The sequence below is a fragment of the Macaca mulatta genome, chromosome X (assembly GCF_049350105.2).
Source record: "Macaca mulatta isolate MMU2019108-1 chromosome X, T2T-MMU8v2.0, whole genome shotgun sequence".
NCBI classification, from domain to species: Eukaryota; Metazoa; Chordata; class Mammalia; order Primates; family Cercopithecidae; genus Macaca; species Macaca mulatta.
This window is the reverse complement of record NC_133426.1, coordinates 27,243,994-27,381,223: the sequence shown is the minus strand read 5'-3', so window position 1 is coordinate 27,381,223 and position 137,230 is coordinate 27,243,994. Positions and strand designations below refer to the sequence as shown.

Sequence of the window (137,230 nt, the reverse complement as noted above, 5' to 3'; positions counted from 1 at the left end):
ACACAAATGAATGGAAATATATTTATGTGCATGGATGGGAAGAATTAATATTATTAAAACATCTATACTACTCAAAGCAAACCATGGACTAAATGCATTTTCTATCAAAATACCAATGACATTGTCACAGAAAAAGAATTAAAATTTATATAGCCTTGAATAGCCAAAGCAATCTTGAGCGAAGAGAACACAGCTGGACGCATCATACTACCTGACTACGAAATATAATACAAAGCCATAATAACCAAATCAGCATGATATTGGCATAAAAATAGATGTATAGACCAATGGAACAAAATAGCCCAGAAATAAATCCATGTATCTACAGCCAACTGATTTTTGACAAAGACACCAAGAGAACACATTGGGGAAAAGATAGTCTCTTCAATAAACGGTGCTTGGAAAACTGGACATTCATAAGCAGAAAAATGAAACTAGGCCATTATTTCTCGCACATATGAAAATCACCTCAAAATGGATTAAAGACCTAAATGTAAGACCAAAAACTATAAAACTACTAGAAGACAACATAGGGGAAATGCTATATAAATTTGTCTGAGCAAGGATTTTTTTTTTTTTTTTGGTAAGACTTCAAAAACACAGGCAACAAACACAAAAACAGACAAATGAGATTACATCAAACTAAAAACATTCTGTACAAAAAAAGGAAACAATCAACAGAGTAGAGAGACAACTTACAGGATAGGAAAAATATTTGCAAATTATGCATTTAACATGGAGTTGATATTTAGAATATATTGGAAATTCAACTCAATAGCAACAAACAAACAAACAATCTGGTCAAAAAACAAATAGCCAGTAACTATGTGACAAAATGCTCAACATCACTAATGGTCAGGGAAATGCAAATCAAAAGCACAATGAGATATCACTACATCCCAGTTAGAACATGTAGCATCAAAAAGAAAAAATATATAACAAACACTGGCAAATATGTGGAGAAAGGGAAACTCTTAAACACTATTGGTAGATATATAAATTAGTATAGCCATCACAGAAAACAATATGGAGATTTCTCAAAAAATTTAAAATACGACTACCACATGATCCAACAATTAAACTACTGAGTATATATCCAAAGGAATTGAAATCAGTATGTCAAAGAGATACCTGCATTCCCATTTTTATTGAAGCACTGTTCACAATAGCCAAGAGATGGAATCAACCTAAGTGTCCATCAAAGGATGAATGGATAAAGAAAATATGGTGTATATACATAACGGAATACCATTTGATATAAAAAATAATGAAATCCTTTCTTTTGTGGCAACATGGATGACTTTAGAAAACATAATGTTAAGTGAAATAAGCCAAGTACAGAAAGACACATAAAAGCATGCCTCAGAGATATTTGGGGTTCAGTTACAGACCATTGCAATAAATATTTAAATAAAGTGAATAACACCTTTTTTTCGTATCTCAGTGCATATAAAAGTCATGGTTTCACTTTACTGTAGTCTATTAAGTTTGAAATAGCATTATGTCTAAAAAAATACATACCTTGGCCGGGCGCGGTGGCTCAAGCCTGTAATCCCAGCACTTTGGGAGGCCGAGACGGGCGGATCATGAGGTCAGGAGATCGAGACCATCCTGGCTAATACGGTGAAACCCCGTCTCTACTAAAAAATACAAAAAACTAGCCGGGTGAAGTGGCGGGTGCCTGTAGTCCCAGCTACTCGGGAGGCTGAGGCAGGAGAATGGCGTGAACCCGAGAGGAGGAGCTTGCAGTGAGCTGAGATCCGGCCACTGCACTCCAGCCTGGGTGACAGAGCAAGACTCCGTCTCAAAAAATAAATAAATAAATAAATAAATAAATAAATAATAAAAAAATACATACCTTAATTAAAGATGCTTTATTGCTAAAAATGATAATGATCTTCTCAGCCTTTGGTGAGTCACAATCTTTTGCTGGTGGAGAGTCTTGCCTTGATATTGATGGCTGCTTAGCAATCAGCGTGCTGGTTGCTGAAGGTTGGGGTGGCTTTGGCAATTTCTTAAAATAAAATAAAATAAAATAAAATTTGTCACATTGATTGACTTTTTCTTTCATTTGAACAGTTACAGGCCATTGTAGAGTGATTAATATGCCTAATTTCAATATTGCTGTGCCTCAGGGAACAGAAATGCCCAAGCAGAGGGAGAGAGATAGGGGAATGGCCAGTGAGTGGAACAGTTAGGACACACACATTTATTAAGTTCATTGTCCTATATGGGTGTGGTTTGTGGCACCACAAAACAATTCCAATAGTAACATCAAAGACCAATGATCACAGGTCACCATAAGAGATATAATAATAATAATAAGCTTGAAATATTTCAAGAATTACCAAAACGTGATACAGAGACATGAAGTGAGCACATAATATTGGAAAAATGGCTCCAATGGGCTTGTTCGATGCAGAGTTGCCGCAAACCTTCAACCATGTAAAAAAACCACAGTATCTGCAAAGCACAATAAAATATTGTATGCCTGTACCACATGATCTCACTCATACATGGAATCTAAGAAAGTTAACCTCATAGAAGTAGAGAATAGAATAGTAGTTACCAGAGGATGGGAAGGGGAGAGGGGAGGGAAGGTGGAGAGAGGTTGGTCAATGAATATAAAGGTACAGTTGGACAGGAAGAATAAGTACTGGTGTTCTATTACATGGTAGGGTAACTATAGTTAATAACAATATATTATATATTTCAAAATAGCTACAAAAGAGGATCTTGAAAGCTATCACCAAAAAGAAATGGTAAAGGTTTGAGGTGATAGGCTGGGTGTAGTGGCTCACATCTATAATCCCAACACTTTGGAGACTGAGGTGAGATGATTGCTTGATGCCCGGAGTTTGAGACCAACCTGTCTCAACAAAAATAAATTTACAAACAAGGTTTGAGGTGATGGACATATTAACTACTCTGATTTAATCAGTATACAATGTATACATGTATTGAAACATCACATACACCCCATAGCATTCACTATTATGTGTTAATTATTAACATAATTTAAAAATAATAAAAAGTTTTAACAATTGTACTTCAACCAACAAGAGACTATCAGGCCTTCATTTATTACAAGCTACTTATTGCCTGCCAACTGGCTGACAAATGATCCATTTCCAAAATCCCACTTTAGAGTTGCTTTCTAGGACCATTTCTGACACCAATTATCATAGAATGAGTAGAAAACAGATTCTGTCACTCTAAGATTTGTGAGGAATAAGAGCATCCGCATTGGAGAGAAAGGGAAATTGAACTTCAATAAAGTTGCAACAGAAGCATCAGCCAATATAGTGGGGAGCTCTGGAGCTGAGATGGACCTTCAATCTAGAGGGCAAGTGCCTTATATCCCAGTTAATGGATGTGGGCTGCCCCATGGGAGGACTCATGACCTTGGGTGAGGCAGCTTTCTTTGGCTAAGGGTACCTTCTGGAGAGGCATTTGGATGTCTCTGTAATGCTTAGGACCCCTGGGGGAATGAGTGCCTTGGTTCTAAAGGGAGAATTTGAGCGGTTTAGGACAGTAGCCATTACAATCATTTATCTGTAGATCAGTGGGAGGAAGCTGTCTGAATTGTGCAATATGTATGTATAACCCCTTTTCCTAAGATATATTAGTGAGTCTTTCATTACTCTCCTCAGTGATGTTTTCTCATTCATTCTCTTATTCATTAAGGTTGTCATTAAATCTATAGCCTGGATATGGAATGCATTCAACTTTAATAATAATACTAATAATTATCAAGCCAAATATGTTTTGTCCTTGCAATCCCTATATTTTATTAAAAAAAAACTTTCACTCGCATTTCCTTATTTAAAGTTTACTTCCTAGAGAAAGCTTAGTACAGCTATCATACTACTATGGACTATTATTTTCAACTGACTGGTATGAATGGCAGTTAGCTAAATATCATTATGAAAATACTTTCAAGGTGCTTGTGATCGATAATTTTACTTTCACAAACTGAAAAATCAACCACTACATGTGTATAATGCATCGGAAGTGTCCTACTTCATCTACGTTTCAGATTACCAAAAAAAATTTTTTAAGAGTGATTTATTTCAGAATTAAAATAGAATAAAATAGAGGGATATTTCTCTTACATACTAATTCATGCAATTGCCACTAAATAATACTACCTCCTACTGATTCTGTAATAAAAATACTTACCTGTGTTCATTCCTAGAACTACTTCTACAGTTACCGAGAGAATTAAGAACACTTTCTACACTGCAAATGTGGAGACTTGTGCTTTGCTTCTATTCCGGGTCTCTTTTGGTGTACGGACATATATAGTGTAAAAAGAAATAAAATTTCAGGACCTTCCAAATTTATTATGCTAAAGGGAAACATTAAGCCCCGAAAGCTGACTGATGTAACAGGGCTGTTTTTCTTCTCTGGGACATGACCATAGCTTCCTGACGTTTGTGTTGAGATGTTATCCATTAACTAGACTCCCTATTCTTTATTCAACCTAGACAAAATGACATGGAGATAGAGATTCTTGTGATTGTTATCTCTTTACAGCAGAATGTTAAACAACCCCCTTAGAGTATAATCAATAATAGCCAATCAAATATTATACCTGTATGTTGACCTTTGTATGAAAAATGTTGTAACACTGTTCAGTACCTCTGTTTTGCTTACATAAATGATCCTCATTTTTCCCCACACCTCGTGTACTGATCACCATCCTTTGGTGTAGCTCTGCTCCAGGACCTGATGGCCACCCTCACACTTTGCACTTGAGTAAACTCTTTTAACTGGATCCTGAACCCTTTGATTATTTTAGGTTGACAATAGTATAGCTATTTCTCTCTTCTATTTGTACAAAAATTCTTCTTTGGCTAAAATCCTTAATGACTCTGCACCATTTTGAAGAAAGAGTCCAGACATCTAAGCATACTTTTTATTAAAAAGAACTGTTTTTAGCTAGGGGATATTTTTCAGTTTTAGCTCCTCAAAAAACTCTTTATTCCAATGGTAGACCCTGAACATTTACTCACTCCTTTAGACCTCTACACAACTTATTGCTTCTCTTTGGAATAACTTCCAGTATCTGAAAAATTCATACATATATTCAATAATCAGCTTCATTATTACATCCTTTATGAAGTCTGTCAATTCTTCCTTACTCCCTACTCCCCACTGTTCCCATGGCATCTCTATTAGTCCGTTCTCACACTGCTATAAAGACATACCTGAGACTGGGTTGTTTATAAAGAGAAGTGGTTTCATTGAATCACAGCTCCACAGGTTGTACATGAGGCATGGCTAGGGAGGCCTCAGGAAGCTTATAATCATGGTGTAAGGTGAAGAAGAAGCAGACACATCTTCAAATGGCAACAGGAGAGAGAGAGAGAGAGAGAGAGAGAGAGAGAGCAAATGGGGAAGTGCCACACAATTTTAAACCAAAAGACCTTGATATGTTTTGGTTCTGTGCCCCCGCCCAAATCTCATCTCGAATTGTAATCCCCACGTGTCAAGGGAGGGAAGAGATTGGATTATGGGGACCATTTCCCCCATGTTGTTCTCCTGATTTTGAGTAAATTCTCATGAGATCTGATGGTTTTATAAATGGTTGTTTTTCCTGCACTCTCACATGCTCTCTCTCTCACCTGCTGCCATGTAAGATGAGCTTGCTTCCTCTTCTGCCATGATTGTAAGTTTCCTGTGGCCTCCCCAGCCATGCAAAATTGTGAGTCAATTAAACCTCTTTTCTTTATAAATTACCCAGTCTTGGGAAGTTCTTTATAGCAGTGTGAAAATGGAGTAATACAGTAAATTGGTACTGGTGGGGTACTGTTGTAAAGATACCCACAAATTTGGAAGTGACTTTGAAACTGGGTAGCAGGCAGAGGTTGGAACAGTTTGGAGGGCTCAGAAGAAGACAGGAAGATGCAGGAAAGTTTGGAACTTCCACGACACTTGTTGAGTGGTTTTGACCAAAATGCTGATAGTGTTATGGGTAATGAAGTCCTAGCTGAGGTGGTCTCAAATGGAGATGAGGAACTCATTGGAAACTGGAGCAAAGGTGACTCTTGCTATGTTTTAGCAAAGAGACTGGTGACATTTTGCCCCTGTCCTAGAGATCTGTGGAACTTTGAACTTGAGAGAGATTATTTGAAACTGGAACTTATGTTTAAAAGGGAAGTACAGCATAAAAGTTTGGAAAATTTGCAGCCTGACAATGTGATAGAAAAGAAAAACCCATTTTCTGGGGAGAACTTCAAGCCTGCTGCAGAAATTTTCATAAGTAAAGATAAACCAAATATTAATCACTAGGACAATGGGGAAAATGTCTCCAGGGAATGTCAGAGATATTGGTTATTGCCCCTCCCATCACAGGTCCAGAGGCCTAAGAAGAAAAATGGTTTTATAGGCTGAGCTCAGGGCCTTCCTGCTCTGTGTAGCCTCAGGGCATGGTGCCCTGTGTCTCAGCCACTTCAGCTCCAGCTGTGGCTAAAAGGGACCAAGGTACAGCTCAGGCCATTGCTTCAGAGGGTAACAGCCCCAAGCCTTGGCAGCTTCCACACGGTGTTGGACCTGTGGGTGCATAAAAGTCAAGAATCGAGATTTGGGAACCTCTGCTTAGATTTTACAGTATGTATGGAAATGCCTGGATGTCCTGGTAGAAGTCTGCTGGAGGAGCAGGCTCCTCATGGAGAACTTCTGCTGGGGCAGTAAACAAGGGAAATGTGGGGTTAGAGCCCCCACATAGATTCCCCACTGCAGCACTGCCTAGTGAAGTTGTGAGAAGAGCGACACCGTTTTCCAGACCCCAGAGTGGTAGATCCACTGACAACTTGCACTATGTGCCTGGAAAAGCCACAGACACTCAACGCCAGCCCATATAAGCAGCCGGGATGGGGGCTGTACCCTGCAAAGCCACAGGAGCAGAGCTGCCCAAGACCATGCATGCCCACCTCTTGCATCAGCATTAACTGGATGTGAGAATGTGAGACATGAAGTCAAAGGAGATAATTTTGGAGCTTTAAGATGTAATGATTGCCCTGCTGAATTCTGGACTTACATGGGACTTGTAACCCCTTCGTTTTGGCCAATTCTCCCATTTGGAATGGGTGCATTTACCAGAATGCCTGTACTCACATTGTATCTAGGAAGTAACTAACTTCCTTTTGGTTTTATAGGCTCATAGGCAGAAGGGACTTGCCTTGTCTCAGATGAGACTTTGGACTATGGACTTTTGAGTTAACGCTGAAATGAGTTAAGACTTTAAGGGACAGTTGAGAAGGCATGATTGGTTTTGAAATTTGAAAAGACATGAGATTTGGGAGGGGCAAGAGGCAGAATGATATGGTTTGGCTCTGTGTTCTCACTCAAATCTGATGGTTTTATAAATGGTGCTTTTTCCTGTACTTTCACATGCTCTCTCTCTCACCTGCTGCCATGTAAGATGTGCTTGCTTCCCCTTCCACCATAATTGTAAGTTTCCTGAGGCTTCCCCAGCCATGTGGAACTGGGAGTCAATTAAACCTCTTTCCTTTATAAATTACCTAGTCTTGGGAATTTCTTTATAGCAGTGTCAAAACAGACTAATACAGATCTCATGAGAACTTATTCACTATCACAAGAACTTACCCGCTATGATGAGAACAGCAAGGGGGAAATCCGCTCCCATGATCTAATCACCTCCCACCAGGTTCCTCCCCCAACATAGGGAATTACAATTCAACATAAGATTTGGGTGGGGACACAAAGCCATACCATATCAGCATCTAAAAAACATTTCTGTCATAGTATTCTTCATGACGTTTTGTAATTTGGCTGTCTCTTCCACTAATTTCTAATCTTTGAACACAGGGTATAGGATATTCTTTTGTTGTCGAGATTGCACTTAATGAGAAGTGCGCACAGCCAATTGGCTTCCATTATTATTCACTGGAAGAATGGTTTTGGCTAACTGAAGCTGTCACACCTGAAGACACTAGGTTATATTTCCTCTTCCAGCAGCTCTAGCCAATGACTTGATGACTTGCTGATACAGGGATATGATCACATGAACCATCCTCACACTCAGTCTGTACCCTGGAAAACCTCTGTGTTTTAGTTCATGCTCCTTAGTTACTCATGGAATCAAGCTGAAGCTAAATGTATCCTGAAGCCATGTTTTTTCCAGCTTCTTCATCCCATCCATCCCATGCAGGGGCCTTTGAAAACAGTATGCTGAGAATAGATAGGGCTCAAGGACAGTATCTCCAATTGAACTTTCAATGAACTCCCGTAGGCGCCAAGAAGGCGGGCAGATAAAGAAGAGCATAGAAACAAAGAACTGAGTAGAAGGTTACATCTGGGAAAAGAAAGTTTGTTTTGCATTGCATTCTTTCTGCTGACGTGGGATTTATGGAGTATAAATAAAGTGAGGTGGAGGCTCTGAGCGCGGCCGCCATGTTCTCTGTGTGTCTTTGTCTTTTGTGTGTTCTTTCATTCTCCACCACCCCCGGCATGGACCCCAACAATCCCACTTCCATCTCTCCCTCTTATTCATATTGTGCTGAGACAGAGATTTTAAACTGCTAAAATTTTTAAACTATAGACCTAATATAATGCTGTTAAGGCATAGGACATTCAAGAAATGTTGGCTTAGTAGAAGGAATTGAGTAATTAAGCCGAATATGTCTAATTACTCGTGTCTTTACTGCTTCATTGTCATGATGCCTGGCTTCTCTCTCTGATTTCCTTGTCCTGAGAAAATAGTGATGTCTCAGTGGGCTCCTAATAAATAGTTTCAGTTGATGTTTTCTTATCAATCTTTGAGCCACATTTGTGCTTGACAGGTTTTGAGTTAATAATCCTCTTAACTCTTTTTCTATCAATTAGGCTAAAGCTATCTGGATTATATGACAACATGTAAATCACATATAAGGGATCATCTTTTAGAAAACGCAGACGAGGAATAAAACCATTATATTGGAAATAGTTTTACATCAAAAATTAAAATTGGTTATCTTAAGGTTTTACCTACTCCAAAAATAGGTTTCATTGAGTTCATACAGTGTTTAAAGATACTTTGACCTAGTTACCAACACTTGAAAATTCAAACTTCAAGATGTTAAATCACACATAAATTGAAAGATGTAATATATTTACTTTTATATGGTAAAGGGCAAACTTTCCTTTTGCCCTCTGAAGGTTCACTAATAAATTAACTGACTAAAATAAAATTAATAGAAAAGGCATACAAATGTATTAATGTGCTGCAGAGTCATACAAAATATAAGAACTCAAAGAAATGGCCAGATAGTTGCTTTTCTATCATCTTGAGGTTACAGAAAGAATGGAGGCTTGGATCCTGGCAAAACAGCTTATGGTGGCAAAAGAGGATATAGAAGGGAAAGAAGAGGAGGCCTGACTAGCAAAGGTGGTCTTGTGATGTAGAGGCAACCTCACAGGTAGCAGCAATCAGAGATACTAAATGATAAAAATTACTTTCAGACTTTTAAAGGTGTCAGACTCTCACTTAATTTTTCATAGATCAGTAGAAAAGGGGGACCATAGAGAAAACCTGGCTGTATCAATGCAGATTTTCTCTACAGATACAAATCTCTCTCACAAAAGACAGCTTTGTAGAGCTACTTCTGTTTTCAGGCCTTCTGAATAGCCATCTCAAAATATGTCAAAGAAGTATATTGTTGGGGGTCAGAAAACAATACCCTAAAATGAAGGCCTCCGAAGTATCTCGGAAGTTTTTCTCTGACCATCTCCTGCCCTCCTGTCTCAGTCCCATTCTCCACAGAGGTTAGCCATAGAAACTAGAATTCCCATTCTTCAAGGCAGGTCATAGACACCAGAGCTCCTTTTCCCCAAAGCCAGCCATAAAACCTAAAAGACTATTCTAACTTTCCGTCTGTCTTTCTGTGTTGAACCTGGCCATAAAGAAATTTTCTGACCTATCTTGTTTGACTTTAGGTCATAAGACCCCCATTCCAAAGAGGGTCCCCCCATACCCAGAAGGATAAAATACAGGCTCAGAGAGGCCAAGAATGATCCAGATAAGCCATTTTTTTCATGGAATTAGAAAAAAACTGTTCTAAAATTCATATGGAATCAAGAAAGATCCTGAATAGCAGTCCTAAGTAAAATGAAGAAAACAAAGCCTCACGCTACCCAACTTCAAACTATACTACACGGCTACAGTAACCAGAACAGCATGGTACTTGTACAAAAACAGATATGTAGACCAATGGAATAGAATAGAGAACTCAGAAATAAAGCTGCACACCTACAACCATGTGATCTTCAACAAAGTAGACAAAAATAAGCAATGGGGAAAGGACTTCTTATTCAATAAACGGTGCTGGGATAGCTGGCTAGCCTTATGTAGAAGACTGAAACTTGACCCCTTCCTTTCACCATATACAAAAATCAACTCAAGATGAATTAAAGATTTAAATGCAAGGTCACAAACTATAAGAATCCTGGAAGAAAACCTAAGAAACACAATTCTAGGCATTGGCCTTGGCAAAGAATTTATGACTAAGTCCTCAAAAGCAACTGCAACAAATACAAAAATTGAAAAATGGGATCTAATTAAACTAAAGAGCTTCTGCACAGCAAAAGAAACTATCAACAGAGTAAACAGACAACCTACAGAATAGGAGAAAATATTTACAAACGTGCATCCAACAAACCTCTAGTATCTAGAATCTATAAGGAATTTAAATAAATGAACCAAGTGAAAAACAAATAATCCCATTAAAAAGTACGCAAAGGACATGAACAGACACTTCTTAAAAGAAGATATACCTGCGGCCAACAAGCATATGAAAAAATGTTCAACATACTAATCATCAGAGAAATACAAATCAAAACCACAATGAGATACCATCTCATACCAGTCAGAATGTCTATTATTAAAAAGTCAAAAATCAAAATGTGCTGGTGAGGCTGCAGAGAAAAGGGAAGGCTTCTACACTGTTGGTGGGAATATAAATTAGTTCAGCCACTATATAAAGCAGTTTGGAGGTTTCTCAAAGAACAGAACTACCATTTGACCCAGTAATCCTATTACTGGGTACATATCCAAAGGAAAATAAATCATTCTACCAAAAAGGCACATGCACTCATTCATTCATTGCATCACTATTCACAGTAGCAAAGACATAGAATCAACCTAGATGCCCATCAACAGTAGATTAGATAAAGAAAATCTGGTACATATGTACTATGGAATACTATGCAACCATAAAAAGAGAATGAAATCATGTCCTTTGCAGCAACATGGATGTAGCTGGAGGCCGTTATCCTAAGTGAATTAATGTAGTAACAGAAAACGAAATACCACATGTTCTCATTTGTAAGTCGGAAGTAAACACTAGATACACACATGAACATAGAGATGAGAACAAGAGATACTGGGGACTACTAGACAAGGGAGAGGAGGAGGGAGGCAGGGACTGAAAAACAACCTATTTGGTACTATGCTCACTTTTTGGGTAACGGGATCCTTTGTACACCAAATCTCAGCATCATACAATACACCCATGTAACGATCCTGCACATGTACCCCCTGTATCTAAAATAAAAGTTGAAATTATAAAAATAAAATAAAATTTTGGACAGGCGCAGTGGCTCACGCCTGTAATCCCAGCACTTTGAGAGGCCGAGGCAGGTGGATCACCTGAAGTCAGGAGTTCAAGACCAGCCTGACCAACATGGAGAAATCCCGTCTCTACTAAAAATACAAAATTAGTCAGGCATGGTGGTGCATGCCCGTAATCCCAGCTACTCAGGAGGCTGAGGCAGAAGAATTGCTTTAACTTGGGAGGTGGAGGTTGCCGTGAGCCGAGATCATGCCATTGCACTCCAGTCTGGGCAACAAGAGCGAAACTCCATCTAAAATAAATAAATAAAATAAAAAACAAAAAAAAATTATTTCAGTGCAAAAAAATATACAGACAGACATTGCTGAGTTTCCCCACTCAGTCTGTTAGCATTTGATCATACTCTTTGTCAGATCATATTTCTACACGGCTGTTCATGCTTTGTTGAAACCAAACATAAAAATTGACAATTTCCTCTGTGCCTTTGGGTCTTCATTCTGAATGGTCCCATGTATACATACTAAATAAACTTGTATGCCATTTCTCCAAATAATCTGCCTTTTGTGAGTTTATTTTTCAGTGAAGCTTCAGAGAGCTAAGAGGAACCTGCAGCCCTTGGCCCCTACAATATTTGGGATGAAATATTTTGGTTTCCTTCACTCTCATGACAACAATGGATAGGTGTTCCCTGGTTCACCATAGTCCTGGATATTCTTTATTGTCTTACATCTAATCTGTTTCTTCGTGTGTGTATTAATTTTCAAAATTGTTATTATTTTTAATTAACACATAATAATTGTACATATAGTGGGGTACTTAATATGTGATATTAATATTTCAGTACATGTACACAATGTGTACTGATCAAATCAAGGTAATTAGTATATCCATCACCTCAAACATTTATCATTTCATTTGTGTTGAGAACATTCAAAATCCACTCTTCCAGCAATTTTTGAAAATACGCAATAAATTTTTATTATAGTCATCCTACAGTGATATAGAACACTAGAACTTATTCCGTCTATCTAATTGTACTTATATATCTGTTAACCAGCCTCTGGCTTTTCCCTTAACCCCCACACCCTTCTTAGCCTCTAGTAACCACTATTCTACTATATACTTCTATGAGATCAGTGTTTTTAGCTTCTACGTAAGTGAGAACATGCAGTATTTATTGTTCTGTGCATGCCTTATTTCACTTAATATAATGTCTTCCAAGCTCATCCATGTTTCTTTTTTAAGGGACCTGCTTGGCTGCATCTGCATTAGAACCCTTAAGATATACTGGGAGCATATGGGCAGGGATCATATTCCATCTATTTCCAAATCCTTAGCAATTAGCACAGTATCTGCCAAAATAGGTGTGCTGTACATGTTTGTTAAATTTACTGTTTAGAGAGAAGGAAAAATGTCTTTTGGAAAATAATGTACTTTTCAACTCAAAGTAAGAGAAGCCTATAAAATATCCCAACTGCAGCAGAAAACTAGGCAGCAGTAAAAAGGATGGTACAATTGAGAGTTGTAACAGACAAGAGGTTTGTGACTTTCAGTGTCAGTGTCAGTTCTGGTATCACCCAAACAAGTGCAACAGCGATTAGGAAGAGAAGTAGTAACAGTGATTGACCTAGTAGTACAGCTGATTAATTCTGTATCCAGGAAGACAGATTTTAAGGACTGAAATGAAAGCAACTGCAAGCAGAAGGACACTGACAAATGACCACAATTAACATTTCTGATAGCCTAAAGCAACTAACACAGCATGATAAAATGTGGAGCACAGAAGGTACAACAGGTGAGAGCTACAGGCTTCAATAGAGGCTTGAGACCTCAATCTAGATAAAGGCTCTACATATAGTGCCTTCTGGATGTTGGCAACACCAACATCCCTTAACAAAGAAGAATTTGTTTAAATTTCATGCCAGATATATATTACATAATTTTCTGCACTTAACTAAGATTAACTTTACTAGCTAACTGTGTCTGTGTGCATACACACACACACACAATGTAGATTCTCTCAGAAAAAAATTTTGATGATTTAATTTTCAAATAAATATTGGAAAGATTGCCTTCAAGCATTGTTAGAAAGATATAATTTAAAAAGATGAACCCAAATGTATGTAGTATTCAATATTTAGGTGTTAAATAAGATAAATTAGGAAGTACATCACAGACAAAAAGGCACCATACTATTAGTCCATTGACTGTCTCTCCCTCTAGTTTTTGCTTTGTATTTTATTTTCTCTCTGCTTGTACTGAATTATTTTCCTTTTATCTAATCATCTTCTGCCATAGGTCAATCAATGTTTTCAAGTCATAGCCAAGACCAAGTTGCCTGTTTAGTTTTCTATTCATTTTTGAAGCTCTTCTTTCCCCCAAGAAAACCCCATAAATTTCTTAATCACACACAGGCAAAAACATTTTTGATATAAATCAAATAAATTTTCAACTTAAGAGGAAGTTCATCACTATAAATAATAGGTATGGATAGTATAAAAGTTGGTGCTGGTGGAGCATGGTGGCTCATGCCTGTAATCCTAGTACTTTGGGAGGCCAAGGCAGGAGGATAATTTGAGCCCAGGAGTTCAAGACTAGCCTGGGCAACAAAGCAAGACTCTATCTAACAAAACAAAACAAAAGCTCAGTATTGGTATACTTTCAGGTATACATTAGGATTACATTTCCCTGACACTGCTTAAGTTCGGCATAGATTTGTGCATTTATTTGGCCAATAAAATGTGAAATGTAAATGAAATATGTCTCTTCCGTGGCAGATTTAAGGGGCCGTAAGTGATTTTCAAAAGTCTCTTCTCTCTGTCAAGTCTATCATGGAAGAAGTTGTTGAGAAAGTACTTTTATCAGCCTGGGTCCCTGAGTGTTTAAATATGAGCAAAGCCTTTAGTTCTTTATGTCATATAGCATGAGTAAAAAATAAATTTTTGGGCCAGGCACGGTAGCTCACGCCTGTAATCCCAGCACTTTGGGAGACCGAGGCAGGCGGATCATGAGGTCAGGAGTTTGAGACCAGCCTGGCCAACATGGTGAAACCCCGTCCCTACTAAAAATACAAAACTTAGCTGGGCATGGTGGCACACACCTGTAATCCCAGCTACTCAGGAGGATGAGGCAGGAGAATCACTTGAACCTGGGAGGCGGATGTGCAGTGAGCCAAGATCGTGCCACTGCACTCCAGCCTGGGCAACAAACAAGACTCCGTCTCAATAAATAAGTAAGTAAACACAAAAAAATTTTTGTTGTCTTAAGTCACTAAGGCTTGGGGTTTGTTTGTTACAACAGCATAATCTACATAATCTAGCCCATTCTTACTGATATGACTAAATTGCAAAGAGTTGTGGTAGTAAAACTCCACGGTGGTATACAGTTAATTAAAAATATTATTTGATATCTCAGCTCAGAATTTCTGGATGACAAACATGTAAACTAGAGGGAAATTTGCATACAAATAATATTGGGCCAGATGACCCAGGAAAGTGAATTTCAAACTGTTCCAGGGTGATCTTTAAGGGTTTCTCTGAATCTCTTCAGAGATCATCTGAGGGGACTGGGGAGGGGGGAGGGTTCTTTGTAGACCCTAATCACACAAAACATCTGCTTCCGGGATTATCTGAGATAGTTTGTTCAAAAATACAGTTTCCAAGTATTATTATAGTTGAGCAAAGGATCATATGGTGAAATAATATTGGGAAAAACATTCTTTTGAGGATAATGGATAACATAAAATGCTGTTGGTAATACATACCAATTTCTCACCAGTTGCTAAATATGCCAAGCTTATCCATACCTCAGCATCTTTGCATGAGCTGAAACATGTTTCCTCTCCTCACCAATCTCTGCCTCACATATTCCTTTGCAATCTTTAATATGCAGAAAAAAATTCTCCCTTCTCTGTAAAAGCAGCCCAGATGTATGTGTGGAAATACATGTGCACACATACTAGAACATATGCCACTTTTGAAAATCCCCTATCATGTTCCTTCATCAGTGCATTTACCACATTATGGTGTAATCAGTTTGTAAATCTCTCTCCTTTGCCAGATTATGAATGGCTTACAAAGACTCTAAAAAGATATAAGTAGTTTGAAATGGCTAAAATTATATTTAAACAATGAAACATAATTTAGCTTCTCAATTCATTTTGCTCTATTGTTGTAAGCAAATTGTCAAACTTTAACTAGAATTTCCAACTCTTTACCATATCCTGTCATTAAATATTTAACATAAAATCCTCATAGTCTGTAAAATTAGATGCTATGTAAATGATTTACTACCACACTTTTATAGTTGATTTTTTTCTATTTCTGTGTTTAAAGTATAATTAACAAAGGAAATAAACAATCTGAAATAACATAAAGTAAAGACTTTATTCTTTATGATTTCATATGTGCTCTACCCTTTCCTACCAACAGAAAGACTTCTAACCAATCCTCTATTCACTTTTGTTTTGACTTTCACAGGTTGTTGCTCTTACTGTAAATTCATTTTTTATATGTTCAGTAAAAACACAATTTTTAAAATATGCCAACTATACAAACTATCACATTGATTCCATTTACAGAACACCCCTACCTGTCAATAAAAATATTTACAGTTAGCAAATAGCAATTAACAAAAAAACTCTTATTTTGGGAGAGGGTACGAGAAATAATTGTAATTTTGATATGTATTTGTCAAATGAGAAAGGCAATAAACTGTTTTGGTTTTTATTCCCAAGTACTTATGTGGAAAGAAAAGGCATGAGGGTTCCCTCAAAGTGATAGATGCAGGTGACAGATAAGGTGGAGGGTCCCCAGAGAATCTCTGACCTGCCTGTGCACTAGGAGAATGGGGTGGAGCCATGGGAAGTTCATGCCTTGTGCACGGGGCTTGAGCTGGGCCTCTTCGACTCATGTATGGTGGCCTGGAATTCAGTCTGTGAGACAGGAGCCCACTGGCAGAATCCCCTCTCACCTTGCTGAGGGTTTTCCCCCCCGCTATTTTTCCTTTCCGCCCAATCAGTTCTGCTCTACTCACCCTTCAATGTGTCCACACACCTAGTCTTGCCTGGTTGTGTGACAAGAACCCACTTTTAGCTGAACTAAGGAGTAAAGTTCTGCAACAAAAGTTTTATTTTCATTTCAAAATATAGCAACTAAAAATAAGGTGGCCTATACTATATCCTCCTTAGAGATGATTCTGTAAGTGGTGGAAATTTTTATATTCTATTATTTCCATAAAGAACCAAGAAGTATTAAGAAACTATATTTTAACTCTTAGTTTCAAACAGTAACTAACCATTCCAAAAGAGGAACACTAGAAACCTAGTTCACCTTATAAACAATCCTGACCAAGGGCCAAGCTTGAAGTACATTGGTCAAAGTAGAGCATTTAAAAACATAGCTAATTAATTTATTAGCTCATTTATTTATTAATTAGTTGGGTTTGGCTCCTCAGTAGAAGTAAATAGAATGTTAAACAAATAAGAATTTAAAAGGTGATAAGTACCTTTTTGTAGAAGGTAATATTCTATCTGGGATGTCATATTTATGAAGGTAGTATTTTTATAGTATAACACCAATGACAAAGATGACTTTTAGTAAGAATGTTTAAATGATGATGATATTGGAGATCAGTAATTATCTATGTCCTTCAGAACAGAATGTAAATTTTTCCCAGTAACAAATTGCATTGACAAAATTCTACAATTCAAAATACTACATCTTATTTGTTCTTTATATTAATGAGTAATACGTAACTATGTTTTTATTTCATTATTTCAATATATATTTGTGGACTCCTACTACGCCTCACTCAGGTATGGTAAATATTGGAAACTTAAAGATCAATAAGTCTCTTTTACTTGCATGAACTCAGTAAAGAAAGATAAATAAATATCTGAAATTTGGTGTTATTTGCTTTATAGTAAACATACGCACCAGGTCTGATGGTGTCTCAGCAGAACATAGAACAGTATAGCACTCTGGAACCATGAAGTTATTCAGGATGACTCCAGAAGAATATGAGGAAGGGGAGGGGTGAGAGTAGGACAAAAAAGCAAAAGGTACCCCTAGGTAGGCAGAGGCCAGGCTGTAAACAGCTGTGAAGCCTTGCCAAGGTGTTAGAGGTTTTCCTATAGCCAGTAGTGGGCTACTGAAGAATCTTCATCAGGGAAATGGTATGACACGATCAGAACTGCTTTTTAAAGCCATCACTCTGGTGACAGTGGCAGTAAATGGTAGCAGTACATGTCATAATTATGATGGCAATGTGATAAGAGATGATTTAATTTTTCTTTCTTACCCTAGAGTTCTCAGATTTTTGACCCTGAATCTGTTACTTGGTAATATAAATAGATGTGTTCTTTAAGTGAAAAAGATGACTTACATCTAATTGTCTACTTTTTCCAATAGAAAGCAAGCATAATCAAGACTGAGTATAAATACATATAATTATGATTTGCCAATTAAAAATGTTAACAAAAAAAGACTGAGCTACATACATCTTTTTCACTGCTCTAGTCCCAGTGCCAAATATATAGGAAATAAATATTTGTTGAAGGAATGAATGTTAGTTTAAAGACTAGAGAGATTAAAGTATTTTCTGCATAGAATTTGATTGACTACAACTTAGGATGCTACTGTGTTTTTTACTGCAGTGACTGATGCAATCAATAAGTACAGGAACACAAAAGAGGCAATTGGGTTTCAAAAGAAAAATAACATATACAGCTTTGAACATTTTCAGTATAAATTATCTATGGAAAATTGAGATGAAAGCATCCAGTAAGAAACTGGTTAAAAGAGTAGGGAACACAGGGAAAAATCTGGGCTTGAAATATAAACTTGGGAATCCTTAACTCCCAAAGTAGTAGTGTAAGCCACAGAACTAGACGTTATTAGTTAGGGAATGTATAGACCAAAAAGACCAGAAACCCTAGGGAAAATCAGTGTCTTCAAAATCGCCTGAAGAAGTGCTTCTAATATCACAGAATTCAGTATCGTCAAATTCAAGAAATATGGTTTTTCAAAAGAAGAATTGGTGAACAATGTCAAATGTGAAAGAGAAACCAAGTAAAATAAAGGCAGAAGATAAAACTTTGAACTTGGAATTATTTTGTCATATAATTCAGGCTTAGAGCAAAAAGAATGTTAAGTGTTACCCAAACCACCTTTACCTGGATTTCCCAAATGTTAAATTTGGTGAATAAAAACTACTTTGTTATTCTCTACTTATTTGTATGTAGGTATGCATGCACGTATATATGTATCTATCCACATATTTTTGAACTATCTGGGACATTTGAAAATAAGTTGCAGTTATGATACTTCTAAATACTTACAATGTGTTTTCATAAAAACAAGAACATTCTCTTACATAAACATAGTACAGTTATCAAAGTCAAGATATTGACATCAATGCAAAAACACTCTTTTTTTGTTGTTGTTGTTGAGACAGGGTCTCTCTGTCACCCAGGCTGAAGCACAGTGGTGTGATCACGGCTCACTGCAACCTCCACCTCCAGGGTTCAAGGGATCCTCCTGCCCCAGCCTCCCCAGGAGCTGGGACTACAGGCCTGTGCCACCACGCCTGGCTAATTTTTGTGGGTTTTTTTGTAAAGAAGGGTTTTCGCCATGTTGCCCAGGGTGGTATTAAACTTCTGAGCTCAAGTGATCCACCTGCCTCGTTCTCCCACAGTGCTCGGGTTACAGGCCTGAGCCACTACGTGCTGGGATTACAGGCCTGAGCCACCACGCCCAGCCTGTAAACACTCTATATTCAAATTTTGCCAATTATTCCTTAACATTCATTACAGAAAATAAAATTCGGTCCAGTATGCAATTCAGAATTACAATTTGAACTTAATTGTTCTGTCTCATGCATTTCCTTTAATCTGGAAGAGTTTCTCAACCTTTAAGTATGTTGATATTTTTGAAGAGTATAAACTATTTTATACCATGTCAATCAGTTCAGGTTTTTTGTCTTGTTTAGATTGACCTTGTGCATTTTTGTCAAGAATACACCAGATATGATGTATCACTTTCAGTGTATCGTAGCATAAAGTACATAATGCATATTTAACTCACTAATGACAAAGTTAACATTAATTATTTGGTGAAAGTGATATGTGCCCGGTTTCTTTATTATAAGGTGGATATTTTATAATTAATAATTATCTTAATACTATGTAAATACATTTCCTCATTTTTACTAATCTAATTTTTTTTTAATTTTAAAAATGTTTTCACTAATTTTTTTGTAGAGATGGGGAATCTCTACAAATGGGGAATCCCATGCTGGAGTGCAGTAACACGATCATACATAGCTCACTGCAGCCTTGAACTCCTGGGCTCAAGTGATCCTCCTTCCTCAGGCTCCCAAGTAGCTGAGACTCCAAGCATACGCCACCAGGCTTGACTTACTTTCCTTTTCTTTTTCTTTCTTTCTTTCTTTCTTTCTTTCTTTCTTTCTTTCTTTCTTTCTTTCTTTCTTTCTTTCTCTTCTTTTTCTTTCTTTCGTTCTTTCTTTCTCTTTCTTTGTTTCTTTCTTTCTGTCTTTCTTTCCTTCTTTCTTTCCTTCCCTCCCTCCCTCTCTTCCTTCCTTCCTTCCTTCCTTCCTTCCTTCCTTCCTTCCTTCCTTCCTTCCTTCCTTCCTTCTCTCTCTCTCTCTCTCTTTCTTTCTTTCTTTCTTGCACTTTCTTTGAAACAGAATTTACTCTGTTACTGAGGCTGGAGGGAAGTAGTTCAATCTTGGCTCACAGCAACCTCTGCATCCCAGGTTCAAGTGATTCTCATGCCTCAGCCTCCCAAGTACCCGGGATTACAGGCACGCGCCACCACACCTAGCTATTTTTTTTGTATTTTCAGTAGAGATGAGGTTTTGCCATGTTGCCCAGGCTATTCTTGAACACCTGACCTCAAGTGATCCTCCTGCCTCAGCCACCCAAAGTGCTGGTGTGAGCCACCAAACCCGGGTCCTGGCTTTGCTAATTAAAAAGAAATTTATTATTCACAAATAAATAAATAAATAAATAAATATGGGTCTCACTATGTTGCCTAGGCTGGTCTGGAACTCCTGGGCTCAAGCAATCCTCCTGCCCGAGTCTCCCAGTAGCTGGGATTACTAGTGCAAGCCACTGCACCTGGCTTCTTCATTGATTTTGGTATCTGTTGATAATTCCTAACAGAAACAAGTACTGTTGTGATAGCTGCCAAATAGTGATTTTCTACTTCCATCATCTCTTATATTTATGACAATGAGCTTTGCTTTCTCCGTCATTTACTTATTTACTCTTCCATTAATAGGATTCATGGATTATTTTTCTCTATGGTTTTTAATTCACTGCTATCACCATTTATTTGGATTCTCAAATTGTCTCAGATTTGGCCAGTGGAAGCCCTTTCAGATTGGTGCCTGTGTCCTTTCAAAATGTGCCTTTCAATTCTCTGAGCGTTTATTTACTTTATGGCACAGTGGGATGTTCCAGGCTCATCTTACACTTTCCCAGTTCCAGGGCTGCAATCTGCCATTTATCTAAGGAGCTCTTATTCCTTTTAGAAAAGAATAGTATTTAGAAACCAAGATATGACTGTAGGTGCACTCATTGCTACTACCCTGGGTGTGCTTATTGTCTCACTAGAGCAGTCATTGCTCTGGACTCACTCAGTGGAAATTATTAGGATATATATATATATATCCGATATATATATATAGGATGAATATATATATATATCACTCTATCTGTATTAAAATCACATATTTATAATTTAACTTTCAGTTCTTGGATCAGGTTAGTAATATAACATCTCATGATAATGTTAGAGCTGAGCTACGTTCAAGGCTTTTTAGCTAGTGACTCATCCTTTGTGATTAGAATTCTTTTCCGTACATGGTGCCTAGAGACATCTAGGTACACAATGCTCATTGTCTATCCCTAGCATATATCCCTGAATGCATGAACTATAACTTGAAAATAAGCCTCCCATTATGGCTTGTATACTTTTTATGGCCTTAAGGACCAGAGGCTTTTCTCAAACACATAGATGGAAACCAGATGTAGCCCCTCAAATACTGGATTATTTATCCTTGTCTTTTGTTTATATCCCTTTGATTAAGGCATTGTTACTGCGGGTATAATGTTCTCTATTTCTCAGACAGTTTTTGGCACCAGGAAATCAAGGAAATACATTTATTTGCAGATTATTTTGCATAAACTATTCAAATTTTCTAGTGATTTTATATTTCCGATTTTTATTGTTGGTGTATTAAAGGAACATTTTCTGAATGGCCGTATTTTAATGGGATTAATTCAACACATGTGTTCTGATATGGTTTGGCTTTGTGTCTGCACCCAAATCTCACCTTGAATTGTAAGAATCCCCACGTGTCATAGGATCACTGGGGTGAGATTTTCCCATGCTGTTCTCATAATAGTGAATAAGTCTCACGAGATCTGACAGTTTTATAAAGGGGAGTTCCCCTGCACATGCCCGCTTGCCTGCTGCCGTGTAAGACATGACCTTGCTCCGCATTTGCCTTCCAAATGATTGTGAGGCCTCCCCAGCTATGTGGAACTGTGAGCCAATTAAACCTCTTTCCTTTATAAATTACCCAGTCTTGAGTATGTCTTTATTAGCAGTGTGAGAACAGACTAATACATGCTCATTCTTACACACTTTCACAATCAGCCACAACATGTCAGGTTATGCTACCATAACAGAAACCCCACAAATCTTTGTGATTTAGCATAAGAAATTTTAGTTCTTGCTATGATACATGGCCAATACTGGTCATCAGGGGAGAAATGGGAAGTCTGCATTCACTAAGCAAACCAGACTTCAAGACTCTCCCTCTCATCCTAAGCTTTCACGATCACCCCTGTAGGAAGGAGAAAATGTCTAGAATGATAGACTATTTCTTGTCTTCTGCCCAGGGGTAGCATATATCACTTTCACCTACTTTTCATTTGCAAAGCAAATAATATGACCATACCTCAATTCAATGAGTGAGTGTAATTCTACAATGTACCCGTAAGGCAGAAAGCAGGAAACATTTGGTGAACTGCTCAGGTGACTACCACAATCCACGTTCTGGACAAAACATCAACTTGTCTCCATCCTGTAGGCAAAGCGGATTTACTCTTTCCTTGAGGAACAACACAAGAGTTTTTTCAAGTCCAGTAAAACTTAAATACAATTACCTCTGGCTGAAGATCAGTAATCTCCACTACACCAGATGATGTGCAGTAGCCCACATCAAATCCTGATTGCTCCTCTTGATTTGAAAACTTATGACCAAAAGTAGGATTATCTGCTCTACACTCAACCAATATATACTGTGGAACTGGAACAGGGACAAGATATATACAATAAGTTCTCTTGTATAGAAAACAGAAGAATGGAGGGGGGCGAGGGGGTATGCAGCAATCATTTATTCATTTTAGTTCTATGATCTTGCTGGGAAGATCTTGCAAGGGACTTCTGTACATTGGGTAGATAATGTTTTTTTGTTGAACTCCAATTCTGCTCCTTAGGATATTGTCCTTCCCAGCAATTGGTTCTTCCCCTGAAAGGCCCTTCCGTTTCTGTTATTCACTTTGTTCACACCTACATTGGCCATCTGAGAATATATTCTTTGTCCAGTTATTTTCAAACTGCTTTCTTTTCATATAAAATGGGAGAACCAAATGTGGTTTTGTCTGTTAGTCTCTTTTATTCCAGGCTCTTTCCAAAAACAATCAGCAAGCTTCTATTTAATTTCACTAAGTTGTCTGTGCCAATGGTCACACCCATTTTTTTGCTTAACAAAATTCTTCCATTTGTTATTGTTCCTTGATTTTTAGACCCTGTCCCTATACCTGTGAACTTAATTCTGTGTACCATGAGACTACAATATTATTTTCTTTTTTCCCAAGATATTTTGTTTAGCTGAAGGGAGTTTCTTTGTATCACAATCTTTATTGTGAGGTTCAGATACTTACTTTGAGATAATTTGAACAATTCATATGTTTCAACAATTTGTGTGATTACCAATTCTTGATTTAATCCTTCATGCAATTCACCTCTGAGTTTTAATCAGCCCTTTGTTGCTCAAAGTATTGCTTACAAATATCTATTACTATTTGGTTTTGAGAATCACTTGACTTTTCAACCCTACATGTACTTAAATTTAAGGATTTTCTATAGACTTTTCATTCTTGCTTGCAAATCATCTGATTATTTTGTGTGCTTACCAATTTCTTGTAACAGCTTGTAAACATAAACAACAGCAACCAACACTCATTACTAACATTTTATTCTTTCTTTTCTTTCCTTGGGGCTGTAAGTTCATTAGGTACCTGATCTAATTTTTATGTTATTGCAGTTGAGAGTTTTGCCAAATATTACACCGGTGCATATTATCAATCAGCTTCCTTTTGTCTTTCAGTAATAATTTCTTAGTCCTTCACTGTCTTGTATGTAGGCTATTTTAGGGATTTGCTATAGGAGAGCCATACTCTTTGGAGAAGTTCAGTGCCGTCCAGGATGGGCAAGATTATATTGCAATAACAATAATCCTTGCTACTGGAAGAAAATAAAGTTTATTTCTTACATATGATATATGTCAAATGTAAATTGACAGGGGATCTTGGCTTATTGTAACTAAACAGGGACCTGAGATGACAGAGGCACCATCTACTTTTATGATCACTTTAGCAAGGGAAAGATAATGTGGCCTACAATTCCCTAGCCCTTCAAGCTTTCACACTGAAGTGTCACATGGCACTGTTATATTTCATTGACAAAAACAAGTCATGTAATCATAGGGCAGGAAAGTGAGCCTACTATAGGGCTGGAAATTAGGTAACAGGATACAATTGCACTAGCAATTACAAAAGCACTAGTTGTTATAGCACTTTCTTCTAGTAGTGAATTCACTTTTAAAAGTCAAATTCTTGCATATACATTGACGCAATCATGCATAGTACCATACCTAATCGAATGGCACTCAGTTTATTTAAAGGTGATGAGAGGTTAAATGGAGTCACTAGGTTGATCAAAATAAAGCATTGCAGTTCAAAAACTGGAAAAACAAAGAGTGTTGTTAAAAGATCCAAGTGTCATTTCCTGAGAAATAAAGAATAATAGTTGTTTATTACTGGGGTGCTAACTTATTATTGCTAAGATATAAGATATTTTTCACTTCAGTTTTATATTCAATTTAATTTGCATTAAAGTTATAAACATTAAACTTGTACATACACATAAACATATATGTATATATACACACATAACCACACACATACATGTATATATACACATACATATATATGTAAAACAGAATTTTATGAGAATCCTTGAGAGGAAGAATGTTGTTGAAATTAATGTTTTTAGAAATCAAAATACTATGATGTTTGATACTATCACAAAGAAAGTAAAAATAATTTGAGAAAAGTACATCCTGGTATACACAAGAGCATAGTAGAAAAAGAATACACTAAGGTGAATAATAAAGATGAGCAATGGTCTCAATAATTTCTCAACCAACACATTGTTTCTTGTAGTAAATTACATTTCCATTCTTCATTTTTTAATCAGAAGGAGCAAGTGACTCCTTTGAACCACAAACGTTTAATAATTCCAAGCACTAGACTTGGCACAGTGGCTTATGCCTGTAATCCCAGCACTTTGGGAGGCCAAGATGCGCAGATCCCCTGAGGTCAGGAGTTTGAGACCAGCCTGGCCAACATGGTGAAAACTCATCTGTACTAAAAATACAAAAATTAGCCAGGTATGGTAGCGGGCACCTATAGTCTCAGCTACTTGGGAGGCTGAGACAAAAGAATCGCTTGAACCCAGGAGGCAGAGGTTGCGGTGAGCTGAGATCGTACCACTGCACTCAAGCCTGGGTGACATGAGCGAAAAATTAAAAAAAAAAATTCCAACCACTGTAACATTTAACCATCAAATGTTAAATACATGTATTATGGGAAATTATATTGCTTTAGTTATTGTAGACTCTAGATTCTAAGGACTACGTTTGTCATAGAAAATTAATCTTTTTCAATATTCTTTAAACAAAATCATTAGCCTTTGGATAATTAACCCACTGCTATACACACACACACACACACACACACACACACACACATACACACACTCAGTAGACAGAAAGCCAGCTAGATAGCTAGATGATTGACAGATAGAGATATATTACATATTTATATATTGTATGTATATTAATTTGTAAATATAATTTAGATCATCTTAAAGGCTGTCTTGCCCAGCAACATTTATTAAGATTTAAAAGCAGAGGATCTGGAAACAAGCTAAGTTCAATTCTGATGCCATTAAGTCTTAGCTGTGTTGTTATCCTTCTTGTGGTTCAATTTCCTTATCTGTATACTTTGTATCATAACATTCTTCATTTCACTTTTGTAAGGAGCAATTAGAAAAATAACAATTTCACAGGAAGCATTCAATATCTGTTAGCTAATATCATTATTATTTATGCAAAAGCTACAGGCAGTTTATGTCTACTTTTCTCTGAAATCTTCTTAAAATAAAGGATGTCTTTAGCATACTTAATGAAAATACACTGAAAAGTCTTGTTCTTCTATGCTGTTCACTTGTTAAGGTCGATGAGTACATGAACGGGCTAGTAAGTGCAAACATCAGTCATGAGTATGCTGCTTATTTCATCATTGTTCATGAGTACAAGTTAAGCATATCTACTTGCTTCATGTCAATACTCAATGGATTCTACTAAAAGAGGAAATAAAATGAAAAAATGCTACAGACTACTACATTTGCTACAGACTGCTACAGACTGCTACATTTGGGCATTGAGAAGAAGTGAATTCTGTCATGTATTACAACATGGATGACATGTTTTGAGGACATTACGCTAAGTGAAATAAACCAGTCACAGAAGCACAAATGATGTATGATTTGTCAAATTCATAGAAACAGAGTAGAATAATGGTTTCCAGGGTCCAGTGATGGAGGAAATGCAGAATTGCTTTTTGATGGCTATTAAACTTCAGTTTATTTAAAATGAAGAAGTTCTAGAATTTTGCTGCACGTTTGCATATAGTTAATAGTATACTTAGAAATTGTTAAGAGAGTAAATCTAATGTTATGTGGTTTTCTTTCCCCAATAAAAAAATTATAACAATAACCGAAAGAGCAATAACGTATGACAAAACGAAATGAGAGGAAAAACAAAACACACGCACATACATATACATACATGTACACATACAAAAATACACAATGGGGGCCGGACCTGGTGGCTCACGCCTGTAATCTTAGCACTTTGGGAGGCCGAGGCAGGTGGATCACCTGAGGTCAGGAGTTCGAGACCAGCCTGACCAACATGGAGAAAACTCGTCTCTACTAAAACTACAAAATTCACTGGGTGTGGTGGTGGCACACACCTGTAATCTCAGTTACTCGGGAGGCTGAGGCAGGAGAATCGCTTGAACCCGGGAGGCGGAGGTTGTGGTGAGCCAAGATTGTGCCACTGCACTCCAGCCTGGGCAACAAGAGTGAAACTCCGTCTCAAAAAAAAAAAAAAAAAAAAATACATACTGAGTTCCAAACACTAATGCTTCTGAAATATTTATTAGGTGAAGAGAAGCATTATTTGGCAAATTTGCATAAAATATTTCCCAAACATATGTCCCCCTTTCAGAAAAATATGTCTTTACAAAGAGATTTCCTGAAATCTATTATCTTGCATGTATCAGTAGCAACATTAATCCACTTAATTTACAAAAAAGGCAAATATTATGTTTAGTATATACATATATACCTTTTTCATTCTAATAAATATAGACGCATTTTGTAATTCTAAAGTTTTACTCTTGTTAGAGGTTTTTGTGAAAAATAGGAAAAGTATGTGTAGCTATGAATGTCAAAAATAAGACATTTGTTTTTCATTTCCTACAACTGCGAGATGACGAAAAATGAATTTATATATAAATATATTCATGCTGTATACCATATTTATAAAACTCCACAAAGCATCAGTCTTTAACTAAATAGTGAAACCATGTATTCCAATATTTCACAGCATTCTCCATAGTTTTCTGTGCAACTGTCGAAGTGTTCCTTCTTTTATCTTCTGTTGAAATGCTTTATGGAGATTAAAGCTTAACTTCAGAACTTCAGAGTAAGCAGCAGAGAATGAAATAGCTTGGAAGAGACAGAGATGTGCAAAATCATAAGCTGTTTCTAAAGATGTATGGCAAAGCACAGGATTGAAAATTGAAGTTGAATGTGGCAACTTAACAGACACAGAAGAGTTTTTCTTTATACAGTACATCCAAATTTCTTTTAGAAGATGTTTTTTGAAAGAATTCTGGTGACGGAAAAATTATTTGAAACTTGGAAATAAGGCAAAAATATGGGCAGCAAGTCCACTCGATGTCACATGGTGATAATGGCCATCTGAAGATTATGTAAAGAAATGTATTTAATTTGTATTAAATCTTAATGAATTTATATGTATATATAAGAACAAATGAGTTGAATAAAGTTTACAATTATTGTTTTTATAGTTTCATAATTTCATAAAACACTTGAATGTACCTTTTGGAAACTTATACTTACACTGCCAACTGTTACGGGATATTGTGAAAATATTCATATGGAAATAAACTGTTTTCTCCTGACAAATCCAGTATATTCTTAGGCACATGTCTTTTAGGTACATGTCTGCCTGAAAGTTCTCATACTTTGAGAATAAAATCTGATTGGATTAAATTCACATTCTCCGGGAAGGAAATGGCCTACAATTCTTGACACCTTTATTTCTGAATTTAGATAGATAACAATAGAGACATATTATTCAGCTATTGACACGATTTCTTAACATCTAACTTTATCAGGGCAAAAGGTATTTCTTTATTATTTAACAGATAGGATACTATTATATACAGCCTATCATACACTTGCAAGGTCAGAAATGGACCTTTGTATTTTATTAATGTTTTGGACATTTTTTTATTTGAAGATAGGAGAAATTATTCATTCTGTCAACTTAAAAGGCATAACACAGCAGTATTGATTAAAAATAGAAGACATTTGACGAAAGATAAGAGTTAAAACAATTCATACCTTAATTTAGGCATTTATTAAACTTTCAAAATGCACTAATATTATTTGACAGAAATCATTTAGTTCTGCACTTGCCATTGATTACATTAAGGTTATAAAACTTTCAAAATGCACTAATATTATTTGACAGAAATCATTTAGTTCTGCACTTGGCATTGATTACATTAATGTTCTCTACAGCTTTTTAAATCTCTCAATATAATTCTAAATATAAACCTGCTAAATAATGAATATTGGGGTTTAATATTCATGACGTTAATCTCCTCCAAAAATTAAACCTTGAAATCAAGTTGTCTCCTTTCAAAAGCATTGTTAGGAAGTTAAAAATTTGACTAAATAAAATAAATTGATTTTTTAAGACAAAATAATGGTCAATTTGATTGAAGTTTTACACTGAAACATTTGTTTTGTTGTACTGATAGAATTTTCCAAGTGAATATAACACATAAAATAGAGAAATAGTAACTAAATGGGAAGAATGGTATATTTTTAAAAATCAAATTTTATGTAAACATTGGAATTTTATCTTTCATTTAATTTATCAGTATTTTAATGCACCTTACATTTGGCAATTTGGTTTTACCAATTTAATATTTCAAAAAATGTATATAATTAAAACATCATAAGAAAAAATTCATTCACACAGCCTTTTTCATTATTTTTTTGAAATTTATAGATGACATGATAATTGTTCATATTTATCTTTAAAAAAATCAGATTAAAAACCTCAAATTGGTTTCATCTATGACTTGAACTAATGCTGAACTTAATGCCTGAAGTTGCTTCTTAACACATGTATTTCTCTATGTTTCTGTTACATGTTCTTCCTCGCTTCTATGGTTCATTACCCCTTCATTTGATAATTCAGCACTAGTCTCAGCATTATTCTCATCATGTTCATTATGTTCGTTTTCTGTCGGAGGAATGACTGGTGGTGGAGGTGGAGAGGGGGCAGACATCACAGTTTTTAACTCTTCTTTGGTCTTTTCCAAGTCTTGTGGGGTTGCAAAAGCTTTGTGTTGCCACTCAGTAGCTTCCTCTTCCTTTTTCTTCTTGGCTTCTTCTAGAAGTGCAATCTTGGCAGTGAATTCAGCAAGTGCTGCTAGCTGCTCCTGATTCTTCATCTGGTCGGCAGCTTGTTTTGCTATGGCAGACTTCGCCTCTTCAGCAGCTCAATGCTCCTTTTCAAGCCGCTCTGCTTCTTATTTTGCTCGTTTTCATTTTTGATCCAGTTCTAGAACTTTTTGAGTCTGTTCTTCTAGTTCTTTCTGGGCTTTAATTGTCAGTTCTTCAATTTATTTTAGACGTTCCATTAGCTCTTCCTTTTCACGTTCTATTCTTTCCTTTTCCTTTTCTGCTATTTCTCTTTTCTTCTTTTCATTCTCTAATTGTGCCCTTTCCAACTGCTTCTGATGTTTCTCCTCCCTAGCCTGAGCCTTCATCTGTTGTACTTTAATAGTATCAGGCTTCCTTCTTTGCATGTATAGTTCATAGTTTCCCATATATAAGGCCAAAATCCCCTTATTGATTCTCAGATGAGGTGCATAAAAAACAAAATCAGGTGGCTTTTTGTCTATTGGCTTTATAACAAACTTTTTGTCATTAAATGAAATATTTCTGATTTCACTCCAGGGAAAACCAATTTTAGGTGTTAACTTGTCATCATGCTCATAAACATTCAGACTCAAAGCATCAACACCTAGCCATAATTCAGTTCCCTTTTTATTTTTATTCTGATATTTTTTATTTTATTATTTTTCTTTTTTTTTTTTTTTTTTTTTTTTGAGATGGAGTCTTGCTCTGTCACCCAGGCTGAAATGCAGTGGTGTGATCTCGGCTCACTGCAACCTCCACCTCGCGGGTTCAAGTGATTTTCCTGCCTCAGCCTCCTGAGTATCCGGGATTACAGGCACAAGCCACCAAGCCTGGCTAATCTTTTGTATTTCTAGTAGAGACGGGGTATCCCTCATGTTGGTCAGGCTAGTCTCGAACTCCTGACCTCGTGATCCGCCCACCTCAGCCTCCCAAAGTGCTGGATTAAAGACATGAGCCACCATGCCCGGCCCCCTTTTTATTTTTTATTTCAAAATAGTTGACACCATATATTTCTAGATCTTGTGCAATCTTCAGCTATTCCATCAAAGAATCCTCCCTTAGCATTACTCTATGTTCTTCATGCCCGTTCTGTATTCTTTCTTCCCACTGTTCTTTTGTTAGTTTGTGTTGTTCCAATACATGCTGGGGTAGGAGTCTATCATTAGCCAGGTAGCCTGGCTTATGAATCTCTTTATTATAATCTCCACACTTGGTTTGGACTGCACAGGAAGCCAAAATAACTGCTGCTTCTGGCGGGCAATACATTTCATCCTTTAAGATGGCTTCTTAAACTTGCAGGAAGAGTCTCTGGATTATTTCTTGAATTAATTCCTCAGAAACATCTTCAGGAAAAATTTAGCTCTAAACTTGAACTGTAAAGGATTCTCTTTTTTAACATCTTGCTGTGTCACCTTTTTATTTAGTTTAAGCCATATAGGATAACCTTTGCTGTCTACATACAGCAGCCCAAAAAAACAGACCTCACGCTAACCAACTGTTTTCACCACCTGGTCAAAAAGTTGTTTGCCAGTTGTATTGGGCACATAGTGATGTTCTTCATGCTGAGAATGTTAAAGCAGTTCGTGATAAGTACAAGAGTCTGCAACAGATTCGACAAGGCAATACAAAGCAGTGTATCGATGAGTTTGAAGCAATATGAGAGCTGTTATTTTGCATATATGTTCTGCATAAGCTGAACCACCAACAGAGAAAAGCAGGCCTTTGCGGATATGATGGAATGCATCCCACCTTGTCAAAGCACTTATACCAGTTTGACTGTGCTAGCTAAAAGACAAATTTAAGGGGAGCTCTTCAGCATTAAGGCAGTATGATATCATGCTTGGTTTTCTTTTACTTTTGGTCCAGGGAATGGAGAATGGTGTTCCATTGCCTCCTTTCACATTCTTTCTTTTTCTTTCTTTTTCTGTTGAAGATTAACACTAATTAGCATGTCTGACAAATGCGTATGTGTGGTTTCAGTTCTATGTACATTTTAAAGGATAATGGTGAACATTTTAATGGGTTTCCCTTGCCTCTACCATATTTAACCTGTATATATTTCCACATTCTGTCTCACTCACATTTTCTCAGTATGCCCTTCTCATATCTGCCATGCCCATAGCCATAATTCCACCATCATACAGATCAGGCAGTGTTTAAAATGACGGTAGGTAGCAGAGTGGACAGTCTTGGATCATTATGTAGAATAAGGCTATGAATGATGAAAGAGATTAGAACATTTAATAATATATGTACAGCTGGTGGTTAGTTTTTTAAATCCAAATTTAATTACCTAATTGGATATTTGATATTTGGTTATCTAATCACAGTCATCTATAACAGCTACACTGATTGGTGTATTATCTCCTGTAATCCTCTGATGGCTTTTTTTGCCTACCGTTTCACAGAGGTTTGGACAGCAGTAGTAGTTCCCTAGGACAGTTTATTGATGAAACAGTCTCTGTAAGAGTTTTAAAGTTTTGTTCTTTTTAGACTGATTTAGAAAAACAGATGATTAATAAAAGAAAATATACATTTGTTGGTAACTGATTTTAATTATTTTTTAAAACCTGGACCCTTCTGGAAGGGCAGCATATAAAAATGTCAGTCCTGAGGAGGGGACAACAATATTACCTCACTACTACACCCACGATGACTGGTTGTTCAAACACAATGGAGTGTGTAAGCTATATGTTTTATAATTCATAATGATAGTCTCAATCACCGAGAAATACTTTTGAAATTTCATTTTTCCTCAGAATATCTTAAGAGTGCTAAATTTTTAGCTGCCTTTTTATTGAGCCAAACTGTGGGATTCTGATTTGCGTTAAAATTGTAAGCTCCTCACTGATATACTATCATCCTGGAGGGGTGCTGTATGGCTGAGGAAGAGTGAGAGAGAGAATAAGAGAGAGAGAGTGTGTGTTTATATGTGTGTGTGTGTGTGTGTGTGTGTGTGTGTGTGTGTGTGAGAGAGAGAGAGAGAGAGATGCTAATCTTGTAGCATATGAAGAATGTCTGTACCTTGACATGATAGTTACATAATCAATTTAGTATATTTGGTTTCTAGATCACTGTGCTTATTTTTTTCAATATCTAATTAAAATACTTAAATTTGGTTTGTTAATTCTATTTTAGAAATTATAATTTTAGTTTATATTAATTTCAATTATATCTTACTGAAGAAATCTTTCCAGTTAGGAGGCTCTAATATTCACATGTTCTAATACTTTGTTTATTGTAAAACAGCTAAATTTGGAGACACGTAAAGCCTTGTTTACTCTATGTGGTTCAGCTACTTTCCATTTGGTATTACACACTCAAATTTACATTTATCTATTAAAATTGCCATTTTATTAAACATTTTCATGCACAGTCGATTCAAGTTGTGTCTGAAAATAACACTTGTGCTTTTTTGATTTTGCTGACTTTGAAAGGATTAATTTGGGCAGACATTATGAAAAAGAAAGGTCGCATTTAATATATTTTTTGAATTTTGTAGAACAAAACATAGCTGGTGAACCTTGAAGTGACTGTTGTACCACGGTTGTGCACATGCTTCAGAATCCTATGGAAGAGAATGTTTTGCAGTACATCAAAGGAATGGATGGTGGACCCTACTATTCGTGTTTTGAAACATAAATGTTCACTTTAAAGAAACTGCCATAATAGATAAAAACCTGAACTTTCATTGGATTTCCTCATTTTGAATTATGTGCACTACCATGGCTACATCAGTTTGATACAGTATTGAAAAATTATCAGATATATTTTGCTGTTTATGATCTATTTGTAGATTAGGATTAAAATGAATTTAATCCATTTTTTAAGGCTGTGTGAATTTTTCTAAACAAGAACCATTTGCAATATGGATTTTCCTTCGTTTGTTTGTTTGTTTGAGACGGAGTTTCGCTTTTGTTGCCCAGGCTGGAGTGCAATGGCACGATCTCAGCTCGCTGCAACCTCTGCCTCCCGTGTTCAGGCGATTCTCCTGCCTCAGCCTCCCAAGTAGCTGGGATTACAGGCATGTGCCACCACCCCCGGCTAATTGCAATATGGATTTTCAAAGAGATTAAACCAATTATAACTTATTATTAACAGTCTCGAGCACATGTTCATATAGTCAATGTAAAAATGCACTAATGAGTATTTGGTAAATCCCAGTAGGCTTTTACCATTAGCATAATTTTGTGTTGTACAATTAAGTTACAATTACATCTCTAATTTTGGATAATATTCATTGGTTAACAATAAAGTGACAAAAGCTTATGCCAAAAAAGGCCTCAAATTAATTGAACATATTTATGGTGTACAGTATGATGCTTCAATGTGTGTATATATTATATAACAATCAAATCAGGGAAATTACAATATCCATGACTTCAAACATATTTTTTTTGTGGTGACAACATTCAGTCTTCTATCTTGAAATATATGCTGTATTTTTATTTGCTGTAGTCACCCTACTGTGTAATAGAACACCAGAATATTCTTCCTGTCTAACTGTAACATTGTATCCATTGACCAACCTCTTCCATTCTCCCTCTCCTTTCTACCCTCCTCAGCCTCTAATAACCACTATTTTACTCTCTAAATCTATAAAATCAGCCTTTTTAGATTCCACATATGAGTGAGATCATGTGGTATTTGTTTTTATATCTAGCTTATTTCACTTCATATAATGTCCTCCAATGTTCATTCGTGTTGCCACAAATGACAGGATTTCATTCTGTTTTATGACTGAGTAGTATTCCATTGTGTGTGTATGTATGTGTGTATGTGTATATATGCACAAATCAGGGAAATTATCGTACATATGTATATGTACATATACACATTTTCTTTATCCACTTATCTATAGATGGGCATTTGTATATTGGCTATTGTGAATAGTGCTGCAACAAGCATGGGAATGAAAATATCTGTTCGACATACTGATTTCATTCCCTTTGGATATATACCCAGTAGTGGGATTCCTGGATCATATGGTAATTCTATTTTTAATTCTTTGAGGAACTTCCATCACCAATGGTGTTTCAGAGTTCTCGTTTCTCAATGGCCTCACCAGCATTTGTTATTTTTTTGTGTTTTAGATAATAATCATTTTGACTGGGGTAAAGTAATATATCAATGTGGTTTTGATTTGCATTTTCCTTATGTTTAATGACATTGAGAATTTTTTCATGTTATCTGTTGGAAATTTAAATGTGTTATTTTGAAAAATGTCTATGCAGGGCTTTTTTTTTTTTTTTTTTTTTTTTTTTTTTTTTTTTTTTGACTTAGTCTCGCTCTATCGCCAGGCTGGAGTACAGTGGCATGATCTCAGCTCACTGCAACCTCCACGTCCCAGGTTCAAGAGATTCTCCTGCCTCAGCCTCCCCAGTAGCTGGAACTACAGGCGAATGCCACCACGCCCAGCTAATTTTTGTATTTTTAGTAGAGATGGAGTTTGACCATGTGACTAGGATGGTCTTGATCTCTTGACCTCATGATCCATCCGCCTCAGCCTCCCAAAGTGCTGGGATTACATGGGTGAGCCACTGCACCCACCCTGACTCATTTTTTAATCAGGTTATTTAGTTTGATACTATTGAGTTGTTTGTGTTCCTTATATATTCTAGATATTAACCAGATACATAGCTTACAAATACTTTCTCCCATTCTGTAGGTTGCCTCTTCACTCTATTGATAGTTTCCACTGCTCTGAAGACGCTTTTTAGTTTGATGTAATCCCATTTGTCTATTTTTGCGTTAGGCGTCTGTGCTTTTGAGGTCTTATACAAAATATCCTTGCCCAGCCCAATTTCATGAAGAGTTTCCTCTATGTTTTCTTTTAGTAGTTTCACAGTTTTGGTTTTACATTTAAGTAGTTAATCCAATCTGAGTTGATTTTTGTGTATGGTGAGAGATAGGGATCTAGTTTCATTCTTCTGCATGTGGATATACAGTTGTCCCAGAACCATTTATTGAAGAGACTGTCTTTTCCTACATGTCTATTATTGGCATTTTTGTCAAAAACAAGTTGGTTGTAAATGCATGAATTTATTTCCAGGCTGTCCTCTGTTTTATTGGTCTGTGTGCCTGTTTTTATGCCAGTACTGATCTGTTTTGTTTACTGTAGCTTTGTATATTTTGAAGTCAGGTAGTGTGGTGTCTCCAGCTTTGCTTTTTTTTTTGCTCAAAATTGCTTTGGTTGTCTGAGGTCTTTTGCATTTGTACATGAATTTTAAGATTGTTTTTTCTGTTGCTGTGAAGAATGACTTTTTTTTTTTTAAGAGCCTCACTCTGTTGCCCAGGCTGGAGTGCAGTGGCATTATCTTGGCTCACTGCAACTTCCGCCTCCCAGGTTCAAGCGATTCTCCTGCCTCAGTCTCCCTATTAGCTGGAATCACAGGTGCCCACTACCACACCCAGCTAATTTTTGTAGTTTTAGTAGAGACAGGGTTTCACCATGTTGGCCAGGCTGTCCTCGAACTCCTGACCTCAGGTGATCCACCTGCCTCGGCCTCCCAAAGTGCTGGGATTACAGGCATGAGCTGTCACTGGTATCCTGATAATGATTATATTGAATCTGTAGATTGCTTTGGGTAATGTGAACATGTTAATAATATTAATTCTTCCAATCCATGAACAGGGGATATCTTTTTATTTATTTGTGTTCTCATCATTTCCTTTATTTTCTGAGACAGTATCTCACTCTGTCACCTATGGTATAGTGCAGTGGCATGATCACAGCTCATTGCAGCCTCAACTTCCAGGGCTGAATCGATCCTCTCACTTCAGCCTCTTGAGTAGTTGGAACTACGGGCATGCACCACTATGTTCAGCTAATTTTTTTTATTTTTTATGTTTTTGTGGAATCAGAGTCTCACTATGTTGCCCAGGATGGTCTCAAACTCCTAGACTCAAGCAATCCTCCACCTCAGCCTCACAAAGAGTTAGGATTCAATTTCTTTCATCAATGTTTTATAGATTTCATCATAAATATCTTTCAGCTCCTTGGTTAAGCTTATTTCTAGAGGTGTTTTTTTGTTTGTTTGTTTGTTTTCTTTTTCTTCTTCTTTTTTTTTTTTTTTTTGTAGCTACTGTAAGTGGAATTGCTTTCCTGATTTATTTCTCAGATAGTTCACTACTGGCATAGAGAATAGCTACCAATTTTTAACCACTCTTATCTTCACTTCACAGTTGGCAAATAGTTTTTACATTCATTGTCTCCATCTTTATCTACTTAAGTTGCCTATGACATAGTTTGGACAGGTAAAATTATCGCCACTTTTACATTTTGAATAAATAATCTCAGGCACAAAATATATAAATGACTTTCCTTAAGATTGCTATGTAATCAAGTGGTGGAGTCAGAACTTATTCTCCAGTTCAGATCTTGAATAGAAGGCCCTGGAACACACAGTTTATGTTTAGAAATAGTTTGTTATCATAACACAATACCTTCTTTAAAGCATTGGTAATTTAACTTTCTTCTAATTTATTAGAGCTTGTAGTTTTTCTATTTTATTCAATTTACTAAAATATTTCATAAGTGATAACTAAGATTTTATATGGAGTCAAACTGTTCTGTTCCTCTAATGCTTGGAAAAATGAAATATGACCAGCTGTTTGAATGTACACATGAAAAATTTCAATGTGTGTATAAGGGAAAATTCTGGTGATTCCAAGGATGAGATAATTAAATCAATTTACCTTTGCAAAGGGAAACTGCTCTGGGAATTATTTAAGGTGGTTAAATTGCATAGCTTTCCCTCCACAAGCTGTCAACACTAAAGAGATTAAGACTTCATTTGCAAGCTTTATTTTTAATGTAAAATGGCAGTAATTGACATTTTAAAACTGTATGGTACAGTACTCTACATGACACAAGCAGAAACTTGTACAGCTTTGGAGCCTAGCTCTTGTACATATTTGCTCCACTTGTCTATTACAAGATCTGGGGTGTTTTTAGTAGTTGAATCTTTTAAATATTATCTTCCCTATTAGAATGCAAAAACACTGCTTGTGATGATACTAAGGAAAATCAACTTAAGGACACAGAGTACACATTACTTTTGACTCCTGATCCTCCTTTAAAACTGAAAGAGCTTGTACTCTCAAAGTATAATATTCTATGAACCACTTGCCCATTTGCATAATTTGCTTTTCAGTGCAAAGTATTAGGCCCTGACCCAGATTACCTCAAAGTGAATTGTCAGCAAGCCAATAAAATATTGAGCAGATGGATGTCATTTTTCAAAATTAGGCTTTCTTTGACAATAATCATTCTTGATGTTCTATGATAATAAGAATCAGTAGGAAGAATTCATCAAGCATTTCCTTATGTAGACAAGTATATAGCTTACGTAGAAACCAAAAGATGACTGACAAAAAGCAGAAAACTCTTCCTAATTTCAAAAAAGAAATGTGGGTACATATATATGTGTATATATATTATATATATAGTAATACAGCTCCTTGAAGTCCAAAAAGACAATATATTTCTCTTTGCTAAGCATATTACAGAATCCTTCCTTTTTACTCTATATGTGAGTCTGGGAAGTTTTCATGTCCATTCCCAGTTTCTATGCATTGTAGTTTTGAAGGCATAAAAAGATAATCGTATTTTATAAAGAACAATCTGCCTCTTCAATTAATGCCCCATGCTAAATTTGAAATTTACATCCTACACACCACTCTGGTTACAAAATAATTAATTTGATTCAGATGTTTAATTAAGCATGACAAGGAGGCTTTAGTTTTAAGTTAAGAGAGAAAAAAAAATGAAAGAGTTGCCTTGGAAAAGCCTAGAGCATATTTTGCAGAGCATCTTGGAACAAACAGTTTTAACTGAAAGACTTAGCCTATTCCTTTGATGACTTCATTAACAAGTCAAAATATTCAGACCCATGAGGCCTATGACAGAGAATACTCTAGCAGCTAGATGTAGGACACATAGAATTTGGGCTTTTTGATCAAATTGTAATAAATATATTTAATTAAGCAGGCTTTGCCTGGGGAATTAAAAGAAAGAAAAGAAAAGTGCCTCTTATTTAGTTTTTGAACCAATGTTTCCTCATTCTATGTTAACTGAAAGGATCTTTTATTTATAGATACTATTATGACCTCCATAATACATCCATTATATACATATTCACTTTCTTTTTGCTCTATTTTATTGTACAAACTCTTTTTGTTGATGTTCAAAACTGTAATTAAAGCCAAGTCTTCATGTTTTCCCCTTTACTAACACTTACATTTTGTTGTAAGCAAAAGAACAAAAGAGTAAATCTTATCATGGTGATTTATTTGATACTCAATTTTAGTGACATTTACATCTGTACCCACACAGAATGGGAAGAAATCAGTGAACATTCACAGAAATGGCATAAATGCAAACTTGAATTTTTAAAAATGCAATATTCATTAGACAATCTGCAATTGTTTTTTGTATTTTTAAAATTTTCATTTACAACAATACTTCCTGTAGAATTATAGTCACTGTTAATAAGTCACAAAATGTCAAATTGGCTGATGAATGTTCTCATATCAAAGATTTACAGCAGTAGCTATGCTCAAAGTTGAAAGATGTTTTTAAACAGGCAGCAGTTTTATACAAATCCTTACAAATAACTCATGGATACAAAGTCAGGTGATGAACTTCATTTAATAATATTCAACTGAGGGAAAGGAGGGAAATCCATGGTAGTCACAGATGTACATGGCATGATGTTGAAATCTCAGCTCCGGGGAAGATGTTTCAAATCCCAGAGTTTCTGATTTTCTCACATGCTCTATTTCTCCTCTCCAGCCCTCCTAAAAGCCCGTGAAAACCCACCACTGTTACTAGTGGCAGAATGTTGTATCTATCACCTAATATCTGATAGAAAAAAACCACTTGAACTATTGTTCTATTGACACAGTATTCCTGGTGTAACAGTAGGTTGTGTGACCATTCTCCATCTATCTTCAAAAATGTCTTAGGATTTGAATCTAGTCCAATCTTACCTGCAACATTAATTCAAGGAATCATGGGTGTGTGTTGGATTCTATTAAGTCTTTCTGAATACTGGGAACTATAGACTAAGCACCTATATTTCATTGTCAAAGTGGTTTATCAAGTGATGAGTAATTAGTATTGACGAGATGCAACTGCACCAGAAAATAGATATCAATTTTGTACTCTGAAGGAACTATGTGACTAGCAAGGTATGAAAGTCAAAGAGACTTCAGAGCTACTTAGTTTCTGGAACAGAAGTGGTCTGTGCCAATCCAATCTCATCTAGTAAGATCACACATGTTCTAAGGATGGAGTGACCGAGGCATGGGAATTTGTGCTTATGAATCATAAAACGATGATTATGTTGTTGCTGTGCATGCTGTGTTGCTGCCTGCCCTGTATTCCTTCTGCAAATTAATAAACTTGATGTTGGGTGAAGTCTAACATGTCTCATGAGTTTGTCAAGCTGAACTTAGAGCACTCTTTCTGGTTTATCAGAGTGGACACTGTATACATCTATTTCATTGAGCTTCTACTTCATATTAAAAGGGTATCTTTGGCTTTTCCATTTGATTTTAGTTTTTCCTGCTTCTCATGCTATTCTTTTGGTTTCAATTCAAAAACCCCTGCTCCTTCTCCCATCCCTTAAACTTGTAAATTTGGCACTGAAGTGAATGGATCAAATTGTTAGACTTACACAGATCTGGATGTGCATCCTAGCTTTGCAACTCAAGGGCAGTTTTAGGTAGTGAAAATTAGTTAACCTTTGGAGATTCAATTTCTTATTGGTATACTAGGTCCTATATATCTCATAATTTTATTTAAATTGTATAACACCTATAAAGTTATTTTAAATGGATAAATGGCTTAATGAATGAGAACAAACCAGTAAATATACTTACATGAACTTATATGTTGCAAAAATTAAGAATAACTGCCATCTATCTTTGTATCTTATAATACCTGAGATGGAGGAGCCCTGTATCAATTAAGGACATATACTGTGCCATATATTTACACAGATTATATTATACAAACTGTCAGTATAAACACTATATTCATTTTATACAGGAAAATTAGAAGCTTTGAATTTTTTAATAATCTGAACTTTATTAAATATGATTGCTAGGATTTGAGGACAATTTATCAATTTTATCAAGAGCATTGTGTCAATATAATCATATTTAATTTTCAAAACAACCCTATAATTACTGTTATTATTCCATTTCACAGATGAAAGAAGTGGATATTTAGAAGAATTATTAGCATGTAATGGAGCAAGTATTAAAATCCAAGTGTGTATGACTCTAAAGTGTATAATCTTTCAGTTAATAATGCTGCTATGAATGAATTCAGTGACTAGAACATAACATGGAAATGATATATATTTGATGAATGACTACATAACACTTTCATAGTTTGCTCTTTAGGAGTAATATGATTTTATTCTCATTCTCTAGTGGGAGTGCCACTTCAATCAACCTGTGGATGATACAAAAACATCTGGCAGATATTCCAATCACTTTATATTAACATTATTTATTATAGAGAGTTTTCAGCACCTAGAACCCCTAAAATAAAATTCAGAATGTCCTGTGTTTGTCTAAGACCAGGCATAACAAAGGAAAAATATTCTGATTTTACATGTAAGATTTTTAAGTGCTTCTTTTAGATAGAGATGAAACTGTTATTTTAGTGAATTATATTTTAAAACACTGCTACAACATTGATTATAATACCTTGAAAGGTACAAAAATTCAAATATTTCAGGTAAAATAGGATAGCAGACAATTACATTACAGAAAAGTGTGGGAGAACAGAAAGCAGAATTTCTTTGATTGACATAGAAAACTTTGAATGATGTAACAAAGCCAAAGATAGATGTTTAAAAAAGATTGTATAAGACAAAGGGGAAAAAATGCTATTTGTCATAGGATGAATTGTGTCCCCCCAAAAGATATATGAAGTCCTAACCCTAAGCACCTTGGAATGTGACATTACTTGGAAATAGAGTTTTTGCAGATGTAATCAAGTTAAGATAAGGTAATTAAGGTGAGCCTTAATCCAATATAACAAGTGTACTTATAAGAAAAGGGAGAATCGCTTGAACCTGGGAGGCGGAGGTTGCAGTGAGCCGAGATCGCGTCACTGCACTCCAGCCTGGTGATAGAGCGAGACTCCTTCTTAAGAAAAAAAAAGAAAAAGAAAAGTGAAATGTCAACACACACATGCACAGAAGAATGCCAACTGAAGACAGATACATGAGAGACGACAGCCATGTGAAGATGGAGGTGGAGATTGGAGTTATGCTGCTACAGTGAAGAAACGCCTAGGGCTACCAGAAGTTGAAAGAGGAAAGGAAGAATTCTGACCCAGAGGCTTCAGATGGAGTGTGGCCTTGCTAATATCTGATTTCAAACTTCTGGCCTCCCGAATTTTAAGACAATAAATTTATCCTGTTTTAAGTCACCAAGTTTGTGACACTTTCTTACAGCCACCCTAAAAACTAACACAATATTTAAAAAATCTTCATTGTAAAGAAAAATATCTCTACACTTATCCGTTCATGGACCAGAGTGTACAGAGTTATTTTGGAGTGGAGAGTTGTGAAACTCTCAATTTTCACTCTGTAAATATCTTAACATGGGTATGTTCTCATTCTTGACAAAAATTTGAAGTGAGAATGAAATTTTTTTCACTGATTTATAAATGTGTGATAACATGATTTTTCTTTGTCTTCAATGATAAATATTTTTTCTTATTGCTCTGTTTATTCGAATATTGATCTACTAAGAGCAAACAAAGGTTATGCTAATCTATATATTCCTCTGAATTACCAAGGTTATTTCAGGCCTTAGCCTCAGTTATTTGATGATTCTTTTAAACTCACATTTCATTTTGATGTGTGGTCCCGACCAGAGAATATGACCAGAACACAGTGGTTTAAATAGCATGAATAACTTATTTGTATAAGTTACTTATTGCTGTGTAACAAATTACCCCAAACTTTAATGGCTTAAACCAACATGCATCGTCTCACAATTACTGTGAGTCAAGAATCCAAACATGACTTAACTGGATCCTCTGGCTTTAGGCTGCTCTCGAAGCTGTGGTCATCTACAGACTCAACTGGGGAGGATCTGCTTCTTACTATATGTGTGTGTGGTTGTGGCAGGATTCAATTCTTTGTGGGCTCTGAGATTGAAATTCCTCATGAGCTGTTGGCCCAAGTTTTTCCTTGTTTCCCTCACATGTGGACCTGTCTTTAGAGCATCTCACAACATGGCCACTTGCTTTATCATCAAAAGGGCAAGAGAGAATAACAGCAAAAAATAGAGTTCCAGCAAGGTGGAAGGAACAGTCTTTTGTAACCTAATCAGACCAGTGACAACTCTTCACTTTTGGCATATTCTGTTCATTAGAAGAAAGTCACTAGGTCCAACCCACATTCAAGGAAAGGAGATTACACAGGGATATGCGTACCAGGAAACAAGGATCACTGGGAGCCAAACCTACCATACTCTTGTGTGATCAAATGATAAATATGCCTAATATTATTAAATGATACCTATGTATTGAAATAAAAAATAATAAATAGCTCTTTATAAACTGAAATCAATAAGTAGGTATAATTTTCTTATGGAATACTTTTTAATAAGTAATACAGGAATTACATAAATTGCAATGAAAAAGTGAAAGAGACTGAATAAGAATTGCAGGTTGGAATTTTGGCAAATCACATATCAATGCCAAGCATTTAGCCAAGAGTTTTATATATTCTGTATTGCATGAGAGCAAAAGTTTTTAAGTCATACATCTATGAGTTCATATTCAGGGTCAACCACCACTTACTAGTTGTTTTTTCATCTGTAAAGTGAGGGTCCTAATTCCTGCACATCAGATATTTAAATCTGACCTCACATATAAGGTACTTAACCTGCTTAAATAATTTCATGAGTATTATTATTTTAAGATGATTATTTGCTCTATAATAAAAGACTTGGGAGAATGGAGTTATTTAAACAGAAGAGGTGTTTTCATATCAGTGAAAATAACTATTAATGTCAAGAGTAACACTGGGCAGAGGTAGAAGCCTCATTTATGTCAAACAAAGATGCTAAAAATCATTATACAGGTAAAAGTTCTGCCAGAAACTGAAACAAATGGAGCTCAAGGTAAGGACAGGAAACAAGTTTGGGGAGTTGACAGTTCATTCAGGTGTAAAGAGATAGAATCGTGAAATGTTGTAGTGATCCTGACAATGATGTCCTTTTACCTAGGGATTGGTTTTATTGATGTTCAAATACAAGACAGTTTTTGGCTCATTTCATCCTAAATATTCACTTTGAAATCAGGTAGATTGTTTGCCTCCACGAGTCAGTCCAATTTTTCATTCCTCCCATATCCACTCCATGAGTGGTTTCTTTCAGTGGTAAGAAGTGGAACACTGGGGATGCGACACAAATTTGGAGCGATGAGATAGTGCCAGAAAAGGACTTCTATCCATTTCCCTTCAAATGTTTCCCTTATTTGGTTCTTCATGGACTCACTGGCCCATGGACATAAGACTCTTTGAAAGAACAATAAGTACACATGTCCTACTATTTGCCAGGCATACTCATGAATAACACGTGTACCATATTACTTATGACTTTATGAGTCAGTGAGTATATCATTTGTATAGAAGCGAAATCTGAATATGAGAGGAGTCAGGAGACATACCTAAAATCATATAACTTGTCATTAACAAATATTGGGATTAAAAATAGGTTTTCTTGCTCCAAGGAATATGAGTTTCCACTACAATCCTTGTACTTATAAAATGCTAGAATTAGGGTCAGATTTGATTGATTTAAGAGATAACCAAATCATTTAGGTTAAAACAATTTTATTCAGTTAGTGTTAATTTGCATTTGATTTATATGTGTTTCCATGTTGCATTTTTTTTCCACCCAACACAATATAATTAATATTGCACACTAATTTTTGCAACTTGCATGGCGAAGCCAGAAAATTCAAACTTATAAGCACCATCAATCACTAGGTTGTTGTTTCCTTATGCACAACACAATAAGGAAGAGAATGCCATCATATTTTTTTTTGTTTCTGAATACTTTAAAACTCTAAAGAAAATAAATTATATTTTCTCTTTTTTATATGTCTAGTGTGTTCTTTTAGTAAAACCACAAATGAAGAGTCTATACATGTATTTAATCTTATAAAATGGCAAGGTAGATAACCCAGAAGCACATAGCTACTGGAGCTAAATAGATAAACTAAAGAGAACTAGAATAGCTAAAACAAGTTTGAGAAAAGAAGTAGCTTAGAGGACTCATACTACCTGATTTTAAGACTTGCTATATAAATATAGTATGATACTGAGAGAGATCGACACATAGATCAACGGAACAAAACAGAGAACAAAAAAGCAGACCCACACCAATATGTCCGATTGATTTTTTTTTTTTTTTTTTTTTGCAAAAGTGAAAATGCAATTCAATGGAGGAAGGATAATCTTTCCAACAAATGGTGTATGACAGCCCTAGGCAGAAAAAGAACCTCAACCTAAACCTCAGACCTTATACAAAAATTAATTCAAAATGCACCACAGATGTAAATGCACCCAATGTAAAACTAAAAAACATTTAGAAGAGAATATCAGAAAAAAGTTTTATGACCTAGGGTTAGGCAAAGAGTACTTAGACATGACACTAAAAGCACAATCAATAAAAGGAAAAAAAATGGATAAATTGAGCATCACCAAATTAAATTTGTTGGCCCTGCAAATATCCTGTCAGTAAGATTAAAAGAGAAGCCTCAGACAGGGAAAAAAATTGGAAAATCATATTTCTGACTAGGACTATTTAAAAAATATATAAGGAACTCTCTGAACTCAACAGTAAGAAAATGAAAAATCTAACAAGAAAATAAGCAAAGGCTTGAACAGACACTCCACCAAAGAAAATGTTAGACATGGACTTAACTGACTAATGAAACAGAAGATGAGGATTTCTAGAAAATATCTGTTTTCCTGAAATGGGCACTACCCTCTTCTTTCTTCATATTCCTAATCAGAAAATGTATGCAGTGTTTGGAAGTACAGTATCCACCCTGAAATCAGAAAGACAAAACTCACTTGATTAGGATGGTGGACCAAGAAGACAAAAGAAAACTGATACTTTGATGATACCGAGTTATTGTTTCCCCTATATTTCCGCGTTATTTCTCCTATATTTAGAGTTAAATTTCCTCTATTTCCCCTGAATATCTTTCCCAAAATTGTAGAAAATAAATACATCGGCAATGTGAGTTTTCTGTATTGTTTGAGAACATTCAATTCTGCTCTAAGGGACAAGAAAACAAATGGAATAGATGAAACTTATATGAATTTTTAAGCATAGATTTTAAGTTAAGCAAGTAGCTTATGAAATTAGGTGAAGATCATAGGATTTGTTAAGAATCAATAAATAAGTGTCTTACAAGCCATAGGCAAATTGCATAAGATGTGTTAACTTTACATATTAACTTAGTAACTGGTTGAAGAGTTTAACCCCTGGTTAAGAACACATCTGTAATTTTTCAGGTCTAACCATAGGCAATTATAAAGGCTTTACCTGAAAGGCCTTGCTAGGGAAAGCCCCTCTCCCAACACGAGACTTGCTGCACAGTCAATATCTCTTTTTTTTTGGACAGAGTTTCACTCTGTCACCTAGACTGGAGTGCAGTGGCACGATCTCGGCTCACTGCAAACTCTGCCTCCCAAGTTCAAGCAATTCTCCTGCCCCAGCGTCCCAAGTAGCTGGGATTATAGGTGCCTGCCACCACGTCAGGCTAATTTTTGTATTTTTAGTAGAGAAGGGGTTTCACCTTGTTGGCCAGGCTGGTCTCAAACTCTCGACCTCAAGTGATCCACCCATCCTAGCCTCCCAAAGTGCTGGGATTACAGGTGTGAGCCACCATGCCCAGCCATATTGCCATTTTTGAAGGTAGTTGCAGTCAAGATGTAGGCCCTTCTGCAGGTCATGCTCTTTCACATATTTATATTCCTTGCCCCAGTGCCTTCATTCAGAGGTCTCCTTATCTAAGGCCTTGGGCAAAGACCTTCTTTAGACACCTCTGCCAAGGCCTCCTTATGGGAGTATGGAAGGGAAATCCTGAAGACACAATTCTCCACTATGATTCAGTACTCAGAACTTCCCACTCAGCCCTTCCCCCTTGCTTCCTCTCAACCCCACATCAGGGTCCATAAAACTGGAGCCTTTTGTCCCAGGTTTCCTCAACAGTGAGATGATGCCCACATTTACTCCTGTTCACCTGACCTTTGATTGGTGTGCCAATCACAGAGAGTTGGTGATTTCTCCAGGTTTAGTCTCTTGCTTATACCATCACAGGAAGCGATTAAAGAGCTTAACTCTCATTTTGGGCTTATTTCTCTAATCAGCTACTTGGACACCTAATCAGACACCTCAATGGTCAGCACTCTCTTTCTCCTAACACTGGTAAAACATATACACATGGAATATATAATGGAAACAAGAAAGTTACTTATAGATAGAAAGGGATGGAAAGGCAAAGTCATAATAATGTCAAATTTGAGCTTATGTATGTGTCATCCGTAATCAGTCACCCAATATGCCCCCATTCTGACTCCACATGACATCTCCTTAAGCAACACACACACACACACACACACACACACACACACAAACACACACAGCAGAGGAGGGGAAGAGAAGAGGTGGAGGAGGAGGGGGAGGTAGAACAAGGAGGAGTGGAGGGCAGGAAGAGAGAGAGAGAGAGAGAGAGAATGCCTCTTTATAAGGCTAATTGGTGAGCTCGAGCTGATGGCCAGGTATATGTATCTGTCCTTACACAGCTTCTATAGAGCAAGCATGTATCTGTCACAGGAAATTTCTTTTGACTCATTTACTCAAAACTCAATGATTGTCCTCATAGCCAACTTTCAGAGGAAGGGAGATGCAGTAGAGATAGAGAAAGGCGTATGAACATTGCACAAACCATGATTCAGGCAGCTTCTGAAGGTGGAAAGAAGTCCTTCCTCTCCCATTTCCTATCAAAAGTATGTTAAACAAACTCCCTTCTCTCAATGTTAACTCTATGATGTAAGTGGATTTACTAAAATGTGATTCAGGTACCATAATTTGATCTGTTAATCTTTTGCTTCTATGGGACATCTGGTAAAGCTAGCCTGGTATGTATGTGGATGCAACTATTGCACCAGGGCTATTTCCCAGGTAATAACAGTTAATACAAGAAAGTTTCCTTTGAGACTTACCTTGTTTTTATATGTAGAATATTAGCTGCCATTCATTAAATTTTTTCTGCAGTTACGGTTTTAATAAACTTTTTAGCCCAAAAGTAAATTAGAAGACTGTGTTTCTCTCCTAATTCCCAGGCCACTACATTGAATTTTGCTCTTTTCTTGATATGTTCAGGTTTAAGATAATCATGGTCACAAAAATTGATATATCTACTACTTGGAATTTATGTCAAAGCCCTGTGTGACATGCTACATGGCTGATCTGTGAAAATTCCAACACTGTATAAAAAATTACTTCTTTTTCTAAATACTATTTCCCTCCCCTTTCCTTTATTTCTCTCATTAAATGAAACAATAATTTCAATGCTCTCTATCTTTCCTATTTTTACCAGTTGGTATATTGATTTGTAAATATTGATGTTTCCCTTGATTGCTTAATTTTAAATTTCTTGCTGTATTTGTAATAGATTCTAGAGGCACAAGTCTTTTATTTTTTGGTGGATTACACTATTTTAATTAAAATTTGTATTATGAGACAATTGTAGATTCACAAGTAGCTGTAAGAGAGAGACATCCTATGTTCCCTTTATCTATTTTCCTCCAATATTAACATCTTGCAAAGCTACACATTAGAAGAACACATAGAGGAAAAGCCCATGAAACTGGATTTGGCAAAGATTTCCTGCATATGATATCAAAAGCACAGGCAACAAAAGTAAAAATACACAAATTGGACAACACTAAACTAAAAAATTTATCCACACCAAAGGAAACAATCAACAAAATGAAAAGGCCATCCACAGAATGTGAGAAAACATTTGCAAAGCATATATCCAATAAGGGATTGATATGGTTTGGGCCAGGGCCCTGCCCCCCTGCCCACCACCAAATCTCATGTTGAATTGTAATCCTCAGTGTTGGGGGCGGGACCTGATTGGACGTGATTGGATCATGGGGGAGGATGTGGTGTCTCCCCTGCTAACTCATGATAGAGTTGTCTGGAGAGGTGGTTGCTTAAAAGTGTGCAGCACGTCCTCCTTCGCTCTCTCTCTTCCTCCTGCTCTGCCATGTGAAGAAGGTGCTTGTTTCCCCTATGCCCCACTGCCATGATTGTAAGTTTCCTGAGGCCTCCCCAACCATGCTTTCTGTACAGCCTGCAGAAATGTGAGTCAATGAAACCTCTTTTCTTCATAAATTACCCAGTCTCAAGTAGTTATTTATAGCAGTATGAGAACAGACTAATTCAGGGGTTAATATCCAAAATATACAAGGAACTTATACAACTTGATAGCCAAGAATAAATGACCTGACTTTAGAAGGGCAAAAGACCTGAGTAGGCATCTTTCCAAAGAAGACATACAAATGGCCAACAGGTATATGAAAAGGTGTTCAACTTCACTAATCACCAAGGAAATGCAAATCATAACCACAATGAGATATTATCTCATGAGGATGGCTGTTATCAAAAGTCAAAAGATAACACGTGTTAGTGAAGATGTGAAGAAAAGGGAACCCTCATACACTGTTGGTGGGAATGTAAATTAATGCAGCCGCTATGGAGAAGAGTATAAACATTCCTCAAAAAATCAGAAATAGAACTACCATATGATCCAGCAATCCCACTCCGGAATATATCTCTAAAAGAAATAAAGTCATTATTTTGAAGAGATTTCTGCACTCCTATGTTCACTGCAGCATTATTCACAATAACCAAGATATGGAATTAACCTAAGAGCCTGTTGATGGATGAATGGAAAAAGAAAAGATACACACACACACACACACATAGTGTACACACATACACTGAAATATTATTCAGCCTAAAGAGAATGAAATCCTGCTAGTTATGACAGCATAGATCAACCTAGGACATTATACTAAGTGAAATAAGTCAGACGCAGAAAGACATATACTACATGATCTCATTTATATGTGGAATCTAATAAAGTCATACTCAGATGCAGAGTAGCAGGGTGGTTACCAGGAGTAGAGGATAAGGGAAATGAGTAGATGTTGGTCAAAAGGTACAGACTTGAAGATATGAAATGAACAAGTTCTGGAGACCTAATGTATAGCATGCTGGCTATAGTTAATAATAATGTGCTGTATATTTGAAATATGCTAGGAGAGTAGATTTCAACAAAAGAGTAGCTACATGTGTTGTTGATGGCTATGTTAATTAGCCTGATAGTTGCAGTAATTTTACAATATATATGTACAGCAAAATATCATGTTGTACACTTTGAATATGTATTATTTCTTTGTCAATTTTACCTCAGCAAAGCTGAAAAAAAGCACAATGAGATATCACGTCATACCTCCCAGAATAGCCATTATCCAAACAAACAAATAGAAAATAGTAATTGTTGGTGAGGATGTGGAGAAATTGGAAGCCTCATGCACTGTTGATGGAATTTTAAAATGGCACAGACACTATGGAAAACGTTCTGGTGGTTCCTCAAAAAAATTAAAAATAGACCTACTACACGATCAAGTAATTCTTCTTGTAGGTATACACCCCAAATAATTGAGCAAGGCCTTGAAAAGATATTTGCACACTTAATATTTATAGCAGCACTATTTAAAATAGCCAAAAGGTGGAAGCAACCAGTGTTCACTGAGAAATGAATAAACAAAATGTGATATGTATATATATATGCACACACACAATGGAATATTATTTAGCTTTAAGAAGGAAATAAATTCTGACATATGCTACAACGTGGATGAACCTTGAGGACATTGTACTGACTGAAATAAGCCGGTCACAAAAAGCCAAATTCTGTATGATTTCACTTACATGGTATACCTAATCAAATCCATAGAAACAGAAAGTAGAGGCTGAGCTCGGTGGCTCACGCCTGTAATCCCAGCACTTTGGGAGGCCAAGGCGGGAGGATCACGAGGTCAGGAGTTTGAGGCCAGCCTGGCCAATATGGTGAAACCCCGTCTCTAATAAAAATACAAAAATTATCCGGGTGCTGTGGTGCGCACCTGTAGTCCCAGGTACTTGGGAGGCTGAGGCAGAAGAATCGCTTGAACCCAGGAGGCGGAGGTTGCAGTGAGCCGAGATCGCCCCACTGCACTCCAGCCTGGGCGACAGAGTGAGACTTCATCTCAATAAAAAAAGAAAGAAAGAAAGAAAGAAAGTATAATGGTGTTATGGTGTTTGCCAAGGGCAAGAAGAATGTGGAAATGTGGAAATGGGGAGTTTTCTAATGGTACAGAGTGTTAGATTTGCAAGATGAAAAAGTTCTGGAGATTGTTTGCTCAATGATGTGAATATATTTAACACTACTCAACTAACACACTTAGGAATGATTAAGAAGGTACAGTTTATTTTATATGTTTTTCATCATAAAAAAAAACCCTATAGTACAATACCACAACCAGGATCTTAGGAAACCAACATTGTTATAATCCACAGTTTTACTTATACTTCGGTAGGGGCGAGTGTATTTAATTCTATATAATTCTTTCACGCGAAAGTTCATGCATCTACTAAGAATCAAGATACAGAACAAAATAATCATCATAGATATCCCCTATTTTGCCTTTTCATAAGCACACCCACCTCCCTCCCAAAGAAGCTTCTTTCAGTTCCACCACCTTATCACACTCCCATGGAAATCACTAATTTATACTTTACTCCTGAAACTTTGTCTTTTCAAAAGGTTAAAAATGGAAACTTACAGAAAAATAACATTTTGACATTGGCTTTTTTTCAGGCAACATAATTCTTTAGATATGTATCCAAGTTGTATGCATCAATAGATTGTTCCTTTTCATAAATGGTAACTTTCAAGTCTTTCCAGTGAGAACGAAAAAAGTTGCAGTCACTTTAACAGGAAGTTTTTCAGTTTCTTAAGATGTTAGTCATTGACTTAGCATAGCATTCAGCAATTACAAAACTAGATTTCTACAGAAGAAATGTGAAAAATACATCCATCTAAGACTTGTAAGTTAAGGAGTGTAGGATCATTATACATAATAAGTAAAGAGTGGCATGATGGGGGTGTCTTTCAAATTCTGAATGGTTCATCAAAAGGTGGTTTGTAGACAGAAAGGGATATTGAGAAGAAACAACGTTTTGATACATGCTGCAAGGCTGATGATCCTCAAACACATACAAGTGAAAGAAGCCAGCCAAAAAGGACCACACATGACATGAATTCCTTGTATAAGAATTTTCAAGAAAAGGCACATCAACAGAGGTAGAAAGCAGATTAGTGATTGCCCAGAGTTAGAGGTAAGAAGAAAATCTGGCAGTGAACAGGAACAAAATTTCTCACGCAACGACATAATTTCTAAAAGTTAGATTCTGCTGAGGATTTCACAGCTTGGTGTATTTACCAAAAAATCATGAAATTGCACATTCAACATGAGCAAACATAATGCAAATCATCTCAATAAAGGTTTTTTAAAACATCAATTGCATTTCTATATAATAACAATGTATAATCTGAAACTGAAATTGAAAAAAAATTACCATTGTCAATAGCAAGCGAAGGAATAATTGATTTAAAATTAATATCAAATGAGGAAGACTTGTACACTGGAAACTACAAAATGTTACTGAGGGTAACAAAAGATGATATAAGTAAATGGAGTATCATTCCAGATTCATGGATTCATGACATGGCATACATATCAATACTCTCAACTAGATGTACAAATTCAAGGTCATCATTTTCAGAAAAGCAATCATACAAATGACCAAGACACAGGAAAATATGCACAGGAAATACAAATTTAAAAGACAATGTTAACCACTTTCACACAGAAAAAATGAAACAAAAACCACAGGAAATAAGTGTGGTCAAAGACATGGAGTGAATATCATCCTCACAAAGTTGTGATAGGGAAGAAAATTATAGAAGCAATTTGACAATTTCTAATAATGCTTAAAAAGTAGTCTTATAGGAAACAGCAAGAGCACAACTAATAATATATACAAAAGAAATGAAAACAATTCACATGATAACATGTACACAAAGATCACAGCATCATTATTCATGATGTCCAAAAAGAGAAACCACTGCAGGTCCTTCAACTGGATATCAGACAAAAAAATAAAATGTGTATTTATAAAGTGCAATACAATACCATGGAATACAAATTCATGTTAATGGATTAGAAAATTCAATATCGTGAAGATGCCAACAGATTTAGTATATCTACAGACTCAAAAACATTGCTATTAAAATCTCAGCCTCACTTTTTCAGAGAAATGGAAAAGCTGATATTAAAATTCATATGTAAATGCAAAGGTCCTAGGAGAGCCAAAACAATCTTGATTTAAAAAATAACTAAGTGAGAGGATGAAAAATTCACAATTTCAAAACTTAGTACAAAGGGACAGTAATCTATAGGGCATAGTATTGACATTAGGATGGAAATGTCAACCAATGCAACAGAATACAGAGTTCATAAATACATCTATTTATTTTTGATCAGTTGAATTTTGACAAAGACTCCAAGACAATTTAATATAGAATGTTAATCTCTTCCACAAATTATACTGGGACACTTGGATATCCACACGCAAAGAATGAATATAGAACTTTAGTTTAACCATGATACAATGATAGATAAAAAACAAAAAATACACATAAAGGTATATGCCAAAACTCTAAAACCATAAGAATAAAATAGAGTAGTAAATTTCTGAGCCCCTGAAACATGCAATGATTTCTTACAAAACACTAAAACAACTCATGCAAAAAAAGGATCAGAATTCCAAAATTAAAATATTTTGACCTTTTAATGGCCACATGGATAAAGAGCAATAAAAATTAATATAAATAAAACTATGTTTGCAAATTATATGTGAGGTAAACAATTTATGAATATAAAGAACCATTTCAATGCAAAGAGAACAGAACTAAAACTGTATGCAAAGGACTTGAATAGACATTTCACTTAAGAATATATTAGTTGTGGGGTGGAGCAAGATGGCCGAATAGGAACAGCTCCAGTCTCCAACTCCCAGCGCGAGCGACACAGAAGACCGGTGATTTCTGCATTTTCAACTGAGGTACTGGGTTCATCTCACTGGGGAGTGCCGGACGATCGGTGCTGGTCAGCTGCTGCAGCCCGACCAGCGAGAGCTGAAGCAGGGCGAGGCATCGCCTCACCTGGGAAGCACAAGGGGGAAGGGAATCCCTTTTCCTAGCCAGGGGAACTGAGACACACAACACCTGGAAAATCGGGTAACTCCCACCCCAATACTGCGCTTTAAGCAAACAGGCACACCAGGAGATCATATCCCACACCTGGCCGGGAGGGTCCCACGCCCAGGGAGCCTCCCTCATTGCTAGCACAGCAGTCTGTGATCTACCAGCAAGGCAGCAGCGAGGCTGGGGGAGGGGCGCCTGCCATTGCTGAGGCTTAAGTAGGTAAACAAAGCTGCTGGGAAGCTCGAACTGGGTGGAGCTCACAGCAGCTCAAGGAAACCTGCCTGTCTCTGTAGACTCCACCTCTGGGGACAGGGCACAGTAAACAATAACAAACACAGCAGAATCCTCTGCAGATGCAAACGACTCTGTCTGACAGCTTTGAAGAGAGCAGTGGATCTCCCAACACGGAGGTTGAGATCTGAGAAGGGACAGACTCCCTGCTCAAGTGGGTCCCTGACCCCTGAGTAGCCTAACTGGGAGACATCCCCCACTAGGGGCAGTCTGACACCCCACACCTCACAGGGTGGAGTACCCCCCTGAGAGGAAGCTTCCAAAGCAAGAATCAGACAGGTACACTTGCTGTTCAGAAATATTCTATCTTCTGCAGCCTCTGCTGCTGATACCCAGGCAAACAGGGTCTGGAGTGGACCTCAAGCAATCTCCAACAGACCTACAGCTGAGGGTCCTGACTGTTAGAAGGAACACTATCAAACAGGAAGGACACCTACACCAAAACCTCATCAGTACATCACCATCATCAAAGACCAGAGGCAGATAAAACCACAAAGATGGGGAAAAAGCAGGGCAGAAAAGCTGGAAATTCAAAAAATAAGAGTGCATCTCCCCCGGCAAAGGAGCGCAGCTCATCACCAGCAACGGATCAAAGCTGGACGGAGAATGACTTTGACGAGATGAGAGAAGAAGGCTTCAGTCCATCAAATTTCTCAGAGCTAAAGGAGGAATTATGTACCCAGCGCAAAGAAACGAAAAATCTTGAAAAAAAAGTGGAAGAATTGATGGCTAGAGTAATTAATGCAGAGAAGGTCATAAACGAAATGAAAGAGATGAAAACCATGACACGAGAAATACGTGACAAATGCACAAGCTTCAGTAACCGACTCGATCAACTGGAAGAAAGAGTATCAGCGATTGAGGATCAAATGAATGAAATGAAGCGAGAAGAGAAACCAAAAGAAAAAAGAAGAAAAAGAAATGAACAAAGCCTGCAAGAAGTATGGGATTATGTAAAAAGACCAAATCTACGTCTGATTGGGGTGCCTGAAAGTGAGGAGGAAAATGGAACCAAGTTGGAAAACACTCTTCAGGATATCATCCAGGAGAACTTCCCCAACCTAGTAGGGCAGGCCAACATTCAAATCCAGGATATACAGAGAACGCCACAAAGATACTCCTCGAGAAGAGCAACTCCAAGACACATAATTGCCAGATTCACCAAAGTTGAAATGAAGGAAAAAATCTTAAGGGCAGCCAGAGAGAAAGGTCGGGTTACCCACAAAGGGAAGCCCATCAGACTCACAGCAGATCTCTCGGCAGAAACTCTACAAGCCAGAAGAGAGTGGGGGCCAATATTCAACATTCTTAAAGAAAAGAATTTTAAACCCAGAATTTCATATCCAGCCAAACTAAGTTTCATAAGTGAAGGAGAAATAAAATCCTTTACAGATAAGCAAATGCTTAGGGATTTTGTCACTACTAGGCCTGCCTTACAAGAGACCCTGAAGGAAGCACTAAACATGGAAAGGAACAACCGGTACCAGCCATTGCAAAAACATGCCAAAATGTAAAGACCATCGAGGCTAGGAAGAAACTGCATCAACTAACGAGCAAAATAACCAGTTAATATCATAATGGCAGGATCAAGTTCACACATAACAATATTAACCTTAAATGTAAATGGACTAAATGCTCCAATTAAAAGACACAGACTGGCAAACTGGATAAAGAGTCAAGACCCATCAGTCTGCTGTATTCAGGAGACCCATCTCACACGCAGAGACATACGTAGGCTCAAAATAAAGGGATGGAGGAAGATTTACCAAGCAAATGGAGAACAAAAAAAAGCAGGGGTTGCAATACTAGTCTCTGATAAAACAGACTTTATACCATCAAAGATCAAAAGAGACAAAGAAGGCCATTACATAATGGTAAAGGGATCAATTCAACAGGAAGAGCTAACTATCCTAAATATATATGCACCCAATACAGGAGCACCCAGATTCATAAAGCAAGTCCTTAGAGACTTACAAAGAGACTTAGACTCCCATACAATAATAATGGGAGACTTCAACACTCCACTGTCAACATTAGACAGATCAACGAGACAGAAAGTTAACAAGGATATCCAGGAATTGAACTCATCTCTGCAGCAAGCAGACCTAATAGACATCTATAGAACTCTCCACCCCAAATCAACAGAATATACATTCTTCTCAGCACCACATCGTACTTACTCCAAAATTGACCACGTAATTGGAAGTAAAGCACTCCTCAGCAAATGTACAAGAACAGAAATTATAACAAACTGTCTCTCAGACCACAGTGCAATCAAACTAGAACTCAGGACTAAGAAACTCAATCAAAACCGCTCAACTACATGGAAATTGAACAACCTGCTCCTGAATGACTACTGGGTACATAACGAAATGAAGGCAAAAATAAAGATGTTCTTTGAAACCAATGAGAACAAAGATACAACATACCAGAATCTCTGGGACACATTTAAAGCAGTGTGTAGAGGGAAATTTATAGCACTAAATGCCCACAAGAGAAAGCAAGAAAGATCTAAAATTGACACTCTAACATTGCAATTAAAAGAACTAGAGAAGCAAGAGCAAACACATTCAAAAGCTAGCAGAAGGCAAGAAATAACTAAGAACAGAGCAGAACTGAAGGAGATAGAGACACAAAAAACCCTCCAAAAAATCAATGAATCCAGGAGTTGGTTTTTTGAAAAGATCAACAAAATTGACAGACCACTAGCAAGACTAATAAAGAAGAAAAGAGAGAAGAATCAAATCGACGCAATTAAAAATGATAAAGGGGATATCACCACCGACCCCACAGAAATACAAACTACCATCAGAGAATACTATAAACACCTCTACGCAAATAAACTGGAAAATCTAGAAGAAATGGATAATTTCCTGGACACTTACACTCTTCCAAGACTAAACCAGGAAGAAGTTGAATCCCTGAATAGACCAATAGCAGGCTCTGAAATTGAGGCAATAATTAATAGCCTACCAACCAAAAAAAGTCCAGGACCAGATGGATTCACAGCTGAATTCTACCAGAGGTACAAGGAGGAGTTGGTACCATTCCTTCTGAAACTATTCCAATCAATAGAAAAAGAGGGAATCCTCCCTAACTTATTTTATGAGGCCAACATCATCCTGATACCAAAGCCTGGCAGAGACACAACAAAAAAAGAGAATTTTAGACCAATATCCCTGATGAACATCGATGCAAAAATCCTCAATAAAATACTGGCAAACCGGATTCAGCAACACATCAAAAAGCTTATCCACCATGATCAAGTGGGCTTCATCCCTGGGATGCGAGGCTGGTTCAACATTCACAAATCAATAAACATAATCCAGCATATAAACAGAACCAAAGACAAGAACCACATGATTATCTCAATAGATGCAGAAAAGGCTTTTGACAAAATTCAACAGCCCTTCATGCTAAAAACGCTCAATAAATTCGGTATTGATGGAACGTACCTCAAAATAATAAGAGCTATTTATGACAAACCCATAGCCAATATCATACTGAATGGGCAAAAACTGGAAAAATTCCCTTTGAAAACTGGCACAAGACAGGGATGCCCTCTCTCACCACTCCTATTCAACATAGTGTTGGAAGTTCTGGCTAGGGCAATTAGGCAAGAGAAAGAAATCAAGGGTATTCAGTTAGGGAAAGAAGAAGTCAAATTGTCCCTCTTTGCAGATGACATGATTGTATATTTAGAAAACCCCATTGTCTCAGCCCAAAATCTCCTTAAGCTGATAAGCAACTTCAGCAAAGACTCAGGATACAAAATTAATGTGCAAAAATCACAAGCATTCTTATACACCAGCAACAGACAAACACAGAACCAAATCATGAATGAACTTCCATTCACAATTGCTTCAAAGAGAATAAAATACCTAGGAATCCAACTGACAAGGGATGTAAAGGACCTCTTCAAGGAGAACTACAAACCACTGCTCAGTGAAATAAAAGAGGACACAAACAAATGGAAGAACATACCATGCTCATGGATAGGAAGAATCAATATCGTGAAAATGGCCATACTGCCCAAGGTAATTTATAGATTCAATGCCATCCCCATCAAGCTACCAATGAGTTTCTTCACAGAATTGGAAAAAACTGCTTTAAAGTTCATATGGAACCAAAAAAGAGCCCGCATCTCCAAGACAATCCTAAGTCAAAAGAACAAAGCTGGAGGCATCACGCTACCTGACTTCAAACTATACTACAAGGCTACAGTAACCAAAACAGCATGGTACTGGTACCAAAACAGAGATATAGACCAATGGAACAGAACAGAGTCCTCAGAAATAATACCACACATCTACAGCCATCTGATCTTTGACAAACCTGACAAAAACAAGAAATGGGGAAAGGATTCCCTGTTTAATAAATGGTGCTGGGAAAATTGGCTAGCCATAAGTAGAAAGCTGAAACTGGATCCTTTCCTTACTCCTTATATGAAAATTAATTCAAGATGGATTAGAGACTTAAATGTTAGACCTAATACCATAAAAATCCTAGAGGAAAACCTAGGTAGTACCATTCAGGACATAGGCATGGGCAAAGACTTCATGTCTAAAACACCAAAAGCAACAGCAGCAAAAGCCAAAATTGACAAATGGGATCTCATTAAACTAAAGAGCTTCTGCACAGCAAAAGAAACTACCATCAGAGTGAACAGGCAACCTACAGAGTGGGAGAAAATTTTTGCAATCTACTCATCTGACAAAGGGCTAATATCCAGAACCTACAAAGAACTCAAACAAATTTACAAGAAAAAAACAAACAACCCCATCAAAAAGTGGGCAAAGGATATGAACAGACATTTCTCAAAAGAAGACATTCATACAGCCAACAGACACATGAAAAAATGCTCATCATCACTGGCCATCAGAGAAATGCAAATCAAAACCACAATGAGATACCATCTCACACCAGTTAGAATGGCGATCATTAAAAAGTCAGGAAACAACAGGTGCTGGAGAGGATGTGGAGAAATAGGAACACTTTTACACTGTTGGTGGGATTGTAAACTAGTTCAACCATTATGGAAAACAGTATGGCGATTCCTCAAGGATCTAGAACTAGATGTACCATATGACCTCAGAATCACTTGAACCCAAGAGGCGGAGGTTGCAGTGAGCCAAGATCATGCCACTGCACTCTTGCCTGGACGACAGAGCAAGACTCCATCTCAAAAACAAAAACAAAACAAAACAAAAAACAAACCTAAAACCCCAGGTTTCACCACTATGCAATATATCCATGTAATACAACTACACTTGTACCCCTACATCATTGAAGTATTTTTTTTTAAAAAGCCAAATTATGGTCAGAAACACCCCACCTCAACAAAATTCAATACTTTCAATTGAATAAGTGGAACACAACCACATTTTATAAATTGGCAAAATTTGAAGAGACATTTCATAAAAGCACAAAGATAGATGACAAAGCAGCACATGAAATGTCCAGTCATTAATTAATATCAAATGCAAAACAAGGCCAGGAGCAGTGGCCTCCCATCAGTTTGGTAGGCCAAGGTGGGAGGACTGCTTGAGCCCAGGAGTTTGAGACCAGCCTGGGCAACATAGTGTGACCCCCTCTCTATAAAAAATTTAAAAATTAGCTGGGTGTGGTGGTGCACACCTATAGTCCTAGCTACTCAGGAGGCTGAGGTGGGTGGATGGCTTGAGATCAGGGATTGAGGGACAGTGAGCTATGATTGTGCCGCTGCAATCCAGCCTGAGGAACAGAGGGAGACCCTGTCTCAAAAAAAATAATAATAGCAATGCAAAATAAAATGAAAGGAATATAACATTTTTGCTCTGAAGAGCTGCTATAATGAAAAACACAAGTTTTTTATTGTCCATATAAGTGTGGACAAAATGTAGAGTCACAGTAGCCCTTCCACACTGGTGAGGGGAAAGTAAAACTTTACAGCTACTTCAGAAAATAGTTTGGCAATTTCAAATAATGATTTCAGACAAGACACAGGAAAAGCAGGATTAGTGAACTACACAAAAGACATGCAAACTTCACACAAATAACATGGAGATGAAGGTCATGGGAGCATTATTCATAGCATCAAATAAATGAAAAGAAACAAATGCCATTCAATCGGAAATTATATATATATTTTTAAAAGTACATCAATACAGTGGAATATAATTCTGTGGAATGCAAATTCATGTTCATGGATTAAAAAGTTTAATATTGTTAAAATGTCAATAGAATTGAGTAGCTCTACAGATTCAAAACCATCACTATTAAAACCCTACTTGAGGTCGGGCGCTGTGGCTCACTCCTGTAATCCCAGCACCTTGGGAGGCTGAGCAGGGGTGGATCACGAGGTCAGGAGATCGAGACCATCCTGGGTAACATGGTAAAACCCCGTCTCTACTAAAAATACAAAAAGAAATTAGCTGGGCGTGGTGGCGGGTGCCTGTAGTCCCAGCTACTCAGGTGGCTGAAGCAGGAGAATGGCGTGAACCCAGGAGACAGAGGTTGCAGTGAGCCAAGATCGTGCCACTGCACTCCAGCCTGGGCGACAGAGCGAGACTCCATCTCAAAAAAAAAAAAAAAAAAAAAGTACAAAAAATTAGCCGGTGTGGTGGCGTGTGCCTGTGATCCCAGCCACGTGGGAGGCTAAGGTGGGAGGATCACTTGAGGCTGGGAGGTGGAGGTTGCAGTGAGCTGAGATTGCGTCTCAAAACAAACAAACAAACAAAAACCTATTTGAATTTTTTTGCAGAAATTGACAATATAATGTTAAAATTAATATGGCAATGTAATGGTCCCAGAAGTGCCTCAAGAATCTTCAAAAAGGGTGGGACACAGTGGCTCATGCCACTAAAACTAAAAACCTGGGCTTTACATTTTTAGTGTATCCATCACACAAATCTCAACACTTTGGGAGGCCAAGGTGGGAGGATTTCTTGGAGACCAGCCTGGGCAACATAGCTAGACCTTGTCTCTACTTAAAAAATAATAATAATAATAATTAGTGGCGCATGGTGGCGCATGCCTGTAGTCTCAGCTCCTGAGGAGGTAGGCAAGAGGACAGCTTGAGCCTGGGAGATGGCGGCTGCAGTGAGCTGTGATCATGCCACTGCACTCCTCCAGCCTGGGCAACAGACTGAGACCCTGTATTCAAAAAAAAAAAAAAAAAAAAAAAACTTGAAAAACACCAAGTAGGAGGACAAATATGTGTGTACATCTTTATTCCCCTGACATTGCAAAGATTGCTTAAACACAATATGAAAGCACACTAAAAAAATAAAAAAAATGAAAAAAAAAAGAGGTAATTTTGGCTTCACCAAACTTTTTAAAAAAGCCTTTCTGTTTTAAAACCATACATCAAGAAACTGCAACGGTAATTTACAATACAGATACAGCATTTACAAATCATATGTCAAATAAATGGCTTGTCTCCAGAACATGAAAATAACTCTTTTGCCTCAGGAAGAGCACAGATAACTCAGTTAAATATTGGCAAAATAATTTAGTAGACATTTTGCTCAAGAAGATATACAAATGGGAAATAAGAATATGAAGGAATTTTCAACACCATTTTTTAGGAGGGGTAATGCAAGGTAAAATGCCATGGAGATACCAGATAATACACACTAGAATGGCAATAAAGCATTAAAAATAGCCAGTATTGTTGATGATATAGAGAAATTGGAACCCTCAAACATTGCTAATGTAAATATGTTACAACTACTTTGGAAAATCGAATGCCTGATTCATAAAATATTAAACAAATATTTAGGACAGGATTTCAAGATTGAAAAACTTAAATTTCTATCCAAGTTAAAGACTTCTACCTGAAGTTTTATAGCAGCTTTATTCATAATAACCAAGTCCAGAAAAGGCAAATCACTAGAGTTGGAAAGTAGCATGAAACTACCAGAAAAACATTGAGATAAGTGACTGAAGTCACTCAAAAATAAAAATTACATGAAATGCCTGGAGAAGGAAAATATACTGGTTGGCTAAGGCTGTGAGTGTGAAGAAGTGACTGGAAACAGGTTCAAGTTTCTCTTTGCTGTGATAGTATTGTTAAAAATTAGATTTTTGAGATGATTTAAAACTTCGTATATTTATTAAAATTTTACACTTAAAAACAGTGAATCTCATGCTATATAAATTACATATCAACAAAGTTGCTAAAAATCAATTCCATCTCTCTACATCAAAAATGTAAAATCATGGCCGGGTGCAGTGGCTCACGCCTGTAATCCTAGCATTTTGGGAGGCCAAGGTGGGCGGATCACTTTAGGTCAGGAGTTCAAGACCAGCCTGGCCAACACGGTGAAACCCCGTCTCTACTAATAATACAAAAATTTAGCTGGGTGTAGTGGCACCTACCTGTAATCCCGGCTACTCGGGAGGCTGAGGAAGGAGAATCACTTGAACCCGGGAGGCAGAGGTTGCAGTGAGCCGAGATCACACCACTGCACTCCAGCCTGGGTGACAGATTTTTGCTAAAGAATTTCTACCACTAAAAAAAAAAAAATCCTACTCAATTGAATGAAGATAATGGAGGGTTTATCCTACTATCAACACATTCATTTTAATAGAATGAATTATTTTTAAAAACCCTGTAATATTTCCTAATTGGCCACATATCCCATAGTGACTTCAAATATTAAAATATGAGATAATGCTTAATACATGTAGTTCTGATTAGCAATAACAATTAATTTAGGATTTTTTGGTGTCATATAATTATGATTTAACATTGCCTAAAATTATTCGTGTAGAAAGATTAAACTAAATTAAGGATGACCAGAAGATTAATCTTTAAAATGGTTTATTGATTCAATATATTTTATCAACTTGTTCGTTTGTATTTTTAATCATACTATAGAATAATGAAACATTTTGAAGTATTTCTACTTTATTATTTGGATGCCAGATGATGATAGAACCACTAAAGGTATATGTAATACAGAAGGATACTTAACTTCAACCCTAATTAATTTTTAAATCAACTATCTAAGAATGAAAGGACTTAGCTGAAGGAACCTCTCCCATAGCTTCCTTTTTCAGTGGTTGTGTTTTCTTCACCATCCCTTCTTCATTGCAGCTCACCAGTACCCAAGGGCCATAATATAAATTTTACTGATATATGTGGAACTTTTGTTTACAACAACATGCATGTAAACAATTGAATGCATTCAAATATTAGCAGGAGAGTTTTATTCAGCAAAGCTTTTTTATGTAGTTTTACTTTTCCAGTTCTAATTCCAAGACGGAGAATACCTATGTCTATGTCATCTCGTGAAAATCAAACACACAATATACTATATAATCAAAGCCTTGGTAATTAAGGAAATTATATGTGATCATTTCCATTGCAGGTTCTACACAGTAATTTCAATTATTTTCCCATTATGAAAATCCTAAGTGTTCATGACTTAAAACCCTTCAAATATAAACTGCCTTTTTAGTCAAATTAGGTTATATCTCCATTTCAGTTCTCTTTGTAAAGACATAACTCAAACTCCTACTGATGTCCTTATTACAGTTGGATTCTTTTTCAATGGTTTTACATTGATACCTTTCTAATCATTTTGCCTTTGTTTATACTTTCTCTCCTGCCGCCTTGTATGAGTTTCCTCTCTTCTTTCTCCTTCAATACATAGTTCACTACAGGTTAAGATTTCTTAGAATTGCTTTTATATATAATGCACACACTGTATGTGTGTCTAATATAAAAATATTTCTTGCACAAAAGGGAATTATCTAAAACATACCCATAATTTGAAAATAATGTTTTATGAAAATAAAGTATAACTTACACAGTATTCTCAGCATATTTAATTAGATACTCATTGTTTCCAAATAAGACTGATTTGATTCTAATTATTAATATCTATAAAGAATACAGGAGATATTTTATTTAGCAATTTGGAAATATTAGTCATTGACCATCAACTTAGGGATGGGGAATTCCTAATGTCAGGGGTCAAATTTTCTAATCTTTTCAAGTTAATACTATAAAGATTTTACAACTTTTATTTTATTATTATTATTTAATCAGTTTTCTCAGGTTGAAAGATTTTACAACTTTTAAATATAAAAGGATTTGTGAATCACTGGAGAAGGATTTGAATTTAATCTGAAAGCCACTATGAGAACAAAAATAATTTTTAAATGTTTGAATTTTATTGAATACTATTTCAGGCATTGTCAAGAGATGTGTATACACTATACAAATGCCTTCCTATATCTATCAGCATTTTTGCTTTTTTTGCTGTAACTCATAGACAAATAATGTTTAATAATCCTCCAACTCTATTTGAAATCACCAATGCTTGCTGATCTGCAATGCTAAGATACTCAAATCCTTTAATACCATTATCAAAAAACAATCTTTAAAAGAATGCACCTAGATGCCAACAATATGCCTATGCCCTTGAAATAACATCTAGAAATGCCAAACATCAGAAAGGTCTGCTTGAATTTTCCTATACATTCATTTAAAGTCTAACACATTCTCAGTAATTTTTCTTATTCTGAAGTATTCAACAACAGAGCTTCTAAATCCATGAAGGCCACAGATCCTTTCCTTCACAACCCCTATGCATTTTCCTACTTGACTTAGGTCTATCCATTTGAAACAGAAATACACTGTTTCGTGGAGGTTGTCTAAAGAGATGACATCTCAAAACTTAAAAGTGGTGTATAAGGGGGAAGGAAGTAAGGAAACCTTTATTGTTTGTAGCTAGCCACAACTTCCACTTAAACACCCAAACCATCACTGTGCACAATAACGTTCCCTGTCAGGCTTTAAACCTAAGTAAACAAAACCCAACTGGACAAAAGTAAAGTGGAAAGAAAGCTACTCAAATATTGATAAAGATTAATTTTTCAACTAAATTTCATAATTTGATGTATTATAATTTAACACCAAATTACCTCTTAAACAGTTTTGTTAAACTTTTTGCTATTTAAGCCATTCAGTTAATCTTTTGTTCCCCATCACGAATTACAGAGCATTTTCCAAAAATGTAAACAACTTTTATTAATTTACTACTTGAAAAATTACCTTTTCATTAAATTGTGAACATTCCAGGCCCATGTACATGTTTTTCTTTGTAAGAGGACATATTATCTTGTCTTATGCATAGAGATGGTTGGGCAGTTTACTCTCTTCTGTTTGAGGTTGAAGTTGAACACTACCACCTTTTATTGATATGATTTTGCATTTGCTATCCATAAATGTTTACTAAATTTGATATGTTAAAGTGTTATAAAATGTTTAGGGTAAAACAAGTAAAGATGTTCAGGTCAATGCAATGTTGTTTTAAATGCGCTCTACAAAAGCAATTGCTAGCTTATAGATGACAGCTACTTGTGGTTTTATGTTACCACTGAATTAATGAAAACACATATATAATGAAAATGCACAAAAAAATACACAAGCAAACACAAAACAATACAATTTTGAATTACTCCTTCAGGAATAGGGGACTTGCTTGTAACATAAATGAGAAGCTATTTTAAATATGGAGTAGTAATCTCAAAATAACAGATTATCTTATCTTGACAGATACTGTTTTTGACATAAAGAAAAAAGAAAAGAGTTTAGAATGTTAATGAGGTGAAAATGACATGCGAATTTATCTAATAACTTGCAGTCAAGGGAGGTTATCCTCTACATTTTCGAGTTCTTTCTAACGTTCCAAAAAAAACCAAAATAAGATTATTCTAAAATAACTTTTAGTATTTTTTGTAAAGGAGCCTTCTCAAAGTACCAAATATAACATATTCAAAAGTCAGATTTTCCTTTTTGGTATTGTGGAAGTTGCTGAATATCTCTAGTGACTCGATTCAGATGGATGTCCACATTTTCATTCCCTATACTTTGACAATATTACAATGTCATGATTTAAAGGTGAGTTTTGAAGGAAGAATAAGGATAAGAGGAAATTATGTCAAGAACTTTAAATGAGCTCTGTCTTAAATGAGCTTTAATTAGCTCATTTCCGTGGAATCTAATGGAGGTTATATTTTCTGAGCACTTAAGTTTGGAATTAGCATTTGACTCATTGAATTACCTCTAAAATGTAAAAAATATTTGATGTTCTTTTCTCTGTCTTACCAAAATTTTAATATAGGATCACATTTACCACCACAACATAAAAGATTTGTTACATTTCTAAATTCAATTTGCAATATGATTAAAACTTTTAGTCTAGGAGGGGGAAAATTTGGTATCATTTAGAAAGGCATAACTCGATTTAAATTTCCTAAACATTATTAAGCATCTAGTAAATGTGAAGGAATGTGGGAAATAAAATCACTAAGGTGAATAATAGAAACTCATAGAAAATTAAGTTTTCAAAACTAAGTTATTTTAAAGATTTTAGAATGGAAATGCTTACCTTACATTCATCTAAACAAGATCACAAATGACACATCTATATTATGTCCAAATCAACTCTTTGCTAGTTGATCACCCAACTGAGCAAAAGTAAAATAAATCCATTTCAGGTTATTATGAATTATAAATCAAATCCAGTAATCCTAACACACAGACTTTCCCATTATTTTTCTGAAGACATTCAAATTCAATAGATCCAAAATGAACTTTTTATCCTTTTCCCAAATTCATTATTTCTCTAGTTTTTCTAACTCAGTGAATGAATAATAATTCACCTTTTGACAAAAACCAATCATTTATATCACCTTCCTTTACCTGACCTATCCCTTATCCAAAGCATCACTAAGTCATTTGAATAGCTTTACAGTTTTACCCAGCATTGCCCAAACTAGCATCACTTTTTTATTACAATAGCCTTTTGGCTATTATACCAGCTTCTACTTATACTTCTTCCTAGCTCATTCTCCACATGTTATAAATGTTTAAATACAAATTTTAAAGTACATATTTAAAAATACACACAGCTGAACATTGCTCAAAATCCATGAAAGGCTTCCCGTTGCTCTTATGATAAAGACGAAAATTCTTTTATTTAATTTATTTATTTATTTATTTATTTATTTATTTTGAGGCAGAATCTTGCTCTGTTGCCCAGGATGGAGTGCAGTGGTGTGATCTCAGCTCACTGCAACCTCCGTCCCCTAGGTTCAAGCGACCCTCCTGAGTAGCTGGGATTACAGGTGTCTGCCACCACACCTAGCTAATTTTTGTATTTTTAGTAGAGACGGGGTTTTGCCATGTTAGCCAGGCTGGTCTCGAACTCCTGACCTCAGGGGATCCACCTGCCTTGGCCTCCTAAAGTGCTGGGATTACAGGTGTGAGCCACAGAACCCAACCAGTACCAAAATTCTTAAAATGGACTAAAGCCCTGTAAAATGTGGTATGTTTTGTACTTCTTCTCAAGCTATTCTCTAAATTGCTCTCCAAACTTCAACAACACTGACCTTGAAGTTTTGGAAAATCACAAGCACATAGTCTTCCTGAAATGTTCTCTTGTTTGTTTAACCACATTTTGACTTAGTTAATACATATTCATATTTCAGACTTCAGCTCAAATCTAACTAACATCTTCAAGAAAAGCCTTCCTGACACATCCCTTCCCTAACCAGTTTGAGTGGCCTGGTGTATCAGTTAGGGTCCAGTAGGTCAATAGGAGGAATGTAATACAGAAGGCAAGTTATGAAGTTGTTAGATGAGCTGAAAGAATAAATAGAAGATGAAACACTCATGAATTTGCACCTGCAGGAATTTGCCACCATGACTAGACCTAGAATAAAGTCTAGGGAAGTAACAGTGTTACCAGATGTCAGGAATTGAGGCCACCAAAGGGATATTTGAACCAAAAAGGTAGTAGCTGTCCAGTCAAAGCTAAAGCCAAGGAGGAGACAGAGCTACCACCAACAGACCCACCTGAAGCAGAGAGAAAATTATCCTGACCTGTCTCTGCCTCAGACTGTCCAATTTTCTGTCCATGCATTCCATTACAAGCTCATAAAGTAGCCAGATAGCAAAGGAGCACGCCTAATGTTGTTTGCAGCATCAACCTTTGTCATGTAAACCAGAACAAGGAAGGAGAGAATGGATTTGAGAGCAAACAAGCAAATAACTGGCACACCCACTTATATGCTTCCAAGCATTCTCCAATTTTCTCAGAACTCTTCATGATTAATATCCATTTTCCTACTAAAGTATAAGCTCCTTAGGAGAAGAATCATAAATGTCTTTTTAGTGTTGTACCTCTAATATCTTGCATGGTCCTCTGTAAATGTGTTGAAAAAATATATTTAAAAATCATTTAACCAATCAACTAACTGTTGTTTCAGTCAAAACAATGGTTTAGCCACTAAAACACAGTTAATGTGGTGGTGTGTTCCAGGAACTCTTAACATACTTGGAGACCATGAACTTTGTTTAGTGTCACATGAAAAGTCATGAACTCTTTCACCAGAAAAATGCACATAAACACAAAATATTTTACATTGATTTTTTTGGCTCATAGGCCATCCAGAGATTTCTTGTACTTCTCATCTAGAAACAATGTGACCCTCTCTAGGTGGGTGTGGAACTGTTTGGGTGTATTTTTGTTTTCACAAGGTCTGAGACCCACTGCTGTCATTTAGTGAAAGGGGACTGGATAATATAAACTTCTTGCAGAGAAATGTTATCCCATCCAAAATGCTAACCGTGAATCCAGAAACCTCAGATTAAAATTATGTTGCAGAGAAAAATTATTTGTCCATCAAATTCAAAATTATGTTTCCTCTTTGGCAACAAAGAAATTCACCATGAATACCACTTCCTTTTAAATTGGCTACTGGAATTATATACAAATTCCATATTTATAAATGTTTAATTTATGTAACAAATTTCACTGAGCTTTGATAAATTTACACATAATGGAAATGTAAACACAGAAAATGCATATAGTAGTGAAGATTTGTTTAGGACTTTATTAGTTACCTATTTCTCCATAGCAAATTACCCCAAATCTAAGTGCCTTAAAACAATACACAATTAATTGCTCAAAGTACCTGTGGATCAAGAATCCTGGTGCAGCTTACATCTATCCGCTGGCTCATGGACCACTAGGCTAAAACAAAGGTGTCAGTGAGAAATGTGACTTCATGTGAAAACCCTACTAGAGGAGGATCTGCCATCATGCTTACTTATTGGACTCAGGATGCAGTTCCTCAGGAGAACTGTTTGACTGAGGGCCTGTTTTTTGTTGGCTGTTGGCCAGAGGCTACCTTCAATTTCTGGCTACATAGACCTCTATATGGCATCTTGATTCATCAGAACAAGCAGGAGAGAAAAGCCAGAGAGTGCCAGAAAGAGAGAGTGAAGCAGAGAAACAGAGAGAGACAGAGAGAGAGAAAGACAAAAATCACAATCTTTTACAGCTTCACCTTGAAAGTGACATCCCCTCACTTTTGTCATATTCTATTCTTTAATCACTAGGTTAAGCCCATATGCAAATAAAGAGGATTATACAAAGACATAAATACCAGGAGAAAGGATCACTGGGAGTCATCATAGAAGGCTCTTATCACAGTGATGAGACCACAATAGCAAAAGGAAATAACTTATTGAAAAAAACGTAAAAGTTGCCTAATTTTAGTTATCTTTTAGAGCTAAACAATCAATGCTTTTATTCCTAATTTTTTAAAAATTGAATTTCCTCTTCATCAGAAAACAAAAAATGTAAAATATCACATAGGATTTCTTTCCACTTTGGCTCTAGTAATTCCTAAGTTCTCTGTATCTTGGCATTCTTCTCATGGCACATTTAAAAAGAGGGAATTATGTTTAACATTTTATGATAAAATAAACTTGAATGAGTTATTACAGAATAGTTTGTCTATTTTACCCTTGGGAGCGATAATACAATTTTACTTTTGAGAAGACCTTTACAACTCATTAGCTTATGAATTATGTATCTTTCACACAAAGAAAGCAAATGTAATCCAAACTCTTTATGGGTGAGACATTCTTTATTTCTCTTAAATCTAACTAGAGATGCCTTCAGATATTTCATTATCCTTAAAGAATTAAATAGCTCTAGTGAAAGCCAACTTTCTCTTCTTAGCAGGCAAATTAAAAAGCACCTTTTATACATAAAACTACTCTGCAGCTTGTATATGCTTTAAAAACAAGAGGGTTACATTTACATTTTAAAAATGATCTTTAATCATTTGCATCCTACATAATTAGAACTGCTACTGTTCAAAGTAGAGGTGAGTGTTAATACTTTACTTTAGTATGCAATTTCTGCCTTACCTGGAGGTATAGAGTTAACAACATTTTAAGCTCTGCATAAAACTGGGAGAGAAACTGCTTTCTTGGATATCAAGCCTAAAAATATCCATTCCCAAAATAAGAGAATGACATAGCAGAATTGGACACATGAGACTAACGATTCATTGAGAATCATAGTTGGGAGTGAACTCAATTAAATCAATGGGGTCATGGCAACCAGACCACATATCCCTACTTGATGAGCTAACAATCCATATTCTAGGCATTTTCATTCTAAAAAGAACTGAAAGATATAGTATAGAAGGCTTACTTGAAGTTTAAGATGTAGAACAATTTTGAGGCTTGTTAGTTGTCTTTGAATGACTGTCCCCTCTCATTTCGCATTACTTACAAAAAGCCCATAGAGTTTCCTCCTCCTTCCCTATACACTGTATCACCCCCTAAAATACAGTAGATGCAGGATTTGATGGAAAAATGGGTTTGGAGAAGTTCTAGAGTAAGGGTTTAAAAGAGAATTGGGTGAGCAGTAGAGGACTGGGCAAATGCCTGCACAGAAAGAAGTCAAAATAAAGTCTAAGTAAGGCAGCTAAAGAGAAACACAGAAACACTGAAAATAAGTCTTTTTTTTTTTTTAATTAATTTTGCCTAGAATCATTCTTGTTCAGAACAAGGAAATCAAATTCCATACCTGTCCAGGTCAGTCACCATGCTATTTTAATTCTACTTAATGAAAGCAGGAAGTGGTGTAGTATACATCTATTCCTTTCAGGAAAAGAAAGGCAGGAGATCTGGGGAAACAAGTCCAGCTTTTGTTCATCATTATTTCTAGGAATTGAAAGGTAATGAGAGAACACAAAATCTATCATCCTTCTTTCAATGAGTTACCTACTTTGAACTTGTCCTAGGAAGTAACACTGTATGCAGTAGAAAAAAGAGGAGTGCAACACTTCTCAATTTGGCCATCCACAACTTATAAAACACAGTTTTTATCTGTTTATATATTGGTAAAGATTTTCCAGAATTAAACAGAGACAAATCTAAAAAGAAAGAAAAACAATGCTGCAAGAGAAAAAGTAGCAGAGAAGGTAAAATTAATGTAACTTGCCAATTTTGCAGTGATTCTTTCTTATTGGGCATTGATAACTCTCTTTTTAGCCTTGAGAGTTACCTTAAGCTTTTCCGGTGAAACAGCTCCATGGCATGAAAATATTCAGTCCATCATTTCTAAAGTCCTTCCAAATGCTCTCAGCAGATCATCATTAGGTCACATTCACACAAATGGAGTGAAAAGATTAAATAACCATTGTACCCTACCACACCTCTATTATTATGATATTCTGTATATGTACCTCAATCTCAATTCATCCAAACTAAATTTGTCTTTCCCCCTAAATACGCCCTTCTTTCTAATTGAAAGACATCAGCATGTACCAAGTTGGTAATTTTCTTGTATTGTGTGTCTACTTGCCCTGCTCACCTTCTTTCTAATCAATCAGGAAGTTCTGTTAGTTAAAACCTTTAAATATTTCTTGAATTTATCAACTTCTCCTTATCGTCACTGCTAACATTGCAGCTCAGATCACAACCATTTCTCACTAAGATTTCTATAACTTTTTTATTAAGACCGCAGCTTGTTTTCCTTCTCCATTCACTACAGAGTGCCCATAGGATACTGCCATATTCATTTTCTCAAGTAGTCTCGGTTACATAATTTTTATGATCTAATACCTGTTTTTCTTTCCTCTCTAGTTGCAATCCCTTCTCCTCTTGTCCCTTTTATACCCGCCGCCCCATCCCATACACATCTATAATACTAATTATTGTACTTCAAGTCACAACTTAATCATTATCTTCTCTGAGAAGACTTCCCTGATACGTTTAGGTTGTCCCATGTGCCCCTATAATGCGCTTAATTGTCTCCCTTCCCAGGCATAAGATTTGAGAGGGACAGAGGGTGGGCATTCATCTTTGCGTTCACCACTGAGTCACCAGCAAATTTACTGCCTCATAGGAAGCAGTCAACAAATACTCACTGGATCTTTGAAATAACTTCATTTAACTTTCATAAATATCAGTTCCAGTTTTAAATGTCTAATCATCAACAATGTGTTGGTTTGCATATAAACACTACTGCAATTAATTTCATTAGTTGGGCATGAAATCCATTTTCTGATATTTTCAGCACTTGTATTACAAAATTTAGATGCAAAAATATTTTAAATTTTATTTTCCAAGTATAGTATCAAAAAAGAAGTCTTATTATTATTCCAGCCACAGCACAAAGGAAACTGAGGTAAAAGAGGAGTTAGATGACCTGTTCAAGTGACACACTAATAATCCAAAACAAATCCAGGACTAAACCTCTGAGTATTACAAGCCCAATATGATTGATTAGCTGCTCATCTGTGCTCTTCAACCTTCATGGGGGAAGAATGTACTTTGCAAAATTGTTAGACCCTTGAAAATGAATGTGACATTTGTTTATAAGAGACATGTAAATATCTTCAAATATAAATTGGCTCTAGTCTGGAAACAACTAGCAAAATCGTAAACTTTTGAAAAGTGAATTAGTAACTAAAAAAATTATATGTGATTTGGGAAACTTAACTTTGGTGATCAAAATGTCCTTGCAGGAAATTTCCCAACTCAAAGTAGAGTACTTACCTCTAAGGGAAGTGAGTGACATAATCCTAGTGTCCTCAGCAATTTAAAGTCATTTTGTTTAAGTAGTAACTCATGAAAAAATCGACTCTGGCCCCAAGCTGTAAGTGAAATCAAGTGACTTGACCTATTTTCAAAATAAAACCAATTAAAATCAGAGACACTGAAAAGTGGCAAGATCACCTGGAGTGCCATGGTTTCTTGAGGAGGACTCCTATTACATAGCACTCACTGTCTTGCTCTAAAAGGAACCTTAGAGCAGCCCCTCTTCCAAAGCCTCCAAGGCCCAGAGCGATTCATAGAGTCCCTTTTTTGAGGTTCTCCTTTACTGCCTTCACTTCATATAGTGCCTGGGCCAGACAAGTAGGTAGGAGTCATTGGTGTCTTTTGTGTCACTCCCTCAGAACTCTAAACAGTGCATAAACACATCCCAGACTTGATAAATGTGCATTTAATATCTAACCATTGAACCAATAAGAACAAAAAGCCTGTAATTTCTTGGACCCATTTTCCTTTAAAAGGAGTATAATACATTAAAGAACATTTTTGTTGCTATTCAGGTGTAAGATTTTAACATGAACCAACATGTTTAAATAATAACTTTACCAGTAACCATTGGGTTTTATACCTATTACCTCTTCTAATCCCATAACAACCAAATGAAGTAGGTAACAGTTCCACTTTAAAGATGTAGAAATTGAGGCAAAGACATAGTAAGAATATTGTTCATGTCACATTACTAGTGCCTGATACAGTCTGAGTTTCAACTCAAGGTATCTATTTTTGTGTTTGGGCTCCTAACCATCAAGCTTGCATCCTCTCACAGACACAGATAAGGACAGAAATGTGGATCTGGATATGTATGCATATGTGGGTGGGATAAAAATATGGATGCAAATGTAGATATAGATGAATATAGCTATATGCCACTATATCTATATTTATCTTTTGAATATAAAATAAATAGTAAATATATATCATCGCACTTTTTTCAATGTGCTTTTTAATTTTCATTTCCTTGTAAGCTTTCTTCTTTTGGTCCCTTGTTTCACTAACTAGGTTTCTTCCTTTCTTTCTTTGAACTATTTTCTGCCTGGGGATAATTGCTTCTTGTACAATGAGCAACTGACACTTCCCTGAAATAACTGAAAATACCCGAGGGACACATTTATAGTCAGAGGACTTAGGTGTTAAAATACCCTCGGGACTCCAATCGAGCCTGAACATTAGAGCCCTTAGGGAATGGATATGCCTTATCATTTTTCTTTGCTTCCTTTTGCTACTTATTCTAAATAAATGGCAAAGATTCCCATAAGTATACGCCCAGAGCAACCTCAAGAATATTGCAAAAAACGCATATTCTTCCTCTCTTATTTCCATTGTTGAATTAAAGTGAAAAGCAGGCTAATATTGCTGAAGGCAACAGAAGTACACATGGCATTGAGATTGGATAATTAGATATGTATAATTTTAGAATAATGGGGATTTCTGTAAAGATATTTAGAATTACTGTATATTAGAATGATATTTCTCTTTTAGATGTGCAACTATAGTTAGTTGTTGTGAAGATAAAAAAATGCAACCCCAAAAAGGTAGATTAATAGTCAGTTACCAAAGAAATTATAAATGCCATGGTAAGGTCAGATATGCTTGGCCTGGAAAGACGAGCACTTAACTTCAGATGAAAGAAAGCAATTTAGTATATACGTGAGCTCTCATTTTCTGACCCTGCCATTGAAAAGAGAATAGGAAGAAAGTAAAACAGGAAGGTTTATTTAAGAGAAAAGGCAAAAAAAAAAAAAAAAAAAAAGAATCTCACTGATGTAAGTTGAAAGATATTAGAAAATGCTGTCTGTGGAAGTTGTTACATCTTCATACCGGAGGTCTTTAAAATTAAAGCAAAAAGAATAACTGTTCAGGATAATAAAACCAGTTTAGGCAATCCAGTTATAGCTGTGGACGGCATTTGCTTATATGTGTGAGAGCAAGAACAAAGTTATCAATTAGATAATATCAAATGAAAAATTTTAGAAATGGTTTTTCATATACAAAATTTTTAGAAATGGTTCTTCCTATGCATTAGAAGTGATATCGTGTAAGTAAATAGACTGACATGCTCCATAACGTAATTATCACAAAGAATAACCCTATTAATAAATACAAGAAACAAATTACTATGAAAACTATGTCTACAAAGACTTCTTATGAGTTCAGAGTGGGAAAAAATATAGAAAGAAAAAAATACGTTTGGAAAGAAAAAGTGTTGCAAAAAGCGAAAGGGTCAAGATAGTACTGAAGGTAAATTAAAGTAGCACACAGCTGTGAAACTAATGCTTCAAATAAAGCTTATCACAGTCAGAGGCATGAGAAAAAAAAAGGAGAATAAAATTTAAAGTCAGTTCACCTCTATTTAAAGCAAACATAATAACTAAAATGCCCATTAATGATAGACTGGATAAAGAAAATGTGGTATATATACATCATGGAATACTATACAGTCATAAAAAGGAACTAGATCATGTCATTTTCAGGGACATAGATGAAGCTAGAAGCCATCATCCTCAACAAACTAAGGCAGAAACAGAAAACCAAACACCGCATGTTCTCACTCATAAATGGGAGCTGAACAATGAGAAAACATGGACACAGGGAGGGGAACATCACACACTGGGGCCTGTCAGCGGGGGAAAGAGGAGTGAGAGCATCAGGACAAATAGCTAATGCATATGGGGTTTAATACCTAGGTGACGGGTTGATAGGTGCAGCAAACCACCATGGCACACATTTACCTATGTAACAAACCTGCAAGTTCTGCACATGTATCCCGGAACTTCAAGTAAAATTTTTAAAAAAAGAATAGTTATACTTTGAGGGTAAATATTTTAAGGAAGAGAGATCATGAAGTAGAAGCACTTTATATTTAATTGTCCTCTATGTGTACTATTAAGAAGAAAAAGATGGGTATGGGGGATAGGAAGAGATATATGGAGACATATATTGCCTGTCCAAATGCTTAAGATTCTAACTTGATGATTTTATAACGTAGACATATAATGTGGCTTCAGTACCTATTTAAAGAGAAGGGAAAGAGAATGATGATATGTCTTGTAGCAAGGAGCTTACATACACAGGTTCTTGAGTCTGACTGCCAGGGTTCAAATCAGCTCAGAATATTTACTCGCTGTGGAAATTCAGATAAGTTTGTTAACCTCCTTATCCTCATCCAGAAATAAGTTTAAGAAAGAACCTGAAAAAAAACAGGTTAATGAAATCAGATACCAAACTGATAGATTTTAATAATATGAGGAGGAAACGAATTCTTTTTATCATGAAATATTTCCACTATAACAGAAAGAGTGATTTTTACACATTCTTTGATGCATTCATTCATAATAGTCACTGAACGCCTATTGTCTTCTAGATAATGCAATACAGAAAAAAGTAAGATGGGCCAAGACCTATCTTTGGCTTTTTTGGGCTGGGGGAGTGGGATGAGAGCAGAATAAGACAATAAAAGTAACTAAATGATGTGATAATTCTAGATTGAGAAAGTTCTGTTGAGAAACTGAAATAGGGTAATGCTAGAGTATGAAGAGAAGGGTTTGCTGCCTCAGATTTTGTGGGCAAATACTTTTTTGAGGGACTGATTTTTTAAATGCAATGTGAACGATGAGGAAGGAGATATGAAAATATAAGGGCGTGGAGTTCTGGTCAGCATCCCTTAGAAGAGAAAAAGATATGCAAGAAGGACAGTGAGCTGGAACAAGGTGTGGGGAGAAAGGTAGGAGATGGGGTGAGACGGTGGGGCCTGGTAGAATGCTAAATAATGTAGATTTATAGAAAGGAGTATGCAAGCTCTGGGTGCTGTGAGAACGGACTGCAGGAAAACAAAAGGGAATTGCTAAAACACAAATTCACTTCTTAATTATTTTTCTGGAGAGGGCCTGATGATAAATGTCAAGTATTGTATTACTGTAAATATGAAGAAATCCTGATTAAGAGAAATCTTGAGCCACAAAAATTCAAATAAGCTGGTTTTACTATATCAGACATGAAAAGAAGACCATACAATTTGTCTTTTGAGAACTAGTTTTTGCATTTTAAAAACTTAGTAGATGATAAGAACTGAAAATTATTACTAGTAGTCATTCTCAACCAACTGTGATTTTGCCTCCTTCACCCAGGGCATATTTGGCCCTGACTGAAGATATTTTTGATTGCCACAAGCAGGGAATGTGGTGTTAATGACATCGAATGGGTAAACCACAACTACCCTGCTCTACCTACTCTCAGTAATCAACCAACCAATCAAACAACAAGCCCACAAACACAGGCATTTTTAAGGCATAAAATCTTCATCAAAATTCACTTTATAAGGTCACATTTTATGATAAATATAGTGCTTAAGAGCCATCTAAAACATAGGGAACCAATGCAATTATTGTACTTAAAAGGTCATGCAATATATATGAGTACTAAGAATTTTTATCTTGGTTTTACATGATACTGTATGTATCACCTATATGGCCCTGAAAGAGCCAATCTATCAAGAGGAATCCTGAGTGGCTAACTAGTCCTAAATCTAAAATAGAGCCAAGTGGCCATTTGCTCACTATAGACCCCACACATACTCTGAATTCCCAGAAAACCCACGTCTGTTTAACTTTGGGACTTTCATAGCTGACTGTTTATGTTCACATGGCCTGAACCTACCAATAGTATATGGCCTGCATCAATGGATCAAACTCAGCAAGTATTGACCAATTAGAGTTCAGCAGGGATCAATTAATCAGAATTAAGCAAGTTGGAATCCTTCATTTGCATAAAGGTCCTGAATAGGAACCTGGGTGCGAACTTTCTCTATGAAAGCCAAATCCTCCCTTTATTTTCTACAATGCAATTTCATTTTACATTGAAGGCTGTATCTCCCTGGTTTGCAAGTTGTTCTTTGGATAAACTCTCTTTCCTCTAAATTCTCTTCTAGAGAACATTTATTCTCACCTACATATTTGATAAACCCCTTATATTAGAAGTTTTAAAAGTTATAATTTTAATTAACTGTAAACAAATGTTTGATTTTTTTCTGAATGATTTTAATGTGTAATTCAAAAATACATTCTTACACTATGTCAGCCCTCCTGCTTAAAAAAGTGATAGCAGATCAGGCCGGGCACGGTGGCTCACACCTCTAATCCCAACACTTTGGGAGGCCAAGGCGGGCGGATTACCTAAGGTGAGGAGTTCGAGACCAGCCTGGCCAACATGGAGAAACCCAGTCTCTACTAAAAATAAAAAATTAGCCAGTCAGGGAGGCACATGCCTATAATCCCAACTATTTGGGAGACTGAGGCAGGAGAATCACTTGAACTTGGGAGGCAGAGGTTGCAGTAAGCCGAGCCATTGCACTCCAGCCTGGGCAACAAGAGTGAAAACTCCGTCTCAGAAAAAAAAAAAAGGGAAAGTGATAGCAGACCAGCAAGCGGTAACAAAACACAAAAGGTTATTTTTCAGGAAGAATGAACAAGATCTTCACACAAGTAGTAACATGTCCAATATCAAGACTAGCCAAAGTGTTTAGATTTCCCCTATTTATCATGAAATTTGTTTCTGTTTCTGACTCAATTCAATTTTCTCATCATATATCAAATATATTCAAGGCACCCCTTTAAATGTTAATTGAATTAAGGTAAAAATGTTAAGATGAAATAGACTGCTCCTTATAAAATGAAAATATATATTGTATGACATAAATAGACCTCATACTATACTGAAGAAATGAAGATGATTCTATCTCTAGGCAAAAATTGAGTATTTTTAACTCCAAATTATGCTCATTACTAGTACTTATACAACATGGCTATAGGGTAATTAGTAAGCAGAGAGCTAATGTTATTCTTGATGATCAAGACAGGAAGAGGAAGTAGGATAGTCTATTCAAATAGAGAAGAAAAGATCTATGAATTACAGAATTTAAAACAAAACTGGAAATGAGTCTGGAAGTAACTATTTGAACAGAAGAAAAAAGAGAGAACATGGCACTGAAAGTCAGCGCCTAAAATTTACATGAGGTTAAAAGAATATGTTACCCTTTTTCTTTCCTCTCCTTAGTTCATGAGGTGTGAGCAGATTTTGGAGCTTCCAAGGAAGCCACGCGTACAACTAGCACTGAGAATGTACTAGTGCTAACAGAAACTGCCTATGAATCCAAGAAAATACTTGCATGATTCTTACCTCTGAGACACTGGGAAGACAAAAGCCAGTACTGCTGCAGTGCACACATAACAGGTTGATGTTTTCACCTGAGAATGAAAGAAGATTTTAAGGGTCCACACATTCTAATACTCTCTATATAGAGTAATCATACATCTCTCTTTGCCCAGGGAAGTTCTTGGTTGTACTTGTCCAAGCTTATGAAAAAATACAACATTGTTCCCAATTCTTCATTCTTCCCTCTACCCACACCCTTTCTTATATAAGTTTGCTATGATCTCCCTGTCTAGGTGGAGTATACTTTTCCATCTCTTGATTCTGGTCTTGTCCATGAACTTGATTTGGTCAAACAGAAGTTTGAAATGGGTTGAACATTTTAATACTAGAAAATAACGGTTCTTTCAACACTTGAGAGTGGATGGAAATGCTGCAGTTTCTACCTGAGATTTCTCTCAGGGTTGGGGAAGGAATATTTGACAGAACATAGAGGAAAACATCCAGCTTATTCAATACACTAGCTTTCATGCAACTGAAAGTCTAAAAATGTAAAGTATTGTTTCCTTGGTTACCATCAACAGAAAGAAAATTATCGAAAAAGATGAAATTTAGGTATCAGAAGAAATGATATATGTATTTTGTAAATTAAAAATATATCCTGATAAGACTATCTAGCTATTCCATAAGAGGACTGAACATAAAGTTCAAATTCACCGTTTCATCCCCAGTGCCCGGTATAGGGCCTGACCATAGGGGTTTCTCAATGACTGTTCGTGGAATAAATAAATGGATTATTGGAAATCATTCTATAAAGAATGTTTATTTATTCATGCATTTATACTGCAAATAATTACTGAGAAACTACGTGTACCATGCCTATGGTAAATGCTAGGGACAGAGCAGTGTGCAAAATAAGGAAATCACAGCCTTCATGCAGTTGATAGTCTGGTTTCAGAAAACAGAATAAATGAAATTCAAAATGATCACATGATGCTAAGTACTATGGAGAAAATATACATCGAAGAAAAGTGATGGGTGAGTTGGAATGGGAAGCCCCTGCAATTTTAAAGAGGTGGTTAAGGGAAGGTGTCACTAGAAAAACAAGAACATTTGAATAATTTTTTAAGAAAATGAGGGTGTTAGTTACATAGACATTGAGAAATAGAGTGTTCCAGGTAGAAAGAAGGACAGATACAAAGGTCCTGAGGCAAGTGTGCCCAATGTACTTCAGACACAGCAAGGTAGATAGTGTTGCTGGGGCAGAATAAAGAAGAAAGAGACTACTAGGTGAAGAGCTCAAGTAGATCAAAGGGGCCAGATCCTATTGGGATGGATAGACTCTACTTAGAATGTTGCTTTTGTTCTAAGGTAAAAACATTAATTTTTAGCAAAGAAGTGGAAGAACGTGACTTATGTTTTAAAAGAATCATTTCTGGCTATTGTGTTGAAAATACACTAGTGTAGGGAAAAGGTGGAAGCTAAGAGAAGAGACTACTAAAAATTTGCAAACTAGAGATGATGGTGGCTTTGTCACTGGTAGTAATAATCATAACAAATGTGATGAGAAGTGGCAGCATTCTGAACACTTTTTGAAAGTCAGACAGACAGTATATATTAGAAGACTGAATGTGGGGAGTAAGAAAAAGGGAAAAGTCAAGAATGACTCCATATTTTTCACCTGAGCCACAGAAAAGATGGAGTTGACACTGCTTGCCTTGCGTTTCAGATATTCCCATAAGATATGCCATAAAAGGCAACATTCCACAGAATAAGTTAGCTAGAAAACTTGCAGCAAACATGTAGGTGTGTTTTACACTAATTATTTTGAAGTTGAAAATTTTAGATGAGATGCATTTGAATAACCATATTTTAATGCCATTCCATAAAACCAAAAATCACTTTGTTTTTCCCACTATGAAATGCTCTGTCCTCTTATAGATAGAATATTTAGACATCAAAATGTTTCATATATAGTCATGTGTCCCTTAATGACAGGGATATGCTCTTAGAAATGCATCTTTAGGCAATTTTGTCATTGTGTGAATGCCATAGAGTATACTTACACAAACCCAAATGGTATAGCCTACTACACACCTAGGCTATATGGTATAGCTTTTTCTCCTAGGCTACACATCTGCACACCGTGTCACTATACTGAATACTATAGGCGGTTACAACATAATGGTAAAATTTATGTATCTAAACATATCTAAACATAGATAAGGTAATGCATTGGGCTGCAATGTTATGACAGCTAGGTGACAGGAATTTTTAAGTTTCACTATAATCTTACGGGACCAACGTCATATATGCGGTCCATTGTTGACCTAAATGTCTTTATGTGGCAAGAGACTGCATAAACATTTTGTGTGAGTTTACTGTACCTAAAATTCAGAAATGTGTGACTCATTCCTTTTTTGTTTTCTAAAGAACTCTGGAAATATAAAAATTAAACCCATTGCTTCTCAGCCTTTTGGCTAAGATCAAGTGTAAAAATTAAACCCCAGTGGTCTTAAGATATGGATGAATTACAAGATCCTCGGGTAAAAGTATTTATTTTTAGAACAGAGTCATGAAGAACTAAATCTTACTACCCTATGGTCGTAGGGAGGAAATGTGAGAGGGGCAAGCATGCAAAACAAAAGAGGGATTCTTAATCTTAAGACTCAGTCTACACATTTTTATTTTGAACAGGCCTCAAATATTTTTATTCACATAATAAAATGAAGAAACACCAAATAACAGTCATAGTTGGAATAAAAACTACATTGTTGTAAACATCTGCTATAAAAATTTATATACTGTCTGAGAGAGAACACTGCATATTGGGAAGGGCAAAGTGCAGAATTGGAACTATAAAAGGACTGGTTTCAAGTTCGGGCATCATCACTTACGACAGGGGTTTGAACCAAATGTTTGACTCAGTTTTGGAGTTTCAAGTTTTTTCCTCTCTAATAAGGTAGTAATAATATTTTTCTTAGGTCAATTTTTATGAGGACTAAATGAAAAATAAATAATGTATATTTAAAGGATTTACACAGCTCCTAGAATATTTTATTCTTATTACTTTGCTCCCTGTAAAACAACTATAAAAATAAAAAAAAAAGTTAACTGATGAAGAAAACAGGACATTGCTCTACTTATCAAACCAAATAAAGATAGGAACTGAAAGAAACTACTGCAGAAATAGCACTAAGAAATGTGAATATAACACTTTCAGATCGTAGAGACTTTAGTTAACCTGATTAAGATAAAGGAACCTTAGTTGGCCTAAGGGAAACTCCCAGTGATGAAATTGTGAGGACACAGAGATTTGTGCTGAACGTCTCTCAGAGAATGGAACTTGAAGGCATATTCAAGGGATTGACAGTATTACAATTGATTCTGACAGAGACTTCAATATAAACACAGCAGAGAAAAAAAAATTAGACCATTAGCATGCATGTCGTATTATTGTTGTGTATTTGCACACTCTGTCGTGTTGAAAGATTATTTAGTACATATATCATTCTCATATGTCATTTATTAATTTTATGTTTAAATATTATTTATAATTTGTAAATGCTTCTTAACCAGCAGTCTCCTGGCATTCATTTAAATTTTCCTATGAAATAATTGTCATTTTGCATTCAATTACCCAAGAGCCTCAGCTGTACTGTCATAAGTAATATTCTTGAATTATAATCTACTATAGGCCATATTACAAAAGAGGTGTGTGGAAATTTTTCTTTTCTACTTGAGAATTGTCACACATCTCCAGTGCTATGTAAAATGAAGTGATTGCTACAATTAGGACTCTTCAAGTCCAAATGTGCTTGATGTGCCCCAATTCTTAGCTTTCCCTTGCAATAACAGGGTTAATGTTTTGGAAAAATATGTTTTAAAAGAAAACTGCAAAACTTGCTGCTACATCAAAAATCAACTTGGCTACTATTAAAATTATATTTAACAGAGTTGCCATATCCAAGCTTCTATTTTTCAGTTGGCTATATACACAGATGTGGATCTAAAGGAGGAAGTGCGTGACTTCCATCTTGTCTTGATAATTTTATGTTGATTACAAATTATATAGATGGAAGAAATGTGAAATAAAGTGTAATGAAGGCCAAGAAAAGAAGGGGATAGCATAGTTCAATGACTGAGAAAACCAATTTTGGAAGCAGAAAGACATGTTGAACACAGAGTTCCTCAACTTATTAGTGTGTGACCTTTGGCAATTTATTTAACTTCTCTAAGTTTATTTCCTGATCCTAAAAAGATTACTAATACTCCTATACCATTGGATCATTACGTAAACTAAGTAAGAAAGTAGCTCTAACGTTCTTGTCAGTGTCTTGAACATAATAAGCATTCAAGTATTATTAGTTGCTGTGGTTATTATTATCATTATTAAGAAAAGAAAGAAAATAATTGATCTGTGATGGCCAATACTCACTGTTGGCTAATTTCAACTCACAGTTTTCCTCTGGCCCAGTCCTTACCTACGGATGAGGAGTGCCCTTATGGAGTGGGAAAAGTTGGGGAAATGTTTTCCCCATTGTGCTAGAAGATAGAGCTTTAGGATGAGCTAAACAGACCAGAGGAGTTAACCAACTCCTTCTTAAAACAATCCTCTCCAAAGGATGTATAAGTGAATAATACAGATTCATGCCAAGCCTTATTGGGAAGACTGAATACCATTTCTCTGATTTTTGCTAATGGTCTATAGGTCACTTGCTCCTGCTTCTTTTTTGGACCAGCCTTTTCTTGACACAGAATGTGAAATGTGAACTTTGTCAGGACACAGGTGATTAAAGTTTCTTTTATCAAAATTCCTAAGGCTCCATTCCCAAATACCTGATGAGTGAAAATGTTTTAGAGAAACAAAACCCTTTATAGAAAAATCATATTCTAATTTCTAAGCTTCCATTTGTAAACTTGGTGGCAGCTCCTTTAAACAAGTATAATAATGATTACATAGGCACATTCTTTTGGGGAAGAATTCTGGGGAAATCACAAGATTCCTGCCAGAATGACGCTTTTCTTGACAATGGAGAACAGTCCAAGAGATTCGCTTTTTTTTCTTTTTCTTTTTTTTTTTTTTTTTTTAAGACTAAATCTTACTCTTGTCGCCCAGGCTGGAGTGTAATGGTGTGATCTCGGCTCATTGCATCCTCTGCCTCCCGGGTTCAAACCATTCTCCCGCCTCAGCCTCTCGAGTGGCTGGGATTACGGGCACCCGCCACCACGCCTAGCTAATTTTTGTATTTTGGGTAGAGACAGGGTATTACCATTTTATCCAGGCTGGTCTCGAACTCCTGACCTCATGGGATCCGCCCGTCTCGGCCTCCCAAAGTGCTGTGCTGGAATTACAGGTGTGAGCGAACCGCGCCCGGCCTGAGACTCGCTTTTTAAGAGACGGTAGGGGATGGGGGATTGGGGGGCAATGGAGAGAAGATTCAGGGTGCTTGAGGTGGGGGAAAGTGGAAAGTGAGAGGTAACAGGGCCTCCAGAGGGAACAGAAAGGAACCCTGCCGCCCTCCGACCTCTCCAAAGCTTTGGCTCCGCCCCTCTAGCCGCTACTGATTCGCAGTCTTCTATCAGGGGTGCCATCTCGGCCACCATCGTTGTCAAAACAACAGCCGCTTCTATGCTGTACCGGAAGCAGTGCCTGGGAGACCAGACCTCACGGGGCGAGGCCAGAGGACGCCATGGCAGACCTGAAGTACGGTGTAAAAGTCTATGTCCTGAACGAAGACCAGGAATGGAACAATCTAGGCACCGGTCAGGTCTCATCCACCTACGACGAGCAGTTCCAGGGCATGTGTCTGCTTGTTCGGTCAGATTCAGATGGGTCAGTCATCCTGCGGTCACAGATACCTCCAGACAGGCCCTATCGGAAACATGAAGAGACACTAATTGTTTGGTATGAAGCTGAGAACCATGGTTTGGTGCTGAATTTCCAGGACCCAGCCGGCTGCCAGGATATTTGGAAAGAAATTTGTGAAGTTCAAGGTAAGGATCCGTCTGTCCAAATCACACAGAACATTTCAGATGAACCAGAAGAAGACTTTGATGAAATGTCAGTAATTGGTAATACGGTTGTGCTGCCTGACTGTGAACTCAATACACTTGATCAAATTGCTAACATAGTTAACTCAGTTCTCGCCTCACCTATCCGTAGGGAAAGACTGGCTCTGATCTTGAAAAATGAGGCTTATATTCAAAAACTACTGCAACTGTTCCACACTTGTGAAAACCTAGAGAACACTGAAGGTTTATACCGTTTGCATGAAATTATTAAGGGAATTTTATCCCTCAACAAGTCATGTCTGTTTGAGATAATGTTTTCTGACGAGTGTATCATGGATGTGGTGGGATGCCTTGAGTATGATCCTGCTTTGGATCAGCCAAAAAGGCATAGGGACTTCTTGACCAATGATGCAAAGTTCAAGGAAGTTATACCAATAACTAACTCTGAACTTAGGCAAAAAATACATCAGACATACAGAGTACAGTACATTCATGACATTCTTTTGCCTGTGCCTTCCATATTTGAAGACAATTTTCTTTCTACACTTACAACGTTTATTTTATCCAACAAGGCTGAGATAGTAAGCATGCTGCAGAAAGATCACAAATTTTTGTATGAAGTTTTTGCACAGTTAAAGGATGAGACTACACATGATGATAGACGGTGTGAATTGCTAATTTTTTTCAAGGAATTATGTTCATTTTCTCAGGCATTACAGCCTCAAAGCAAAGATGCACTATTAGAAACATTGACACAGTTGGGAATTCTTCCTGTTCTTAAAATCATAATGATCAGGGATGATTTGCAAGTGAGGTCAGCTGCTGCAGTTATATGTGCTTATCTAGTGGAGTACAGTCCATCCAGGATCCGAGAATTTATAATTTCAGAATCCCAGGTGTGCAAAGATAGTGACCTTTTCATTAATGTAATAATTAAACAAATGATCTGTGATACTGATCCTGAGTTAGGAGGTGCCGTTCATTTGATGGTAGTTCTCCATACTCTACTTGATCCACGCAACATGCTGACAACACCTGAGAAAAGTGAAAGAAGTGAATTTCTACATTTCTTCTACAAACATTGCATGCATAAATTTACAGCACCACTTTTGGCCGCCACCTCAGAACACAACTGTGAGGAGGATGATATAGTTGGATATGACAAAAACAAAAATTGCCCCAATAATAATCAAACAGCACAACTGCTTGCTTTGATTTTGGAGCTACTTACATTTTGTATACAACATCATACATACTACATAAGAAACTATATCTTGAACAAAGACTTGCTAAGAAAGGCCTTGATATTGACGAATTCAAAGCATACTCACCTGATTTTGTGTGCTCTTCGCTTTATGAGAAGGATGATCAGCCTTAATGATGAAATTTATAATAATTACATCATCAAGGGAAATCATTTTGAGCCAGTTGTAAATGCTCTTCTAGATAATGGAACTCGGTATAATATGTTGAATTCAGCTATTCTTGAGCTATTTGAATACATAAGAGTGGAAAATATCAAGTCTCTTGTTTCACATATAGTTGAAAAGTTTTATAACACACTTGAATCGATTGAATATGTTCAGACATTCAAAGGATTGAAGATTAAATATGAAAAAGAGAGAGACAGACAAAGTCAAATACAGAAGAATTTACATTCTGTACTGCAAAATATGGTAGTTTGCACAGGTACCATAGAAGAAATGGAGCTGAAAGAAGAAATATGTTTTATGGAAGATGCAGAAGAAGCAGTTATGCCACCACTGGAAGATGATGATGAATTTATCGAGACTAAAAGAACCCAAGAAGGAGAAGCAGTTATGCCACCACTGGAAGATGATGATGAATTTATGGAGACTAAAAGAACCCAAGAAGGAGAAGCAGTTATGCTACCACTGGAAGATGACGATGAATTTATGGAGACTAAAAGAACCCAAGAACATGAAGACAAAGTAGACTCTCCCAAAAGAACATCTTCTGGTGATTTCAAATTCTCTTCATCTTATTCTGCTTGTGCTGCTATTGGAACAGGTAGCCCAAGTGGTAGCAGTGTGGTTCGTTTAGTGGATCATCCAGATGATGAAGAAGAAAAACAAGAAGATAAAGAAGATGAAACATCCCCCAAGAAGAAACCTCGTCCTAGCTCCTAAAATCTGTATGGAGCATCCTCAACATGTGGCTCAACAAAAATTCTATAAACATCAATGAGCTAAAAAGACTGATTCCACAAGCTTTTTCATGTGAACTTATAATGATAAATCACAGATACGCTGAGTTAAGAGGGTTTAATTCTGTAAAAGCAAAATTTCTCATAATCTTAAAAAAAAAAAAGTAATCAGAACCTGGGTGATAAGCTTTTTAGCAAGAAAGTCTTAATTTGTAGCATGATTTGGGGGAGGAAACCATCTTTGGGGAGGAAAGACTTAGTTTGGAATGGGGAAGAACCAGGTTGATAATAATAATGTAGTTTTGTTCTAGAGGTATATATTAGAAACAATAACAGTTCAGTTGAAAAGCCTACAACATTACTTGTATAATGCTTCTAGTCATGGTATTCTTTCCTTCAGTCACCTTGTTAACACAAAAGTTTAGTTTATATAAAAGACAAAGTTAACTATTAAAAAAGTTAGTCTCTTCAGACATTTCTGTAAAGATACAACAGAATTTCAGCATATAAGTAATTGGAAGGAAGTAGCTTTCAGAGTGTACTTTCATTCATTAAAAAAGCAAGCTGGATTTACAATGTGCAGTTATTTGTTTTTATTAAAACAATAGAAATGTATTCTCTCACTGTTCTGGAGGCTGCAAGTCCAAAATCAAGGTGTCAGCAAGGCTATGACCCCTCTGAGACACTGGATAGCATCCTTCCTTACCTTTTCCTAGCTTCCTTCCACGGATGGCCATGGATTCTTGGAGTTCATTGGCTTGTAGCTGTATTAGTCCAAACTTTGCCTCTGTGATCACATGGCATTCTTCTTGTGTCTATGCGGTTGTTTATATAACTTTTTTTTTTTTTTTTGAGTTGGAGTCTCACTCTGTCATCGAGGCTAGAGTGCAGTGGTGCAATCTCAGCTCACTGCAACCTCTACCTTCCGGATTCAAGTGATCCTCCTGCCTCAGACTCCTACATAGCTGGAACCACAGGCATGCACCACCATGCCAAGCTAATTTTTGTATTTTTTTTGTGGAGACGGGGTTTCGCCATGTTGGCCAGGCTGGTTTCAAACTCCTGACCTCAAGTGATCCGCCCGCCTCAGCCTCCCAAAGTGCTGGGAATTCAGGCATGAACCACCGTGCCCAGCCTAATATAACTATTTTAGATAAGAGATGGCAAGCATCAGTCCAGTAGTATTTGCAAAATTTTCTCTAGGATCTTGGGAGTGAGTAGAACAGAGTGCTTTCTACTCCTAGAATGTGACTGATAACTTTGAAGTCATTTCCTGATTCCTTAATGAAGTTTGTCCTTCCCAAAGCAGCAAGTAAGTTTTAAATAGTAATTTATAGAGACTAACATACACAAAAAATCGTGCTGAATGAAGCAGTATTTAATATCTAGAAACCATTTTGGACCATGAAAAAGTTATCTAAGTGTTAAAATCACCACACAGTACATAAAGTTTTTTCTATAAACAGGGGTGTAACACGAAAGGTGCTTTACTAAAGAGTGTATGCAAATATATTTTTTAAAATAAGTTGTAGTAAAGAATTAATAGATTTTATTTTTAGAGGAGCAATTTAACTGTGTCTCTTTTTCCTAGAATCACTTAAACTGAAAAACAGTTTCTCCCATTTTGAAGATTTAGAATTAATATTAATTTGGGCTATTGTTTGAATGAGATGAGCTGTCTGTTTAGATAGAAAATGTAGTTTTCTTTAAAACAGACATTTATTTTGTATTTTAAAATACCACTGTACTTGCTTTTTACCATTTGGTGATATTTATACTGAAATCTAAAATTCAGGAATTAAGTATGACCCTGTAATTTCAAGAATAAAAGAGACCATATTAAGTTTACTATTGTTCCAAGAGGAGACACAGCTTATGCAAAACTAAAAGATTCTTCTGTTAAAGCTACAAAGGGAGTATATTCCTAAAATGACAAACAATAATTGCATCAGATATAAAGTCTACTAAAGTCCATGACCTCTGGAGATATACATTGCAGAGGACATGATACAGTGGGGAAACTGCATTTTCACACTTCTCAAGCCATTTTAGTTAATTTAAATATTGTAATAGGATTATTCATGTTGCAATTATATGTCAGAAAATGTAGTGTATTAGAAGAGCATTTCATGTTTTCTATCTGGCTAGACTTTCAAGGGGATGGTTATCCACAGTACACACATAGACAGAGTTTTGTTTTGAGAAAATATATACTTAACTCTTTATTATGGTGGAAGTAGCACTGGTTCCTTAATAAAGCAGCTAAGTACAACTAGACAGAGAAGAAAATTTCTGTGTTTTTTGTTTGTTTTTGTTTAAGACAGAGTCTTGCTCTGTTGCCCAGGCTACAGTGCAGTGGTGTGATCACAGCTCACTGCAACCTCAAACTCCTGGGCTCAAGTGATTCTCTCGCCTCAGCCTCCTGAGTACCTGGGACTATAGGCATGTGCCACTGTGCCTAGGTAATTAAAATTTTTTTTTTGTAGAGATAGGGTCTTAATATGTTGCCCAGCTGGTCCTGAAATTCCTGGCCTTGAGTGATCCTCCCACTTCAGAAAAATTTCTGTTTTGATATTATTTCTGTTTATTCTTCTCTTATCAGCTAGTTTTAATCTGCCATTTAAAAAATCGACACTGTAGGGGAAAAAAAGAGAATATTTGCATTTTTTGCTGTCTTTTTCCCAGTGAGTTTATAAGGAAAGATGAAGAAGGATATAAATATAATGGGATGTAAAAATAAATAAAATGTTTTTGAAAAAAGAAAAAGAAAAGAAAGAGAAAAGGACAGGCATTCCATGGAGCTGTGTAACCTCTATGAGCCCTTGTCTAGTCTTAGCTACTTAATGTTAGGGAAACCAGCGTAACAAGCAAAATGGTGCATAAGCAAATTGGCCGTTAGATGGCATAACCTACTATTAAGAGAACATTTAAGAGGGCAACAAAATGCAGAAGAGCAATCCTTACTGTCTATACAGTGAATGAAAAATTAACCAAAATGTTCAGTCTCTCTAGCCATGGTGAGTGAGAAGATACCATGTCAAGAAAGTTTAATTTCATCTTTAAGTTTTCTAGAAGTAACTTCAAAAGTAACTTTAAGTATGTTATTGATGATACAAAAAGAAGAAACATTTTGAAATGGTCCTGTATTTACCATAAAATCCAGGTGAGCATTTTTGAAGAGGTGCCCTGGACTCATCAAGGTTTTAGCTTTGAACACATGACTTCTAGTAACTAATGGCTTAGTGACTTTCTAAACAACAAAAAGGGAGAGGGCAATATAAAAGATAAAGCAAAAGCCTCATATTCAGACAGCCCTTGATGATAATGCAGGCCCTGATGCTTACCAGTTCTGTGACCTTAGACAATTTACTTATTTTGTCCTCTAGCTACAATTTCTCCATCGTGTTTTAAAGATTAGAAACTATATGTAAATTACCTGGAACATGTTTAGCACTCAAGAAATAGCTTTTAAAAATCATTAGCAGCCGCAGCAGTAGTATAATTATTTCTAAGAAGATGAGAGATAAAGCCAGCTATAACCACTTATATCACAAGTTGTGCTCACAAATTAATAATCTTATATTCTGGATCAAATTGACAGCAACATAACAAATTAAAAATTAAAGAGTCAGTCCTGATTGGAGGATAAGTCTATGTGTATGTATTGTGCCCTGCTGAGACACAACTAAAATAAAAACATAAATGTAGAAAGAAAAATAAACTCTCATATAGCAATGAAGACACTTGGGTAGAGTGATGTCTGGCATGTTAACCAAGGAATGGGTGCTAGATGACAGGAGTGAAGAGTGAAATTGAAATTAGAGGAGTAGGAGCAGAAGTAGGGAGGGAATTGAAGATTTGTAAAAGTGACAAGAGTCACCTAGCCTTGTTCCCTCCATGCTTCACCCCAGCAAGCAGAGCAGTCAACTAGAATGTATACCTGGATAACAGACCAAATGTCCTTTCCCTAAAGCAAATGTAATAACAAAGCTGAGGGCCCTGTTATGGATGTTGTTGCCTCAGAGTTAAGCCCTTTTCTTTAAGGTGTTGGAAGGTCAAAAGCGCTGAACGTTTACCACCTTTAAAGAACAAGTCACAGTGTTTTCAGGAAAGAGCCACAATGCCTGGCTCTTACCCAAGAAGTACAGTCTGAGAGTATAAATGGTGCCCTTGAAAAGAAAGTTTTTACAATTGGTAGAGTGGCCCCGTCCAAATGGTACCTACATCAGTTAGGAAAGCAAGGTGAGAATGCTAGCAGCTAAACCTTAAGGTTCCCAGTTCAGTTCAAATAATTGAGGCTAGTCCTTGTTTGGGAGATTTGCTAAAGTGCAGTCAACTCAATATGCTTGTTTGTCCCTGCTCAGCTTGGGGACATGACATTAGTGTGTTCCAAGGAATGACTGAGACTGAAGGTGAGGTTGACATCAAGAGGTACACGTGCACATGTGTGTGTGCAGGAGCTGGCATCATCTCCTGTTGTTTCTGATAGACCTCTCTATAAGGTAAAGGGGAAAGGTGGTTAGATTGACCTGGTTGCAAGTGGCCAGCCCAGCAGTCGGTTAAATTCAAGGTCCTTGCAACTGTTTGGGAAAGCTGCACCAGAATGTTTTCCTTGGGGAGGAAGGCTCCTGAGGCTGTCCTGATAAACAAAGATCATTAATGCCCTCCCTTCTCCTGTACAACCCCAAGCATTAGGTTATTGCTCTTCCTCTATCTCCACAATACCTGATTCTCCCATTCTGCTAACTGTAACTTTGATCTTTTTTTCAGTCATATCCTTCACTCACCCAAACCTTTCATCTAGAAGGATCAGTTGTAAGAGGGACAAGCATGTTTTTATAAAAGGTAACTAGAATTAAGTTTGAATCACATAGGTCCCATTTTTGCTAGGTTGCTCCCCACAGGTATACAAATAAGGTTGGCCTGGGAAAAGAAATGTGCTCATGTCCAGGAATGGTCAGGACAGAATTCCAAATTTTCTAAATAAGTCTATATAATTTCTCACCCCTTCAATACTAAACTGTAGCCCGTAGATGGCTAAAAGAAGGTGATCTCTTTCTGGGGACAGCCACATTCAATGAGCAAGTTGTCTTACTCTGACCTAAGGTTTCTTAAATTTACCAGTATTGATATTTTGTCCTAGATAATTAGTTGTGGGGACTGTCCTATGCATCGTAGGATATTTAGCAGCATCTATGACCTCTACTCACTAGATGCTTGTAGCACAGGCTCAGTAGTGACAACCAAAAATGTATCTAGAAGATGTTAAATATTTATTGAGAGGGCAAAAATCACCCTCGATTGTGAACCACTGATTAAAAGCGTGTGGAACTCTATTTAAGGACTTCTCTTACTATGTGGGTGTTGGGTCCAATTCCACTAGCCTGAGTCAACTTATCTCTTTTCCCTCTACTTGCAAGGGCCAAGTATGCACAAAGGCCAGGTTCATACTGCACTTTTATTAAAAGAAAATGGACCTTCCTTAGGAGTATAGAGATCCTGATCCTGCCTTTCATTAAAAGAGTGACTGAGACATATTTGACACCTGTGATGATCAGCTTTCTTATTTGTAAAGTATGGCAAATAACACTGTTATGGCTAAATTGGGTTCTGATAAAATTCATTTGTTGACGACTTAACCCCCTTATACCTCAGAATGTGACTGTTTATGGAGATAGAGCATTTAAAGAGGTAATTGAGGTAAGATGAGGTCGTATGTGTGGGCCCTAGTCCAATACAACTAATACACTTAGGAGAACAGGAAATTAGGACACAGACACGTGGAAGGGAAGGGACGTATGAAGACACAGGGAGGAGGTGGCCGTCAACAAGCCAAGGAGAGAGGCCTCAGAAGAAAGCAACTCTGATGACACCTTGATCTTGGACTTCTATCCTTTAGAATGGTGAGAAAATAAATTTCTGCTGTTTAAGCTACCAGTGTGTGAAAATTTGTTATGGCAGCCCTAGCAAACTAATAAAAACACCTGGCAGGAAGAAGTTAAGAGTATATATCCTATGAATACCATAGAATAGTTATGATAAAGTGTTCACAAGTGAGATATGACAATAGCCATGATTTATTGAGCATGCATTGTGTGCCAAGCACATTGTCCTAGGTGATTTTCCTACATTATTACTAATTTCACAATAAACTTGCAAGGTAGATATTGTGGCCATGATAATGTGCCTTTTAGAGAGGAAGTAGAATTGACTAAGGACCCCAAGCACTGTGCTCTGAAATCATTGCCCTATTTCCTCCCAAATCATGCTTCCTAGAGGCTACTCCCATCCAGTGATTAGCTTGGCAGGAGTACTACCGCAGGCACATTCCTGGGAGTTGAAGGGTTTCTCTGACTGGAGATTTTAGATCGAGTTCTTTCTGAAGTCCTTCCTGAACTCCTTTTAGATTACACAGTGATCTAGGGTGTTTCCATCACAGCTTCATTCCTTCCTCTTCACGTGGAGTCAGAATGCATGCTGACCTGATGACTCTTTCAGCCTCCTCTACCTCACTCCCGGTTGCCTCTCCCTGATATCTTCCCTGACAAAGTCCTTGTATGCTAAATCCTCACGTGATGATTGTTTCCCAGAAAACCTTGACTGACGCAGTATATAATATGACAAACAGAGGCACGAAGAAGTGTGTGCCGAGAAATACAGAACTACCACTAGTGGGACTATTCAGATATAAGTTTGTCTGACTCCATAGACTGAGTTCTTTCCCCAGCATATATTGTGTCTCAGAATCTATAGTGAAAGTACATTAAATGGTTAAAGCATTATATGCACCTACCATATGTATTCATTAATAAGGTAGTAATATGAAATCAATATAAGATCTATGAACAGTCTAAGCCCATAAATGGTAAGTGTCCCTCTTTCTGCTTTACCTATGCTTCCAAAGGTCATGTTAAGCTAACACTGCTTGAATTCCCCTTCACAAAAGCAGTACTCTGCAAACTATTTTCAGTACACTACTAAGAGGTAGCTGATGAAATTTTAAGCCTCTGAAGCCAAATAGGTAAAATGGCTAACTTTCATTACATCCCAAACATTGTGCTAAGTACCTTATATGTATGGTGGGATACTTCAGTACTAACAATGGAAGTACATATCACCATTTCTCCTCATATATCCCTCATGCTACAGTTTAGTTGCTAATTTGAGAAAAATGCTGGAAATAGGGGTTTACTTAATTTACTGAGACTAAGTTTCAGCCCCATTGAAGAATGGTGGTGTGAAATAGAAATTATGTCCAATTTTATAAACTTAAAATTAAATATCTTGCATGACTGAGTATCCTAGCCACTAGGCATGCATCAATGCACGTTTCTAACTTTCTATTGAATTGACTGCTTGCTTTCCTTTTCTCTTTATTGCTTTGGAAGTTATTCTTCCTATTCTAATCTAGTAGTTAGTTACCTTTAAATTGTAACATGTACACTTCATCTTACACAGACTAAATTTAATTAATAAGCCTATCCTCTTGGATAATAAAAACATCTTTTATATTCATCATTCCTCTACAGTATTGCATATGATTGCTGTTTTAATATATCTGACATGTTTAGTTGTTGTATTAGTCCATTCTCATGCTGCTATAAAGAACTGCCCAAGACTGGGTAAATTATAAAAGAAAGAGGTTTAATTGATTCACAGTTCTGTAGGGCAGAAGAAGCCTTGGGAAACTTACAATCATGGTAGAAGGGGAAGCAAACACATCCTTCTTCACATGGTGGCAGGAAGGAGAAGTGCTGAGCAAAGGGGGAAAAGCCCCTTATAAAACCATTACATCTTGTGAGAACTTACTATCATGAAAACAGCATGGGAGTAATTGCCCTCGAGATTTAATTACCTCCCACTGGGTTTCTCCCATGACATATGGGAATTATGGGAACTACAATTCAAGATTTGGGTGGGGAAACAGCCAAACCATATCTGCTTTTAAAACAAAAACAAAACCAAAACCAAAACAAAACAAACAAACAAAAACAGAGTCTCACTCTGTCGCCCAGGCTGGAGTGCAGTGGTGTGATCTCGGCTCACTGCAACCTCCACCTCCCGGGTTCAAGCAATTCTCCTGCCTCAGCCTCCAGAGTAGCTGGGATTACAGGTGTGTGCCACCACGCCTGGCTAATTTTTGTACTTTTAGTAGAGACGGGGTTTCACCATGTTGGCCAGGCTGGTCTCAAGCTCCTGACCTCGAGTGATCCACCCTCCTTGGCCTCCCAAAGTGCTGGGATTATGGGCGTGAGCCACTGCGCCTGGCCCATATCAGCTGTTTTCAATGGAAGGGTTTTAGTCTCCAAACTGTTGGAATCAGAAACAAACCAAATTTGAGATACATTATTTCCTGCCCTACTGCAATGACTAAATTGAGCAATTATGTGGGTACTATTTAGAGAAAACTGCAGAAAACTACTTCTGTTGGACAGTTACTAAGGCAACTGTCTAGAAAAGAAAGACATATGAATGGGCTGAGGAGCCTGTTAAGCTATTCAATAATATTGAAATGTTTCTGCCATACATATTTTCAAAGATACTCTACAAAATCCAAAGACTGTTTTGATCTATCACATTTGACAGTGGAGAACATACAGTATTTTGATGTATTTCCAAAGATTGTGAAATATAAAGAATCGCAGATTTATTTCATTCCTAAAATAAAATATCCTGTGAAAAGCGATTCATATTTTTTTCTCAGTTTTGAGGATTACTCTTTAAAAGTAATTAAATGTTGTATAATTTCTATGAATACTAAATATTATATGTTTAAGTGTATAATAGATTACATATTATGTGAGAAATCACACTATGATAGAGTTTAGAAAATACATCAGCTTCCTTTTGATAAATACATTTTTAATTGGCTTTATATAGCTTCACTAATATTTTATACATGGGGAAAAGTGTATGAGACATGGATTTAGAATGGCTTTGTGTCATTATTGAAGGATTTTCTACCTATTAGACTTTTAGATCATTCATATAACCTGTTTGAATCTCAGTGTACTTATCTATAAGACAATGCTAATGCTACAAATAAGAATATAGGCAAAATTACAGAATGTCAAAATAACAGTGGGAGGTTGATTAATATTATCTACTTAGTTAATCTGACATTGTAACAGTTTCTTTTTTATACTTAATGACTAGTGCAGTTTCATTTTTATTTCTCACATAAAATATTATATTAGGCTATACAGAGATATAACCCCATACTGGTACTCTGAAATTAGATTGTAAACAATGATTTATAGTGACTTCTATTTTTATTATTGCAAAGTATTCAACTCAGATGTAAAAGAATTGGCACATTTATCTTTGCTTTTTTTCTTCCAGTCTCTCTTTGGAAATTATGTGATGATATTTAAGATATAAGTATAACCTTCTTGTAAAATACCTGCTGGTCAGGCGCGGCGGCTCACGCCTGTAATCCCAGCACTTTGGGAGGCCAAGGTGGGTGGATTGCGTGAGGTCAGGAGTTCGAGACCAGCCTGGCCAACATAGTGAAACCCCTTCTCTACTAAAACTAAGAAAAATTAGCTGGGCATGGTGGCAGGCACCTAAAATCCCAGCTACTAGGGAGGCTGAGGCAGGAGAATCGCTTGAACCCGGGAGGTGGAGGTTGCAGTGAGTGGAGATTGTGCCATTGCAGTCCAGCCTGGGCGACAAGAGTGAAACTCCATCTCAAAAATAAATAAATAATAATAAATGAAAAATAAAATACTTACTAATAAGATTAAAGTCTCCATTTAGCATTCCTGAAATCTAAGAACTATCATCCCTACATTTTGCTCAGCATCTATCCTTATCAGTTTGATGTACTTGACTTTGGTGTTCCATGGATTTATATAAATGTACCCATAGCAAATTCATAATATGGCCATATTAGTAGATATTCACTTTTTGTCTTATCCATTCTCCCTCATCTTCCTTGAGAAGTATTCTAAATTTCTAATAGGAAATTCAATTCCCAATTCTTAGCAAAGCAGTTTGCCTCTGTGACAGGCTGAAAAATATATTCCCTAAAAAAAAAAAAAAAAAAAAAAAAGAATATATATATATATATATATATATATATATATATATATATATATATGTCCTAATCCCTGGAGCCTGTGAATGTTTCTTGAAATGTCAAAGTCTTCGAAGGCGTGATTAAATTAAGAATCTTGAGAAGAGATTATTATCCTGGATTAAGTGAATGGGGCCTTTATGAAATCACATGTATCCTTATAAGATGAAGTCAGAGGTAGATTTGATACACACTCAAGGGAGAAGATAATGTGAAGATGGAGCAAACAGAGATTTGAAATTCTAACCTTGAAGACTGAAATGTTGCGGCCACAGCCAAGGACTGCCAGCAGCCACAAAAAGCTGAAAGAGGCAAGAAACAGAATGTTCCCTGGGACCTCTGGAGGGAGTGTGGGCCTGTCTACATCTTGATTTCCACCCAGTGATACTGACTATTGGACTTTTGGTCTCCAGAAATGCAAAAAGAATTTATTGCTATTGTTTTATACCACCCAGTTTGTGGTGATCTGTAACAGCATCCACAGAAAACTAATACATGATGTAACAATTAAAAATACAAATTAAGCTGGGCATGGTGGCTCATGCCTATAATCCTAGCACTTTGGGAGTCTGAGGCGGGCGGGTCATAAGGTCAGGAGTTCGAGACCAGCCTGACCAACATGGTGAAATCCCGTCTCTAATAAAAATACAAAAATTAGCTGGGCATGGTGGTGTGCACTTATAATCCCAGCTACTCAGGAGGCTGAGGCAGGAGAACTGCTTGAACCCAGGAAGCGAAGCTTGCAGTGAGCCGAGATCACGCCACTGCACTCCAGCCTGGGTGACAGAGTGAGACTCTGTTTCAAAAAAAAAAAAAAAAAAAATTAAAGTAACGAGATGTTATTCTGCACTTATGGGTAAAGATTTAAAATCTTGATGAAATATGGTAGTGGAATAAAAGTTGGGTACGTTTATACTATTCTACTGCAATTTCTAAGTATGCATAGAAATAAACAGTTAACCTTTGATTCATACATTATCTTCTTGGAATTTTTCCTACTAACATATTAAAAAATTTTGAAGAGACAAATGTACCTTGATATTTATTGCAGTGTTGTTTAGAGTAGCAAAATCTGGAAGCAACTCAAGTGTCCATTGGCTGGTAACTAGAATTACACATTGCTGCATAGTACATAAATATGTAACATCACTTTCCCTCAGTTTCAGCTAAGGTTCCACTGTTGGAAAACAAAACATAACAATATTTGCTAAAGTGAGGCACCAGTTCATTTATGCAGATCATATAAACAAGTTATATGGCAGTGTGTGGTGGCTCACACCTGTAGTCACAGAACTTTGGGAGGTTGAGGCAGGAGGATCACTTGCAACCAGGAGTTCAAGATCAGTCTGAGCAACATCGGGTGACCCTGCCTCTACAGAAAGGTAAAAAGGGGAAAACAAAACATAATAACGTCAGAGGCATTTGACCCAGAATGACTCCATCTTGAATAGGGGCTGGGTAAAATAAGACTGAGGCTCACTGGGCTGCATTCCCAGGAGGTTAGGCATTCTTAGTCCCAGGATGAGATACAAGGTCAGCACAAGATACAAGTCAAAAAGACCTTGCTGATAGATAAAGCGGGATGTGGAAAAGAAGCCGGCCAAAACCCCAAAAAAACAAGATGGCAACAAAAATGACCTCTGGTGGTCCTCAGTGCTCATTGCATGCAAATTATAATGCATGCTAAAAGACACTCCCACCAGACCACCAGAGCCATGAAATTTTACAAATGCCATGGCAACGTCAGGAAGTTACGCTACATGGTCTAAAAAGGGGAGGAACTCTCAGTTCTGGTAATTGCCCAACCTTTTCCTGGAAAACTCATGAATAGTCCACCCCTTATTTAGCATATAATCAAGAAATACTATAAGTATACTCAGTGAAGCAGCACATGCTGCTTCTCTGCCTATGGAGTAACCATTCTTTATTCCTTTACTTTCCTAATAAACTTGCTTTCACTGTACTGTATGGACTCACCCCAAATTCTTTCTTGCATGAGGTTCGACAACCCTCTCTTGAGGTGTGAATCGGGACGTCCTTCTAGTAACAGTAATATTTGCTAAAGCAACAGTCCATTTCTGCACATCATATGAGCGAGTTATATGGCCAGGCACAGTGGCTCACTTCTATAATCCCAACCCTATGGAAGGCTGAAGTAGAAGGATCAGTTGAGGCCAAGAGTTCAAGACCACCCTGGGAAATATACCAAGACCCTGTCTGTACAAAAAAAATATATTAAATTAGCTGGACACAGTGGCAAGCACCTGTAGTCCTAGCTACTCCAGAGGCTGAGGTGGAAGGATGACTTGGGCCCAAGAAGTTGAGGCTGAGGTGAGCCATGACTGTGCCACCGCACTCCAGTCTGGGTGACACAGCAAGACACTGTATCTGAAGAAAAAAAAGTTATGAAGAAAATTTATGTGAACCTGAGCCTACACCTGAGACTATCAATGAGATTTAAATTGAAGTTAGGTGGCCAGGTGCTGTGGCTCACACCTGTAATCCCAGCATTTTTGGAGGCTGAGGCCAGTGGATCACTTGAGGTCAGGAGTTTGACATCAGGCTGGCCAATATGGTGAAACCTCGTCACTACTAAAAATACAAAAATTAGCCGGGCATGGTGGCATGCTCTTGTAATCCCAGCTACTCAGGAGGCTGAGGCAGGAGAATCATTAACCCGGAAGGTAGAGGTTGCAGTGAGCTGAAATTGCGCCACTGCACTTTAGCCTGGGAGGCAGAGCATGACTTTGTCTCAAAAAAAAAAAAAAAAATTAGGCAAAGGAAGAATTTATTTGCAGATGTTTTCAGTAGTACTCTGGTACCTTCCTCTTATCTCATGGTTACACATACCTCTTGAAAGGGGGTAGGGACAATGGTGTTTTTCATTGCTAGTCTAGTGAGAGGTGCTTTGAGAAAACTAGTTGGAGATTTTGAAATGTGTTCCTTGGAGTTTGGGGGACAGAGTGTTCCAGTGTTTGACTCTGTAGGTGACAAGGGAAAACTTGCCCTTCACCGTCTGAGGTTTCCTCAGACAAAAGGCAGGTTAATAAGAAAAATGGCAAACAAACTTATTAATGTGCACAGGGGAGAATCACAGAGTAATTATCTCAACCCTCAATGAGATACAGAAGCTTATATAGTCTTTTTTTCAGAGGGAAGGGGGAAGATGGGGAATATAGGTGTTTTTGAGGGCTAATAAATGATTCCGAGGTAGAATGAATAGAGCAGGAAACAGAGATTAACTTGAAAATGAGTCTCTTTGGAAATTGAATGAACATGAGAGACAGACATTATCTTGTGAAAGGGTCCATTCAGGTGTGGTTACAGTCTTTCTTCAGTTTTCTTTTCTGCAATAGATAATTAACAGGCAGGGAAATTAAAAATAAATGTGCTTCTTGGTGCGTCCATAAGATCTTTATACAGATCGGAGAAAAATCTCTCCTAGTGTTTGTTGATCACTAAGGGTCTTTAATTTAAAAAATACTCATTGTATCAAGAAACTGTATTTTGGGTGAAATATTTTGGTTTCTTTCAACTCTTACCTGAGACTTTTTTAAAGGCTATGGAATTATCCAGAGAGAAGCAGGATCATATTACAAACAAACTGCACTTCCACCTACAGAATGGTATGTTGATATTGATGGAGGCAGGAGATAGCCAAATGCCTAGGCAGAGAGGGAAAGATCCCTGGAGAACCTCTAGCCTGCCCAGGTGATTGTGTACAGGCTGCTTTTTAAAACATGCCCATAGTGAAAAATTCTGTCCTTTAACACGTGTGCGGTAAGGAAAATAAATCAATGTGGAGAGGCTCAGAGTAAGGGCCCACATGTGCACTGGGAGAATGGGGTGGAACCACCAGGAATTTGCACCTTATGTAGGGGAGGAGCCTGGCCTCTTCATCTCATGTGTGGTGGCCTGGTATTCAATCTGTGAGATGGCAGCTGGTTGGCAGGACCCCTCTCTTTGCTGAGAGCTCCCCTTTTGCTTAATAAATTCCATCCTCCTCACCCTTCAATGTGTCCATGTGCCTAATTTTTCCTGGTTGTGAGATAAGAACCCAGATTTAGCTGAACTAAGGAGCAAAAAATCTTGCATCATTTTTGTGACCTGTATGGGGACATGAGGAAGGGTAAGATGCAAACCAAAATCTCTTTCACTTTCATTTCTGGGCCTTCTCATCCTTAGACTTTTTCTGAAGGCAGTGGAAACTGCCCCTTACACCCTGTCACTCTCGGGGGTCAGGAATGTTCTTCTCAGTCCAATCCAGTGTTTTCTATGGCATTTTATTTCTTTTTTCGGGGCTGTAATGGCACCTATCTTTTCTTTTACAACATTGGGGACATTCCATCCCCACCCCAACAGCTGCAGGCATGTGGTACGTGGGATGGTTGGGCGAGCAGTGGCTCACCTCTCCTCTTCCCTCCCCGCTGGGGCACATGGCTGTGTCAGCTGCATGTACGTGCAGCCTACAATGGCCACACATGGCAGGACTGAGCCACAGCTGCTGCCCGGGCCCCAGGGCAGTCTTGGGGACCAGAGGCCTCACACGGCTGGCTAGCCAACGTTTCCTGCTCTCCATCCCCTCCTGCCAGGCGCCCATGGAATATTTCCTCCCCTGGTTGAGACAGGAAGGAGGAAGCAGGAATTAAAAGTTTCTCTCCCTTTTGGAAAAATCCATTGGCATAAGAATAAGGCTCTTCCCCCAGGCATCTTCTCTGCCTCTGCCCTAAGCTTAGCTGTTTTTTGTTTTGTTTTTTGTTTTTTTGTTTTTTTTTTTTTTTGAGACGGAGTTTTCGCTTTTGTTGCCCAGGTTGGAGTGCAATGGCGCGATATCGGCTCACTGCAACCTCTACCTCCTGGGTTCAAGTGATTCTCCTGCCTCGGCCTCCTGAGTAGCTGGGATTACAGGCTCATGTCACCACACCCGGCTTCTTTTTTGTATTTTTAGTAGAGACGAGGTTTCACCATGTTGGTCAAGTTGGTCTCGAACTCCCGACCAGGTGATCCGCCCATCTTGGCCTCCCAAAGTACTGGGATTACAGGTGTGAGCCACCGCGCCCGGCCAGGAGTTAACTTTTATGCAAGAGGTTTTGTGTGTGTGTGTGTGTGTGTGTGTGTGTGTGTGTGTGTTTCCTTTTTGAAGGTGTCTTGTTAGGCCAGTACCCCAGTTCAGAGGACACCCTTTTTCCCTCCCTTGTTTGAGAAGGACGCAATTCCACAACTTCAACTTAGCATTTGGCTTATGATAAGGAGGTTACAGCCAGTCTGGTGAGGGGCATCTGGGACTCCATGCACCTCCCTGAGGTAGTTCTTTTATCCCAAACTCAATTCCAAGGCTTCAGGTTGAAGCCTTAGGATAGAAAACTAGATCTGAGGAATCCAGAGGCAGATGACAACGGAAATTAAAAGACACGGCGAGGGTGAGCATGACTAATTCCTGCCAATTAAGCAAATACTTCTGTTTTATGCATAGAGGTGATGCTAGTATCCATGGCATAAATGAGGTCTAGGGAACTCAAAGGCTACGGGGAGCAGGAGGAAAGGCAGCTTGTGGGTAAGAGTGGAGAATCTCACCCCCTAGGCCCCCTGTTAACATGGATGAATGCCACACTGGCACTCATGGGCAGCACCCTGTCAAGGTTCCCGGGACTTGGGGATAAAAGGATGGAAGAAGGAAAGAGGACGTTTTTACTTTCTGTCGCTCACGTACCCCAGGTATTCACTAGGAAGAGGAAGGAACCAGGGACCTTGCTCCCCTCTTTCCAGAAGTAGTCATTCATCTTCAGTCTGTATCCCTTTCTAATGCATCTTGAACCCCTGTGACTCCTTTGAAAAAAATACTTTCTTTTTTTCCTTTTTTCTCCTCTGTCCTCTCTTCACAGATGGGGAACTGTGTCTCTGTGCTACAGGACATTCCCCTTGGATGTCTCCTCCAAACCAGGAAAAGTTAATTTCCCAAACCTTAAACTGATTGGCTTAGAATTGAACTCAGGGGAAGGGAACCCAGAAACCTGACATGCTGGCAAAACGGTAAAAGTTTTTTTTACCTGTCGGATTTTGGCCTCTCTCTCTCTGTACAAACTGGTTGAATGAATGATGAGGATCACTGTTTATATACTCTGTAAAGTTTTGACTCATGAGATACAATTTATAAAGTTGACCTTAGGCTGTAGCCAATTCAATGTGCTATGCCTGTTTGTCTTATGGTTCTGTCAGAAAGATGGGCACCTTGGAATGGGATAGGGGCCTGGGACCTCATAAGCCCACTGATGAAGTCAGCCCTGCGAGTTGGCAAGTAATAAACTTTGCTGCCGGCCGCCATCTTGTTTTATGTCCTTGGAAGTGTGTCCTGCAACCACGTGGCAGAACTTGATTTTAGTTTCTGCCATTTGACAATGGTGGCCCGGGTTCAATCCCGGCATGGAAATGAGTACTTTTGAGTTGATATCTGTGTGACTTTTGCTATTTGCTGATTCTCTTCCCCTCCATGAACAACTTCTAACTTCTTTTCTTAAACTTTCCTTTCTCTGAGTTACCTTTAAAGGTTCTAGATTTTGCAAAAACTGCTTACCACCTCTTTGAAAATACCTTGTACATTTGTGGTTAAGTCATAACCATAACTGAGGCCTATTGGTTTCACCTGTGAGGTTACTTTTGGTATAAAGTTCCAACTCCAGAAAAATTGGCCCCTTGGCATGGCTAAAGTCATGTAATAAGGGATTTAAAAGGATTTTCTTAAAGAGCCCTCAGATTGGCCAGGCATGGTGGCTCACGCCTGTAACCCTAGCACCTTGGGAGGCCGAGGCGGGTGAATCACCTGAAGTCAGGTGAAAAATTCCGTCCCTTAACACATGCACAGTAAGGGAAATAAATCAATGTAGAGTGGCTCAGATTAAGGGCCCGCATGCGCACTGGGGGAATGGGGGTGAAGTCACTAGGAATTTGCGCCTTATGCAGGGGAGGAACCTGGCGTTTTCAGTTCATGTGCGGTGGCCTGTATTCAACTTGTGAGATGGGAGCTGGTGGGCGGGACCCCTCTCTTTGGTGAGAGCTCCACTTTCACTTAATAAATTCCGTCCTCCTCACCCTTCAATGTGTCCATGTGCCTCATTTTTCCTGGCTGTGACAAGAATCCAGATTTAGCTGAACTGAAGAGCAAAAAATCCTGCATCATTATGGTATCAGAGAGATAGAAAATAGCTTGAAGCCATCTTAACAGGGACTTGGCCCAAAATAGCTACCTGAAAGAGAGATGGAGCTCCAGTCTGGAAAGTCTGTTGGGTAACTTAACACCAAGGAATATAGGAGCCATTACACACATCACGTGAATGAATTTCTCAGAAATCCTTAAAATCAACCGCTGAGAAAACAAGCTATCTTTGAACTGCCAAACCCAGAGATTGCTGGTTAAGTAAGTCTGTACTCTCAACCTCTCCTCCTGAAATTGTCAGAAACTATTATTAGTTAAGAAAAGAAGCGTGTGTGGGAGACAGACAGAGAGAGAAGAGAAAGACATGGAGTGGGCTGCGGGGGTGGGGAGGCTCTGGTTCTCTCTTCAGGTTTCCCACCTTAAAAAGAATCAAGCTGGATTACGAGAGCACTTTGGAGGTTCATCTCTGGGAGTTCATTGCTCTGAACAATTTATTATTCAAATTAGATAGGTATATTGTCTAAGAAAATTATTACTATTACCATCTGAAAATAACTAGAAAAAGTTATAAATATTATCCAAGTGAAAAAGAGCAAGGAACCCTCAACAATAGCCAAAGAAGTTAGAGTCACAAGATGTTTGGTTCCCTGTGTAAACTTTAGATAACATCTTAACATATGTCCCTGAGTTGTTTTTCAGAAACTCAGACCTCAACCAAAGGGATTCACCAGCATGCAGACCTCAAATAAGGAGGAACTGAGGACTGAACTCTGACCTCCATTCTTTCTTCTGAATTTCTTCCTGAGGAACCTGGAGGAAGTTACACCCATGAGCCAGCATGCATTCTTTTCTGTTGTCCCCAAATATTGACCTGAAAGCCTCCATGTCAAGATATCCAGACTTTTTAGGCCAAACCAATGTATAACCTCCATGTATTGATTTACGATTTTGCCTGTAACTCCTGCTTTTCTGAAGCTTTCCCCTGCCTTTAAAAAACCTTGCTTGCAAGTCATCGAGGAGGTCAGATTTTAATTGTGGGCTTCCCTATTCTCCTTGCTTGTTGCCTTGTAAATAATTGCCCTCCTTTCTCCCACTGAAAACTTCAGTGTAGATGCTTGGCCTTGCTGCCCCAGGCAAGCAAACCCCAGTTTGTCTTGGTAACACAAGACAGAGAAGAGAATTCATGAAGTAGGTATGAAGGCACCTTGGTAATGCTTGTACCATATTAACTTGTACCCTGAGCCTATTCAACAAGACTGTTAAACAAGTTACAGAATAAAGTTGATATAAACACGTAGACCCAGGAAAATATCTCAAAGATATATTTTTAAGTAACAAAAATATAAAATAGATGCAGAAGAATGTGAATAGTAATATCTCATATATGTATTTTTATAGAAAGTCATTATTTTTTCTCTAAAAGAAGATAGAGAGGGTTGCAATGAGGATAATGACAAAGAAGAAGATAGAAAGGGGAAAACTTTTCTACCCTTGGCGCCTACAAAGTTGGACTTTGCACTGTGTTTACACAACACAGGGTTTACTGCTTCTGCTTTAAGGACCAGGCCAATAAAAATAAAATTTGATCAAGCCCTCCATAGATTGAATATTAGGCACCATTCCCTCTAATCTTATTCAGTGATTCTTTCCCAGCCTTGGGTAATGTGTTCTTACATGAATCTGCTGATCAGTAATTAGCAGAATACTTGAGGGAGACCCTCTGCAGATCTCCAAGGTTCCTTCTCTGTGCAGCTCTCTTGTCTCTGATATGCTTTTAGAAGAACAATAACCATGTTGGTCTTTCTGGATTGTCATCTCCATTCCAGAGAGCCTCCAGAGCCATGCCATGCCTGGTTTCTCCCTCCGCAGGGTATGCTGTGGCCAGGAAAGTCTCTCCAGGGGATAAACTCTGGAAATCCTAGATTTCCCATTGTTTGTTTCCAGTCTCTCAGGAATCACTGTTCTTTGTTTCCTGATGTCTGTGTCTTCCAACTATTGTCTGTTTTTGGTTGTTTCACATGAGAGGATGAATCCAGTCCCTGTTATTCCACTTAAGTGACTCTGAAGTTTTAAAAATAAAACTAACAGGCACATATATTCAATAAAAGTCCAAACAAAATGCAAAAAAAAATAAAGTCGAATCAAACACATGTGTCTTCCTTCTCATCCAGGAGGCTTTTGAAATGACAAAAACAAACAAACAAACAAACAAAAAAACAAAACAAAAAAACCCTACATATCCAAAAGACTGACTCTCTTGTCTTCACCTGGTAGATGCTTTCTTAGATCTCAGCTAACTCTTTCAAGATTTATTTCCCTTATTTCTCACTTTCAAGACACTGTATACCCACACTTCATACCATATGCCTAGGGCACAACTTTATTTTTATTTAAGTGACTGTTTGATTTATATCAATTTTACTTAGTAGACTGTAAGTGCTATGAGGATACATGCCTAGGCTTTTAAAAAATTATTATTATTTGCTTCCCACTCCCTTACCAGTACCTTTCGTTACAGTGTTAGAGAATGAGGAACTGTGACTCCTAGGTATTTGAATTTCAGTAAGATGGAAAATAGATAGGCAACATTGATGGAGAAATTTGAACAGAGGAAAGATTGTCTCAGGAAAAACCATCAAACCTATTTGCTAACCTCTTCCCTATAAGAATTTTTTCAGCATAATGCAAAATCATTATGAGGAATATAATTTCTGATATGCTGTAAAACTTATTAAGATTAAACCATAGCATCACTTTTTCAGTAATGGCAAATAAAACTTGAATATCACAATGAGTTTATACTCATCATCATTCATTGAAACAGTATAAAAACAAGATCTTTACATTAAGATATTCTACATTTTTCTGTTTACTTCTTGAATATTGTCCTAATCTCTTTTATATTTGAACATATTTTGTTGATTTCTGCTAACAGAAAATTACCAAAACCTTAGAAATAAGACAAATTGATCATTGCATGTTTTCCTTTTTCATCCTGAAATAATGTCTAAAAGATTCACCTTGGATTATTTCTTTCTTTAGGAAATTGTACTTTGTTTGTTTTACTACTTATTATTTATTAGGGCCTTGGCTCTGTGAAGTTGCATGTTAACTTTTAAATGGTATTCATAGAGACACGTGATTTCTTTCAGGAAGAAAAAATAACCCTAAAAGATTTTTTTGTTTTGTTTTGTTTTTTTCCAGCAAGACATTAAACAGCTTTCCCTCAAACTAGAAAATGTATTTCATCATGACTTCCTTAAACTGACAACATAGCAACCATTTGAATTTTCCTTTGAACCAGCTTTACCACCTGTGGTTTTCCTCATTATTTCCCACATTATTCTGTTAAATAAATATTTGACATGTGTTCACTTTGTAACTTTAATTTTTGAAAGTTATTCTTGCATAACACCCTATCCTATGTATGAAAAACAAAATGCTGGATGTATATGGACTAAAATTTGAACATGCATTTTTTGCCTGTGGCCACAAAGATTTAAGGGGTAAAAATTTGTTCTGTGGATTTATTTTTGTTACAATGATGGTTAATACAGAACTGATCAAAACAATATTGTACATTATAAGTTTTTATAATTGTTAAAAAGTAAAGTTTTCTGAAAATTGTACTTTCTAAGGAAATAAAATGTGATAAAATTGCCCTTGTTATTATCCGACAGCTAACACATTACTTTTTGTTAATGGGTGTTAGAAAATATTAAACATTTTACAACATGAAATAAGAATTGATTGTAAAGGAGATAAATATTTCATAATATGAGTCAATGAAATAGGTTTTAACTACATTATTGAAAGCTTATACTAAATCTGAAAGAAATCACATAAAACTTTTATTCTTAAATTTTATCCAGTATGTCCTCGAAGTTTTCCACTTGAAGCCTTCCAGTTCCATATGAAAGTGTAGCTATTAGGATCATTAACCAATATTGCTGTGGAAGGTGATTTTTCTTGTGGTTAATGACTCACTCTTAGGGATGAATATTGAGAAAAGCTGAAAAGAGTTGTTCATGTTTACATATGTGGAAAAATGGCATTTTAGACATTCATGATTTCTTATTCAATCTTTCTTCTCTCATAGGACTCTCACTCAAAAGAGATGTGTTAATTAACAACAGTCAGATGGAGAAGAGAAAGTCATTAAATAAAAATTATCACTACTTGTAGCATCTTATTTTTCCACATATCTGAAATCAGAATGTTACCAAAACACCAGGGGTTGGGTCTAGGTCCTATTGCTCAGAGTCTGAGGTAACCTCAGATCTCTGTAACGAAAATGGATACTTGTTTATGATATACATGTTATGTATTGCAATTTTACTAATGACAAACTATTATATAAATAGATTTCCAGTGTCTAAAAGACAGGAAGTTGGTCAAATACTAAGATTTAGACTTAATCTATAGCCAACTTTCAAATGGTAATGTAAATTTTGTAGAAAATATGCAGAGTCTTTGTGAATAGACTAGTATGAGTCTATTCAGAGTCTTTATGAATAGACTAGAATAGTTTATTCATATGATATTATAGTTTATTCATAAACTATAATCTCTTCTGAAGGATATATAGGAGACTTGCATAAATGGAAACTATTTTCTTATATGGGAAGATTCAATATTGATTATCAATTTCTCCTATATTAATCTATAAATTCATTATAATTTATAACAGGTTTACTTTTATTAATTAAAAATAATTGAAAAATGTTATGGAAAAATTAAGATAGAAGAATTTCCAGAGGAAAAATTACAAAATAGAAATGAAGAGATAATTTCTCCCCAGATATTAAACTACTAGTAACAGTTACAAAGGAATATGCTATTGTCTCAGGAATAGACAGGAATAGATTGGAATATATTAATATATGACAATTTAGTTTTTATAGCAATTTTTATAGCAATATAGAAAACGTGGATTTCTGTCATTGTCTCTCAAATATGATAAAGTATGAATCAGTATTCACTTGCTTACAGAAGTGTGAGAAACACTGTATTAAGAACTAAATGCTACAATTTTAGATTTCCTGGGTGATGTGTGACCTCATAGAGAAAGGTAAACAAGAGCCCTGAAATCAATAGATAGCATTTGACTCTAACATGGTCAATCTCAGACTGTTTAATAAATGGTGATAGGAAAATCTGTTTGGTATATAGAGAAAAATAAAACCTGTTCCCTGCTTTATCAAAAGTAAAATGTTGACTTCCAGATGGTTTAGAATGCTACCTGTGAAAGACAAGAATAAGATAAGTAGAAAACAATTTAAAAGAATATATACGTTACCTAAAGTTGGGAGAGAACTTCTTAAATAACGCTCAAAAGCATCAATCAAGAGGACCAGAAAGGGACTGCTTTGATTGCATCATAATAAGGTTTGTTTTTTTTTTTCCTGATAACGCACACCCAAAATAAATCTGACAGATAAAAGATGAGGAAAAGATATTTGCAACACCTAAAACCAATAAAAATATAAACAGAGAATATAAATAGTTTAGCAAAGAGGATACCCAAGAGGTAGATAAATATATGAAGAGATCATCAAATTCATTGGTAATTTTAAAATGCAGTGAAAATAACAAGTATATAGTACTTTACATTGGGAAGTACGAAGAAGTAGCAAATTGCAAGAATTGGTGCAGATGTGAGAAATAGGAGCCCTTGTGTCCTACTACTGGGTATATTGACTATTGCAAATCTGGATATAAATCTGTCAATACTTAATCAATTTAAGGTTGAATGTATTCTATGATGTAGCAATACTACCGGGCACATACCTGGAAAAAATCCAAATGCCCACCAACAGGTGAATGGATAAATAAATTGTGATATATCCACAAAATGTAAAGATATTATGTTACATGCTGTATTCGGTTCTTAGGGCTGCTGTAACAACAAAGTCCCACAAACTGGATGACTTAAAGAACAGAAACCTACTGTTTCAGAGTTCTGGAGGCTAGAAGTCTGAAATCAAGGTGTTGATAGGGTCATGCTCCCCCAGAAACCTGCAGGGGAGAATCCTTTCTCAGCTCAGCTTTTTCCTGTGTGTGTTTTCACATAGTCTTCTCTCTGTGCATGTCTGTGTCTGTGTCTACATTGTCCCTTTTTATAAGGACACCAGTCATATGGGATTAAGTCCCACTTTGCAGCTGTAGCACTTCAATCTCAGCCTCTGTCATCACATGGTATCTTTCTCTCCTGTGTGTCTTTGTGTCACTTTTCCTTTTTTTATAAGGATTCTAGTCATCATGTATTAAGGTTCAAGCTCCCTCCAGTATGATTTCATCTTAAATAATTACATCTGTGTATTAGTTTGTTCTCACATTGCTATAAAGAAATAGCCGAGACTGGGACATTTATAAAGAAAAGAGGTTTAATTGGCTTACAGTTCCACTGGCTGTATAGGAAGCATGCTGCTGGCATCTGCTCAGCTTCTGGGGAGACCTCAGGAAAACTTACAATCATGGCAGAAAGCAAATGGGGAGCAGCACTTCATGTGGCTGGAGGAGGAGCAAGAGAGAAGAGGGAGGTGCTGTACACTTTTAAACAATCGAATTTCATGAGAACTCACTGAATTTACAGTACCCATGGGGGGATGGTGCTAAACCATTCATGAGAACTACCACCCTATGATTGAATCACCTCCTACCAGGCCCCACCTCCAACACTGGGAATTACAATTCAGCATGAGATTTGATGGGGACACAAATCCAATCCATATGAATCTGCAGCAACCCTATTACAAATAAGGTCACATTCTGAGGTATGGGGATAAGGATTTCAATGTATCTTTCTGGAGGATAAAATTCAACTCATAGTACATACTAAAACCTAAATGAATCTCAAAACAATCAGTCTAAGTGAAATCCGACAACAAAGGGTATATACTATATAATTCTACTTATATAAAATTCCGGAAAATTCAAATTAATATTTAATGGTGTAAAGCAATTTAATGGTTGCTTAGAAATGGGGTGGCTTTAAGAATTCAAAGGAGGGATTATAAAGGACCATGATAAAACTTTTGGGGATGGTTATAGGTAATTATCTTGATGGTTTCACGAGTGGGTATATATTTTAAAATTTATTAAATTGTACCAATTAAATCTATGCAAATTATTTAATGACAATTATACCTCATTATTGTTGTTAAAAATAAGTGCAAGTTTTTAATGATCCTAAAAAGTATAAAGTATTATGCATTTCAAGATTCTAAGTTTTATGTAAGCTTTGAAACTGTCATATAAAGGGAAAAGGCACAATGATGTATTAACTCACTATTTACATATGTGTGTGTGGTTTTTTTTTCACCCAGATAGACAAACTTGCTGGAGGGATAATATGTATTATTTTATCAATAATTCTAAGTACCATGTAATTTTTAAATTAATATTGTAATGGTTTAAAATATAAATGCTTGGACCAAAGATATCCCTAACATATGTTCCCAGAAAAGTTTTAAACCAACTCTACCCTCATTAAATTCAAATGAATGCCAGGCACTTTAATTGATTTTGCCTTTCAAAGAACAAAGAAGATTTTACTGTGTGAATATTAATGGTGGTCCTGGTTTAGAAATTAATTATTTTTGCACTTCTCGTTTTGTGTATGCATATTCCATCACAGTATTAGTGCAACATCAGGTGACAGGCTATCTATTGTGCAAACCTTGTAACCATAATGGCGGCAAAGGGATCCATTTATATTACAAAGCAAGAGAATGTTAACTTCTGTTGTTTTAACACAGGGCATTATTTGGCAGTAAGTTTGCTCTTGACATTTCTTTTTATCCACCCACAAGGACTCAAGAGAAACAGAGAAAAGGAGTTTCTCCAAATCCATCCCCATCCTCTTCTGTTTTCTCCCTATTCTCTTCTGATTATTTTGCTCATTCCTTAATTTTTTTTTCTTCTCCCATTATATTGAGACTCCATTCTCATTTAAAAGCAATATTTCTGCTGATATGGTAAAATTACAAGAAAATGATGCATCACAAAACTACGTTTTTAATTTTTTTGTTTGTTCTTTTTAAAAAAATTATTAGTTTCTCTTTTTGTAGAGAATTTTTATTATTTTTTAAAGTTTTTTTGTTCTTTCAAAGACTATATGGCAAAGTAGAATCAAATGATTAAACTGACAGCTTTAAAAAAACACCTATCATTGACTCCTTTTCCATGATCCAGATAAAACTATTTACTCTTATTTCAGCTTTCAGAGTTCATGTTCACACATGACATTTCTTACAGATGAACTCTATAAATGGTAAGTTTGCATTTATAATAATAGGAATAAAATGTGTAATTTTAGAACACATTTAATAACATGTTTTACAAAAAAAAAATCCTTAATCACAAGCTAGGTTAGAGCTTAATATTTCATGTGAAAAATTATGCTTTTTGATGTCAAAAACATCTAGCAATTTATAAAATATTCTAGTTATGTAGAAAAAGAAGAAAGCTGTTCATTTAAGTTGATATTTTTCTTAACAACTTTTAGTTGGTAAGATGAGACAGCCTTTGTTCCTCATGAATCAAGACTAAAATATCAAAATAACTCAACATTTCAACAATAAAATATCTACTGAGCTTAAAGTTATCTTCGTCAAGTACAATATATCTTACAACATCTCTCATATTTAAAATGTCTTATATAAAGAATCCAATTTTCATTCTTTAGGAATCCCTTGAATAGGTGTTAGGTTTTTTTAAGAGTAATTGATTTTTTTAAAAAAGTTAACATTAAGTAGTTTGGTTGATGAATCTTTACAGATAGCATGTTATATTTTATTTTAGAAGCTTTTAGCTTTCTTTTATTTTCCTGGAGCATCAAGGAGTAGTTATTGAGCTAGTTATTTTTCCACTTTCTTCATAGCTATATTTCAGTCCAACTTGCATGATGCTTCATTCTTTACCAATTTTTGCTTCCTTTTAAATTGATGCTTTATGGCCAGCTTCATTAGTGGGCACTTCCCCTGATGAAAACATACATAGTAAATTGTTATCGCAGAGACTTATATCATGATTAAAATGGTGAAAGATCAATGTATGCATGCTTAAATGTCACCTCTGAAAAACCTTATTCTAGTATCCCTCTTCATAGGCTAGTCAGAATTATTTACTCCCTCCACTGAGCCCAAGTTTGTTCTTACTATGCGTATAATGTCTTTCATTTTTTAAAAATTACTTTTATATATGCATGCCTCTCCTGTAGATAAGAAGCTTCTTACAGACTAGGTCTAGATTTTACTAATATTTATATGCCTGAAAGATAGGCGATCATTAATAATTATGCATTGAGTTAATACAGAAATACCCCCTTGGTCTCCATACATACCTATCCATTAATGACACTGTTTGACTATTATAAATATAATATTTTAATGCATTTTTTTTCTCCTTTCATGGAGTTTCAGTCAGGAGTTGGGAAGGTACATGTCCTGTGTCTGACAGTGAACATGTTTTCACAAAATATATTAATAAAATAGAATTTTGCAAGGTAAATATTTTTTCTAGATTTATATTCAAAACACATGAAATCCAGACATCATGGCTCACGTCTGTAATCCCTGCACTTGGGATCCCAGCACTTTGTGACGCCAAGGTGGGAGGATCACTTGAGCCCAGGAGTTTGAGATCAACCTGGGCAAGACCCTGGGTCTACAAAAATTAAAAGGAAAATTAGCTGTGTTTGGTGGCATATACCAGCTACACAGAAGGCTGAGGCAGGAGGATTGCTTGAGCCCAGGAGGTTGAGGCTGCAGTGAGTTGTGATCATGTCACTGCACTCCAGCCTGGGTGACAGTATGAGACCCTGTCTCAAAAAATAAAATATAATACATGGAATAGGGAAAGAAATTTATTTACAGAGAAAATATAAGTAAATATGACAAATAGCTTCATAAGTAGTCTACTTTTAATTATTACTAACTTGGATATATCATTTCAGAGAAGAAAGTATATAGTATATGTCTTTGCAGATGCAAAGCTCATTCATGATACATGTAATCTTTTTCTTTTTTGTTTTTTTTTTTTTTTGAGAAAGGATCTCACTCTGTTGCCTAGGCTGGAGTGCAGTGGAGAAATCATGGCACACTGCAGCCTAGACCTCCCAGGCCCAAGCGATCCTCCTGCCTAAGCCTTCTGAGTAGTTGTGACTACAGGTGCATGTTACCATGCCCAGCTAATTTTTTTTTTTTTTTTTTTTTTTTTGAGACAGGTTTTCACCATATTGCCCACGCTGGTCTCAAACTCCTGCTCCTGAACTCAAGCAATCCGCCCACCTCAACCTCCCAAAGTGCTGTTTTGGGATTATCCGGATGAACCACCTCACCCAGTCTTCATGATACATGTAATCTAATGAAAGTAGTGTTTGTGTTTTCATGTGCATGTGCATATAGTTTTATTTACGAATACAAATCATGGAATTTGCAATTTTCCAGTAACAATGAATTACAGAAATTGATAATGCTATGTTATGGCAGTTATAGTGTAATTTTGAATTACACTCCCTGTTGCTTCACCGTGTGCTTGAATAAAGAATATGACTATAGTCATATAGATATACATTATTTTCTTATCCACTCCCAGAAGATAAGTATAATGTTATCATTTTACACATATATAACATTATATACTCCTTTTCTATAATCTCTTTTACCACACAAACTTCCTTATCCCATGTTGTTTAAAATGGTGAAGAGTCATTTGAACTTTTGGATTTTTAGGAAAATACAGTGGTCATTTCATTCTCTTGTCCTAACCTCACTGCAGGATACAGGGAGTCAAAGCTGTTCTTATGTCCTCTCCACAGTTCCTTTCCCAGACACACCCTAACTTCCTTCTCACCCGGAATAGAAATAAAGACTTTCAGAATTTATTGGGATTGATGTTTAGAGCTCCTGTAGACTGGTGGACTTGTTTTCATTCTTCTCTTTTATTCTTTCATTTTAGTACTTTTTATTTTTAAATCTTAAAAACCACATTATGCTTGTATGTAGGGAAAGTGATTTGAAATGCCTGGGGAGGCTGGATATAAAACACATCAGAGGGTTTTTGGTGGTGGTGTTAAAGAGCGGTCTTTCTATGTCCCCAGGCTGATCTTGAACTCCCGGGCTCAAGCGATCCTCCCGCCTCACAAGTTGCTGGGACTACAGACACACCACCGCACCCACCTAAAACAATTCAGTTTTGTAGCAAATGAAGGAAATGACTAAATGATTTCTAAGTCAGCCTGGAGCAGAGTACCCACCTAAGAGGTATGCCAAAGGAAAAATCCATATCACAACCAATTATTCTGTTGTCAAATGATGATTAAATTATAATGTTAATTCAGGGGAACCTGTAATATCACTTTTTGTTTGTTGTTTGTAGGAAGGGAACTGCCATTTAATGATCGATGAAACATGATCTGTGCATTAGAAGTGTTGTGTGGCACTAATGTGTGGACTAATTTATGAAACATTTCCAGAAAATGAATAGCTTTGGCACGTGGGTGGCCACTGGCCCTTTGTGACATACCTGGCCACAGCATTACCCCCACCCGACCCCTTTTAGTCCACTTGGCCAGGATCCCCATGATTGGTGGCCAAGTTTATCCTTTGCCCTTTGCTCTAAGAACTAAAGGGTAGGCTTGTGACATATGCCGCTTAAGGTGACTTTGGGGCTCAGGCAGTAATGGACCTGCTTGGTGACACGCTTTGCCCTATGCAGACCACTGAACTCTAGAAATTCCTTAATATTTGAGAAATTCCTGTAAGAATAAATAGCCTGGACACTGAGTAGCTGAATTGAATGTCAAAACATTTTATAAGCATTCTGACTGGGATAAGGGTAAAACTGAGTTCATTTATTGTCCATTGATTCAGTGTCACTGTATCGTAATATTGATGTTTTTGATTGGAGGCTCCTTTTATTTCCTACTACTACTAGCTTCATATTCAACTCACTGAAAATTTTAACTGGAGTATTTTGAAGTAGATTTATGTTCCTTTATATCCTTTCTGTCTTATTTTTAAAAATTACATCAACATGGCTGGAATGAACCTCCGTGCTTCTGTGGACATTGGATATAAAAATGTGAGATTTCTTATTATACACAACCCAACCAATACCTACTTTAATAGATTCTTACAGGAACTTAAGCAGAATGGAGTTACCACCGTAGTGAGAGTATGAGAAGCGACTTACAACATTGCTCTTTTGGAGAAGGAAGGCATCCAGATTCCGGACTGGCCTTTTGATGATGGTACAGCACCATCTGGTCAGATAATTGATAACTGGTTAAAACTTATGAAAAATAAATTTCGTGAAGATCCTGGTTGTTGTATTGCAATTCACCGTGTTGTAGGTTTTGGGCGAGCTCCAGTTGCTAGTTGCCCTAGCTTTAATTGAAGGTGGAATGAAATATGAACATGTAGTACAGTTCATCAGATAAAAGTGACATGGAGCTTTTAACATTAAACAACTTTTGTATTTGGAGAAATATTGTCTTAAAATATGCTTACACCTTAGAAATCCCAGAAATAACTGTTTCCTTCAGTAAAGTGTCATGGGGCTTCCTAATGCTATGGTCTTGAGAGTGAAACTTGAGATTGAACCTTATTCATTTTATACATTAGCTAATATGGAGGCTTGGTGAATACTAAGTCTAATGAAGCTTATATAAGAACCTTGAAAAGCAGTTTTAGCAGCTCCCAAGCCTGTCAGATTTGGAACCTCTGTATTTGATGTTATTTTGACAATAAAAATTTCTAGCTCTTCAATATTTAAAAGGTGTTTTTCATTTGTATCAACTGTATCTTATCAAGATATAAAACATTTAGAGAAGTGAGGTGCCAAAATACCCAGAAGAATACTCATGTACTTTTAGTCTCATAGAGACCTTAGGTGATTTACTCCTTCAGTCATTTAAACATTAAAGGGAGGACCCATATGGCCTCCTGCTCACTTTGTGTTTATATTTTGCACATTCAAATTGATATATAGAAGGGTTTGTACAACCATTGATTTTGATGCATTTCTAGAATGTCTTAGGTGATTAATTTGTTCCTATAAATTTCATTTTTGTTCTGTTATAAAAATTTCCATTCTGAAAAAAATCACATTATCTCTGGTTGATAGTTCAATCTGCATTGCACAGATGCACCTGTCTTTAAAGTCTCCAGACAAAACAGACTTACATTTAATTTGAAGTTTGCACTTTGGGGTGCAACTTACAGAGAGGGGCTGAGAAAATAATAGGAGGGTACTACTAAATATTTCTAGTAAAATATTTTCTTTGTCATATATAGCAACTATTTTAGTACATGTTTTAAATTTAGTAACTATTTTTAAAATGTGAAATACTTCGTTATTGTAGCTACAAATCTTATAGTAACTATTCTGGAAATCCTGTAATGTTTTATTCTATACCTATTAGAAGTTATTTACCAAGTATTACTTGTATTGGAACTGAATTAACTTGTATTCATTTATTTAATATAATAAGGAGAAGAGTAATAAATTAATATCACACAGTATTTGTTTCAAAGAAATATCAATATTCATAATAATTCTCTTTAAAGTGATATCTCATCATGTTGCTACCAATATTAGTAGGACAGCCAATGAGATATTCTACAATGAATATTTTTGTAAAAAAAAGGAAGTCTCACTTTACTAGTTGAAATATTATTTGTATATTGAATACTTTCTAAACCCTAAGCCAAGAGAAAAACCCCAGAACCTCAAGGGAGGATACAATCATGTACTGACCTTCACACAGTAACAGTCTTATAAAGCATTAATACAACTTAGTGAAACTGCAACTACAGCAATAAGTGTAAACAACCTCAGGAGCACAAAAGTGGAACTTAGCCATCACTCCTTATGGTAAAAAGAGTAATCAGACAGTATTTACAGAAAAGGACAATACCAAGAAAGGATAGCATAGTATGTAAAAATATCGCTCCTATTGTTCATTTTCCTTTGATAGAAATATTATTCTACCCTCTTAGCAGGGTATCCCAGTCATTGAAGTATATTTTCCTGCTTTATGAATTTGTCCTTGGCCATGTGTTTTGCTTTAGCCAATGGAATATTAGTTGACATGATGTAAGCAAATCTTTGAAATGTTCTAACAAAGTTTGGCTTGTCTTTCTTGACACTTCTGCCGTCTGCATGAGAAAAAATACCCTAGGTATCTGCTGTCCCTCTAGCTGGAGTTGCAGAATCAGACATGGGAAGCCTAATTAAACTTGGCCTATTACCTAGAACCAACTCCAACTGAGCTACAAGCTACTAGCTAAGCCAATCCTAGATGAGTCAAAGCCTACATCACTGAGAAATTGAAACTTTTTGCTAGGAAGCACAATTGCAGCAATAGCTAAGTAGTACAGTTAGCCTTTCAACAACTTGAATAAGATTGTAAAATGCAGAAATAATAATTTATGAACATTTTGAAAATCCCAGATTAGATTAATTTATTGTTCTTTTTTATTCCTAAAATTTAAAGTATGAAAGGACTTAGTATACTTTAATACAAAGTTGGCATATATTTGAACATATTTGAAATTGTTTTCTAAAGGTAGAAGGTCATGTCTCGGTTTTCATTGTATGTCAACACTTCATACAGTGCCTGATATAAAGTAATGACTTGAACTTCATTGAAATAAACTAATCTGGACACTCTAAAACAATAATCTGTAATTGAGCTTTAATTTAAATTGATAATTGAACTTAATCCAGTATAAAATCTCTGAACTCAGATTTAATTTTTTTTGGTCCATGCTATGGTAAGCAGGATTTTGTTTAGTTTTGTTTTAATGTCAGGACCAAAACGCTTGCCAAACTATAGTGTCTGAACTGAAGTTTTGTTAATATTACTCAAAATCAGAACACACTATGATAAATTAATCTACCTACATATAGTTTAAAAGAACTAAACATAGGATTTCCTGGTGCGTTTTTCTTCAATCTTTTTTCTTCCTTTTCAACCAGAATGTAAAGTGACATGGTTTCCACCTAATATAGGTTCCATATTTAATGACAAACTAAAAGCTGCTCATATGTTTTTCTTCTTGAAGGCAAGTAAGCAATGTATAGCAATGTAAAAGTAAAAATTACTCCCAATTGATTCTAATGGTGGTAAAGTATGAAAATATACATAAATGCTATATTTTTCACCCAAATTAACATAAAGACTACAAATTGATACCAATGCAATAAACAACTGGACAAAATGCAAATTGTAAGAGTTTATTGTATACACCTTCTTGCTGTGATAGACTTAGCTGTCTTATTGCAAATTTTTCATAATCTATTTTAACAATAAAAATTATGAATAATTCATTTAAAATAATGCCTAGATTTCAAATTTACTTCTGCTTGAAACATCCATATACTATAATTGAACATTTGATACACCTTAAGACTTTAAAAATTCAATTATTTTCTCCTTTCCTTATCTATCTTGGATTCCTGTAGACACTAAATTTGTTTGGTCTTTTTCTGATATGCTAAACTGATGTTTCCTTCTGATTACAAATATTCAAGTTTCCAGAATTAAATACCAACTTGTATCAGCTGTGCTATTCTTCCAAAATGTTTAATTGAAAGGTTATGTTGAAATTCAAATTTCAAGGGCAGGTAAGAACTCTTTCTGAATTTAATAAAAAGGTATACAAGTAAACCAAAATCACTGATGCGTTACATCATCCAGAAATATATATGGAAGTATCTAAGAAAACATATTTTTAATATATTTGGCTTGGTGTTCATGTTTGTGTGTATTTGTGAGTTTGAGTTGGAGCTTGTGTTACATAGGAAGTTAAAAACAGTAATTTCAACTACATTTTATCAAAGTATCTTCTCTTTTTGTAGATCTATCAAAGTTGCAGTAAATTTGCTCCAATCAGAGGCTATTTTATAAGATACGATGATGTAACGATGGTTCAATTGTTGAAGCTATGATGATCAATCTGCTATTTGGAGAAACACAAGTATATATTAAGCTTTGAAAAACTTTATGATTCTCCACTTTTATCCATGATTTCTAACTTTCCAAATACAATATCAAAGGTACAGAATATATACTTATTTAGATTTGTAACAAAAACCTTTTAATAACTGTTTTTTTCTAACAACACTTGTACCCATGTAACTACAGAAGTATATCACATAAGCATTACTATTAAAAATACAAAAAAATAGCTGGGCATGGTGGTGCGTGCCTATGGTCTCAGGTACTGGGGAGGCTGAGGTGGGAGAATAACCTGAGCCCAGGCAGTGGAGATTGCAGTGAGTCAGTGAGTTGAGATTGTACCACTACACTTCAGCCTGGGTGACAGGGCAAAACCATCTCAAAAAAAAAAAAAAAGAAGAAGAAGGAAAAAGAGGAAAAAGAGGAAGAAGGAGGAGAAGGAAAGGAAGAGGAGGAGGAGGAGGAGGAGGTGGAGGAGGAAGAGGAAGAAGAAGAAGAAGAAGAAGAAGAAGAAGAAGAAGAAGAAGAAGAAGAAGAAGAAGAAGAAGAAGAAGAAGAAGAAGAAGAAGAAGAGTAGTGAGGAATTCTGGAGTTATATATTCTTTTTCTGATATTTTATTATTTCAGAACAATAATTGTGTTGAATTAAATTTAACTTTAATATCTTCAAAGTTGGTTTTGAAAATTTGTAAACCCTTCTGATTGAGTCATTAGCTGTTATTTTATCCTGATATAACTCCATTATGTTCAAGATTATTTACAAGTATAAGTAACTTTGGGACAGATAACTTTCCCTTCCCTTCCTCTCTCTCTCTCTCTCTCTCTCTCTCTCTCTCTCGCTCTCTCTCTCACTTTCACACACAAACACACACACACACACACGCACACACACAAATGACTTCCTTAAAATATTTTTGCCAATTCATAACACGTCATAATGATCTATCGTTAGATGGCTTTAAGGCAGTACTTTACATGTAAATAATATGCTGTAGCACAAAGGCGGTTTCAATGTTATGTCTTTTTTATTTTTCAACTATACAATTCCCTATTTATAATACATGAGTTGCAGAGCTAGCGTCACTTTGAGGAACATAAACTTTCCTACTACTTCTTTGGCAAATTTAAATGCTATGATCAAAGCCAGCAACTATTCTTCTTTATTAAAATGTATAAAGGCCCTATCTGTTTCCATGTAGGTGCTTGCTAAATTAATCTTGGTTTTATTGAGTGCCAAAATATGAATATGTTAGTGTCTCTCCATATTGGCATGTTATACAGGGACTAGGTATAGTTCTTCCGGAGGAAAAGTGAAATGTAATTTTGGTAGAACTATCAATTTAGGAAATTAAGTCAGATATAAAACTAATGTAAATTTGTGTTTGGTGCAGTTTGCTTTATTGAAAACATGGATGCAATGATCGATTGAGTGAAAGTAATGGTTGTACCCTGCAATATCACTTGCCTATTACCGCAACTACCAAATACCTTAACAGAAGGATAAAATATAAGCAATATCACTGTGAAGCTCTTTAATGCTTTGTGGTGTGAGTTTTGCATAAATTAGGATGAATCTATTTATAAAGGATAGGTCAGTCTGCCTCCATATCTATACTGAATTCTATATTTGTCTTGTGGATTAAGTATCAAAAAGCACTTGCTAATCAAAGTGTAAATTAACATAAGTCCCTGAGAAGCCATCATATTACATACGAATAGTTGGATTGATGTGCACTCCCCTCTTCAGGGCTTCAACTTTTTTCAATTTTTAATTTTTAATTTTTTGAGGTACATAGTAGGTATATGTATTTACAGGGCATATGAGATGTTTTGATATGGGTATGCAATGTGTAACAATTACATCATGTAAAATAAGTGTCCATCCCCTCAAGTATTTATCCTTTATGTTACAGACAATCCAAATATATTATTTTAGTTATTTTAAAATATATGATTAAATTATTATTGACTGTAGTCACCCTGTTGTGCTACCAAATACTAGACCTTACTTATTCTTTCTACATTTTTGTATCCATTAACCATCCCCATCTCCCCTCAACCCCCTTAAATACCTTTCCCAGCCTCTAATAACCATCCTTCTACTCTCTACATCCCTGAGTTCAATTGTTTTGATTTACAGATCCCACAAATAAGTGTGAACATGTAAAGTTTGTCTTTCCATGGCTGGTTTATTTCACTTAATATAATGACCTCCAGTTCCATCCATGTTGTTGCAAATGACAAGATCTCATTCTTTTTTTTGGCTGAATAATGCTTCATTGTGTGTGTGTGTGTGTATACACACACATATACATATACACACATTTTCTTTATCCATTCATTTGTTGATGGACATTTAGGTTACCTCCAAAACTTGGCTATTGTGAATAGTGCTGCAGCAAACATGGGGGTGCAGATATCTCTTCAATTTACTGATGTTGTTTCTTTGAGTATACCCCCAGCAGTAGGATTGCTGGATCTTATGGTAGCTCTATTTTTAGTTTGTTGAGGAACCTCCGATCTGTTTTCCATAGTGATTGTATTAATTTGCATTCCCACCAACAATGTACCACTGTTCCCTTTTCTCCACATCCTTGCCAGCATTTGTTATTGCTTGTCTTTTGGTGATAAGCTGTTTTAATTGGGGCAAAATGGTATCTCATTGTAGTTTTTGGTGTGCATTTCTCTGATGATCAGTGATGTTGAGCACCTTTTCATATGCCTGTTTGCCATTTGTGTGTCTTCTTTTGAGAAATGTCTGTTCAAATCTTCTGCCCATTTTTTTGATTGGGTTATTAGATTTTTTCCTAAAGAGTTGTTTGGGCTACTTATATACGCTAGCTATTAATCCGTTTTCAGATGGGTAGTTCCCAAATATGATCTTCCATTCCCATGTTTTTTGGTTTGAAGTTGCCATGAAGCTTGCAAATACTACTTTATAATCCATTATTTCAAGCTGATGACAACACTGTCTGCATAAACAACAACAAACTTAAAAAAAAAAAAAACACCCAAACCTCTGCACCTTAATTTTGTTCCACTACTTTTTAAATTTTTGCTACTTCTATTTGTATCTTTTTTTGTTTTTTGTTTTGTTTTGTTTTGTTTTTGAGACAGGGTCTCACTGTCACCCAGGCTAGAATGCAGTGGTGCAGTCTCGGCTGACTGCAACCTCCAACTCCAGGGTTCAAGCGATTCTCCTACCTCAGCCTCTGGAGTAGCTGGGACTACAGGCACATGCCACCAAGCCCAGCTAATTTTTGTATTTTTTGGTAGAGACGTGGTTTCACCATGTTGGCCAGGCTAGTCTCAAACTCCTGACATCAGGTGACCAGCCCGCCTTAGCCTCCCAAAGTCCTGCGATTACAGATGTGAGCTGCTGCGCCCGGCCACTTCTATTGATATCTTACCGTACTATCTTGGTCTTGAAAAGTCAGAGTTATTATTTTTTAATGGTTCATTTAGCCTTTCTACTTAGGATAAGCATAGTTTACACAGAACAGTTACAATGTTAAAACATTCTGTGTTTTCCCGTGTACTTCCTATTACCAGTGAGTTTTGTACCTTCACAGATAATTTTTTATTGCTCTTTAATGTCCTTTTCTTTCTGATTGAAAAACCCCCATTATCATTTCTTGTAGGACATGTCTGATGTTCATGAAGTCCCTCAGCTTTTGTTTGCCTGGGAAAGCACTTACTTCTCCTTCATGTTTGAAGGATATTTTTGCCAGATACACTATTTTGGAATAAAAGTTGTTTTCCTTCGGCCTTTTAAATATATCATGCCACTCTCTCCTGGCCTGTAAGGTTTCCACTGAAAACTCTGCTACCAGACGTATTAGAGCTCCACTACCACTGTATATTATTTGTTTATTTTGTCTTACTACTTTTGAGAGCCTTTCTTTGTCCTTGACCTTTAGGAGTTTGATTATTAAATGCTTTAAGGTAGTCTTTTTTGGTTAAATTTGCTTGGTGTTCTATAAGCTTCTTGTACTTGCATACTGATATCTTTCTCTAAGTTTGGGAAGTTCTCTGTTATTATCCCTTTGAATCATTTTTCTACCCCCTATCTCTTTATCTACCTCTTCTTTAAGGCCAATAACCCTTAGATTTGCCTGTTTGAGACTATTTTCTAGATCTTGTAGGCATGTTTCATTCTTTCTTAGTCTTTTTTCTTTTGTCTTCTCTGTGTGTTTTCAAATAACTTCTTTTCAAGCGCACCAATTCTTTCTTCTGCTTGATCAATTTTGTTATTAAAGGACTCCGATGCATTCTTCAGTATGCCAATTTTCAGCCCCAGAATTTCTGCTTGATTTTTAAAAATTATTTCAGTTAGTTTATTAAATTCATCTGATAGAATTCTGAATTCCTTCTCTGTGTTATCTTGAACTTATTTGAATTTCCTTAACGCAGCTACTTTGAATTCTCTTTATGAAAGGTCACATATCTCTGTTTCTCCAGGATTTGTCTCTGGTGTTTTATTTCATTCATTTGGTGAGGTCACTTTATCCTGGATGATCTTGATGCTTATAGATGTTTGTCTGCGTCTGGACATTTAAGAGTTAGGTATTTATTGTAGTTTTTGCAGTCTGGGCTTGTCTGTACCCATTCTCCTTGGGAAGGCTTTCCAGATATTCAAAAGGTCTTGGGTGTTGTGATCTAAGCTCTATCTGCATTAGAGGGCACCTCAGCTCAGTAACGCTGTGGTTCTTGCAGATTCAGAGGTACTGCCACAATGGTTTTGGGCAAAATCTGGGAGAATTCTCTGGATTACCAGGAAGACAGTCTTGTTCTCTTCCCTTACTTTCTCCCAAACACACAGAGTCTCTCTTTCTGTTCCGAGCCACCTGGAGCTGGGGGCGAAGTGACACAAGCAGCTTTGCAGCCACTTGATTTTGCTGGGTCAGACCTGAAGCCAGCATAGCACTGAGTGTAGCTCAAGTCCTGCTGTAACCACTCCCTGGTGTCACCTATGTTCACTCAAGGTCCTGGGGCTCTACAATCAGCAGGTAGAAAAGCCAGCCAGGCCTGTGTTTTCCCCTTCAGGCGGCAAGCTCTCCAGGCCCTGGGTAGGTTCAGAGGTACTGTCTGGGAACCAGGGACTAGAGTCAAAAATCCTAGAAAGTCTACTTGGTGTTTTGTTGTACTGAGACTGAGCTGGCACTTAAACCATGAGATACAGACCTTCCCACTCTTCCCTCCCCTTTCCAAGAGCAGAGGAGTCTCACCCCTTGGCCACCTCTATCCCAGGCCCACAGGGAGTTTTGCCACACTACTACTGGCTAATGTTCCTTTAAGGCCCAAGGGCTCTTCAGTCAGCTTATGGTGAATGCTTCCTGACCTGGGACTCACCCTTCAGGGCAGTGGGTTCCTCTCTGGCCCAGGACAGGTCCAGAAATATCAAAAGAGTCAAGTCCTGGAATCAGGGACCCTAAGAGCCCACATGGTGCTCTACTTCCCTGTATCTGTGTTGGTACCTGAAGCCATCAAGTCTCAGAGGCTCACTCAAGGCCTTTGATGTAGTACCTGGGTATCACTGCTAGTTATACAGGGCCCAAGGGCTCTTAAATTAGCAGGTGATGAATGCTGCCAGGACTGGGTCCTTTCCTTCATGGCAGTAGGCTCCCTTCTAGCCCAAGGTGTGTCTAGAAATGTCAACCAGGAGATAGGGCCTGGAAAGGTGACCTTGTAACTCTGACCAGTGCCCTACCCTACTGTAGCTGAGCTGGTACCCAAGGTGCAAAACAATGTCATTCCCAGTCTTCCCTCTCCTCTTCTTAAGTGGAAGGAAGGAATCTCTTTTGGAGCCATGAGCTGTGCAGCCTGAAGTTAGGGGAGAGGTGATGCCAGCACTCCCTTAGCCACTGCAGCTGGTGTCTCAGTAGGTTGCATTTCCCCCCGTTCCCAGCAATCAACTACCTCTGGGCCCAGTTCAGCACTAGGATTTACCTAGGAGTTGCAGTCGTTGTGCCTAGACTGCCTTTCAAGTTTATTTAGAGTCACAGAGCACTTAACCTGTGGTGGGATGCTTATAGGAGCTCACGTTCTGACTGCTGGGACTGGCAATTCCCCTCTGGTTAGGGCTGGTTTAAATGCTTCCTCCCTGAGTGAGTATCAGCCGAGTTTGGTCTGGTTTTGCTTTCTGCTATAACAGAACAGCACTGAGTTCAATGCCTCACAACCGCTGTGCTGTCCCTCTCTCCAGTGCACAGAAACACTCTCCATGCCACGTTGCTGCTACTGGGGAATGGGGGAGGGGTGGTGTTGGTGATTCCAGACTGTTTTTCCTATCTCTTCAGTGCCTCTTTCAGTGATATGAAGTTAAAACCAGGCACCGTAAGTGCTCACCTGATTTTTGCTTCTCATGAAGTTACTTTTTTATATAGATAATTGTTAAATTGGTGTCCTTGCAGGGAGGGATGAACAATGGACCTTTCTATTCTGCCATCTTGATCTGCCCTCTCTTGGGGGGGGGGTCTCAGTTTCTTTAAGAATTGTTTTTTCTTATAGATTTATTGAGATGTAATTCACATGTTATACAACTCACCCATTCAATTAGTACAATTTAATGGTTTGCTGTACATTCACAGACTTGTACAAACATCACCACAATAAACTTTACAACATTTTAGGACATTTTTATCACCTCAAAAAGAAAGGCTTTTCTTTAGTGATCACCTCCTCCCCCGTTCTTCTCACTCCCAGTCCTAAACAACCAGTTTCTATCTATATATTTTTGCCTATCCTGGATTTTTAATATAAATGGAATGATATAATATGTGGATTTTTTTGTGACTGGCTTTTATCACTTAGCCTAATGTTTTCAAGGTTTATCTGTGTTGTAGCATGTATCATTTTTATGGCCAAATATTATTCCACTATAGGAACACTCCACATTTTGCCTATTCACAGTTGATGTACATTGGGTTGTTTTAATCTTTTTGCTATTATGAACAAAAATTCTTGCACACATTTTTGTGAGAGCATACATTTCATTTCTTTTGGGTATAAACCTAGAAGTGAAATTGCTGGGTCAAATGTTTAACTTTTTCAGGAACTGCCAGACCATTTTCCAAAGTGGGTACACCATTTTGAATTACAAGCTGCAGTGAATGAAGATTTCAGTTTATCTACATCCTTCTAACCCTTGCTATTATGTGACATTTTTTGTTATAGCCATCCTACTAGATGTGAAGTGGTATCTCACCGGTGTTTTGGTATACATTCCCTAATGACTATTTATGCTGAGCATCTTTTCATGCTATTATTGTTCATTTGTACATCTTTTGTGAAGAAATATCTATTCAAATCCTTTGCCCTTTTTGATTTGGGTAATTTATCTTTTTTTACTATTGAGTCTTAAGAATTATTTTTATATATGTTAGGTACAAGTTAGTTATTAGATATATAATTTCCAAATATTTCCTCCTATTCTGTAGGTTGTCTTTTCAAAGCCCATAATATCCTTTGATGCACAAATATTTTGCTTTTGATGAAGTTTAATTTATCTCTTATTTTTGATGCTTCTGTTTTGGTATATCTAAGAATCAATTGCCTAATCCAAGGTTGCAAAGACTACTTGTGTTTTTTGTTATGGGTTTTATAGTTTTAGCTTTTACATTTAGGTTCTTGAGTAATTTTAAATTAATTGTATCTGATATGAGGTGAGGGTCTAACGTCATTGTTTCGTATGTTGCTAGGTAGTTGTCCCAGAACCATTTGTCAAAAAGTCTATTATTTCTCCATGTTGACATACCTGTTGGAAAATATTTGTCATTAACATTTTAATTTTGTTAACATGTAGCAGATTGACTATTGTTATTCTAAAACACATTAACAAATGAATATTACACAATTAATTGGTTTTAATTTTAAAATCAATAATAAAATATAGATATAATCTACATAAATAAAATACCTTGTAGGTACCCAGTAATTTTCGACTGTAAAAAAGTACTGAGAATAAAGTGGTTAAGAACTTCTAGTTTTGAAAAATGAGGTAGATTAAGAAAAAAAGAAAAAAATTTAAAAATTTAAAAATTTGCTGGTTCAGGTTATGGCAAAGGCAACCAAGTTCTGGAACCAGTAGCTGTAACAGTGACTTTCAAATTATGGCAGAGGAAGTATGATTTGAGAACTGACCGATGTTAGGAGCTGAAGCTTCCCCATTGGAGAGAAAGCTTCTTAATTCTGCATGTCTGGACTTGTCAAGGTCTAAAGCCTCCTTGGTGGCCCATTTCTGCTTTGTGGCTTTGAATTTCAGCATGTTTTGTATTTTTAGGCTTTGCCAATTATTCAATAATACATTGAATGCTGTGTGATTAATCTGTTTTCTCTTAAAATAGGTAGAGTAGATTCTATCATCTGGCAGAGAACTAGAAACAACATAAAAGCAACACCAAATTTCAAAAAGAACCATAGAGATTCTAAAATCAAACAAAACTGGAAGAACGTTACAGAAACCAAAAAATAAAAATAAAAAAGTACAGGAGAAGGCAAAATAAATAGGATACAGTAAGAAATTGTAACATTATTTTAATTGGAGTCCCAAAGGAGAAAAAAATAAATATTAGACCAAGAGAATTATTTGATTAGTCAACAGCAGATAACTTCAAAAAATCAATTTTTTATTTTTTATTTTTGAAAACAGATTGTTTTAAATATATAGAGTAAGGGTCTTGCTATGTTGACCAGACTGGTCTTGAACTACTGGGCTCAAGCAATCCTGCTGCCTCAGCGTACCAAAGTGCTAGGATTACAGGTGTGAACCACTGAGATGGGTGTAAAAATTAATTTTAAAAATTGGTAAGGAATCCCTACAAAGTCCAAATAACATAGATACATAGAAAGGAACATCAATTAAACAGGAACTTACTTCAAAAATCAATTTTTTATTTTTAAAAATAGATTAATTTTTTAAATATATAGAGTAAGGATCTTGCTATGTTGCCTTGGCTGGTCTTGAACTGCTGGGCTCAAGCAATCCTCCTGCCTTGGCCTACCAAAGTGCTAGGATTATAGGTGGGAGCCACTGAGCCGGGCCTAAAAATCAGTCCTAAAAATTGACAAGGAATCCCTACAAAGTACAAAAAGTATAGATACATAGAAAGGAACATCAATTACACAGAAACTTATTTGAACAGAAACAATGGAAATTTGAACACAGTGGAACGATACAGTCAATGTCCCCCATGTTTTTTGACAACAATGTTAGTTAGATTTTATTTTTAAATTTTAGCCGTTAAAATAGGTGTTTAAAAGTATTCTCCATTATGATTTTAATTAGTATTTTCCCAAATAATAATGATGTTTAGAATCCTTATACATTCATTGGCTTTTTAGACTCTTGTGTCAGGTGCTTTTTTCACTCCTTGTCCGTCTTAAATATTAGGTTTTCTTTTATTTGTTTATTGAGGAAAAATTACAGAGTACACAGTCTTCCCAAGCACACAATGAAAATTTATAAAAGATGGCCTGCCATATGATCATGAAGCAAATCTCAGCAAATCTCAAGGAAATGAAAACACATACAGCTTCTTCTCTTTATCAGTACACAACTGCCTTTGAAACCAATCTAAAAAGATAACTAAGCTCCTCATTGTGTTTGAAATAATATCAATTTAACATTGTTAAATGTTATGGAGAGAGCCATGGCAGAGTGGCTCACGCCTGTAATCCCAGTACTTTCAGAGGCCAAGGCAGGCGGATCACCTGAGATCAAGAGCTTGAGACAAGCCTGGCCAACATGGCGAAACCCCATCTCTACTAAAAATACAAAAATTAGCTGGGCATAGTAGTGCATGCCTATAGTCCAAGCTACTCAGGAGACTGAGGCAGGAGAATCGCTTGAACCTGGGAGGCAGAGGGTGAGGTGAGCTGAGACTGCACCATTGCACTCCAACCTGGGCGACAGAGCGAGACTCCATCTCAAAGTAAATAAATAAATAAATAAAATTATCTGGAGGTCAAAAACAACATTATAAAGCACATTAGTAGTTCAATGATAATACGTTATACTTATAATAAAGATGATTATAAAATTGTAATGAAAATAGAACATTGCAAAACATACTAAACCCAAAACCCCAGAAGAAAGGAAATAATATGCAATAGGAGATACTCAGTAAAACCAAAATTGGGTGACCATCTTAGAGAGCTACTAAGAAAAGTAAAGAAATAAGACAGAATACCTACAAGCCATACAGATAGGAATATCCTTTCAAATCCAGGAGACCTCAGGAAAGATAATGAGATGATACTATGAATAACTCTGTAATAATGAATTGGGAAATTTAGATGAACTTGGCGTATTCCAAAAAGATACCCAAACTGACTGAATAGTTCTCAATTAAATAAATTGAAACAATATATTTCCCCAAGAAAACCTCAAGTAGAATTGACTTCATAGGAGAATTATAACAAACATTTGAGAAAAATGTAAAACTAAGAGTTTATACAAACTCTACCAGGAAACAGAAATAGTTGGAACGATCTCCACTACTAGGAGAAATAACGCTTTTCTGTAAGCAAAGGACATTCTTTCTTATCACTGTCCCATCTCATATAATCAGGGCTGGGTTTACCTCCATTTTTCTTGAAGGATTGCTTTACTATCAGTCTATTCTACAAGCGTGGCTTTGAAAATATTCTTCATTACCTTGTAGCAGCCCAAGGAAAGATAAATAAGGAACATATCAGAGAAATAAGGGAACGTTAAACTCTGTTTATGCTCTTCCTTAGCTCTTTTTCATTCCAGTCTGATTTTTTTTGTTAGCTGGATTTGCTATTGAGGGCATTTGTGCCATAGCTTTAAAGACTGTACATACATTCTGGTAATGGCAGGACAATACATATACATTGAAATATAAACTGATTTATTTTACACTCCCTAGTAAAAGTCAGCCAACAAAATTTTGAGACCACCTATAATTTACATAACTCCTTAAGTCTGTTTTGCTTTGAATATTTTTACAGAAGAGCTAGAAAAAATAAAATAACTTAATAATTAAGATGTTTATCACCAGGACTCCTATTGTAAGATCTAGTGGAAGTGTTTTGTCCTGTTTTTAAGCCATTGCAATTTAAGAAGTAAAATTTAATAATCAACGTAAAAATGATTTTCACAGTTATGTAAGGAAATAGTTGGAGCTAATAAGGGACTAACATGAAAAAATAGCTTGCTGTTTGTCACAATAACCACTGATAAAAACAGTGAGCTCTTCAAATACCTGCTGTTATTAATTCCACAAGTTCTGACAATAAAATCTTTATACTGATAAATAGTCATTGTTAATGAAAATGAAGATTACATAGTAACTTCAACAAGGGAACTATTCATATAATAGAAAAAAATGACTTCAATGTAATCAATAAACATCAGGGTTTAGGTAGGAGTTGGGGAATAGAGGCTCGTTTATAATAGTTAGTTATTTCACTTCTCAGGTCCCAGATGATGTTCCAGAATTTTGTGTACTGTTACTCTCAAGATTAAAACAAAAACAAGATAATAAGGATTAGGAAACTCACTCTATATATGTCTATGAAAATAGTGTATAGAAATATATATTTTTAAAAATATACAGGATAAATTAATTTTGGAATATGGTTTGAGTTTGGATTCATTTCACAATCGGATGAATGGAATCTTTTTAAGAAGCCTGTATAGGCCGGGCGCGGTGGCTCACGCCTGTAATCCCAGCACTTTGGGAGGCCGAGACGGGCGGATCACGAGGTCAGGAGATCGAGACCATCCTGGCTAACACGGTGAAACCCCGTCTCTACTAAAAAATACAAAAAACTAGCCGGGCGAGGTGGCGGGCGCCTATAGTCCCAGCTACTCGGGAGGCTGAGGCAGGAGAATGGCGTGAACCCGGGAGGCGGAGCTTGCAGTGAGCTGAGATCCGGCCACTGCACTCCAGCCTGGGCGACAGAGCGAGACTCCGTCTCAAAAAAAAAAAAAAAAAAGAAGCCTGTAGAGAGAGTTATTCTATGATGTGATGTATAAAATTAGGAAATATGATATTACAGTTGATGTTGACAATGAAGAGTATAAAAGCAATTCTTTCTCTAAGGACTTGCATAAGTGATATTGAATCAGTCACAGATTCGATCATTTTGTGATTCAATAAACCAGCTTTTTTCTTGTTAGTGTATTAATATAGACATCTGTTCTTCATGATTAAGATTCCACTGTCATCTATTTTGAAATAATAGTTTATGCATATTGTATATCAGGAGATCACAGGTTTTTGCTTTATTCTCAGTTTTATATTATTGTATTGATTCATATAAGCAAATTTTATAGATGGGGAAATCATATATGGAATAAAGCTATGCAGTGCCACTATTAATTGTGTATTCCAAATTGCTCTATATTTCACTTGTTTTTATTTGACTGTGTCATTGTATGGCTGACAACTTTATACTTTTTTTTAATTGACACATAATTTTACATATAGGGCACAATGTGATGTTTTGATACATGTATACATCATGTGATGATCAAATCAGGGCAATTAGCATATGTATCATGCTGAATATTTATTATTTAATTGTGGTGGGAATATTTGATATCCTTTCTTGTAACTATTTGAGATATATGCTTCCTTGTTTTTGAACGTTAGTTCAAACTGTAGTGAATATGCCCAAAGTGACAATGACTTGTTAAGAATCATAATATGCTTAATTTATAGTAAAGAATGCATTTTATTACTAGAGTCCTTGATCACACAGAATTAATTGAAATTTCATATTTAGCAAGTGAATTTTAAGTTGAAATCCATGAATACTGCTACTAGGAAATTTCTGTAACGTAGTAGTTACTTAATAAATATTAAATGTGTGAATCAATTACATAAAGTAAAACATTATCAGTGATTATGTCAGTTGCAATTGATAAAAAATATATTTCATATGGTATAATAGTTAATTCATAGCTGTCAAATAGCCATCCATGAATATGTATAACTTAATATTTAAAATTGAAATTTTATAAATAATTAAGAGTTGGTGTCCTATTTTCGCATTAAAATATACTTCTTGGAAAAAATTACTAATCATTTAATACTTTCCCAAAGTAATTGGCTATCCAAGAGTTTTAAAATGTAAACTTCAGCCACTTGACATTCAAGACCATACAGAAACCACGTCATAACTTCAGATTGAAAGACTCATAAGGATTTTGAAGAAAGAAATATTAATATATCACTTAATGTATAATTTGCAGGAGGTATGATGTTGTAAAGGTAGAAGGTTGCTTGATTAAGCACTCATTCCATGTTAAAAAGGGAGTTATTCTATTCCATGCAGAATAGAGCTGGCAATGGGTCAGCTGCTGGCAACTCAAGTGAGACTTCAATCCTATTACAAGTTCACTTTCGGATGTCAGCTCTGAGATATATCCCAGAACACCATTCATAAACTGGAATAACTCCAAGTAAAAATAACCCATTATGTCACAGAGCCTGATCATGCAACTTACTTAGGAATAAACCCTAAAATCTTTTTATGAGTTCAAATAAGGGTATCTTATACCGTCCTGCAGTATGAAAATTTCAATACTATTTTTTCCAGGAGGCATCTATACATTTCCCATTGCAAGAAACAGGCCTTGGTTAGTATCATGCTTAGATCTATGATGATTCTTCCTTATAAAATGCAATTTTATACTGGCTCTTCCATTTTGATCCATACTGATCACTTATGAATGAACATTTCTGGGGATTGAAATAAAATAACGGCTTTATCACTTCGCAAGTGAAATTATGGTCATAGCAGGAGGTGGGAGTTCTAAAGATAATAATTCATACACAAATATTTCTTGCATAACTACTGTGTTCAGGCATTCTTTAAATATTGATTTTAGTATTCTTTTAATTAAAAAAAATATGTCCTGGCACAGCGGATCATCCCTGTAATCCCAACATTTTGGGAGGCTGAGGCAGGAGAATTGCTTGAGGCCAGGATTTTGAGATCAGCCTAGGCAACATAGGGAGACTTGATCAAAAAAATATTTAAAAATTAGCTTGTAGTTCCAATTCAGAGCCCAGGAGTTTGAGGTTGCAGTGAGCTATGATAGTGCCACTGCATTCTAGCCTGGGTGACAGAGTGAGACCCTGTCTCGTTGTCTCTGTCTCTATCTCTCGCTCTCTCTTTACATATATGTATATAGATAGATACAGATAGATGCACACACATACACATACACACACACATACACACGCACACACACATATCTATATACGTATTTGAAATTCATTATGTGCCAGGGATTATTGTAGGGGCAATGAGTAAGATAAACTCAAATGCTGCCTTAACAGAGAAAAGGTTAAGTGGCAGAAGGGAAACTATTTAAAAAAGCAACATTTGATAACTGTTGTGACAGAGAAATAGGGATATTCCAGGAGCACTTAACAAGAATACTCAGCTTGATCTGGAGGGGAAAGGGAAGGCTTTTCATAATAAAATGATACAGACACTAAACTTGAAAGATGTATAGGATAGTGTTCAAGGCAAATAAAACCACAATTTGAAGAATAAGAAGAAATACTGGGCATGGTAAATTCAAGTATTTATAAAATTTCTGATCATATATAAAGATGTGAGAACAAACTTTATGAAAAGTACATGAATATTACATTCTGTGGATTTACTTTATTTATATACCATATGTATGAGGAACACTGCTTATCTGCTAGTTTGGGATTGGCATAGCTTAGTACGTGCTATTTGCTAATACAGGAAAAAATATGTTCTTTCTTTTGTATTACTAGATGAAGTAATGGTCAATTAAATAATTATATATATATGCATACACATATGTATATATATATGTATTTATTTATCAAGTTAAAATATCAGTATTAAACAATTAGAATTTTTTGCCCCTTTGGCCATATTCTTCTTTAGTAAAATACATGATTTATTATTTTATAGTCAGATTATATAGTTAAAGTCTTGTGATAAAGGTTATAAATAATATTTGCAGTTATTTCCAGTCTCTTTTGCTCCTCAGAGATTATTAAGGAAACTTGGAAGATAGCTTAAAAGAAATCTAGAAGCATAGTTGTTCCCTAAATTTATAAAATATGTGTGCATTTATTCATACTTATAATAAATACCCTAGCTAAGTCTCAAGTAATGTGGGATCAAATGGATTTAACTCCTACTCCCCTTCCTTTTTTCTTTTTTCAAGAGTATTTTCACTCCTTCATTAGATATGGTAACATTAAATTTAAAATAACAAAATGTAACCAATTATTTTTCAGATTATTGTAAATTAGGTAGATGCATCAAGGTAATAGTATAACATAGTATAGCTGAGCAAGATAGATGACATAGTGCATTTTATTAGCCAGTATACAAACAGGGTTTGCTGAATATTCTTTCCTATTGAAAGCTTAAAACTTTCTCAAAGAGAATAGATTTCCAGTGCAACAGTGGCTTGTACACCGATAATTTATGCAAGATCTAAATTATGTAATGCTTTTATCTAGGCAATAATATATGCACCTTTTCTAAAGAAACCATTATATCATATGGTATTCGCACTTTATATGACTTACAAATATAAGAAGAGAAGAGTATATACATCAGTCAAAATCTCTTCATCAGGGCACAATGATTTTAATAAAAGTTTGTTCTTTCAGTCTGTTGCTTACTTGCTTGTTTTTTGTAGCTAGAGTTGGTTCTCCTGACCACAGCTACACTTTACACATCATCTTCTTCCAAGATGAGGCTATGGCAAATTTTCTCGCATGGTAGAATCAAGGGTGGTCCTACTGTCTCAGCATGTAAAAATTAATGTGACATTTTTTTTTACTGGGGTGGCATATATTTATTCAATAAATTTTCAATTCAAATATTTTCATTGTATTTTAACTTCAAATTGTTATTCTTGCTACAAATAGGATGAGACAAAGATTATTGTCTCTTAATTACTTGATCTATGCATAATACATCTTAATACTTGTAGAAGTGGTTTTAATCAGCTATTTGTAATTCCAAAGATTAAAGGAAAATTTGACCCATAATTAAAGAGTGTCTCTTTTTTCATTTAGATCTCTAAATTCTTAAGTCTTAAGTACTGTCTATAAGTCAGTGAACTAAAGGGTCAAAATCTCGCTCTGCTGTCACCCAAGCTGGAGTGTAGTAGCATGATCTCAGCTCGCTGCAACCTCCGCCTTCCAGGTCCAAGCCTGCCTCAGCCTCCCTAGTAGCTGGGATTACAGCCACCCACCACCACACCTGGCTAATTTTTGCATTTTTAGTAGAGATGAG

General features: G+C 36.5%; 1 protein-coding gene and 3 pseudogenes across 2 annotated transcripts; 2 read left to right on the top strand and 2 right to left on the bottom strand.

Moving 5' to 3' along the window:
- Positions 1–29,388: 29,388 nt before the first annotated feature.
- LOC144329400 (radixin pseudogene) lies at positions 29,389–30,399 on the bottom strand (annotated as a pseudogene). The gene has a single exon (XR_013412725.1). The product of XR_013412725.1 is annotated as a radixin pseudogene (transcript).
- A 313-nt stretch (positions 30,400–30,712) lies between these two features.
- Positions 30,713–81,895, bottom strand: LOC704618 (radixin pseudogene; annotated as a pseudogene).
- Positions 81,896–85,220: 3,325 nt separating this feature from the next.
- Positions 85,221–88,330, top strand: PPP4R3C (protein phosphatase 4 regulatory subunit 3C). Its single transcript, XM_001092955.4, has one exon. It carries the CDS (start codon positions 85,266–85,268, stop codon positions 87,735–87,737), a length of 2,472 nt encoding a protein of 823 aa, XP_001092955.2. The 5' UTR covers positions 85,221–85,265; the 3' UTR covers positions 87,738–88,330.
- Positions 88,331–117,021: 28,691 nt separating this feature from the next.
- On the top strand, positions 117,022–117,569 carry LOC144338506 (protein tyrosine phosphatase type IVA 1 pseudogene; annotated as a pseudogene).
- Positions 117,570–137,230: the final 19,661 nt, after the last annotated feature.

Coding starts and splice junctions, on each gene's coding strand:
- PPP4R3C (XM_001092955.4), top strand. CDS start 85,266: ATGGCAGACCTGAAGTACGGTGTAAAAGTCTATGTCCTGAACGAAGAC.